Source organism: Bos grunniens, chromosome 4 (assembly GCF_055505025.1).
Source record: "Bos grunniens cultivar Pamir isolate PY7600 chromosome 4, Bosgru_T2T1.0, whole genome shotgun sequence".
Taxonomy (NCBI): domain Eukaryota; kingdom Metazoa; phylum Chordata; class Mammalia; order Artiodactyla; family Bovidae; genus Bos; species Bos grunniens.
In genome coordinates, this window is record NC_141168.1 from 8,315,478 (window position 1) to 8,425,968 (window position 110,491).

Sequence of the window (110,491 nt, forward strand, 5' to 3'; positions counted from 1 at the left end):
ATCCTAAAGCTCTAATAGATCTAACCCCCCAACCTTAAAGGACCCCAAGGCTCTCATTACGGCAGGATGGCTACACAGCGTGTTTTACTGAAGTTAGCCCAGACACACCAGGTATTGTGAGTAACACGCAAATGAAATACAGTGTGGAAACCCTCAGGCCCCTTTATAACCCAGGAGGACTCCACGGAGCCTTCCTGTGACAGACCACTGCCTCCTTGCCCTTGGCCTGCCTCTTGTTTGTAGAAAAGTTATCATCTCTCAGGTCTCTTCTGAGTCACAAAAGGATGGCTCAAGAATTCATGATTGAACTAAAAGAAAGAAAATGGCTTCTGAACAAAGATCAAATCCTGGACACTCTTAGGAAAGAACAATTTAAAGAATAAACAGGGCTTCCCTGGTGATTAGAACCTGCCTTGCAATGCAAGAGACACTGGTTCGATCCCTGGTCCAGGAAGATTCTACAGGCCACGGAGTAACAAAACCCCTACGCCATAACTACCGAACCAGTGCCCTAGAGCCTGCAAGCCTCACCTATTGAGCCTAAGCGCTGCAGCTACTGAAACTGATTTGCCAGAGTCTGTGCTCCACAACAGGAGAAGGCAGCGCAATGAGAAGTCTGCACCGGACGATGAAGACTAGCCCCTGCTCGTTGTAACTAGAGAAAGCTGCACGCAGCAGTGAAGACCCACCACAGCCAGATGCAAATAATCTTTAAAAAAAAAAGAGTAACAGAGGGTATTACTGTTTTGGCTGTACTTTCCTTTACCACACCACTGGAGTCAGTAGGTTGGCTTTACTGTGTGTGGTAAGCGAACCCAAATTTGATTTTATAAACATAAAAAGATGAACTCATGATTGAAAGGATATGAACATGTAGGACAAAGACAGCAGTTGGGCCAGGAGAACTAGTAAGAGTTTCAAGTCAGTCAGCCATATGGCAGTCACAGAACCTTTCATTCCTACCTGAAGTACCTAGATAACAGTATCTGTTATCTAGCACATTTCCTTAGTTGTTTTACAGAAGCTAAAACCCCCACACCAAATGGAAAAAGTTAATTGTTTGATGATCACGAGCACATAGCCCCCAGATCTACTATAGTCTGGGGACTGATAACGTTAACCCCTGTTACCATCCTGTTACTCTACCACTGAGCAATCAGAGAACTGTGCACAAGCCGATTATACACCCTATGACTTCCCTCCCTCACCTTGCCTTTAAAATGCCTCCATGAAACCCACTGCAGAGTTCAGATTTTTCGAGCATTAGCTATCCCAGACTCCTTGTCTGGCACCTGCCTACAAATGCTGCACTGCCCTTCACCATAATCTGGTGTGAGTAGATTGGCTTTACTGTGTGTAGGTGAGTGAACCCAAGTTTGATTCAGTAACACCGTCACTCGGGACACATTTAGCAAATGGTGGTCAGAGAAATATCCCTGCCCTGATCCTTGGGGCCTTCTCTCCCTTAATGCCTGATCCCTCATCATTCCGTGGTACTCTCACAAGTCCACACCAGCGCACACCTGCCACATTGACTCCTGTTGAATGGAATCAGGGCCGTGATTAGACAGTTCTTGCTTCTGTGTTACTGTTCAAAGTCAGACTTCAGATTGTCAAGTTTTCACAAATCGTTAATTTCCCTAATTCTAGCTATTTCTCTTTTTTCTTGCAAGAGGATATTCTACAATCCATAAATATTTTGAGATGTGACTCTTCAATTCTGCAAAATTCTTATGAATACTAGGCAGGGATCTGGAGCTTACATACTTCAAGTCCACTTAGCAACGTGTGGGTTACAAGGACTTAGGCCATCTCAGACAGATTTAGCTTTTTCCCAGAACATAAATAACACAGTTTAAAACAGCATCTCTGCCAGCTCCCATTAGAATCAAAGAAAATCTGTTTCACTTACTTCATCTAAATGTTTATTAATGCATTAAGCCTATTTGCTTAGAACTTCAGAATTTTCCATGAAAAGATTCCATGGGCTCTCAAAGATTTAGTGATGTAGGCAACAATTATTCTAGAGCAATCTCATTGCTTTATTACCACTATGAGTATTTTAAAATTTTAGGTAGGTTAAGGTAGGTGCTATGAATGCTCAAGTTGGTGGATTGTTTTTCTGAGTTGGGAATTCCCCAGAGATACGCTAGTTGGAAGCTCTAATTTGATGGAGGTACCTATATGTGCTGAGTGATTTCCCCAAGGCCCCAAGGCCCCTGGCTTTCTGTAGTGTCCTCTTTCTACAGACAAAGGTAGGTCGGGAACAGCATCTGCATAAACAAATTTAGATATATAACTCTTCATTATTGAGTTCCTCTTTTGTTAAAGTTGCTATACATCCTTTTAATAACATTAGTTATAAATATAGTAAAGAAGAAGGGAAGGATTTTAATGAGGTGCCCTGGGAGGTTGGTAAAAGGTGTTTTCTTTTATCCTCATGTAAAACACTATGGCAGAAAAGCTTCGGATCCAAATGAACCTAACTACAAAAACAGACTCACAGACATAGAGAAGAGACTTTTAGTTGCAAGGGGGAGGGTGGTGGGGGAAGGGTGGACTAGGAGTTTGGGCTTAGCAGATTCAAACTGGTATATATAGAATGGATAAACAGCAAGGTCCTATTGAATAGCAAACGGAACTCTATTCAGTATCCTGTGATAAACCACAATGGAAAGGAATATAAAAAATAATATATATATTTTGTTGTTGCTGTTTAGTTACCAAGTCATGTCCGAATCTTTTGTGACCCCATGGACTGTTGTCTACCAGGCTCCTCTGTCCATGAGATTTCCCACTCAAGATTACTGGAGTGGGTTGCCATTTCCTTCTCCAGGGGATATTCCCAACCCAGGGATCGAACCTGTGTCTCTTGTGTTGGCAGGCAGATTCTTTACCACTGAGCCACCAAGGAAGCTGTATGTGTGTGTGTGTCTGAATCACTTTGCTGTATCGCAGAAAGTAACACAACACTGCAAATCAATTATACTTTAATAAAAAAAATAAAGCTTTTGATCAGTTCTATTTCATGCCGGATATTCAGAGAATAATGAAATATCTGAAATAATTTGCTAGAAAATGCAAGCCCTCCAAGTGAAATCTTTGGGAAGATTTCAGAGGATCCCTGAGGGTTTTCTTAAGCATGTAAGTTCTAAGACCCTACAGAATTTATGTTCAGGTATAAATTATTCACTTTCCTCCCAGGATTCTAAGAGACACTTAGAAGAGCTGAGTAATTGGCAGACAGATTACATTATATCCACAGACACATGCAATCATCACCACAGTCAACTTCAGAAATTTTTCATCTGCTTAAGAAGCCCTGTCCCCATCAGCAATCTCTCCTGCTTCTCCTCCCCAGTCTCCCTAGACCACCACTAATCTACTTTCTATATCTATGGATTTGTCTATTCCAGACATTTCATATAAAGGAAATCACATGGTATGTGATCTTTTGGGACTGAATCGTTTTTTACTGAGCATAAAGTTTTTAAGGTTCATTCACTTACAGCACTGTTCATTCATTCACAGCATTCATTTAGTATCAGCACTCCATTCCTTTTTATGTTCGATAATAAGTTCATCATATGGACATAACACATTTTATCCATTCACTTACTGTTTGGTGGACATTTGTGTTGTTTCCACTTTTTTGACTATTATGAATAATGCTGCTACGAACATTCATGTGCAACATTTTGTGCGGACACATACTTTCATTTCTCTTGAATATATACCAATAAGTAGAATTGCTGGGTCATATCATTTTTCACTTTCATGCATTGGAGAAGGAAATGGCAACCCACTCCAGTGTTCTTACCTGGAGAATCCCAGGGACGGCAGAGCCTGGTGGGCTGCCGTCTATGGGGTCGCACAGAGTCGGACACGACTGAAGTGACTTAGCAGCAGCAGCATGCTCACATTATGTCTAATGGTTTGAGGAAGTGTCAAGGTAACTAGAGCCCCATTCTACATTCCCACCAGCAGTTCATGAGGGTCCCAGTTTCTCCACATCTTTGCCAATACTTGTTGTTATTGCCATCCTAGTGGGTGTAGAGTGGTATCTCATTGTGGCTTTAATTTGCAGATCCCAAAGGCTAATAATTTGATTATCTCTTCATATTTTTCTTAGCGATTATGTCTCTCTTTAGAGAAATGTTTATTCATATGCTTTGTCCATTTAAAAATTGGGTTATTAGCTCTTCTTAAGGAGTTGTAAGAATTCTTTATATATTCTAGATCCAAGTCTCTTATCAGATAGATGACTCACAAACATTTCCTCCCATTCTGTGGGGTGTCTTTCCACTTTCTCAATGATTCTCTTTGCAGCACAGAAGACTAACTTTGATAAAATCCAGTTTTTATCTCTTTTTTTCTTTTTTCTCTTTTTATCTCTTTTTTTTTCTTTTGTCACTTGTGCGGTTCCAAGAGTTTGAAAGATAAACTAGTTCCTCGGGGCAGAGGTAAAAGAATTACTTACAATTTACAGGTCTTATTGGAAATTTATTATTAATGGGACACAATGAAGGTGAGGAAATAAGACATTTAGAACCAAGAAGTGAGAAAATAGCAGACAAAGGAGGTTTTTAAAGAGTCATTGGCTAACTTCAGCTGTCGGTCATGGTCTTGGCAGGAAGAAGATGGGATGCTTGGAAGAGTTTAATGAAGGGACCTTGTTGACAGTGTTTAGGGAAACCAACAAGAGATGACGGAGCACCTAGGGCTAGAGGTGCTGGGAAGCTGCTGTCACAGCTTAGTGAACAGGTACTGGGAGCCAGCTATAGGGGAGGGCAGCCCAAGGGAAGCCATGACTTTTAGTAAAGGAATGTAACCACTGCCGACCTACAGGGAGGTAAGGAGGAGGCTGGAGGAACATTATCTCCAGCTCTCTGTTCTCCCACTCTGTAACCTTTGCTGTTGTTCAGCTGTGTCCGACTCTTTGCGAACCCACAGACTGCAGCACTCCAGGCTTCCCTGTCCTTCCCTGTCCTTCATCTCCCGGAGTTTGCTCAAACTCATGTCCATCGAGTCGGTGATGCCATCCAACCATCTCATCCTCTGTCATCCCCTTCTCCTCCTGCCCTCAATCTTTCCCAGCATCGGGGTCTTTTCTAATGAGTCAACTCTGCATCAGGTGGCCAAAGTATTGGAGCTTCAGCTTCAGCATCAGTCCTTCCAATACATACTCAGGGTTGATTTCCTTCAGGATTGACTGGTTTGATCTCTTTGCTGTCCAAAGAACTCTTAAGAGTCTTCTCCAGCATCACAGTTTGAGAGCATCAATTCTTCAGCACTCAATTTTTTTTATGGTCCAACTATCACATGCATATATGACTACTAGAAAAACCATAGCCTTGACTATACAGACCATTGTCATCAAAGTGATGTCTCTGCTTTTTCATATCTAATCTCTTGCTTGTACCCTTTAAGGTGAACCCAAGTAAAATCCAGGAGCACCTAGTGGACATGCTCTGGGGGCCAGAGAACTCTTAGGGCAACCACTGTCTGAAACTGGCCATTCTGGCCAGGCATGATAGTAACCATTTGCATGAGTTATCTTACAACAGGAGATCCAGGTAAGGAACGAGGAACTAATAAGCTACCACCAATGGAAAGAATTCAGGAGAAGAGACGCCAGTCCATTTGTCCTGTCAACCTCCTAGAATCTTCCTCGATGGAGTCCATCTTGGCTGAGCGACATTTGCATCGCAAGGAAGGACATGAGTCAGAACGAGACGCCAGTCCATTTGTCCTGTCAACCTCCTAGAATCTTCCTCGCTGGAGTCCATCTTGGCTGAGCGACATTTGCATCACAAGGAAGGACATGAGTCAGAATGATGGGCTAGACACAGTCTGGAAACAAACCCCATTACCATAAAACCCGAGACTAAGTCACGTGGCAGAGCAGTCCTCCTGGGTTCCCTTACCTTCCTGCTCTCCTTCCCAATAAATGCTTTGCCAGCACATGTGTCTCCTTGGATAATTCATTTTTTAGTCTTAGGCAAGAGTCCACTCAGGCCCTTGGTGCAGAACCATTTTCATTCACTTCTGCACACACACAGCTCCTCAGCTAATATTTGATGAGCAAATGGATTGAGGATAAGAAATTATCTAGGATTCTTGGACTCTGCTCTTGGGAAGGGTCCTCAGCCTCTTTCTATTTTTAATGCAGCCACTTCATGGTCCTACTTATCAAAGGCTCTGCTTCTAGGTAGGGATGTCATTGGTGGCTGATTCAGCATTTCTCCTTTATTCCTCTTAACACAGCCCTGACTCTGATCAAGTCTGCATGCTTCCACTCACAGCCCAGGATCATAGGGGACCCTTGCCCTGGGCGAGATAATAATATTGTATTCCCTTTTGTTAGGAATCAGTTTAGGGAGGGACATGTGACCAAATTCTGGCTACAGAGCCTTGAAGGGAAATTGCTTGTGATGTCCAGGAAAGTCTTTCCTCCCTCTTGAGACAGAAGCTCCTGTCATTATTGGGAGCCACTTTACACCCAGGAGGAGAAGAACCAGCTTCAAGACGATGTCAGGTAGATCACAAGGCAGGGATCTGAAAAGATAAGGGCCCTTACTGACATCATAGCCGGTAATCTGAAACCTGTTCTATCTTGGAACTTCTCCTTCTCCTGATTAAATATGTGTCCTTGTTTGGGAGGACCTCTGAGCTGGGTTTTCTGTTACTCTTTATCTGAAAGCAGGCACATACACTCTGCCATTGTTTTCCTTTTGAATTCTGTTATAGGAGGCAAAATATAATTGGATAGCCCTCTGAATGTTTGGACTTGCTCTGCCCCCAGGAATGTAAGAATGGTTTACACCTGAGAGATTCTGTCAAGCTTGAGCATCATACATCATTTCAGAGTAGCTGGTGTTCTGGACACTGGGAGTTTGTTCTGTATTCATCCCAGGATCCCGTTAATGTGCTGCCTCTTGTCTATTACATTGGACCTGGATTTTTTTTTTTTAATAGCTTTTCCAAAATGTTAAAGATGTTTTCTTTTCCACACACACACACAAACTCTTTGCTTCTTCAGGGTAAGAATGAGCCTTAAGCACCCCGCCCCCCACCCTTTTCTTTTGGCAGGCATGTGAGAGCTTAGTTCCCCAACCAGGGATCAAACCCACACCCTCTGCGTTAGAAGCATGGAGTCCTAACCACTGGGATGCCAGGGAAGTTCCAAGCCTTAAGCCCTTAAGCTCTGAACCCAGGATAGATCAATGACCGCATTTGCCAAAGCTGTCAAACCCAGGGCCCTTCTATCCAGGACTACTAGCAGGATTTGATGTTTCACAAAAGACAGGAATGGGGCTATTTATATTACAAATTGACAGGTCAACTTCACAGAGAGATTTATTTTGCCTTTTCCTGCAATTTAGATGAAAAGTCAAAACCAGTTCTGGACTTTAAGTCCAGGTATGCTACAGGGAAAAGCCAATTCTGACTCCATGTTGGACCTGTTTCTCTGAGTTTAACCTTTGCTTTTCATTGCTTTTGTGGTTTTAATCATACGTAATGGGCTGCCCCAGGGAACCTTGCCCCTCTACTTGACTGTTAGACTAAAGTGTCTTTGTTAGAAACAATCTGACCCCACCCACTTGTGAATGGCTGCAGAAAAGAAGAAATTAACACATCCTTCCTATTTTCTGACTTTCCTGATAGCTCTTTTAGTTGGTAAAGAATCTGCCTGCAATGCAGGAAACCCCGGTTGGATCCCTGCCTGCATCAGGAAGATCCCCTGGAGAAGGGATATGCTACTTACTCCAGTATTCTTGGTCTTCCCTGGTGGCTCAGCTGGTAAAGATCTGCCTGCAATGCAGGAGACCTGGGTTCTATCCCTGGATTGGGAAGATCCCCTGGAGAGGGAACGGCTACCCACTCCAGTATTCTGGCCTGGAGAATTCCATGGACAGAGGAGACTGGTAGGCTGTAGTCCCTGAGGTCGAAAAGGGTTGGACACGACTGAGTGACTTTCACTTTCACTGAACAAAAGGAAGGAGATTTGGGGACTTCCCTTGTGACTCAGCTGGGTTGATAAGCAGTGGTTGATAAGAATCCACCTGTATTATGAGAGACCTGGGTTCTATCCCTGGGTTGGGAAGATCCCCTGGAGAAGGGAAAGGCTACCCACTCCAGTATTCTTGCCTGGAGAAGTCCATGGACCGAATAGTCCATGGGGTCACAAAGAGTCAGACACGACTAAGTGTATTTCACATGCTCACACTCCTATTTTGCAAGATGAATGGCCATTTTACTTTGCTTCCTCATCTCCTCTTCCTCTTTGTTCTATAAAAGAAACTGGCATTCAGACCCTGATAAGATGGGTTATTTTGATGGGTTTCCCTTGTGGCTCATTGGTAAAGAATCTGCCTGCCAGTGCAGGAGACATGAATTTGATCCCTGGTCTGGAAAGATCCCACATGCCAAGGAACAACTAAGCCCATGAACCACAACTACTGACCCTGAGCTCTAGAGCCTGGAAGCCACAGATACTGAGCCCACCAGCTGCAAACACTGAGCCCACACACTGCAGCTACTGAGCCCATGTGCTCTAGAGCCCATGCTCTGCAACAAGAGAAATCACCACAATGAGAAACCTGTTGCCGTAACTAGAGAAAGCCCATGAAGCAACAAAGACCCAGCACAGACAAAAATAAATCAAAATAATTTTTTAAAAAGATGGTTATTTTGAGACATTAGTCTGTGATCTTCTCAGTCAGTTGGCTTCCCAAATAAAGTTGTTTTCTTTGCCTCAACACCTAATCTCTGCTTCTATTGGCTGTTGTGTGGTGAGCAGAGTGAGTTTGAACTCAGTGACAAAGTTATTATTCAGTTTAGTTCAGTTCAGTCGCTCAGTGGTGTCCGACTCTTTGTGACCCCATGGACTGCAGCACACCAGGCCTCCCTGTCCATCACCAACTCCCAGAGTTTACTCAAACTCATGTCCATTGAGTCGGTGATGCCATCCAGCCACCTCATCCTCTGTCATCCCCTTCTCCTCCCACCTTCAATCTTTCCCAGCATCAGGGTCTTTTCCAATGAGTCAGTTCTTTGCATCAGGTGGCCAAAGTATTGGAGTTTCAGCTTCAGCATCAGTCCTTCCAATGAATATTCAGGACTAATTTCCTTTAGGATGGACTGGTTGGATATTCTTACAGTCCATCATATCTAGAAAATCACTAAATCCCTTCATGGTGACATCAGATCCTCCTAGCAGAAAACCTTTTGTTCAATGAGTGCTAATCAAGGAAGGGAGGGAATACAGAAACAAGGGAGGAGCAGTCAAGAAACACTAGAGCAGCCTTGGGGCAGGGTCTTAGTTTCTCCTCAAGTTTAGTTCGGTTCAGTTCAGTTCAGTCACTCAGTCATGTCAACTCTTTGCAACCCCATGGACTGCAGCACACCAAGCTTCCCTGTCCATCACCAACTCCTGGATCCTACTCAAACTCATGTCTATTGAGTTCCTCCTCAAGGAATATACATAACAATATCTTTAAATTCTTCTGCAGAACTAAGGCCTTCACCCAGGTATTGGGTGGTAACTTCAGAATGAGCACAAGATTCCTCCTGCATCACCCTGTTACCTCACCACCAACCAATCAGATGTCACACATCCTACAGTCTTCACTCCAGATTTTGCCTAAAGAAACTTACCTTCCCAAATAATTGGGGAGATTGGAGTTTTTGAGCACAAGTCACCCACCTCCTTGCTTGGCCCTGCAATAAACCTTCCTCTGCTCCAACCACCAGTGATTTGGTTTATTTGGCTTCACTGTGTGTTGGACACACAACTTTTACTCAATAGCAGAAGTATGTATTGTCAACTACCAATGACCACTTGCCAAGAGCATTGCCAGTGACTGAACAACAAGGGCATTTGCCACCTGCCTCTGAGGAGACTGAACCCTGTGCTGCAGCTGTTTCCCTGAGGGGGTTCAAGATGGAGTGAGACACTCTGTGCTCCAGGGAATCTGGTGGGACAGGTCTTTAGATAGTTGGATATTTTTAGGAACTGACTTTATGATCCCAATCCTTTCTCCTCGTATCTAGAAAATCACTAAATCCCTTCATGGTGACATTAGATCCTCCTGACTAGCAGAAAATCTGTTAAATGAGTGCTTCAGTTCAGTTCAGTCGCTCAGTCGTGTCCGACTCTCTGCGACCCCAAGAATCGCAGCACGCCAGGCCTCCCTGTCCATCACCAACTCCCGGAGTTCACTCAGAGTCATGTCCATCAAGTCAATGATGCCATCCAGCCATCTCATCCTCTGTTGTCCCCTTCTCCTCCTGCCCCCAATCCCTCCCAGCATCAGAGTCTTTTCCAATGAGTCAACTCTTCCCATGAGGTGGCCAAAGTACTGGAGTTTCAGCTTTAGCATCATTCCTTCCAAAGAAATCCCAGGGCTGATCTCCTTCAGAATGGACTGGTTGGATCTCCTTGCAGTCCAAGGGACTCTCAAGAGTCTTCTCCAGCACCACAGTTCAAAAGCATCAATTCTTCAGTGCTCAGCCTTCTTCACAGTCCAACTCTCACATCCATACATGACCACTGGAAAAACCATAGCCTTGACTAGCTGGACCTTTGTTGGCAAAGTAATGTCTCTGCTTTTGAATATGCTATCTAGGTGGGACATAACTTTCCTTCCAAGGAGTAAGCGTCTTTTAATTTTAATTGAATTCCTCCTTCACCAAAACCTTATATATTGGCCTTGCCCCACTGCCTCTTTGGAGCAGTCCCTCAGCTATCCGAGGTTGCTGCCTCCATTTTGCTCCAAATAAAACTTAACTCACAACTCTCAAATTGGGCATCTTATTTAGTCGACAGTATCATGTAGCTCCACACCAGCCTGAATGATTCAGAATCTCTGGGGGAGGGATATTTTTAACTAGCACCCCAGATAATTTTTTACAAATTCTCATCTTCAGAAACATTGGTATAGATTTTAAGTTTCTTGAGACAGGATCCATGTCATTTATTTTTGTTTCTTTTTAATGCCCAGCATGAGTAAATGTTTGAGAAATGGGTTTTGGAGGAATGGATCTAAGTGACTGTCTCAAAATGTGGCTTTAAAGCCCCTACTGTCCTGTCCTTGCCTATGTCCAGAGGAAACCTTACTGTCTGTTCATAACCTTCTGTATCTTGGGATTTGTGATGGTGGGAGTAGATGTAGCAATTTGAAGGCCCCAGTAGCAAGAGTTCACTTAACATATTACTCTAGAGTGAATGTGGCCGGGCTTCCTGCCTTTGCAAGGCTGGATCTTTAGCCATCCTCCTCTGATGAGCTACCCAGTAACATTTCTTTCTTTCTTTTTTTTTTAAAGACTGATCTTCTTTTAAAAATTTTTAATTTTTTATTTAGGTGTACTGGTTCTTAGTTGTGACACGTTGGGTATTTAACTGTGGCATGTAGACAGACTCTGGGAGTTGGTGATGGACAGGGAGGCCTGGCGTGCTGCAGTCCATGGGGTCGTGGAGAGTAGGACACGACTGAGTGACTGAACTGAACTGAAATGAATTGAACTGATGTAGGATACAGTTCCCTGACCAGGGACTGAACCCAGGCCCCCTGCATTGAAAGCGTGAAGTCTTAGCCACTGGACCACTAGAGAAGCCTCTGTTCTTGTTTAGTCACTCAGTCGTATCTGACTTTTTGCGACCCCATGGACTGTAGCCTGCCAGGTTCCCCTGTCCATGGGATTTCCCAGGCAAGAATACTGGAATGGGTTGCCATTTCCTTTACATGACTCTCTTGTGTCTCCTGCACTGGTGGGCAGATTCTTAACCACTGAGCCACTGGGGAAGCTCCTAGTAACTTAACTTGAAAGAATGACATAGCCCAAGGACACAACATAAATCAATTAGAATCAAATGGGACCAAGATGGCAGATAAGACTAGACCTTGATCCTCAATCAGCAAGTGAAATGACCCACCCAGTGGTGCCACGACAGTTCCAAGGCACTGTCAATATATTTGGGTGGTGGCCCAAATCCTGGAACTCTTCACCCCTTCCCAAAACTAGTTGGAATCATTCTCCCACTCATTAACATATGAGATTACCCAGCCTTATAAAAAGTAACCATGCCACACTCGTGACTGCACTCGCCCTCTGTGATGGCCCACACTCTATCTGCGGAGTGTACTTCTCTCTGAATCTGAATAAATCCACTTCTTACCTATCACTTTGTCTCTCACTGAATTCTTTATGTGATGGTATTCTGGGTTTTGACTGGGTTTGGGTCCCAGCCACGTGGGTTCGAGTCCCAAGCAGAGTTTTGGCTGGGTTTGAGCCCCAGCACATGGGTTTGTCAGGCGAGTGTATGCTCCTCGGTTCTGTCTCGTCACAACAAAGATTTGGAGCGATGGACATTAAAGCCTTCGGTGCGTCACAGCTCTCGGGTCTTGGACAAACTGTGTTATAGCTCTTAGACAAATCAATGTTACATCTCTATTTTATGTAGAAAATGGCAGGAGAATCCACCCTCCAGGAGTGAGGGCATGTCGACCTAAAGACACGAAGAGCGCCCAGCACTCGGGAGAGAGAGAAAGAGAAAGAGTGCAGGCACGTGGGGGGGAGAGAGAGAGAGTGCTTTGGCTCCTCCTTTTATATATCTTTTCCTCTTCCTGGGCCTGCACTATGCAAATTGGGCCAGCAAAGAGTGTTGTTTGTTCTACCTGAAGTCCTCACTCCCGTCCTCAGACCTTCTTTGACCTACCTTTGTTCTATTTTCGTGGGCTTTTTCTTTCCTTGTCTTTTCAGTTCAGTTCAGTTCAGTCGCTCAGTCGTGTCCAACTCTTTGCGACCCCATGAATCACAGCATGCCAGGCCTCCCTGTCTATCACCAACTCCCAGAGTTTACTCAGACTCATGTCCATCGAGTCAGTGATGCCATCAGCCATCTCATTCTCTGTCGTCCCCTTCTCCTCCTGCCCCCAATCCCTCCCAGCATCAGAGTCTTTTCCAATGAGTCAACTCTTCCCATGAGGTGGCCAAAGTACTGGAGTTTCAGCTTCAGCATCATTCCTTAATGAACACCCAGGACCGATCTCCTTTAGGATGGACTGGTTGGATCTCCTTGCAGTCCAAAGGACTCTCAAGAGTCTTCTCCAACACCACAGATCAAAAGCATCAATTCTTCGGTGCTCAGCTTTCTTCACAGTCCAACTCTCACATCCATACATGACCACTGGAAAAACCAGAGGCTTGACTAGATGGACCTTTGTTGGCAAAGTAATATCTCTGCTTTTGAATACGCTATCTAGGTTGGTCATAACTTTCCTTCCAAGGAGTAAGCGTCTTTTAATTTCACGGCTGCAGTCACCATCTGTAGTGATTTTGGAGCCCAGAAAAATAAAGTCTGACACTGTTTCCACTGTTTCCCCATCTATTTCCCATGAAGTGATAGGACCAGATGCCATGATCTTTATTTTCGGAATGTTGAGCTTTAAGCCAACTTTTTCACTCTCCTCTTTCACTTTCATCAAGAGGCTTTTGAGTTCCTCTTCACTTTCTGCCATAAGGGTGGTGTCATCTGCATATCTGAGGTTATTGATATTTCTCCTGGCAATCTTGATTCCAGCTTGTGCTTCTTCCAGCCCAGTGTTTCTCATGATGTACTGTGCATATAAGTTAAATAAGCAGGGTGACAATATACAGCCTTGACGCACTCCTTTTCCTGTTTGGAACCAGTCTGTTGTTCCATGTCCAGTTCTAACTGTTGCTTCCTGATCTGCATATACTTTTCTCAAGAGGCAGGTCAGGTGGTCTGGTATTCCCATCTCTTTCAGAATTTTCCAAAGTTTATTGTGGTCTACACAGTCAAAGTCTTTGCCATAGTCAATAAAGCAGAAATAGATGTTTTTCTGGAACTCTCTTGCTTTTTCGATGATCCAGCGGATGTTGGCAATTTGATCTCTGGTTCCTCTGCCTTTTCTAAAACCAGCTTGAACATCTGGAATTTCACGGTTCACGTACTGCTGAAGCCTGGCTTGGAGAATTTTGAGCATTACTTTTAGCCACCGCCATTCTGGACTCCTTTTCCCTATTCTAACTACCCAACAGGTTCAAATCCCAGTCTGTGGTAAATGGTTTCAGCAACATTTCAATAAATTCCTTTTCTACTGAAGTTAGCCACGGTAGTCAGTGTCTAGCCAGGAGACAGTATATATACAGATTATTTGAACATGAAAAAGTTAACATAAAAGTCAATTAGGTAAAAATGTGCTAATCATGAAGTTATAAAAGGGTAAAACGAGAACTTCAAGGGATCATGGATGTAGCGACTGCAGCTGCCACTTCCAGAGTTGCAGTACATGGGCTCAGTACTGAGTACTGAGTACTTGCAGTTCCTAAACTCTAGAGCACACTCTTAATAGTTGTGGGGCTCGGGGTTGGCTGCTCCGTGACATGTGGGATCTTCTTGGATCAGGGATCGAATCCAAACTTTTTACTGTTAGATAAATTTGGATTCTCACTGTGTTCTTATAGCAACTTCGTGCAGAGGTTGCCTGCCTGCTTCTGTTCATTTTGATTTTCCTTGATCAGCAATAACACAAGCATCTATGGGGTGAGTGAGGAGTTGTGTTACTAGGTTTTTGAATACAAGAAGGTGCTCTGTTGGTACAGTAAAACGCAGATCTTATTTTTCGGTGCCAAAAAAGGTAGTGTATCTTCAGTTGCATGACTCCCTTGATTGTGTGAGAACTTTAGGTTCCACTGCTTTTTCTTTATTTCTTCACTTTTTCAAAAGATGCCTCCCCCTTTCAAGCCCCCCTCTTCACTCAGAACTGATACACTCTCGTGCTGATCCTCCGATCCTCCACTTTCAAGCATTTTTCCTTTTGAGTATTTTGCAGCCAAGTCCACCTGGGCTCAGAGCTGTTCTGAGAGGTCCCACATCCTAAGGGAGATGCCTTCCTCCTGGCTGTGATGTTTTTACTGGGGTGTTCTGCCACCACTAGGAATCCCACTTCAATCTCCTCATTCTGTCGTTTTCACTGGGCTCTGCACCACCGCGGGCTCTGCAGCTGGGTCTGCTGGTTCTCTACGTTCATTTCCTCCCTGACGTGTGAATTGACATTTGTAGTGTTCTAGTTACAATGCAGATGTGCCTTTTTGGACTGTTTCACTTGCTCTTCTTTTTGATGTTTTTACTGTATTTATTTGTTATTCCACATTTCCCTCCCAATTTTATTGAGAAATAATTGGCAAACATCACAGTATAAGTTTAAGGCATACAGCATGATGGTTTGATTTACGTATTTTGTGAAATGATGACCACTTTAGATTCATCTAGCATCCATCTTCTCATATAGATACAAGAAAAACAGAAAAAAGGGTAAAAAAAAATCCTCCTTGTGATGAGAACTCTTAAGATTAACTCTTTTATTGATCTTTACGCCTTTTGAAGAATGTATGGAGAATTTCATATTTAGGGAGTAGCCATCATCCTAGGGAGGTTTCCCAGGTGGCTCAGTGGTAAAGAATCTGCCTACCAATGCAGGAGATGAAGGTTCCATCTCTGGGTTGGGAAGATCCCCTGGAGAAGGAAATGGCAAACCACTCTAGTATCCTTGCCTGGAGAATCCCATGCACAGAGGAGCCTGGTGGGCTACAGTTCATGGGGTTGCAGAGAGTTGGATTTGACTTAGCTGCTGAGCACGTATCCATGCAGCTATCATCTTACAGGAATCTGGAAAGGATGCCTCCTTAATTATTTTTTCTTTTCTAACATGACTGATAAATAGACATGTAATTGAATTCATGTATTTATTTTGTATTGAACAGCCTTGCTAAAAAAATGTTGGCATTCATACAACAGTTTAGATTATTCAGATTATTATTTAGAATTTCCAGGTGGACACACATATCAATGAGTCAGGACAGTTCTGTTCTTTCCTTTTCAACTCCTTGTAACTCTTACTTTCCTTTCTGTCTTACTGCATCAGCTGAATTGTTAGCACAACTATGAACAGAGGTGTTGTTAGCAGGCATCCTTGTCTTATCAAATAATATCCATTATTAGGGTTCTTTGCCATTAAATAGAACAGTTGCAGAAACTGTTTGATAGATAACAATAATCAAAGACATTTCTATCTTCCCAATTAAAAATGAATTTAATGGTGAAAGTGTTGAATTTTATAAACCTTTTTTTTACATCAACTGAGAAAATCGTATGATTTTAATCTCTTAGTCAAATAATGTTCCAAAGAGAGGTAAATATAGCTTTTCTAATGCTGAACCACTCTAGCATTCCAGGGTCAAACTTCACTTGGTCATGATGTATTATTCTTTTCTAAAACACATTTTAGAAAAATAAAATACATTTTTGACTTGTTTTGGTAATATTTTATTTAGAATGTTTACACCTATATTAAAAAAATAAGATGCCTATGATTTTTATTTCTTATAGTGGTCTTGTTTGCTTTTGGTATAAAGGTTATAAGGGTTCAAAGAATGAGTTCTCTTTTTCTACTCTCCAGAGGAGTTTATGTAAAATGGAACTTTTTGTTCCTTGAAACTTTTGCACAATTTGAATACAAAATCACCTGGATATTGAGTTCAGCAACATGGCAGTCATGCATCTTGAGTTTGTTTTGAGATAAAAAATTTAAACAATGGATTTGATTTATTTAACATTTATGAGACTCTTTAGGTTTTCTACTTCTTGAGCCAATTTTGGAAATGCAAATTTTTTTTTAAGGAATTTGTCTAGGTCAAATGATAAACCATAAAGGATGTCATGCTGTAGTTCAAAGGATTAATATCAAACATAGTGTTTTCTAACCATATTGCAATAAAATTAAAAAGTAGTAACAACCTAGTTGGAAAATAAATAACATGCTTCTAAAGAATAATGGATTTTAATAGGATTTGGAGGTTATAAAAAGTAAAGAAATATGTAGACTTAGGCTATGATGAAAATACTACTTGTCAAATTTTGTGGGAAACTTCCAAAACAGAATTCAGAGGAAATTTTTTAGCTCAGAATACATTTTCAGGCAACAAGAAGGGTTAAATAAAATGAACCCCAAAAATGATTTTAAACGAAGTAAAAAAAAAAATGGAGAAAACAGCAACACAAAGGAGATCAACACAAAATCCAAAGCTTGTCCTTTGAAAAGATTAATAAGATAGAAGTCTGGCAACTGAGATGGAGAAAACACAAAAGAAGATGAAAATGGACAGGATAAAGACGTAAAATGGGGAGAGACTTCCCTGATGGTCCAGGGGCTAAGACTTTGCACTCCCAACACAGAGGGCCTGGGTTCAACCCGAGGGTCAGGGAACTATATCCCACATTCTGCAACTAAGATCCTATAGCCCAGACTACCCTGGTGGCCCAGTGGTTAAGAATCTGCCTGTCCATGCAGGGGACACAAGTTCAATCCCTGGTCTGAGAAGATTACACATAACTGAAATGTTTTAAAACATATTTAAGAAAGATTTTGGGCTTCCCTGGTGGCTCAGATGGTAAAGAATTCGCCTGCAATGTGGGAGAACTGGGTTTGATCCCTGGGTTGGGAAGATTCCCTGGAGGAGGGCATGGCAACCCACTCCAGTATTCTTGCCTGGAGAATCCCTGTGGACAGAGTCTGGTGGACTACAGTCCATGGGGTCACAAAGAGTCAGAGACAACTGAGAGACTAAGCACACACACACAGGAAAGATTTTAGTTTTAATTTTGGTTAAACATTTTTTTGAAAAAAATTATTTTATTAGCATCATAGCAATTATGCTGTTTGGTATTTACCCAAATGAATTGAAAAATTATGTCCACACAAAAACCTGCACGTGGCTGTCCATAGAAGCTTTATTCATAATTGTCAAAACTTCTAGAGGGAGACGGCCAAGATGGCAGAGTAGGAAGACCTTGAGTTTACCTCCTCCCATGGGCATAACTACCAATTCTTGGAAGCAACCAAGAAGTCCTAGGTGATGGATAAATTAGTAGGTGATGGATGAATAAACTGTGGTACATCGGAAAATGAAATTAAAAGATGCTTGCTCCTTGGAAGAAAAGTTATGACCAATTTAGCATATTAAAAAGCAGAGACATTACTTTGCCAGTAAAGGTCTGTCTAGTCAAACTTATGGTTTTTCCAGTGGTCATGTATGGATATGAGAGTTGGACTATAAAGAAAGCTGAGCGCAGAAGAATTGATGCTTTTGAACTGTGGTGTTGGAGAAGACTCTTAAGAGTCCCTTTGACAGCAAGGAGATCCAACCAGTCCATCCTAAAGGAAATCAGTCCTGAATATTCATTGGATGGACTGATGCTGAAGCTGAAACTCCAATATTCTGGCCACCTGATGCAAAGAACTGGAAAAATTGGAAAAGACCCTGATTCTGGGAAAGATTGAAGGTGGGAGGAGAAGGGGACAAGAGAAGATGAGATGGTTGGATGGCATCACTGACTCAATGGACATGAGTTTGGGTAAACTCCGGGATTTGGTGATGGATAGGGAACCCTGGTGTGCTGCAGTCCATGGGGTCCCAAAGAGTCGGACACAACTGAGTGACTGAACTGAAATGAACATCAGACAATCAGATATTACTCAGCACTGAAAAGAAATGAGCTATCAAGACACGAAAAGACACAGAAGATACTTAAAGGCATATTATGAAGTGAAAAAAACCAATCTGAAAAGGCTACATGCTGTGCGATTCCAACTGTTTGACATTCTGGAGAAGGCAAAATTATGGAGACAGTATGAAGGTCAGTGGCTGCCAGTGGTCAGTGTGATAGGCAGAGCACAGAGGACTTTTAGGGCAGTGAAACTCTTCTATGTGATGCTATGATGGTGGTTACATGTCACTGTATATTTGTCCAAACCGCAGAATGAACAGCTCAAGAGTGAAGCCTAATGTAAACTATGGGCCGTGGGCGATAACGACCTGTCAGTGTAGGTTCACAGACTGTAACAAACGCGCCTCTCTTATGGGGATGTTGACACTCAAGGAGGCTGTGTACTTATAGGAACCCCACACTTCCTGTTCAATTTTGCTGTCAACCTGGAACTGCTGTTAAAAAATAAAGTTTCTGAACTAAAATATATATATTTTAAAAGTTCACATTCCTGTGAAGAGGTGAATTCTTTCTTCAAACTCGATTGCGTCAACCACAGAATAGAGACTGTGACTCTGGAATATTTAATGTTTGTGTAAGATTTGAGAAAAACTTCAAATTGCATACGACCTACTGTAATTTTGCGGTTGCTAATTCTTGCCAATATTCTCAGGAATCTGTGATAAGATGAAATTCCAACGGTCATGACCTGGTTAAACCCAAGCATCACTGCCATGATAACAAGTCTAAACAGTTTGAAGACCAAGACAAAGCAATCAAGAAGGTTGTGGGTTAAAAACAACCCCAACCAACCAATCAACCAAACAACCAAAGTGACCTGGTGAATGTTCACAAACTACCAAATTTGGAAGCCTGGTACTCGACAATACATCACTGGGGCTTCCTGACCTCCTCCTGTTATAATCCCCCTCAATGCCCCCATTCCCAGGGCCAAGCACTGTCTGGACCAGGTCATGCCTCCGCCTGCCCTGAGGTTGCACGTAGGCTGCACTTGCCAACCAGGTTCCTGAACCACAGTGTTCACATAGATGTCATTCTTATGAACACAAGACAAATGATCCATGGTCCATTGATCCATCCAATGATCCATCCATCAAATCTTGAGCTCTAAGTATATATATGACACTTCCAATTCCACCACCCCATTTTCTCTAATCCGAGTGGATGGATTATAAGCCTCTCGCTACAAATTCATATCCACCTTCTGCAGAGCAAATCCAGCCATAACTGTGCTGCTGTGACTTAGGTGTCAGCTCAATTCACTCCTGTCGGTCTTTCCTCCTACTTCCTTTCCAGCAGACACCTCTCCTGGCCTGTCCCTCTCCACTCGGTTCCAGCGTGGCCTTTCCCATCTTATCTCTTCCCCAAGTAGGCACTTCCCCTGATCCTGGCTTCATGCAGAGTCTTCTCCATAGGTATCAGACCCGGAGTCAGATGAAAAGTACTCTGAATCATCTTGACTTTAAAATAACATGTTAATAAATGTAATTAAAGAATCTTACTATAAAAACAGCATACATATTATATATTTATGTCTATTCATGTATATACATATATTTATACACATGAAATTCACTCAGTCGTGTCCGACTCTTTGTGGCCCCATGGACAATTCAGTCCATGGAATTCTCCAGGCCAGAATACTGGAGTGGTAGCCTTTCCCTTTCCCAGGGGATCTTCCCGATCCAGGATCTCCTGCATTGCAGGTGGATTCTTTACCAACTGAGCTATCAGGGAAGCCCATATATTTATATACTTATGCATTTATATGTATGTGTATGAATATATATTTACATGTATGTTTATAAACATCTAAAATATAGAAATATATTCATATTTCTTCCTTTAAAAATTCAGAATATTCTGAACTTTGGAAAAATCACATGGAACCCATAGTCCCATCCAGAGACTACTATTGCTAAGATGTTGCTGTTGCTTAGTCACTAAGTTGTATCTGACTCTTTTGTGACCCCATGAACTGTAGCCTGCCAGGATCCTCTGTCCATGGGATTCTTCAGGCAAAAGTACTAGAGTGGGTATTTACTTCTCCAGGGGATCTTCCCAACCCAGGGATCGAACCCACTTCTCCTATATCTCCTGCAACAGCATGTGGAAATTCTTTACTTCTGAGCCCCCTGGGAAGCCATGGATACATATTCTAGTGATTTAATAGATTTAAATCAGCTCTACCCCAGCCACTTGTAGCCTCCTTCAAAAGAAGGGAGTGGGCAGTGATAATCTTTCCTCATCTTCTTTTAAACACGTTTATGTTTTTAATTATCATTCATACTCATTGCTCAAAGACTGATTTCACTGGTTCACATCAAAATAACCCTGGCTTGGAAGTGTTTTCATCTTCTTCCTTTTTTTTTTCTTTGTTTATTGTCTTTTAATGCTGAATAGTCTTCCCCTGATTTGGGAGCAGACCCATCACCCAGCACCTGTGGCTGAGCCCGAACCCTCCTTTTGACCCTTCAGTTCATGCAGCTGTTCCCAGGGAAAGGTCTCTCAGCCCCGTTCTGCCCTCTAACAACTGGCCCAGAAGATACCCTGAGCCTAAGGCATGTACCGGTTTGGGACACAGCCCACAGTCGGAGTGTGGGCTCTCGGAAGGAGCCTGTATCAAGAAAACGGGAAGAAAGCAAACTGGTGGCAGGAAGCTAGAAGAGGAAGCCTGTGGATCTAGTGGACCTGGACACTTGAAAAATGAAAGTGCAAGTGTTAGTTGCTCAGTCGTGTCCGACTCTTTGCAATCCCATGGACTGTAGCCTGCCAAGCCCGCCAGGCTCGTCAGTCCACGGGATTTTTCCAGGCAAGAATACTGGAGTGGGTTGTCATGCCCTCCTCCAGGGGAGCTTCCCAACCCAGGGATTGAACCTGGGCCTTCTGCACTACAGTGCGGACTCTTTACCATCTGAGCTACCGGGGAAGCCAGACACTTAAGACCAAGACAAATCCAAAGAAGGGGCTCATCCTTCTACCAAAGATGCACACACAGAGCAGGAGGGAGAGGTCAGGGGAGTCAGGCGCAGCAAAGGCTGTGGGTGAGGTGGTGTCAGAGGTCAAATGCAAACGATAGGTCAAAGGTCTGAATCCTTCTGGAGAGGGACAAAGGAACTCAGGCCACGGTACTGTGATCAGGTGCACGGTGTGCCTAGGGAAAGGTGTTTGGTGCTGCGCCAAAGGGCCACCCCTGGAGGAGGAAATGGCACCCCACTCTAGTATTCTTGCCTGGGAAATCCCATGGACAGAGGAGCCTGGTGGGCTCCCTGGGGGTCACAGAGACACAACCTAGCAACTAAACAACAACAAAAGGCCGCTGGATGAGGCTTCCTACTCACATCTCTTGAGGGCAGGACCCTATCTGGGAGTCAAGCCCAGGCTCCCCGGAAGAGAAGAGCACGCAACAGGACTCCTCTTTCTACCTTAGTGGGTAGAAAGAGACAAGCTTTATGCTGGAAATTTTCAAGTCAACATGACTCCAGGGTTAAACAGAAGACCACTCAGGGGGCTGCCTTGTGAGGACTGTTTTCCCAAACGAGCTTCCCCATCTCTTTAGGGTAGCCAGTGAACCAGCCTCTCTCTCTCTCTTAAATGTCCTATGCCCAAGTGCTCAGACACACAACAGACACCACACACTTTTGTTGGATGAGTAAATAAGTGGATTCGCAGGCGTTGATATTATTGACTAAAGTGACCATCCACACATCTTAGAGTCACAAACTCCTCTTTCATCTCCCCACAGCAACAACACGGCCCAGATCTCGCTCATCACTGGAATTGACCCAAAGGGCGACTGCCCTCTTACCCTGGCAGAGACGCCATCCCTGCCTTTCCCTCCCTGGGCAAGAACTCTGGACACTGACAGTGAGGGCCTGGGAATTCCCAGGAACACTTTTCAGGGAGAGGCTTGTGATCTCCCATTCGCATCTTGGAAAAGTAACCATCCTCCCCAGAGGCTCTTGAGGAGGAAGGGTGGCCATTCACCACCAAATAATGAAATCAAGTCCTACCTTTCCCTGGAGGCAGCGGGAGGATTCGGCAGTCCTGACCACCAGACTGGCACGACCACGGGTGAGGTCACAGATGAGTATCAAGTGCCCGAAGCAAACTGGAGGAGATAGAGGGGCCATGGGTGGCCGGTGAATGAGCAGCCGCTCGACGCTCATTATTTCCACCTGCTCCCGCCTCCTCCAATCAGACTCCTAAATGCGAGTTTGCAGAAAGTCAGCCCGAGCAGGACCTCTGGGTAATATAGATGATGCTACCTGCAGCTCCTAGGAACTCAGAGAAACAGAAGGACTAATACTACTAATGAAAATTCAATTAGGGCCTTCATTGTAAAGTAATAATGAATCGCCTCACCCTCGCCATATGGCCAGAACTGACTAACACCGAGAAGGAAGTGATCGAAAACCCTGAGAATCAGGATTCACGTCTCCAATCATAATGAGAAACTTTTGTGTTTTGAAAGGAAACGTGCTTGGGAGTTGACTAAACTACGAAGCAAAAAGAAAAAGTATTGGGGAAACCACTCTGAAAACTCTTATTTAAACTAGGTGAGTTATGTTTTCAGTGTAGGACCGCATCACAAATGCAGAAATAAGATTGACAGACAGGGATGGCTCTTTCATTGAATAATTTTCCCTCTCATTATGAGGAGCTAATGGAAGAGCCTGCTAGACTGACAGAGTCATAAACCACCGCGGATGGGTTCAGCCCATTGACTGAATATTTCTTCAGAAGTTACTGGTAGGACTGCTGTTTGGCGGCGGAGGGATCATGCATTGTGACTTAGGATGCATCCCTTAGGATTAGTCGGGATGGTAGAAACGTTAGCATTTCCGGGCAGTGCCAACTGGGTTAGCATGACAAGCTATGCCTGGAAGGAGGCAGGCCCCTCGAGAAGACAGTGTTCCTGTGGAAGGGAGTTTGCAGGTGCACCTTGGGGAATTACGGGGAGGCCTAATTAGCATATGCCCTAATTAGCACGTATGCCCTTGATTAGCTATACGTGCCCTGGGGCCATCTGGGGAAACAGAAAGATGCAGAGTTGGTATTTTCTTTTTTTTATTCCCGGCCACAATCCCTTAGATTAGTTTGTATATTGCTCAACACTAACTGAGGGTGAGAAGGCAATATTTTTTTCTGCAAATCCCTCCCTGGCGGTGGCCAGGGTCATGATTACTGGCAGCAGAGCTGGTAGTGGTGGTAAAGGCTGGAGCTCCAAGAATTTTAAGTGAAAGCTTGAACCTGCAACTCTCAACACCACTTCAGTTTTGCCTCTCTGCTTCTCTTTGGCCACCAGGGAAATGGACAAACCTTATGGTACTTGTTCCTAAACTACCTCTAAAAAGGTTCTCATCTTAAATTTGGGGCACCTCACTTTTGATCAAGACCCATGGATCTAGATGAAAGTAAATCAGAGATTTCCCGGGGTGGCCAAAGCTCCCCCCCTGGACAGAGTTCCTCCTGCTGGCTTTTGGTGGAGGAGTGAGACAGCTGGTCACCCCAGGCATGAACACAGCTAATGTACAAGCATAAGTGTTGTTTTTTTAATGACCCAAGTTAGATTCAGGGAGTTTCTGCGTTTCTGTGATCAACATTAAAATTTCCTCATGCCATAAGCCAGAGGGGACTGGTGACCCTTTATAGAAAAATCAGGATCTTTCTGTAGAATCAATATCTGGATGTCTCCTCTATGGCTGAACTTGTGCTAAGGGCTCTGCCCCTCACTCTCTGGACACTGTGTATACTTAAATGATCTAGCTGCTTTGACATGCAGTCTCATCAGCTGGGCCCCATCTGGGAACATTATAAAGAACTCAAACCTGGTTTGGTCACAAAGCCCTGTTGGAGAACTTTATTCTGAAATCCACAAAGAGATCCTGCAACCCTGTCATCTACAATGCCTGGAAATTTCCGTCTTGTGACCTACTTATGGGAAGTAATATATATATATATATATACACACACATATACACACATATATATAGCTACCAATGGGAACCATGGTGTCTCTTTCATAGCATATGATATTAGATAATTACATTTTTCTGTGAAAATAACTGCTTTTACTAAGTGTGTTATTAAACTAATAAAGCATTAATACTAACTCTTACGAATTTAGGCCAAAAGAACATATTTCAAAGGTGCCATAGAATCATTAACTGTTGATAAATAACACTTAATATCACCCTGGTTTTCCCTATTCTCCTTTAAAGTGAAACCTCAAACTCTCCCTTTCATAAACAAAACTTTGTAATTTGAAAGAGTCCAGGACTTTCCAATAAGGGCATGCCTTAAAATGAAACTGCAGTTTTGGCTTTTCTTAAGAGTGAAAAGCTTGCAAAACTTTCTCAAAGAGAAAAGGCCCTTGATTCCCCTTCTCAGCCCCTCCAGTTAGCTGCCCCAACCTCTGCTCCCTGGGCTCCTTCTGAGCACTGTCTCATCTTTTCTGCAGGAAGAGTGACTCCCAACCCTGGCCACGCCCACCTCCTTTTCCCAGCATGCTCACAGCTCAGCCACCCAGGGAGCCCAAGCTTTGAGGTAAGAAAAGATTCTTGACTCTCCAGTTTCTTTCAGGATTATTGAGATCTGATGAGTTCCTGGGAATCAGGGGCCTGGTGAGGGCACTGTGGCTTACCCAAGTGCTGAGAACTCCAAGGCCACCTGAAAACCTCAACTTTCATAAAAGGGAGGCAATAATAGTCAGTGCCCGGGTGTGTGTGGCAAAGGTGGGGGGGGGGGGCGGGGGGCGGGGGTTTAGACCTGAAGATTCTCTACTGTGCATTGTCTCTGGTACTTCCCAGGGCTTTGCTGTTTTCACTATCTACCCAGATGAAGTCAGAGTATCATAGCTGAGGGACTTCCCGGCAGTCCAGTGGTTAAGACTTCGCCTTCCAATGAAGGGGGTGATGGTTTGTTGCCTGGTTAAGAAGCCAAGATTCCACATGCCTCACAGCTAAAAACAAAACCCCCCAAACCCAGAGTATCATAGCTGAGCTATTTCAAGTAAAATCAAGACAAAATACACTTAGGAAAAACCTTTACTTTTTAATCACTAGAAATGCTTCCTATTCTCACTGATCATACACACCTTTGATCTTGGTCACTAAGTTTCTACTTGTAACTTTAAGAGAGTCTAGGAAATGATTTCAGAAGCAAGTTCTCAGCAGTTTCCCTAAGACACGGATACTTGTTTTAGAAATGTCCACATATAAGCATAAAGCTGCTGGGGGTATTTCTGACCCTTTCCTTATGGAACTGATGGCTGTGGGGAGGGCAGCAGCATTGTGGAAGGGTGCTTGGGCTCTGCCGCATTAGGGTTAAACCCTCCGTGGACTGCACTGCCCCAGGCAGTCCTGTTTCTATTCTGGGCTTTGGCCGTGGGGACCTCCTGGGGGCTGACTGCAGCTGTCTTGGAGCTCTGGGGGACGGGTCCTCCAAGGAGGGGCTAGGCAGCTGCTGCGCTTTGTCTTTCTTGCATCTTTGAGGGCCTCTACATCCTGAAAGCAACCATTTGTAGCCGCGATTTTAAAGTATCTCTGTATTGCAATTCCTTTCTATTATCCTCAAAGGTAGTCGCCATTTGTTGTTTTGCCTTCAGAATATTCTGGTAATAGCGCCTCCATTTCCTTCTGGCAACTGGATTCCGCACATATTCCATGAGTTTCACACAGGGTTGGCCTCATCCCAGGGCTTTATGGGTGTGCATGTGACACAGAGCTGACCAATGGGCTCGCTGGGCACCCCTGGCCACAGTGATTGGCTCATGGATGAGCATATGATCCAAGCTGGGCCAATCAGAGCCAGCCCTCGAACTCACCAGGACTACTGAGAAAAAGTCATCCTCTTAAAACCAGGATGGGCAGGCCTGGAGCTGCTGGGGGCCTCCTCCACGTGGAGGTTAAATTCCACAGAGGCAAACAGAGCCAAGAAAAAGATTTTGATTCCTGAGGACATTCGTTGAATCTTTGAATCCAGCCACACCCAAACTAAAAATATGCCTGCGGTTTTTCAGCTACAAGAAGCAGTCACTCCCTTTTTGTCTTGTCAGTTTTAATTAGGGTTTCTGACATTTGCTCATAAAGATATCTTATTAACTGTTCGACCCTTGTCTCAGCTTTCTGTGGGAAATTCAGGAGGATTGGATGCCTGGGCTCGGAGTAAAGTGCATTGTGGGAGAATAGTAAAAGCTTAAGGAAGTGGGTACATATTTGACAGGAAATAATCCTCAGGGGAGGATGTGGACAGCCATGGTCCAAAGCCAGATCACTGCTGAAGTCAGCAAGCTTTAAATAGGACAGATTTGTGGAACACGTCATTCTTCTTCATAGATAGATGCTCAGAGATACCTGGGAATGGAAACCTAATAAAAGGCACTAGCTGTTACAATGACTTAGGCATTAAAAAGTCATGTTATTTCATTCCCATTATATTCAATATATATCCAGATAGGCCAGGCCACATTTGGGTCACATGGCTAAGCATTTAACATTTTGCTGGGGAAGAACAAACACTGTTAGCTAGGGAGAGTCAGAAAAGTCCCAAGTTTCCCCGAGGGGTTTCAGGTTGGAGACTGAAACCTCTGTGCTGTGTGAGCTCCGTCGTAGCTTACTTTTTGCAACCCCAAGGACCGTAACCTGCCAGGCTCCGCAGTCCATGGGATTTCCCAGGCAAGAATACTGAAATCGGTTGCCATTTCCTCCTCCAGGGGATCTTCCTGACCCAGGAACCAAACCTGCCTCTCCTGCACTGGCAGGCAGATTCTTTACCACTGTGCGACCTGGGAAGCCACTGGAGATAGGTTCCGAATCCAAAAATGTTGTAGGAGCACTCCATAAATTCCGACTACCTAGGGGGACTAGAAGGAGAGCTGGGATCAGTTAAGATACTTGGAGGTGAGGTCCAGCCATGTTGGAGCGATGCTCTTCATTTTTATTTCTTACTCTTATGCTGTGAATCTGGACCACCTCAGCGATCGTGGGTGAGAGGCAGAAGGTCCTGGTGAACCTCTGTGTCACGGTAGGATGCAGGATGCTTTGGGAGTGATGAGGTCCAGCCAGAGGGACAGATTCAGGTCGACATGTGGGCTTCTTAGTCTTCCTTATACCCTTATCTCTTCTCATCTTTGGTTCAAGCATAACTTCTTCTCTGCATAAAAACTACATTGAATGTTGTTTAAAAAATGCTTCCCTTTGAAGTACAAGGGATCTAGGTGAATGAGTCTTGCTGGCTGGGAGCAAGGAGGCGGCATGTCAAGGCCATGGTGAAGGTTTCTGCATAAAATGAAGATGGTATTTAGCAGCCTGGGCTCCAGGGACTTCAGCACAAGGACCTGGTACCCTAGGGAGAAAACAGATGGGAGACAGGAGGTGGGGGTTCCAGCTGTTTATCCAAGGAAGGGAGGCTTTTAATATCCTTGAAGTCTTTCTAACAGGAACTGAAAGTATTATATTTTGTATAATTTACAGGTGGTTTGTGAGCAGCTGTGTTCCACGTATGAGAGTCTGTGTAATACATGTGTTCCGTCAGATGATATGAGACCCAACAACAGGGTTATATTTCTATTTTCTCTGTATCAGTAAACTCATTAAAGAATGGTTGCAAATGAGATACACAGAAAGAATAAAAGAGAAAAAGCGTAGACTAGGCAGTAAGTTCAAATCTGCTTTCCAGAAAGTGACACAATAAGGTTTTATCAACAAGATGAAGTGAAACCCAGGGACTTTAGAAAGTCCCCATTATTTTAGCAAAGTCCCCATTTGGGGAAAGGAATTGAGTTCCAAGAAATTGAAACTTACGTGATTGCTTAAAACCCAGCTAAGGGACATGAACTTCAAAAACTCTGTTGACCTGGCAAGTACACAATGTCCTTTGTTGAGTTCTGTGTACATTTTGTTAGGCACTCTTAGGAGCTATGCCCACAATGGTTGGGGATTCCCAGGTGGCGCTAGTGGTGAAGAATCTGCCTGTCAATGCATGGGACACAAGAGAGTCAGGTTCGGTCCCTGATTTGGGAAGATCCCCTGCAGTAGGAAATGGCAACCCACTCCAGTATTCTTGCTTGGAAAATTCCATGAACAGAAGAGCCTGGCAGGCTATAGTATACTGGGGTCACAAAGAGTTGGACATGACTGAGTGTGTGAGCAACACCCCCCCACACACACCCACACACACCCCTTAATAGTCTCGAGTTTCTTTGGTCCTGAGTTTTCAGCCAATTAACCATAGCTGCTCAAAAGCATCATTCCCCTAGGAAGGCATTTAAAATAAGTAGAGAGAGAAGATATGGTATGTGTATGTATGTATATATGTATATGTGTGTGTGTGTGTACACACACATATACACACAATGGAATATTACTCAGCTATAAAAAAGAATGAAATAATGCCAGTTTCAGCAACATGTTTGGACATAGGGATTATCAAATTAAGGGAAGTAAGTGAAACAGAGACAAATATCGTATGATATGGCTTATATGTGGAATCTAAAAAAGTGATACAAATGAATCTACACACAAAGCAGAAACAGACACACAGACCCAGAAAATAAACTTATGGTTAACAAAGGTGAACAAGGAGGGAGGGAGGGATAAATTAGGACTCTGGGATGCACATATACACACTGCTATATTTAAAACAGATAAGCAACGAGGATTTATTACACAACACAGGGAACTATATTCAACATCTTATAACAACCTGTAATGGAAAATAACCTGAAAAAAAATAAAACGGAATCACTTTGCTGTACACCTGAAACGCAATATTGTAAGTAAATTATATTCAATAAAAAGAGATGAAGAAAATTGTATTTTTAAAATATGTTTATACAAGTGTAGTAACAGTTTGAATTCTTTGAGTATTCTCTGATTTTTAACATGATTGAAGCTTTTAAGAAAACTGGATCTTCTGAATTTATAATTATGAGAATTATAAAAGTCACGTAAGAGCTCAGGGAGTTTATGCTTTTGGTGGGAGATGCTGTCGGCATTGCTCCCAGAGTCATCCTCTCGGATCCATTTACCATTTTCAGGCACACAGGTCCCTGTGATTTTCCTTCTGACAGCCAGAACCTGCATGTTGGAGGGCTGCCATCAAGCTGTCAGTTTTGAGTGGGTTCCAGAGCAAGAGAGGGCTTTGCAGTGGTCCAGGCTTGGAACAAGTGGCCTTGCTACTGGGCCATATGGCTCGGTAGATCCTGTGATTCCACATCAAGGCACTGCCTCTGGCAAGCCCTGTGGATCTTAGCATAGCTCCCTGGGATACTGAAGTGGTGCCATGTCCCCTGCAGAAGAACTCTACAGCCCTGGAAAAAGCTCCTTTTATGCTGATGGGCACTGAGCATCTGACCATGAGATGTCAACTAATATGTGATCAGAGCTTCTGACCATGAATTGGGTGCTGGGGTGCTGTCAGACCTACCGAGTTATAAAGCTGAGTGAACATAACTGCAATCCTTGATGAAATGAAAGTGGCGCCCAGGACAGAGCCCAAGCGTGTCAAGGGGGCACAAGTAAGTTACACAAAAAGTGGTCCAGACTTTGTCACTTAGCACTCTTGCATCTTCTCTTCTCCCAAGCCTATACCTATGGCCCCACACGGGCTCCCTATGACCAACTCTTGGAGGAAAAACTCTCGGTCTACTTCATGGAAGGTTGTCTTGATAACTTGGGGCTGCAGGCATGGGTTACAACCTCACTCAGAAACAGCCCTGCAATCAGTGGTGAGTGGAAGTCCTCTATACAGAGCTTCCACTTCATGAGAAAAGACAAGTAGCCATATACATAGGTTCCTGAGTACTGGCTGGAGGGTGTCTGTTTTGGGAGGACCCTGGAAGAAGTTTATCTGCAAAGAGGTTTGGGGAAGAGGCATGCAGATGGACCTCTGGGAGAGATCACTATGTCAATACCTACTGGAGAGCGTCCGCTACAGAGGAGGCTCAGACACGCAGATAAACAATATGACTCATCTGGTAGATGTCAGTCAGCCTCAGTCCTCGGCCACCCCAGTGGGCTGATGAATGGAGTAGCTTTGGTGGCAGAGACGGAGGCTGTGCATGGGCCCAGCATAGAACTGGACCCTCTCACCAAGGCTATGTTAGCTGCTGCTCTGCCTGTTAGCAGGGTTTCTTAGGTGGCACAGTGGGAAAGAAGCCACCTGCAAATGCAGGAGACGCAAGAGATGCAGGTTCGATCCCTGGGTCGGGAAGATGCCCTGGAGAAGGGCATGGGAACCCACTCCAGTATTCTTACCTGGAGAATCCCATGAACAGAGGAGCCTGGCGGGCTATAGTCCATGGCGTCACAAAGAGTCAGACACAACTGAGCGTGCACGCACACTGCTTGTTAGCTGCAGAGGCTATTACTGGCCTGCAGGTATGTACAGTCCCTCGAGACCAATCAGCCACTTGGTGGTAAGCTGATTGCATCAGATATTTTCTACGCTGGGAAGATGTGGCAATGATTGCTTTGTCCTGACCACAAAGAAATATCTATCAGGTATTGGGTTTACATTTCTTGCCTACAGCATCTCAGTCAACATCACTATCTGAGGCACACAACGCCTGATTTACTGATATGGGATCTTGTGCCACACTGCCCTGCAGCAAGGGGGCCACTTTACAGCTAAGGAGATGCAACAGTAGGCCCAAGGGCCCCATGGGAACGTGCCACCGTGTCAGCAGCCTCTTCTCAAACCTCTTTGCCCCAATCATCCAGCCTTGGTCCTTCCTCGGTCCTGAATATCCAGTCAAGCCCTCGTGTACTCTTATCTTCTCAGGGTGCTTTTCTCTCCCCACAAAATGAAAAAGCCCTGTCTACTGGGAGGATTTCCCCTCACCACTAATTTTCTTTTTCTTTTCTTTTTAAAAAAAAATCCTTCTGGTTGCACCACAAGGCATGTGGGATCTTAGTTCCCCGACCAGGGATTGAACCTATGCCCCCTGTAGTGGGAGCGCAGGGTCTTAACCACTGGGCCACTAGGGAAGTCCCTCACCACTAGTTTTCAATGTCGCCCCTGAGTTGGGGTGTAGAGCAGCAGCAGTCTGTTTTCAGCTAAACTCATCCACAAACCAGAGCCAGCTCCTGACCCAAAAGAACATTAAGACTGTCCTCTCAAAACCCAGCTAAGACGCCTGCTTTGAGACGTCACCACGTGTGGATGGAGTACTCAGAATACAGCATATGCTTTGGATCCAACAGCCATTATGTGTGCACTGTCCCTAGGAGGGGGCATAACAGGTCTGGGAACCCAGGGGTGGAGATAGAGTGGTCTTCCCGCCATCACTCTCAGTGACCTTCTTGGGGAATTTGTGCTTCCCGGGTTTGCAGCCCTGTGTCTGGTGGGTTGGTCTGTGTGATGCTCTCCTCCGGGGATGCCATGACATTTCCCTCCTACCTAAACCTGTGAGTGTCCCCTGGTCAGGTCATTTTGGTGTCCTCCTGCCAGTGGAGAAGGCAAAGAAGGACTTATAAATATACTGACAGGGTGTCAGTCTGTATGCTCATTGCTACATACCTGGGGCAGAGAGGAGTATGTCTAGAACCCACCAGGGCATCTCTTAATGTTCTAGATTTTTGACTGTGATGAGGCAATCATAGCCACTGTGGTGTGAGAAGGACACGGTAACCAGGGACTCAGGCTCCTCAGAGATGACAGTCTTGGGCACCCCATCGAACAAATGCTGGTCTGCCCCGAGAGTTATATCACAGAGTAGAGGAGGGAGCAAGTCGTCACTTACAGCCTGCGGGCCAGCCAGCAGCAACTCGCTCCACCAACCCTCCTCGTGAAGCCTTTGCTTCCAGAAATGGTGACCGGCCAACCCCCTGCAGGCTTACTGAGCTCATGGGAGGCATAGAGGGATCTGAGTGGTGTGAGGGGTGGACAGTGTTCTGCCCACGTGCTCTAGGAGCTACCAGTTTAATCCTGGCGGGCTTCCCCTCTGGGACCTGCATCTCTGTCTGAGGCTGAGATTCCCGCATCTCTTTAGGCTGCCATAGCTGGCGTGCTGAGAATGTCCATCCCACCAGGTACAGCTGGCACAAGTACTCAGCATTTTTGCCTAATTGGGACAAATTGGGACAACTCCAGATTGTGCCCTCCAGGGCGCCTGTTTGGGTCCGAGTCAAAGTTACTCGACCTGCCGATTGGCACCTTTGTGTGGCCTTATTTTCTTTCTCTCCCAATTTTCTCCTAATAAATCACTTTTACGTGAATTCTGGTCTCACAATGTGCTACAGGTGAACCCAGTCCAGGACATGTTCTTCCCTATTTGAAATCTTTGAGAGAAGCAGTGCATTAAATTTATAATTAGAGTTTGAAATGTCTAAGGGAATTTAATTAATCTTCCAAGTAAGGTGAAATGTTTAAAGATGATTCGGTCAGTTGGGTTCACTGAAATCCTAATAAATGAGCAAACCAAAATGACTGTTATTTTTCGTACAAATGTGCTAGATTTATACTTAAAATAGCAAGATCTAGAAATGGAGCTTAATTTTCAAAGAATTAGGTTTCTAACGTACACTTTTAATAAATTTAACTTGAGGATGACAAAATATATTCAGGAATTCCTTTCTAGGCTGAAGAGTCCTTTTTGGCCAGTAGAAGCTCACTAGACTGAAGAAAATATTGAATGAATAAACTGAAGGCCTACCTTTGCATTTATAAATATCTGTAGCCCCATTCTTCACTATAAATGTGTTATCAAATGTACCCAGCAAGGTGTATAAGATTCTCAAGTCAATATCAAAATGTCAACTCCAAGCTAAAGATTAAATACACTCATAAATTATCACAGATACTCATTTACCAAACTAGACACCTAATTACAATTACGCTCGTCAACGCATACAAAATAAGTAGTTCAACGTAGAAATGAATCTATAAAAAGGTGCATCAATAATCATAAATGCAGGATATCTTTACACCCCCGTTTTGGTAATCATCAGTAGTAACTACAATTTTAAAATCTGAAATTCCACCTTGAAACTTAAAGGTGGGATAAATACAGTCTAGTGGAATATATTCTAGGTGTCTTTTTCACAGGCCAGTGTTCAGTCTTGCTGAAGTAAATGAGAACAGAATCCAGAAAATGGGATGAGGTGGTATTTATTTGATTACAATGACAGACAGTGGTTATTCTGTCTGCATTTTCCTAACTTGCATGAAACATAGATTAAAACAGTGCTTTAAGAGACACAAAGATTGTTGACAAGAATTTAGGGTTTAAATGCTTATCACTAGTAAATTAGTTTTGCTGTCTGATGACCACATTAGTTTTCTCATAGTTTAAGGCAGAACTACTCTTATTTTCCCAGGTTTTTGATTTTATAACAAAGTGAGTGCTGGATATGAATATTCTTACAGGCACCTCTTTCTCCAGGGAGGCAAAGGAGAATGCTTTGGGGAGAAATACTGAAAGTCAACAGTTTTTTTTCACACAAAATCTCACATGTTAAATTTTTTAATGTAGTCATTCAGAAGTACGGGAAGAATAGATCTGATAAACAAAAGATATGCAATCATAAATTATAATAAGCTGGTGCAGTTGGTAAAGAACCTGCCTGCCAGTGTAGGAGAAGTGGCAGGAGCAGTGGGTTCGATCCCTGGGTGGGGAAGTTCCCCTGAAGACAGAAATGGCAACCCACTGCAGTATTCTTGCCTGGAAAATCTCATGGACGGTGGAGCCTGGCCGGCTACACAGTTCATGGGGTCACCAAGAGTCGGACACGACTCAGCACGCATGCACACCACACCAAGAATTATAATATAATCAGACGTATTAAGCCATATTTGCAACAAACTTTAACTCAGTTCAAAAACTATTTCTAGGAGCATACATTATGCTTTAAAAATTGAATAAACATGGATAAGACCTTGAAAGGCCTATATCTTTTTCTATACTTTTGATAGAAAGAAGGAAAAGAGAGTAGACTGGGTTAGAATGAAAAAAGAACTCGAAGTTAAGAGTGAAACAGTAATCTTCCGCCAAGAGAAGCAAAAAAAAAAAAAAAAAAAAGAGAGAGAGAGAATGTGTAAGAGGGAGGGAAAGAAATCTGAGAGAAGTTTCCAAATTTATTTAGCAGAACTTGTGAATGTAAGAAAGCAATAACATGAAGATACCATGACTTCATTTTCAGAAATGTTCTTAGATTCTTTCGCGATGCTTGGGATGCTAGTTAAACTGGTCTCGGTTCTCCAGACTGTGGGTTGTCTTCTTGGTTCAGACACGTGTGAGAAAGACAGCTTCCCGGTTGTTTTGGTTTTGTGCTTGCTTTTGGTTTTTGGCTTATCTCTCCTGGCAGTCGTGAAGCTTGTCTTCTCTACTGTGTTTTTAAAGCTTATAGTTTTTCTCTTCATATTTGGATCTTTAATTCCTTTTTTAATAGCGGTCCCATAGCCCCAGTACCATTTGGTGGGACTTGAAGATTTTACTTTCCTTGTGAACGAGTTTTGAGAAACATTTTTTTTTTTTTCTGGAAATACTAACTTCTGGAAAAGTTTATTGGCATAAAATTGTTCATAATAGCATACCCTGTCTGTTGTATCTTCTTCCTTTTTAAGCATCCTCAGCAACCTCTTTTTCGTTCCTGGTTTTGGTTATTGGGACTTTTTCTCTTTTTTTCCTTCATGGTTTACCTTTATAGTTTTTTATGAAGAATTCACTTACTTCTCACTGATAACCTCTACTGTTTGTTTTTTAAGTTTTTCATTAATTTCTACCTCTGCTAGTACTGCTGCTAAGTCGCTTCAGTTGTGTACGACTCTGTGCGACCCCATAGACGGCAGCCCACCAGGCTCCCTGGTCCCTGGGATTCTTCAGGCAAGAACACTGGAGTGGGTTGCCATTTCCTTCTCCAATGCATGAAAGTGAAAAGTGAAAGTGAAGTCACTCAGTCGTGTCTGACCCTCAGCGACCCCATGGATTGCAGCCTTCCAGGCTCCTCCATCCATGGGATTTTCCAGGCAAGAGTACTGGAGTGGGGTGCCATTGCCTTCTCCGAATTTCTACCTCCCCTCCATCTAATTCACTGAGTTTGTTTTGCTATTCTTTTTCTAATGCATTGAGGTGAATATGTTGTGTATTACCTTTTAGCTGTTTTAATTTTCAGTATCTGCACTTAAGGCTGTATACATTTCCAAGTACTACTTCAGCTTCATCACATAAGGTTTGATGATAAGAGCTCTCACACTAATTGCAGCTCATTCTGTTACTCCTTGGGGTCACACAGAGTCGGACACAACTGAAGTGACTTAGCAGCAGCTATTATTCCTTATAATTTGGCAATATTTGCTTTATATATTTGAGGCTAAATCTTACATGCATATAAGTTAAAAAACTTTTACCTTCTTAGTAGTTGAATCTTTTGTTATTGTGCTGTGGCTCTTTTCTTCTATAGTATTGCCTTTTTGCCTTTTGTGTCTCTACAGACACCATCTTTCTTTTCACTAGCATTTACATGGCATACTTCTAAAAATCTTTTCACTTCCAACTTTTCTATTATTATTGGATGAGTCTTTTATAAACAGCAGAGTTGAATTTAAAATTTTAAACCCAGTTTGACAATGTTTTTCTTTTATATGGAGAAATTAATCCATTTGATTTAACAAACTACTTACGTATTTAGGTTAAAATATGTCATTTCATTTTGAACTTTCCATCTGTCCTGCTTTTTTTTTCTTTTCTTTTTCTTCCTTTATTTTAGAATTATATAGTATTTTCCAACATCTAATTATTTCCTAATTCTAGCTTTGAAATTATTCTTCCTGTTTCTCTTCTTTTACTGGTTACCTAAGAAATTTTTACTTGCATATTTATTATCAAATTCTAAATGTTAAAAATTTTTTATTTGCTTTTTACTTTTTGGTTGTGCTGTGTCTTCATTGCTGCATGCCAGCTTTCTCTGGCTGCAGCAAGCAGGAGCTATTCTTCACTGAGGGGCGTGGGCTTCTCATTGTGGAGGCTTTTCTTGCTGAGGAGCACAGGCTCCAGGCTCAAGGGTTTCGGTAGTTGTAACTCGCAGGCTCAGTAGTTGCGGCACACAGATTTAGTTGTTCTGCGGCATGTGGAATCTTCCCGGGTCAGGTGAATTCTCATCCACTGTACCACCAGGGAAGTCCTTGAGTTCTACATTAATCTGTAATTTTAGCCTGATTTTGGAGATGATGAGAACTTTAGAACGGTTTTAGATTCGTTAATGTCCTTGACTCACACATTATGAGGCATTTCTGTGCTTTTTACTTTGGCTCTGCCACGTGTATTTCTGTTCTTTTTGAAACTTCACTGGACCTTGATATTACTCATTTACATAGGATTATTTAGTTGCTATTCTTGTACATTAATTGCAGGTTTATTTTTTTTGTTCTCTATTCCTTCTTGTATTTCAGACCATCTGTCTTGAATCCCTTTTCCCTGCCGAAGTACGTCCTTTAGTAGATCTCTTAGTGAGAGTCCGAGGAGAGACAAACGCTGATGGTTGAGTTAATCAGGATACAGCACCAGATGTGGGGAGTGGATAAGGACCCCGAGTTCTCTGTGATGCACTATTTCTCACTCCACCCATGGCTGGAGTAACAGTCTCTAACATTCGCATTTTCCCAGAATCTGAGACAGCGTGGCCTTGGGTTAGCTCAGCTTTGCTTATTGATGTAGCTGTAGTCATTCACCTGAAGAACAACTCATATGTATATTTCTGCTCCTCTGAGATGGATCCATTGCTGACTACTGAGCATGTGTTCTCACTGGCTGAAATTAATGGCTCAGCTGTAAAGAATCTGCCTGCAATGCAGAAGATGCAGGAGACCTGGGTTCAATCCCTGGGTCAGGAAGATCCCCTGGAGGAGGAAACAGCAACCCACTCTAGTATTGACACCTGAAAAATCCCACGGAGAGAGGAGCTGAGTGGGCTACAGTCTTTGGGGGTCACAAAAGAGTCGGGTACGACTGAGCAACTGAACAGCCACATAAGAAGTTACTATAGGTAGGATGAGAGTGTACAGATCCACTGGTCTTAAAGATGTTAGTTTCTGAGATATGCTTTTTAAATATTTTTATTTTTCAAAAATTTATTTATTTTAAAATGGAAGGATAATTGCTTTACAGAATTTTGTTGGTTTCTGCCGAACAATCAGCATGAATCAGCCATAGGTTTATAAATGTCCCCTCCCTCTTGAACCTCCCTCCCATCTCCCTTCCCATCCCCCCTCTCGAGGTTGTTACAGAGCCCCTGTTTGAGTTCTCTGAGTCATTTTGTTTGGCAGAATGGGACACATATTCAATTTCTATTTTTTAGTATAGGAAAAAATGCTTCTCGTCGTTTTGGTCAATTAATAAAGAGTGAAAGGGTAAAATGCACTAGGTTCCCAGTTATGCTTGAAAAAAAAATTGAAGTAAAATTTATTTCATCAAAAAGGATCAGGGGGTTTCCCCCATTACCATGTAGAATTAGGAGGTGAAACAACGAAAGCCCCAACGCAGCTGGAGACCAGTTTTCAGCAAGTGCCATGAGGTAAGCTGCAAAGAACTTTGAATTAGGTCAGCATAGACAATAGGGGTTTTTCAAGTCCTTGCCGCAGGAAGGTCATGAACAAAGTGAGTATTTGTGATGATGTTTGTCTCACCAACAGCCAACCCCCAGGTGTCTAAGGCTACAAAGCTACCTCATTGTCGTCTTGGAACATCTAACTTCAGGATTCTCTGTGACATTTTAAATTGCTCGTTTCAGAGCAGACCAAATGGAGTTTGGTATTCAAATACACTGAATTTTAGAACATGATAAGCAGAAAATATGAATGAATTCAAAGTGCATTTAGAAAAAAGTCTGTTGTCATGATTTGTTGTTAAGGAGATGTTTTCATAGAGTATTAGAACTGGAAGGGCTCAGAGGAACAGTCATGAACAATATTTGGGACCTATTTATGTTAAAAATTATTGTCTATGTATTTATGATACTTACATTATATTAAGATTACTTTTATTAAATTAAAATTCAATTTAATTGAATGTCTGGTATTTTTCTTGGCTAAACTGGCAACCCTGCCATAAATTTTTTTCCCAGGCAGCAAGATCTCACTCTGTAGAAAAACTGTGAGGATTATTGTCGGAAAGTCTGTTTGCTATCTTATAATATTTAAATATATTCAGAAAAGAAATTAATAAAAGATTTTTAAAACATTAGTTCTGTGTTAATTAGTTAATTTGGAAATAAGAGAAAAAAAGGAGAGCATTCTTTCAATGTCATTAGGAGCATTGTTTAACGAGTCTACTTAAGGATGATTTCACTATTTAGGGCAATATACTTGTTTGTCTTGCTATCTGTTCATGAGTAAAGGGCCAGAGTCTACAGAATTATATGTTCTCTTGAGATATTTGTCTGGAAAACATGTGAATAATTTCAGGGTAGTAGAAGAGATAACTGACAGGTTATTGCTTTATTGCTTCGTAGAACATTAACCAGTTTTGTGTAACCTTGATCTCTTATCCTAACATTCTTTTTCAAGGCCTCTAAATACTCACTTCCTCAAATGTTCCTTGAACCAACTTTGCCATCCAGCTGGCTCTCTCTTTAAGAAGAGAAGAATTCTGGGGCATGTTTTCATTCTCTGTTTATGCACGAATCATGGTTTTAGGTTTGTGACAGTTAGCTTTGATACCTTTGCATGAGAAAGCGCAGTCCTGCCATGCATTGTGCATTGTGACTGTTTCTGCATAAACCAAGCTGCATGGAGCAGAAAGCCAGATTTGAGGAGCTGAAACCCAGTTTCCTTCACCTGCGGAAAAACTCAGCCAATGAAAAAGTAGTCAGGACCTAAGTACACACCCTGAATTGGAATGTCAAAGTCAATAGCAATGAATGATTTAAACCATCTATCTTCCCATACACAATGACAATATATTATACTTATGATAAAATACTTTAATAGTGCTTCCCAGGTGTTGCTAGTGGGAAAGAACCCACCAGTCAATGCAAGAGATGTGTAAGAGATGCGGGTTCGATCCCTGGGTTGGGAAGATCCCCTGGAGTAGGGCATGGCAACCCACTCTAGTATTCTTGCCTGGAGAATTCCATAGACAGAAGAGCCTGGTGGGCTATAATCCATAGGGTCACAGAGAGTCAGACACAACTAACATAATTTAGCACACACACATGCATGATAAAAAATAATTACAAATATAATTGAAGAAAACCATCTAGAAACTCTTTTCAAGGCTTGGATTTTTAAACCATGAAGCACCAATATTTAAGAGATAAAAACTTAGCTTTAAAACTGTAGGGGAAACCAGAGTGATAATAATCTGTGATTAATCTGTGATTAATAATAGTTGACGGTATTTTAGAAGATATCTGAATATACTTAAGTATATATATTTCCTGACATTTTTCTCTAAAATAGTTGTTATTACTGGTAAAGCAAAATTTCTTTCTGTTAATTTTGGGATATTTTTTTTTTTTTTCATAGAAAGCATAATTGAATGGAATTATGACCTCTCCTATTTGTTACACTATAACAAATTAGATCACAAAGTCCATAAGAAGAGAAACTTGTTCAACTGTTGGGAATCACCAAAATCTTAACTGTTTCCTAAGCTTGAAGAAAACAGCCTTGGAAAGGGCAATCAGGAGGAGAAATCCGATTATAATTAATGAGAAGGAAAAGATTAAGAGTGAGATGATCCGGACTTCCCCGGTGGTCCAGTGGCTGAGACTCTGTGTTCTCAACGCAGGGGGCCAGGGTTCCATCCCTGGTCAGGGAACTAGATCCCACATGTTGCAACTAAGAGTTCATAAACTGCAACTAAGATCTGATGCAGCTGAATACATAAGTAGATTAAAAACAAAAGACAAGAGTGCAATAATGTGAGGTCTGGAGTCAGTTCTATCTTCAAGTAAGTGTGTGAACGTGGCGCATTTTCTTCCCTGGCCTCTAGTTTTCTCCTCTGTGAATTAGATGTTGACTATAGTAACAGCAACTAACACTTACACAGTCCTTACTTCACATGTGTTAATGTGTGAGTGTAGTCTATATGGCAGCCTTTATGAGACATTTCACTCACACTGACTTGGTGTTGTAGACTGAATTGATACACCCCCCACCCCAAATTCATATGTTGAAGCCTAATCTGCAATATGCTGGTACAAAGAGGTGAGGCCTTTGGGAAGTACTGAGGTCACCAGGGTGGAGCCCTAATGAAAGGGATTAGTGCCCTTGTCAAACAGACCCAGCTGGGCTCAGGCTGCACCTTGAGAAATCTGGGAGGTGGCAGGAGTGTGAAGGGGACAGAGACTAAAGGCAGCTTGGTTCCTGGAACCCAGTGGGTAGGAAAAAATCGGTGGCATTATTTTATAGACAAATCTGTAAGGCTTGAGTTTGTTGGTCACATGTACATAAAACCCATTTTCATTCATTTCTGTTGTTCAGTCACTAAGTCATGTCCAGCTCTGTAACCCCATGGACTGCAGTATGCCACGCTCCTCTGTCCTCCACTATCTCCCACAGTTTGCTCAAATTCATGTCCACTGAGTCAGTGATACTATCCAACCATCTTGTCCTCTGTCATCCCCTTCTCCTCCTGTCCTCAATCTTTCCCAGCATCGGGGTCTTTTCCAGTGAGTCAGCTCTTTGCATCATGTGGCCAAATTATTGGAGCTTCACTTTGATTTCTGTAGGAGGAGTACTATTTATCTTTGGGTGCTTAGCTAGTACACTCCTCTCTGGGGTCAAACGTTTTGTGTTTTGCTGAAACCCAGAGTTGCTTGGTTATTTTGTTCCTCTTCCTGGATCTTGTGCAGATAGTGTCTGATGCTCTGATTTTAGGGATATGTTGCTGCCATGTTTTTTTACCCCCAAGACACCACGTTTGTCAACTAAAAGGCAGAGAACAGAATGTTGCTTCATCACTGAGAATCCATAACCCTTGGACTTAAAGTTACTCAACAATACTTTCAGTCCCCAAAAGAAAGCTCACTGAAAATTAAATAAATAGTTCTAAAATTTCTTAGCTTACATAAGTGGTAAAATGTCTCCTCCTATTTCCCCCAACTTAAAGGGGATAACAGGACACGTTTTTAAGCAAATTTTTCTTTTTTTTTCATTTCAAAGATGTAGAGACCTTAGTATGAGATTCATAATGGCCAAAAAAAAAAAAAATTAGCTACCTGGGAGCAACCTTTACTGCTGGGAGGAAATTATGGGTTTACGGTGTGTTTTGTGGCCAACATCATTCTTTCTAGTTTTGTCTATGGCCTAAACTGAGAGAAAATAATTGGGAATGCTATGATGAAAATAATAGTGATTCCTCTTGTTGCTATGGTGACAAGAATACATTGAATCCATTACTCTGAAAAAAACTGCCTGGTAGTGTACTTCAGCATTCCGCAGTGGGTGTATTTGTTAAGAATTTTAATCTGTCATCTTCCATCAAAATGGCACAGTGCTCAGAGAAATGTTTCACACCTGTACATTTAGCTGGTTTTGATTGTTTTAAAAGAAAACAGTGGAGAATAAATAGTCATGATTATATTGAAAATGTGAGTAATTTTTCTAAGAGTATATCGCCAGGTACACACCTAAAAAGCACATTGCAGCTTTGTTTCCACAGGAGCTTTGCATGAGTTTTCAGGTAATCCTATGACACGGGAATCAAAAGGTCTAGAACCCACAGGGCATGGCTCCCCTCTGTTCTTCTCACTCTCTCTTCTCTTCCTGGGAGTTATGAATCCCTGCAATGGTGTGTTTAACAACTTCTCCTGTCAGAAAAGCTTTTATACGCTCATTTGTTCGGGCTCCAGATGGCTTGTACCCATTTCCCCTTGTGGCGCTCTCTGATAAGAAGTGAGGCTTAACTATGCGGCCTTTTCTAGCTTCACATAGGCTGCTTTGGAGCTTCACTGTTCTGATGGGTTTCTAACAGGTCAGTATTGCTTTAGGGATTCCCGGGTGGCGCAGCGGTAAAGAATCTGCTTGCCAATGCAGGAGATCCAAGAGACTCAGGTTTGATCCCTGGGTCAGAAAGATCCCCTGGAGGACGAAATGGCAACCCCCTCCAGTATTCTTGCCTGGAAAGTTCCATGGACAGAGGGTTACAGTCCATGGGGTCACAAAGAGTTGGACACAACTGAGCAAATGAGCACACACACAGCACACATGTTGCTTTACGTCCCTGGTAGAGATAAGCAGGAAATAAGGGGCAAATATATTCTCATGCATTTAACTCAGGCTTTAAATGTTTTCCATTCATTTATTGTTGGCTGTGCTGGGTCTTTGTTGCTGCACGGGCTTTCTCTAGTTGTGGTGAGCAGGGCCTGCTCTCTAGTTGCGGCACATGCGCTTCTTCCTGTGTTGGCTTTTTATGTTGCAGAGCACAGGCTCCAGGTGCGTGGCCTTCAATGGCTGCACGCGTGGGGCTGGGCAGTCACAGTGCACAGCCTCCAGAGTGCGGGCACTGTAGTCATGGTGGATGGGCTCCGTCACTCCATGGCATGTGGGATCTTAGTTCCCACCCCAGGGGTCAAACCTGTGTCCCCTGCACTGGCAGGAGGATTGTTAACCACTGGACCACCAGCTGTTGCTGTTCAGTTGCTCAGTTGTGTCTAACTCTTTGCAACCCGTGGGAAATCCCTGAACTCAGACTTTACTTGTTCCTACGCGCTTTAGTTTTTGTTGCTACTGGAGGAATATTATCTCTTCAAGAAGTTCTGTTTCATCAGCTCTATGGAAGGATGGGCTTCCTTAGTTTCTAGACTAAGGACACTGTCTCCCCTTCTTCCTCATTTTGTGCTATATTATTGGCTTGGGCTTCTCGGGTGGTGCCAGAGGTAAAGAACATGCCTGCCAACACAGGAGACTTAAGAGATGAGGGTTCCATCCCTGGGTCAGGAAGATCCCCTGAGGGGAGGAGGGCATGGCAACGCACTCCAGTATTCTTGCCTGGAGAATCCCATGGACATAGGACCCTGTCCACAACCGAAGCGACTCAGCACGCATTGACCCAAAACACTATTTAGATGATTCCAAACAATGAAGTCAACTCTGACACTCTTTTTCTATTTTTCCCAAGAAAGGAAGGTTAACCACAATATGTTTTTGTGGCATTCTGAGATTTATTTCCTTGGAGTTGGCTGTGGTGATTAACTCAGATCACTGAAGTCTGTGCTAGTAGACATATAACAAATCCCTCTCCAGAAAGGGAGCCTCCCTGTGGGAGTAGTAAAGGCACAAACTCTTCACCTTTAGGCTTTTTAAACACCTGAATCAGAGAAGAAGCATGTTTTCAGACATGCCAATACAATCAATTTTGGTAACTTTCTCAGATCTGGAAAACTGAGCGAAAATCAAGGGGGAAGTTTATGCATTGTGCATATTCACCTTTTGAAGGACACAACTTAAGAGTGTTTCTTTTCATGTCTTTTTCTCTCAAGGAGGGGCCTGTTTTGAGGAGGGCCATTCGCAGGTCCTCTGTCTCCTGCATGCCGCTTGGCTATTGAGGGTCTCTCTTTTCCTGCGTCTTGATGAGGGCTCTTTGAGGGGGACAAGGAAACCTGCCCTGTCCCGCTGCGCTGCCCATTAGAAGACAGTCTAGGGGGAGCTGCGGGGGTTGGGGGTGGGGGGCACGTTCAGAGAGCGAGGCTGACCTGCTTTCTCCAGGACAAGTAGGATGATTCCGAGCTGTTTCTTAGTCTGGCTGGGCACTGAAAGGGCCCGGTCTTCTACAGAAGGGCTCAGCTGAGACCTTGCTGGGGAGGCAGTTTACTGTCAGCCAGAGGCTACTGCTGGGCAGAGAGCTTTCAGATGCTGCCCAGCTCGGAAGTGGCCACCAGGCTCCTTGGCACCCCCGGACCAACGGACCCTGCAGCAGAGCAGGAAGCAGGGGATGATTTTGGAAACACCTCGTGCCTGGGATGCTGAGAAGTGCGACTGAAGAGGGGGACGCTGGACGCCTGCATGTGGCTCCGAGGACGCCCAGTTACGCTAACAGATCCTGACCACCGTTCGCAGCACTCAAACTCTAGCTCTGTTGTTGTTGTTGTTGTTTGTTTGTTTAAATCTCTTGGCCACAGCTTGTGGGATCTTAGTTCCTCTACCAAGGATTGAACTTGCGCCCCCTGCATTGGAAAAACGGAGTCTTAACCACTGGATCGCCAGAAAGCCCCTAAAATTCTAGTTCTCGAAGACTGGCATCATGGGTGGAATTGTCTTAGCCTTTCTGTGCTCTCTTTGGACTGTTAACCTGATGGGTGCATCCTCAGCTCACGAGAACCTGACGCTCTGTGTGGGGTCACTGTTTTGGCTCGAAGGGTGTGAATCTCCGTGGGGCAGGTCCCCCTCCATTCCAGCCCCAAGTAAGGACCCTCTGGCAGTCCCAGAGAAGTTCTTTGCAACACATACAACAGACAGAAGTTTTGTGTCCAGAGTATAACTATGTCTATAAAGCAGTAATAGGAAATCAATGAAAAGAGTCATTAAGAGAAAGACCCAAGAAAGATTGGAAAAGACATGAACAAGCATCTCACATTAGAGAGAACATAAATGGCTAATAAGCTTCTGAAAAATGTCACCCTCATTAGCAAGCAGGGAATTTTACATTTTAAAGCCATTCAGTTCAGTTCAGTTCAGTCGCTCAGTCATGTCCGACTCTTTGTGACGCTATGGACGGCAGTATGCCAGGCTCCCCTGTCCATCTCCAACTCCCGGAGTTTACCCAAACTCATTTCCATTGAGTCAGTGATGCCATCCAGCCATCTCATCCTCTGTTGTCCCCTTCTCTTCCTGCCCTCAATCTTTCCCAGAATGAGGGTCTTTTCAAATGAGTCAGTTCTTTGCATCACGTGGCCAAAGTATTGGAGTTTCAGCTTCAACATCAGTCCTTTCAGTGAACACTCAGGTCTGATCTCCTTTAGGATGGACTGGTTGGATCTCCTTGCAGTCCAAGGGACTCTCAAGAGTCTTCTCCAACACCACAGTTCAAAAGCATCAATTCTTTGGTGCTCAGCTTTCTTTATAGTCCAACTCTCACATCCATACATGACTACTGGAAAAACCATAGCCTTGACTAGACAGACCTTTGTTGGCAAAATAATGTCGCCGCTTTTTAATAAGGTGTCTAAGTTGGTAATAGCTTTTCTTCCAAGGGGTAAGCATCTTTTAATTTCATGGCTGCAGTCATGATCTACAGTGATTTTGGAGCCCAAAAAATAAAGTCTGTCACTCTTTCCACTGTTTCCCCATCTATTTCCCATGAAGTGATGGACTGGATGCCATGATCTTAGTTTTCTGAATGTTGAGCTTTAAGCCAGCTTTTTCACTCTCCTCTTTCACTTTCATCAAGAGGCTCTTTAGTTCTTCTTTGCTTTCTGCCATAAGGATGGTGTGATCTGCATATCTGAGGTTATTGATATTTCTCCCGGCAATCTTGATTCCAGCTTGCCATTACAGGAGACCAATTTATACCCATTTCATTGGCAAAAAAATAAAGCAAAACCAAGCGTTGGTGAGGCAATGAGGCAACAGGAACTCTCCTACAAGGCATTTAGGAGTGTATATTGGCACAGTCACATCAGAAAATGAGTCAGCATGAACTAGTGACTCCTGCAACTCAGCGATTATACATCAGGGGATATAATGTGTAGGAGTATGTTTAGTATCATTATTTATAATAGTAAAAATTTGAAACAGCCAGAATATCCTTCAACAGGAGATTGGATATATCAATTTTAATATGCTCATACAGCGGAGCACTACATAGCAAGGAAAATGAAGATAGTTTCAGGTATCAATATTAGCAAATGCAAAAAACAAAGCGAAAAGAAACAAGCAAGTCACAGAAGAATGCATCCAGCAAAATCTCATTATAAGTTGAAGGACAGGCAACAGTCAATAATACACTGTTTGGAGCTATGCATGCATGGGGTAGAACTGAAAGGAAAGTTGGAAACTAAGTAATATGAAAATCCTGGGGAAGGAAATGGCAACCCACTCTGATATTCTTGCCTGGAGAATCCCCTGGACAGAGGAGCCTGGTGGGCTACAGTCCATGGGGTCGCAAGTGTTGGACACGACTTAGCGAGTAACCACCACCAAAATGAAAATCAGAATGGTGCCCTCCATAGTGGAAATTGGAGAGGGGGTTGTTTGACAGAGATGGGCTCACAGAGGGTGTCAAAGTCACTGACAAAGTTCTGTGGTCTAAGCTGTGTAGCGGTTTGTTTGCTTTTGCTTTGTTACTATTTACTCGTTAAGCTATATATTACTTACACACTATACGTATATGTGTGTATAATTGGTCTATGATGTTATTTCACAATTTAACACATAGAGAGAGAGGAGGGGGAGGAACATTAAGTGATGTCCGGGGTTCACGTGAGGTGGATTCAGCTTTGGTGGGATGGGGTGGATATCCTAGAGGACTAATAAAGTGATATCTGCTCCGTTTCCACAGTGTCTGCTCTGGACTGCAAGTATATTCCTGATCAGACTGGGTCTCTGCGGTGCGAGACTGAGTCTACACACCTCTCCAATCTGTGTGCTCAGGGATGGCCTCCTGTAGAAGATGATGCTTGAACCGGGTCTTGATGGGTGGGGGGCAATGTGTGTCCAACAGCCTGGAGACTCATAGCACGATGTAGTGTGGTTGTCATTTGTTAAAAAAATATTTATTGAGGTTCTATTAAAAAAATAAAGGACTAGGGACACAGAAAGCTAGATAAAGCTCTATCTGAAAAAGTGTCAGAAGTTTGCTTGAATGAAGTATTACAAAAATCGATGCAAAGAAGCTGCTGCTTTCAGTGGTAACAGAATCAGGAGTACCTCGGAAACATCATATTTCAGAGCTGGGAAGATGGGGAAGAAACAGTTGCTGAGCGGGGCTCGAGTCAGGCGCTGTATTCCGTGCTGTATGTATCAGGTGGGTGGAAAGGGCTTTCTAGGTGAAGGAGACGCCCGGGCAAAGCCTGGAGGAGGAAATTACAGGGTTCACTCAAGGAATGATGAGCAGTTTGAGTGGAATAAAGCAAAATAATTTAGCATTTATTGCAGGAGTCCAGCAGTTTTTCTGTAAAGGGCTAGATGGTAAATCTTTTAGGCTGTGAGGGCAATGTGGTCTCTGCCGCAACTACTTAACTCTTAAGGTGTACCACCAATGCAGTCACAGTCAGTGAGGGTGGGGTGTGTCCCAACAATATTTACAAAAACAGGCAGTGGGCTGGCTTGGGCCCACCAGCCAGTTCACCAACCTTTGCTTCACTGAATCCTTGCCATGCAATGAAGGAGCTCTGTGCTAAGCACTTGAGTGTTTTATCTCAGTCCTCAAAACCGTCACAGAGCAGGACAGTGCCCATCACTACCTTTCTCTCCCATTTACCGACGTGGGCACCGTGGAAACCTCCGAGAGGCTAAGGTCGCTCAGTAAGGAGTGCTGGGGGGCAGGGTTCGAATCAGAGGATCAGGCTCTGGTGTCACTCGTAACCACTGTGCTGCCTGAAAATTAGAGAGATTGTGGAGATCTTTGCTGCCGGGCCAAGAGTCATCTTGGTTGGACAAGTGAGAGCCATGAAGGTTCTGGGTGGAGACTGATACTCTCAGAGCTGTGGACACCTGCTTTTCCTCCTCTGAAGTATAAGCTGTGGAGCGGCCTCTTACTCAGCTGTTTGCAGGCAGAACGTCGAAGATAGATTTTAAGATCCTTTGAATTAGCCTTCCTGAGATATGACCAACTCTGGCAACTGTCCAGTGCGGTGGGGAGAGGAGGACTGTCCAGTTGAGGAGAAAAGAAGCTTCTTCCCTGACAGGTGAGGAGCGGACAGCCTGCAATAAAGGCTGAAACAGCTTCAGACGGACAGCAGTCGTTGCAGGCTTTCTGGGCTTGGCTCTTTGGTTTCTGGTGACATGATTCGGGGACCCAGTGTCCACACTGTTAGCAGCTGCCCTGTGGCAGCCCTCTCCCCTCAGAGAGCAGTTTGGTGAGCCCATGTTTTCCATTTTCCAAGACTTCCCAAACATACACATCATGTTGCTTCCAAACGGAAGGTTGACTGTTTCCATCTCACCAGAAGGCAGTCACTTGCTAATCACCTCTCCATCTGAAAGACAGGGACCTATGAGAAAGGGTCCTCACTAGCATATTTGAAGATGGGCTGGACAGAGGATGGGAGCCAATCACTAGTGATTTATATCCCAGTTCACGTCACCATCGGTTCAGTTCAGTTCAGTCGCTCAGTCGTGTCTGACTCTTTGCAACCCCATGGACCATAGTACGCCAGGCCTCCCTGTCAAACACCAACTCCTGTAGTCTACTCAAACTCATCTTCATTGAGTCGGTGATGCCATCCAACCATTTAATCCTCTGTTGTCCCCTTCTCCTCCTGGTTCAATCTTGCCCAGCATCAGGGTCTTTTCAAATGAGTCAGCTGTTCGCATCAGGTGGCCAAAGTATTGGAGTTTCAGCTTCAGCATCAGTCCTTCCAATGAACACTCAGGACTGATCTTCTTTAGGATGGACTAGTTGGACTTCCTTGCAATCTAAAGGGACTCTCAAGAGTCTTCTCCAACACCACAGTTCAAAAGCATCAATTCTCCAGTGCTCAGCCTTCTTCATAGTCCAATTCTCACATGCATACATGACTACTGGAAAAATCATAGCTTTTACTAGACAGATCTTTGTTGGTAAAGTAACGTCTCTGCTCTTTAATATGCTGTCTAGGTTGGTCATAACTTTCCTTGCAAGGAGCAAGTGTCTTTTAATTTCATGGCTGCAGTCACTATCTGCAGTGATTTTGAGGCCAGAAAAATAAAGTCAGCCACTGTTTCCCCATCTATTTGCCATAAAGTGATGGGACCGGATGCCATGATCTTAGTTTTTTGAATGTTGAGCTTTAAGCCAACTTTTCACTCTCCTCTTTCACTTTCATCAAGAGGCTCTTTAGTTCTTCTTCATTTTCTGCCATAAGGGTGATGTTATCTGCATATCTGAGGTTATTGATATTTCTCCCAGCAATCTTGTTTCCAGCCTGTGCTTCTTCCAGCCCAGCATTTCTCATTATATACTCTGCATATAAGTTAAATAAGCAGGGTGATAATATACAGCCTTGACATACTCCTTCCCTATTTGGAACTAGTCTGTTGTTCCATGTTCAGTTCTGTTGCTTCCTGACCTGCATACAGGTTTCTCAATAGGCAGGTTAGGTGGTCTGGTATTCCCATCTCTTGAAGAATTTTCCACAGTTTATTGTGATCCACATATTCAAAGGCTTTGACATAGTCAATAAAGCAGAAATAGATGTTTTTCTGGAACTCTCTTGCTTTTTCCATGATCCAGCAGATGTTGGCAATTTGATCTCTGGTTCCTCTGTCTTTTCTAAATCCAGCTTGAACATCTGGAAGTTCACGGTTCACACACTGTTGAAGCCTGGCTTGGAGAATTTTGAGCATTACTTTACTAGTGTGTGAGATGACAGCAATTGTGCGGTAGTTTGAGCATTCTTTGGCATTGCCTTTCTTTGAGATTGCAATGAAAACTGACCTTTTCCAGTCCTGTGGCCACTGCTGAATTTTCCAAATTTGCTGACAAATTGAGTGCAGCACTTTCACAGCATCATCTTTCAGGATTTGAAATAGCTCAGCTGGAATTCCATCACCTCCACTAGCTTTGTTCATAGTGATGCTTCCTAAGGCCCACTTGACTTCACATTCCAGGATGCCTGGCTCTAGGTGAGTGATCACACCATCGTGATTATCTGGGTCATGAAGATCTTTTTTGTACAGTTCTTCTGTGTATTCTTGCCACCTCAAAGAGATCCCTACTCTTTCCCATTCTATTGTTTTCCTTTATCTTTTTGCTCTGATCACTGAGGAAGGCTTTATTATCTCTCCTTACTATTCTTTTTTTTTTTTACTTCACAGCAAGATTTATTAATACATCCAAAAGAAAGTAAGAAAAATCATTTTGTCACACTATATATAGATAATACATACAGTGTTTTATACACATATTACATCAGTTTTTACACAAGAAAAATATACATAAAAATGTAAACTTTTGTATACAAAAACCCTTAAACAAATTAAACAAGGACCAGAAAACAAAAGGAGACCAATCCATTATTATTTCATCAAATTTTTAAAATGGTAATACAGTACATTCATTGAGATATACATGGAAAATGTGAGCCATCTCTTCTTGTTTAAAGGGAAATTACAAACCAAAGCCCATCATTTCTCCTTACTATTCTTTGGAACTCTGGATTCAAATGGATATATCTTTCCTTTTCTCCTTTGCTTTTCATGTCTCTTCTTTTCACAGCTATTTGTAAGGCCTCCTCAGACAGCCATTTTGCTGTTTTGCATTTTTCAGCATTATTAGTTGGGGCATAGCCTTGGATTACTGTCATATTGAATGGTTTGCTTTGGAAATGAACAGAGATCATTCTGTCATTTTTGAGATTTGAATCCAAGTGCTGCTTTTCAGACTCTTTTGTTGACTATGATGGCTACTCCATTTCTTCTAAGGGATTCCTGCCCATAGTAGTAGATATAATGGTCATCTGAATTAAATTTACCCATTCCAGTCCATTTTAGTTTGCTGATTCCTAAAATGCCAGTGCTCACTCTTGCCATCTCCTGTTTGACCACTTCCAATTTGCCTTGATTCATGGACCTAACACTCCAGGTTCCTATGTAATATTGCCTTTTATAGCATTGGACTTTACTTCTATCACCAGTCACATCCACAGCTGGGTGTTGTTTTTGCTTTGGCTCTGTCTCTTCATTCTTTCTGGAGTTATTTCTCCACTGATCTCCAGTAGCATATTGGGCTCTGTCAACTACAAATTGGCACTTACCAAAAGCACTGCCAACGACTGAACAACAAAGGCGTTTGCCATCTGCCTCTACGGAGACTGAAGCCCATGTGGCTGTAGCTGTTGACCTTCAACAACCCCTAGGGAGTTCAGGGTGGAGTGAGGCGCTCTGTGCTCCAGGGAATCTGGTGGGACAGGTCTTTAGATAGTTGGACATTTTTAGGAACAAATTTTATGATCTCAATCCTTGCATCTCCTCATATCTAGCGAACTAAATCCCTTCATGGTGATATCAGATCCTCATAGTGAAGTCGCTCAGTCATGTCCGACTCTTTGCGACCCCATGGACTGTAGCCTACCAGGCTCCTCTGTCCATGGGATTTTCCAGGCAATAGGCCTGGAGTGGATTGCCATTTCCTTCTCCAGGGGATCTTCCCAACCCAGGGATGGAACCCGGGTCTCCCGCATTGTAGACAGATGCTTTACCGTCTGAGCCACCAGGGAAGTCGTCAGATCCTCATGGTATCATACAAAAAGTCTTTTGAAAAATGAGTGCTTCATGGTATGCAACTCCCCCTTCACCAAACCTTGTATACTGTCTTCCTCCCACTGCCACTTTGGAGCAGTCTCTCAGAGCTATCCGAGATGCTGCCTCCCGGGCTGCAGTCCTCATTTTGCCCCAAATAAAACTTAACTCACAATTCTCAAGTTGTACATCTTTTTTTTTATCAACAGCACTTACTGACCTGGGGAGTTCATCTTTCAATGTCTTACCTTTTTGCCTTTTCATACTGTTCCTGTGGTTCTCAAGGCAAGAATACTGAAGTGGTTTGCCATTCCCTTCTCCAGTGGATCACATTTTGTCAGAACTCTCCACCATGACCCGTCCATTTTGGGTGGCCCTGCACAGCATGGCTCGTAGTTCCATTGAGTTAGACAAGGCTGTGGTCCATGTGATCAGATTGGTTAGTTTTCTGTGACTGTGGTTTTCATTCTGTTGCCCTCTGATAGAGAAGGACAAGAGGCTGATGGAAGCTTCCTGATGGGATAGACTGACTGAGGGGAAAACTGGGTCTTGTGCTGATGGGTGGGGCCATGCTCAGTAAATCTTTAATCCAATTTTCTGTTGAAGGGTGGGTCTGTGTTCCCCCCTCTTGTTATTTGACCTGAGGCCAAACTATGGTGGAGGTAATGATAATGGAGACCTCCTTCAAAAGGCCCCAGGCACAAAGTGCTCTGCTCAGTGCCCCAACCCTGCAGCAGGTCACCGGCCACCCATGCCTCTGCCGTATACTCCTGGACACTCCCGGGCAAGTCTGGGTCGGTCTCTTGTGCGGTCACTGCTCCTTTCTCCTGGGTCCTGGTGAGCACAAGGTTCTGTTTGTTTCCCCCCAGAGTCTGTTTCCCAGTCCTGTCTAAGTTCTGGTGGCTCTATGGTGGGGTTAATGGAGACCTCCTTCAAGAAGGCTTCTGCCATACCCAGGTCTGCTGCACCCAGAGCCCCTGAGCCCGCACAGTCCACTGCTGACCCGCACCTCCTCAGGAGACACCCAAACACAGTTCTGTCTCAGTCTCTGTGGGGTCTATGGGTCCCGGTGTGCACAAGGTATGTTTGAGCCCTCTGAGCGTGTTTGGTGGGTACGGGGTTTGATTCTAAATGTGATTTTGCCCCTCCTACCATCTTGCTGGGGCTTCTCCTTTGCCCTTGGATGTGGGATATCTCCTCATAGTTGCTCCAGCAACACACAGCTACCGCTGCAAGACGTTCTAGAACCAACACCCGAAAAAGATGTCCTTTTCATTATAGGGGTCTGGAATGCAAAAGTAGGATGTCAAGAAATATCTGGAGCAATGGGCAAATTTGGCCTTGGAGTACAGGATGAAACAGGGCAAAGGCTAATAGAGTTTTGCCAAGAGAACACACTGGTCATAGCAAACACCCTCTTCCAACAACACAAGAGAAGACTCTACACATGGACATCACTAAATGGTCAATACCAAAATCAGTTTGATTATATTCTTTGCAGCCAAAGATGGAGAAGCTCTATACAGTCAGCAAAAACAAGACCAGGAGCTGACTGTGGTTCCAATTATGAACTCTTTATTGCCAAATTCAGACTTAAATTGAAGAAACTAGGGAAAATCACTAGACCATTCAGGTATGACCTAAATCAAATCCTTTATGACTATATAGTGGAAGTGAGAAATAGATTTAATGGACTAGATCTGATAGACAGAGTGCCTGATGAACTATGGACGGAGGTTCGTGACATTGTAGAGGCGGCAGTGATCAAAACCATCCCCAAGAAAAGGAAATGCAAAAAGGCAAAATGGTTGTGTGAGGAGGCCTTACAAACAGCTGAGAAAAGAAGAGAAGCAAAAGGCAAAGGAGAAAAGAAAAGATATACCCATTTGAATGCAGAGTTCCAAAGAATAGCAAGGAGAGATAAGAAAGCCTTCCTCAGTGATCAATGCAAAGAAATAGAGGAAAACAATAGAATGGGAAAGACTAGAGATCTCTTCAAGAAAATTAGAGATACCAAGGGAACTTTTCATGCAAAGATGGGCACAGTAAAGGACAGAAATGGTATGGACCTAACAGAAGCAAAAGATATTAAGAAAAGGTGGCAAGAATACACAGAAGAACTGTACAAAAAAGATCTTCATGACCCAGGTAATCATGATGGTGTGATCACTGACCTAGAGCCAGACATCCTGGAATGTGAAGTCAAGTGGGCCTTAGGAAGCATCACTATGAACAAAGCTAGTGGAGGTGATGGAATTCCAGCTGAGCTATTTCAAATCCTGAAAGATGATGCTGTGAAAGTGCTGCACTCAATTTGTCAGCAAATTTGGAAAATTCAGCAGTGGCCACAGGACTGGAAAAGGTCAGTTTTCATTGCAATCTCAAAGAAAGGCTATGCCAAAGAATGCTCAAACTACCGCACAATTGCTGTCATCTCACACACTAGTAATGCTCAAAATTCTCCAAGCCAGGCTTCAACAGTATGTGAACCGTGAACTTCCAGATGTTCAAGCTGGCTTTAGAAAAGACAGAGGAACCAGAGATCAAATTGCCAACACCCGTTCAATCTTCAAAAAGAGCAAGAGAGTTCCAGAAAAAAATCTACTTCTGCTTTATTGACTACACTGAATCCTTTGACTTTGTGGATCACAACAAACTGGAAAATTCTTCAAGAGGTGGGAATACTAGACCACCTTACCTGCCTCCTGAGAAATCTGTATGCAGGTCAAGAAGCAACAGTTAGAACTGGACATGGAATAATAGACTGGTTCCAAATTGGGAAAGAAGTATGTCAAGGCTGTATATTATCACCCTGCTTATTTAACTTCTATGCAGAGTACATCATGAGAAATTCTGGGCTGGATGAAACACAAGCTAGAATCAAGATTTCTGGGAGAAATATCAATAACCTCAGATATGCAGATGACACCACCCTTATGGCAGAAAGTGAAGAGGAACTAAGGAGCCTCTTGATGAAAGTGAAAGAGGAAGTGAAAAAGTTGGCTTAAAACTCAACATTCAGAAAACTAAGATCATGGCATCTGGTCCCATTACTTCATGGAAAATAGATGGTAAAACAGTGGAAATAGGGAGAGACTTTATTTTCTTGGGCTCCAAAATCACTGTGACTGCAGCCATGAAATTAAAAGACGCTTGCTCCTTGGAAGAAAAGCTATGACCAACCTGGACAGCTTATTAAAAAACAGAGACATTTCTTTGCCAACAAATGTCTGTCTAGTTAAAGCTTTGGTTTTTCCGGTAGTCATGTATGGATGTGAGTTGGACTGTAAAGAAAGCTGAGTGGTGAAGAATTGATGCTTTTGAACTGTAGTGTTGGAGAAGACTCTTGAGAGCCTCTTGGACAGCAAGGAGATCCAACCAGTCCATCCTAAAGGAAATCAGTCCTGAGTGTTCATTGGAAGGACTGAAGCTGAAGCAAAACTCTAATACTTTCGCCACCTGACATGAAGAGCTGACTTATTGGAAAAGACCCTGATGTTGGGAAAGATCGAAGGTGGGAGAAGGGGATGACAGAGGACGTGAGTTTGAGTAAACTCCAGGAGTTGGCGATGGACAGGGAGGCCTGGCGTGCTGCAGTCCATGGGGTCACAAAGAGTCAAATACGACTGAGCGACTGAACTGAACTTATAAGACACGAGGAAGGAAGGTTGACCCTTTAGGTCAGTGTCTTCTAAAGGGTGCTCCATAGAACCACACTCACTTAAGATATTCTTTAAACAGAGTCCCAGAATTGACATGTTATGTAAGGTTCATATGCTTAGATTTCCACAACTTGTAGCTTCACAGTGTGCGACAGGACTTTTAAGGCTCTGGGAAGTTTTACAGTAAGGAAGAGTCAACGTATCTTTGAACTTGGCTTCCCAAAATTAGTTGGCTATATAAAATCCTGACCTCAGTTAATACCTATTAAAATTTTGTTCTGAGTTCTCTGGCCCTCATTTTGGGAAATATTTTTGCAGGTGATACAGGGTCAGTGGGGGTATTTTGGGAAAAGTAGGATCATCAGATAGATGATTTAGAAAAATAACTCAGGTAGTCAGTTAAAATTTGGGTTAGAGTTAGACTCAAGTTAGACAAAAGAATCTAAACAAATCAAGAAAATATTTTATCAGTCCAGGAAAAATGAAGGCCTAAAGTGTTGACAGTGATCACAAAGATTAAGAAAAACAGGTTTTGTCAGGATGTTTTTCTGAGACAGGATAAGATCATATGTGATGGACTGTATTCAGAAAAGGGAGTGATTTAAGGCTGTGCCTAAGTACCCAGCGTGGTTGACCAGATGGACAGTTATACTGTTCACTGAGATGGTAAGTGGAGGAGTATTTCCAACATGGCTGTCTGGTAAAACAATGCTATCTCACAGCTTTCTGGTCCATACAGCTGATGTCACAGGACAAGTACAGGCAGGGTCAACAATGAAGCCTCAGGCTCTGGGATGTGGCAGAGACATATAGTTTATTGTCCCACAGATTCCTCTGCTTCTTTCATGCTTCTCTGTTCAGTTTCAGTCTTCAGCTCAGGGTGTGAAAACTAGCAGGGCACACTGGCTAGAGACATAAGCAAGTCTCTTTCCTGTCAAAATGCTTAATTACTGCAATACATTATGATACAATTGGCCAGCCTGGTCTGTCAGAAAGGCTCAGAAACAAGAGTGATTGTTTCAGAGTGGGAGTTTCCAAGCTAATTTGTCAGAGAATTGTGGAAAGTCAGAGTGGGTAAAGTTTGTTAGAGGCAGCAATTAAAACTTGCCTCTGGATGTGTCTCAGGTGGGAGAATATTTAAAATCAGCATAAATATTGGATTGTGATTCTCCCTGTATTGGAAGAAACTGTAACAGAAAACATAATATTGTCTTTATGATCCTATTACAAAGAGGTAGTAGCTGAAAACTATGAAGGAAAGTACATGAATGACATCCATCCAAAATAGGAGGGCTCTGGCTTTTTGGAAAGGTCATGGGAGAGGTCAGTTTAATGGCACTATGACCACATGTTCTACTGCCAGGAATTTAAGGTTCATTGTTTCAAGCACCATTCTGTAATTTATAAATGTACTTCTGCACATTTCTCCTGTAGATATTAAAATGCCACAACTTAGACACTTTTACTAAGTTATATGTTCATATTTTAGCTTTAACATTTATGGAGGATTGATATTATTAGAAAGAGCTACAGGAAGAACATTTCTGCACCTTCATAAAATTCTTGAAGACCTACACACACACATATATCTATATTAATATTTTCATTTTTTCATGGAAAAATTCACAATCACTTCTTTTAGGAATTCAGTACAAGAAAAAAGAAAATTATTGTTTTCTGAGCTACAACTATTTTTCTTTTTTGTTTTAATCTTAAAAATAAATGACAGGAGGTTTAACAATTAATCACAGTAGATATTCTGTTTCCTACATCAGCACTGCGTTGAGTGGGGTCCAAGTAGGAGAGCCCCACCAGATCCTCTGTGCGTTAATACAACCGGGAAATACTGGACACCACAGTTCACAGTACATATGAACATACGAAAGGCCCAGAGAAGTCTGCAGAAAAGACACCTATGACGCTTTAGTCCATCTCCCTGCCTCCACCCCATAGAACAACTATTAACATTTCTCAGAATTAGTTTACACGCCTTTTACTGTGGTGAAATATACATAACATAAAATTTACCATTTTAACCATTTTTAAGTGTAGTTCAGTGACATTAAGTCCATTCACATCGTTCTGCAGCTATAATACCATCACCGTCTTCAGAACATCTTTTCATCTTCCTCCAGTTCCCTGTCACAGGCACTGGCACCCACCATCTACTTCCACAAAATACACTTTGGTACATTCACATCTAACTGATTGATATATTTGCACTGGCCCCTTTGGATGTGGTTTTGGTTTGAAAGTTTACCTCTTATGTTTTTACTGTTTTGTTAGATGCTTTAAACCCTCTAACTCCTTTTAAAGATAAGTAGCTCATACATTTTATAACTAGAGATTCACCGTACATATTAGCAGAGTGAAGACTGAGAATAGAGGCTTAATGAGAAACTGGACTCGTGACATCCTACGTGCATTTGTGTTACTTAACAGTGAATAATATGACCTCGCTCTTCCCGGGGAACGCCAAGATTCTGTGTAGCAGGCATACGTAAGCATCAGGAGTCAACCATGAACACCCTCTATCGGACCTGGACTTCACATACTGTTCCCAATGCTTGGAATGTCATCTTCATTCCCTCTACAAGCAGAGTTAAGTCCTCATTTCTTTTTCCATCTTTGTGTATAACTCTATTTAAGACACTCACGAACCATGTTTTACATAACTGTGACTGTTTCCCTGGGTGGCTGTGTCCTTCACTAGACTCTGAGGCCACAAAAGGTCTTTAGCTCTACGTAGCTAGCAGAAGATAGATCTTTCATAAATGCTTGTTAAATCATCTAGGCCAAACATCCAATACTGGAAGTCTCCAGGACATTCTTACATTCTAGATGAGACGGCCTGTTTTAACAGTTACTAATATTTAGCATTATAGCAGTGTTTTAGCCAATGCATAAAACACAAAAAAGGAATTTCCTAATTATTAGAAAGGAGGACACAAAATTTTTCACTTGTAACTGATAGAATTTTCTATCTAGAAAATCCAAGACAATGAATATATGATTCAAAATTAGAATGTTTAGTGAAGTTGCCTGCTAAAAAAGTAGTGTCTAAAAAACGATAGCCTCTTATATTCTAAAAATAAAGTCAATTAGTAAATATAGTAAAAAGTCTTACCTGAAATAGCAGCAAAAATATGAGATATCTGGAAATAGTCTTCATAAGCATGCAGGACCTATATAAAGAAAACAATGAAGTTGGGGAGATAATTGGTTAAATACTCACAAAAAAATTAAGTTGGCTTTCTACCTTTTACCCTATACCAAAACAAATTTCATAAAGAGGTAAATACAGATGCTGAAACTATTAAAGAGCCATGAGAATATGTGTGAAAATATTGATCAGCTCTAGATAACAGTAACACTGTTATAAGCATGTATGTTTTTACCATGAGGAGAAAAGACCAGTGGACTTGATTACATTAAATAAAAAACTTCTGTATCTCAAAAAACACCTTAAGCAATATTAAAGGTAAATGAAGTAAGGAAAATATTTCCAACATAAATGACATAAGAATTAAGCCCCAATTATCAAAAAGCTTATATAAACTGATAATAGGTAAACACTCCAATAGGAACATGAATAAAAACTTGGATAAGTTACAAATGGCTACCAAGAATACAGTGCTCAGTAATCTTATGAAAACATCTCCAATCTCATTCATAATAAAAAGGAATTCAAATTCAAATAGCAAGATGCCATTCTGTCCCAGCAAATGGATAAATCAATTAAAAGAAAGTAACATCCAGGGCTGATAAAGATGAGATAATGTGGGACCATTCTCCCTCGTGGAAAGTGTGCAACTGTTCAATAATGTGACTGGTGTGCCAAATTTCAGACTGTTTAATCCTTTGACCCAGTATCTTTATCTCTAGTAATTTATCTTAAATATATTGGGCTTCACTGGTGGCTCAGATGGTAAATCTACCTATAAAGCGGGAGACACGAATTTGATCCCTGGATTAGGAGGATCTCCTGGAGAAGGAAATGGCAACCCACTCACTCCAACATTCTTGCCTGGAGAATTCCGGGGACTGAGCCTGGCAGGCTGCAGTCCATGGGGTCACAAAGAGTTGGATAGGACTGAGCGACTAACACTTTCACTTTCACCTCATATTGTTAGTGGTGCCCCAACACCTCTTCTGAAAGCGGAACAGAGCTTTAGTCTTCACCTGGGCAATGGGCCAACTAGCAGCAGAGAGGATCCTTGGATAATAGCAGCTGTGGCCCAGTGTCTCAGCCAGACTGGATACTGATGGATGAAACGGAACTCACCTCGGCCAACTTGGTAACAACCCTCTGTGCCACATCTTTCAAAGCTGAAAACAGGTACACAAATACTACAGTGAAAAGGGATCTGTATTGCTCAACAGCATGAAGTACTTAATACTATTGAACTGTACACTTAAAAGTGTTAAGATGATATATTTTATGTTATGTGCATTCACAATGAAAAAAGTACATCTGTGCAGCAACATGGATACATGTTGAGAATATTACACTTAGTGAAATAAATCAGAGAGAAAAAGACAAATATGATACCACTTATATGTGGAATCTAAAAAATAATACAAATGAATCTATATATAAAACAGAAACAGACTGGACATGGAAAGCAAACTTACGGTTACCAAAGAGGAAAGGGAGTGGGGGAGTATGGGATTAACATTTACAAATGTACATAAAACAGATAAACAACAAGCACCTGCTGTAGAGCACAGGGCATTCTATTCAGTATCTTGTAATAAGCTGCAATGGAAAATGATCTGAAGAAAGTATATAACTGAATCACTTGGCTGTGTGCCTGAAACTAACTCAATATTCTAAATCAACTATACTTCAATAAAAATACATCTGTTATGTCATTAAAATGTAAAAATTCTCATGATGACCTGGTGTTTTAACAAAGGAGGTACTGAATTTATGGGCAGAGCTCATGGGTGCAGGGAATCTGTTGGCCAGCTCAAGTCAGCATGACTTCACAGGGGAAGCTTGTCTGTAATATACTTCCACATAATTTATAATTGCTTGTTAAATTGGTATTTTTCAAAATTACTATTAGGTTATGTCATATTCTCCATGCACAAAAATGGATCATTGATTCAAAACAGAGTAAAGTAATAATGTAAATATTATAACTCAGAGTAACAACATGAATGTGAATCAGGAACATGAAACACGGAACGCAGATCTGCATGAATTGGGAACAATGTATCTGTGAGTGGGACTCAAAATCAGCTTAAGAAAAAATTGCACATGGGAAATGCAATTAAAAAAAAAAAAAAAACCCCTTAATTTTACTGGGCCATTTGCAATCTCTTCCTGGGTTAATTTTTTTTTTTCCCAAACTTTTCCGATAGCAGCATGCATGAGTGCTCAGTTGCTCATCTGTGTCCGACTCTTTGGGACCCCAAGGGCTGTAGCCCACCAGGCTCCATGTCCATGGAGTTTTCCAGGCAAGACTACTAGGGTGGGTTTCCATTTCCTTCTCCAGGGGATCTTCCTAACTCAGGGATCGAACCTGGGTCTTCTGCATTGGCAGGAGGATTCTTTACCACTGAGCCACCTGGGAAGCCCGTTAGCAGCATATAATTATTAATTTGTTCATATCATTTTCTAATAAAGCACAGTGACCACCTGATAGACCCAGTTATTTTTTTTATCTTCCCAAGGGACACATAATGCCTTCCAACTTGAAACAAATAAATTTTATCACTAAAAGTGGAGATGAGACCAAAACGCATAGACTTTATTCAAAGTCAAATTCTTTATGGCTGAGATATCATTAATCCCACTGTCAAGGAAGAGCTGGTTAGACCAAGCTACAGAAATGAATGCCATGAAATACTGTGCAGGGAGAAAACAGAATCAGCTATTGCTTAAACTCCTGTATCAACTGACGCTGTAGGATGTCACATAAGTTACGTGGCATAAAATATGTAAAAGTACATAACTAAAAAGCAGTAGTTTTGCTTTATAGTTGGACAAATGTGCAGCTCTTGAAAAAGATGGAGTACAGAAAATTTGACGACATTTTGTTCTGCTTCTCACTGAAAACTCATACTGTGGAAGAAGAAAACTTAAAATTGTGTTATTGACTATTCTGTCAATGACAAGTGATATAGAGTAGACAGTGTGATGATTGGGGCAGGGTTGAAGGAAACCAGCTACTAAAAGAAATTGTACTGAAGCGACAGTCCACAGAAAACAGCTGGGGTCAGTAACAGGCCTCTGGTCTTGGGCACTGAAGGAAGGACTTTTAAAAATATGACTGTAAAATCAATGCAACCATGTATGCTCCTCAGCACACATCTTTTCAGTAAACCGGGAGAGTGGATGGGCAGAGATGACAAATGCTGCTTTCCCACACTCAAGTTCACTATCTTTCAAGGGGGAGGATGCTTATATAGCTTTTAAAATGAGGGCTAAGAGAAAGACTGTCCTTCAAGCAAGATACCCTCATATCAGTACATTCTGTGACTCTTGGTTCAAGCTATCAGCCCAGGTGGTGAATCTGAAAGACTGCAAAGCCTCTATCTATCACTCCAGGGCTGAAATGTTATTTTCTGTTACACTGAGCTAAGGTATCATCAGTTTATTTAAAAGGAAAGAGTAGTGTAAAAGACTAGGTGACTGAGTTTAATTCTTTCCTTTGTCAGAAAAAGAAACTGATAATGTATAATAAAGACTATTTAAATCGTGTGTCCAAATGCTGAATAAATAAAAAGAAATACTTTCCAGAGCTGATATAATCAAAGAGTGAACTAAAACTTTATCCCTTGTTCCCTCCCATGTTTTAAGGATGAGATTCTCCTTAGCCTCGCATTAATGTAGAATGGAAAGTTGTCTTAAGTAAAAAAATTCTCCATAATTTCTGGGTCCTTTTTCAATCTGAATATCCCAAACTACTTTGTCTGTGTTACTGTCAATTTCCTGATTGTGATGTTCTGCCAGAGATTTTCTGCAAGATGTTCCTCTTGTGGGAAACTAGGTAATGGGTTCACGGCATCTCTCACTATTTCTTACAACTGCATGTTAATCTCAAAATAAAAGAGTTTAAAAGTTCACATCCTAACGCATATATATGCAATTTAGAAAGATGGTAACAATAACCCTGTATGCGAGACAGCAGAAGAGACACAGATGTATAGAGCAGTTTTTTGGACTCTGTGGGAGAGGGAGAGGGTGGGATGATTTGGGAGAATGGCATTGAAACATGTATAATATCATATATGAAACAAGTCGCCAGTCCAGGTTCGATGCACGATACTGGATGCTTGGGGCTGGTGCACTGAGACGACCCAGAGGGATGGTACAGGGAGGGAGGAGGGAGGGGGGTTCAGGATGGGGAACACATGTATACCTGTGGCAGATTCATGTTGATGTATGGCAAAGCCAATGTAATATTATAAAGTAGTTGACCTCCAATTAAAATTTAAAAAAATTATCTAAAAAAAATAAATAAAAGTTCACATCCATTCATGATAAAAATTCTTACCAAAGTGGGTTTGGAGGCAACCTATCTCAACATAACAAAAGTTATTTTATGACAAAACCACAGCTAATATAATACTCAGTGGTAAAAGGCTGAAAGCCTTCCCACTAAAATCTGAAACAAGATAAGGATATCCCCTCTCACCACTTCTATTCAACATAGTATTGGGACTCCTAGCCACTGCAATCTGACAAGAAAAAGAAATAAAAGGTATCTAAATTGGAAGGGAAGATGTAAAATTGTTATTATATGCAGATGACATAATACTATATATAGAAAACCCTAAAGATGCCACACAAAAATGACTGGAACTGATAAGTGAATTCAGCAGGGTAGCAGTTTATAAGAGTAACATATAGAAACTGGCTGTATTTCTTTACATTAACAATGAAATATCAAAAAGTGAATGTTTAAAAAATCCCTTTTAAAATCACGTCAAAAAAAATACTTAAGAATAAACCTGATCAAAAGAGGTGAAAGACACGCTGAGAACTATAAAAATTAATAAAGGAAACTGAAGATGACTCAAAGAAATGGAAAGATATCTCACGTCCTTCAGTTCAGTTCAGTTCAGTCACTCAGTCATGTCTGACTCTTTGTGACCCCATGAATCGCAGCACGCCAGGCCTCCCTGTCCATCACCAGCTCCCGGAGTTCACTCAAACTCATGTCCATCGAGTAGGTGATGCCATCCAGCCATCTCATCCTCTGTCGTCCCCTTCTCCTCTTGCCCTCAATCTTTCCCAGCAACAGGGTCTTTTCAAATGAGTCAGCTCTCCGCATCAGGTGGTCAAAGTATTGGAGTTTCAGCTTCAACATCAGTCCCTCCAATGAACACCCAGGACTGATCTTCTTTAGAATGGACTGGTTGGATCTCTAAAAATTAATATTGTGAATATGGCCATACTACCCAAAGAAATCTACAGATTTAATGCAATACCTATCAAAATACCTATGACATTTTTCACAGAACGACAACAAACAAGCTTAAAATTTATATGGAACCATAAAAGACCCAGAATTGCCAAAGCAATCCTGAAGGAGAAGAACAAAGCAGGAGGCAGAATCCTTCCAGACTTCAAACAATCAATGAAGTTAGAACATTGCACAATATGCAAAAAGAAACTCAAGACTGCTGAAGACTTAAATATAAGACATGACATATATAACTTCTAGAAGTCAACATAGACAAAACATTCTCTGACATAAATCATACTAATATTTTCTTAGGTCATTCTCCCAAAGCAATACAAATAAAAGCAAAAATAAACAAATAAGACCTAATAGAACTTACAAACTTTTGTACAGCAGAGGAAACTATAAACAAAATGAAAAGAGAACCTACAAGACAGGAGAAAATATTTGCAAATGAAGCAACTAACAGGGCTTAATTTCCAAAATATACAAACAACTCATACAACTCAATAACAACAACAAACAAACAACCCAATCGAAGGATGAGCAGAAGACCTAAACAGACATTTCTCCCAAGAAGATATACAAATGGTCAACAGGCACATGAAAAGATACTTACCATCAGTAATTATTAAGTTCAGTTCAGTTGCTCAGTCGTGTCCAACTCTTTGCGACCCCATGAATCGCAGCACGCCAGGCCTCCCTGTCCATCACCAACTCCCAGAGATCACTCAGACTCGTGTCCATTGAGTCAGTGATGCCATCCAGCCATCTCATCCTCTGTCGTCCCCTTCTCCTCCTGCCCCCAATCCCTCCCAGCATCAGAGTCTTTTCCAATGAGTCAACTCTTTGCGTGAGGTGGCCAAAGTACTGGAGTTTCAGCTTTAGCATCATTCCTTCCAAAGAAATCCCAGGGCTGATCTCCTTCAGAATGGACTGGTTGGATCTCCTTGCAGTCCAAGGGACTCTCAAGACTCTTCTCCAACACCACAGTTCAAAAGCATCAATTCTTCAGCACTCAGCCTTCTTCACAGTCCAACTCTCACATGCATACATGACCACTGGAAAAACCATAGCCTTGACTAGATGAAACTTTGTTGGCAAAGCAATGTCTTTGCTTTTGAATATGCTATCTAGGTTGGTCATAACTTTCCTTCCAAGGAGTAAGCGTCTTTTAATTTCATGGCTGCAGTCACCATCTGCAGTGATTTTGGAGCCCCCCAAAATAAAGTCTGACACTGTTTCCACTGTTTCCCCATCTATTTCCCATGAAGTTATGGGACCAGATGCCATGATCTTTGTGAAATGTAAATCAAAACTACAATGAGGTACCACTTGACGCTGGTTAGAATGGCCATCATTAAAAAGTCTATAAACAATAAATGCTGGAGACATTGTGGAGAAAAGGGAACCCTCTTACACTATTGGTGTGACAGTAAATTGGTGCAGCCACTATGCAAAACAGTATGAAGATTCCTTAAAATACTGAACATAGAATTGCCGTATGATCCAGCAATCCCACTCCTGGGCATATATCTGGACAAAATTGTAGTTCAAAAAGATACACACACCCTGATGTTTGTAACAGCACTATTCACAGTAGCCAAGGCATGAAAATAACCTAAATATTTAGCCACCGACAGATGACTGGATAAAGAAGATGAGGTCCATATATACAATAGAATATTACCCAGCAATGAAAAAGAATGAAATAACACCACCCGCAAAGTACAGATTGACTTAGAGATCATCATACTACGTGAAGTCAGAAAGAGAAATACAATATGGCATCACTTATGTGTGGAATCTAAACTATAACACAAATGAAACAGACAGACATAGAGAATAGACTTGTGGTTGACACAGGAGAGAAGAGGTGGAAGAGGGATGGATTGGGAGTTTGGGATTAGTTGATGCAAACGACTATGTATAAGATGAATGAACAACAAAGTTTTACTATATAGCACAGGGAACTATATTCAATATCCTGTGAGGAATCACAATGGAAAACAGTATGAAAAAGAATGTGTGTGTGTGTGTGTGTGTGTGTACATATGAAAGTGAAAGTCGCTCAGTCCTGTCTGACCCTTTGCAACCTCATGGACTATACAGTCCATGGAATTCTCCAGGCCAGAATACTGGAGTGAGTAGCCTTTCCCTTCTGCAATGGATCTTCCCAACCCAGGAATCATACCGGGGTTTCCTGCATTGAAGGCGGATTCTTTACCAACTGAGCTATCGTATCTCTTTATATATCTGAATCACTTTGCTGTACAGCAGAAATTAACACAACATTGTAAATAAACCATACTTGAATAAAGTAAATTTAAAAAATTAATTGTACAAGAGAAGAAAGTTCAAACAAATAGCAAAAATAATAATACCATGATGAATAAATCTTTGTACAACTCTAAGAGAGCTTCCTCAAGTAGAATTATTGGATCAATCCCGGCCTCATAAAAAAAGAATGGTGAGCCAAGCTCAATGGACTGCATCAATGTCAGTTTTGTGGTTGTGATATTGTATATAGTTACCAAGAGGTTATCAATGAGGGAAAGCCAGTGAAGATATACAGTTCAGTTCAGTTCAGTCGCTCAGTCATATCCGACTCTTTGCGACCCCATGAATCGCAGCACACCAGGCCTCCCTGTTCATCACCAACTACCGGAGTTCACTCGGACTTTGTTGTTTATTCTGTATATCTCTGAAGATATACAGAACTTCTATTATATCTTACAACCATGTATGAATTTATAACTATCTCAAAAAATTAAAGTTCAGCATCTTATGATTTAAAAACAAAACAAAAATAAAATTCTTAGCTTTCTTGGCTTTTAAGCAAACTTCTTTATTTTATAAAGGGCACTGATAAAGAAACCCTATGGTAAACTTAATAGTTACTGGCATAATATTAAAAGTGTGTGTGTGTGCTCAGTCGTGTCTGACTCTTTGCAACCCCGTAGACTGTAGCCCCACCAGGCTCCTCTGTCCATGGGATTTCCCTGGCAAGAACACTGGAGTGGGTAGCCATTTCCTCCCCCAGGGGATCTTCCTGACCCAGGGATCTAACCTGTGTCTCCTGCTTTGGAGGCTGATTCCTGACTTGAGCTATCATATTCCTGATACTTAAATTAATTTAATTTAATTTTAATATTAAAAGTATCTCCTTTAAAATCAGAATCACAGTGAGGATATTCTCTATTGCCACTTCTATTCAACATTGCACTGAAGGGTCAGCCTTGAAAGATGGACCTATGTCAGGCATTGAGTCCTGTGTCTTCTAATTTAATCCTTGTAGCCAACCTTTGACCTGATCAGGTCCATTCAGAAACACAGTGACTAAGGTTTCGAAAGATGAAGTCACTTGCTCAAGGACACAGTAATAACACAGTGATTAACTACTATTCACTGAGCGCCTACTTCCCGCCAGACATGGCACTGAACTCTTGCAAACGTTTAAATCTCTAGTTCCTTCCTGCAGCACATCTTTGTGAAGTGCACAGCCCCATCCCAGGCACCGTCGTCCTAAATCCTGGGGATCCATCGAGGACGAGACCAGGCTTCGCCCACAGAGCTTGCACTGTGCGTCTTGACACAGACAGGAAACAAACAAGGGAGTCAAATGTTACAGTGGTGTTCACAGCTATTGAGAAAAATCAATCAGGGAAGGGAGAGAGGGAATGCTGGGATGAGGCGGGGAGGGCGGGACGGGAGGGGGTCTGAGCTGCAATCATTCGGTGAGGGAAGGCCTCCTTGAAGGCAGGCCAAGACTGAGGGTGGGAAGAGATGGGTGGCCGTGGGAAAGGTAGGCCACACAGCTCTTCACAATAATGAGACAACTGTGTGGAAGGTGCTTTAAAGACATCTTTTAAACCATTACAATAACCCTGTCAAATAATGATGGTATTAACATTTTATATCGTATAGATATATTTCATAAAGTAGATTATTAATATCGATGAGCTCCTTGCTTTAGAGGTTTAGGTAAAGACCTGCCAGACAGTGGTCCTTGGCACAGCCAGGGTCCCAGCCCAGGTCTCCACACGTATGCCCTTTCCACGGCCACTCCATCACAAAAGTCAGACACAGACATGAGGGTGGGTCCTGGGTGTCAGTTTCTGGGAGAGAAAGTTGTCTCACCTGCGGAAGTATCACAAAGCTCCCTCTCTTCAAAGAGCGTTGGTTACACTTCAGGGCCAGCTGGAAGCTTATCGAGAATCTATTTCCTTTTCTCTGTAAATCCTCCTGTGCTGTTCTCAGCTGCTCAGTCCTGTCCAACTCTTTGCTATTCCAAGGACTGTAGCCCCGCCAGGCTCCTCTGTCTACGGGATTTCCCTGGCAAGAATCCTGGAATGGGTTGCCATTTCCTCCTCCAGAGGATCTTCCCGACCCAGGGATCGAGCCCGAGTCTCTGGTGTTTCCTGCATTGGCAGTGGGTTCTTCACCACTATGCCAAATGCTCTTGCTGCTGCTGCTGCTGCTAAGTCGCTTCAGTTGTGTCCGACTCTATTCGACCCCATAGACGGCAGCCCTCCAGGCTCCCCCGTCCCTGGGATTCTCCAGGCAAGAACACTGGAGTGGGATGCCATTTCCTTCTCCAATGCATGAAAGTCAAGTCACTCAGTTGTGTCCGACTCTTCGTGACCCCATGGACTGCAGCCTACCAGGCTCCTCCACACAAGGGATTTTCCAGGCAAGAGTACTGGAGTGGGTTGCCATTGCCTTCTCCTGCCAAATGCTCTTGGGTCCCACTAATTTTACTGATCATTAGAGTGTAAGGGCTGGCAGGAGGTGCAGGTTAAATTTTTATCCTATCATCTTCTTCCCTGAGGAACCAGTTACTTTCACAAACACTTTCTTGATTACAGGTGAAGCTAGTATTTGATTTTGAACATATTTAAAAAAAATAGTTTGTTGACGGTACTTTATCTGTTCAGCATTTGTCTGTCTCAAACTGTGGGAGTTTGCCATCTAGTGGCTTCCTGCTACATCTACTTTTCCCCTGGAGTTCATTGTTGGGTAGAGCATTTCAGAATGATTATTTAGAAACAGAAAATCATCAGACAGAGTAGTATGAATGAGCAAATCTTTCTTATTCAAAAATGCAATTTTAAACAGGAACTCTACATGCACAGAGAACTAGATGGTAAGAGAATTAACAATTTCAGTATACATTTCCTGGTGTTATTGAACCTCTAATATTAAATTGTCCTTGATTTTCTAAAAACATTTACATAATTGGGAGATTGAGAAATAATGAGTGTCTAGCAGGTTTCAATTATGGAAAGACTCAGTTACAGGGCTCTTAATTTTAAATTCTGGTGAAAGTACAGGTAATACTTCTCAGGATATTGAGATTTATGGATCAGATTGAGGTCTCATTAAAAGTGAAAAAAAAAAAGAAAGGTTTAGCCACCCATCTCCCATCTGTTACTGAGTGACCTTTGGCTTCTCCTTCCCCCGCCACTGCACCCCCAACTAGGATGGAGAGCTCTGGGAGGCTGTCTTTCCTGTTGTTGTTGTTTTTATTTTATTTATTTTCTATTTTTTTTAAATTTTATTTTATTTTTAATGTTGTTGTTTTTAAATTAAGAAGTTATTTATTTTTGGCTGCGCTGGGTCTTCGTTGCTGCGTGGGCTTTTCTCCAGTTGCAAGGAGCAGGAGGCCACTCTCTAGCTGTGGTGCTGGGGCTTCTCACTGTGGTGGCTTCTCCTGTTGCAGTGCACAGGCTCTAGGCACACGGGCTTCAGTAGTTTCTCGGTTTCCAGAGAGAGCCTCTGGAGACTCTCTCAATTAGTTGTGGCTCATGGGCTTAGTTGATTCGAGGCGTGCGGGATCTTCCTGGACCAGGTATTGAACCCATGTCTCCTGCACTGGAAGGCAGATTCTTTACCACTGAGCCACCAGGGAAGCCCTTTCCTGTGCTTCTGATCACAAGCGTCTCTGCAATACAGTGGGTCCCAGAGCCAGATGCTCTGGATTTGACCTTGGGCAAGTCGATGAGGTCGTGTCTCAGTGTCCTCAGTCATCAGGGTCGTTGTGAGGATCACGAGAACCGGTGTATGTAACGTGTCTAGCACTGTGCCTGACACACCTCAGCGCCGTGCCCAGCACTGCTCTCGGGATTCTGCCCCCCTGCAGCGCCTGCCGCTTTCTTCCTCGGGCTCACCCCGGTCCAGCCCTTGTGGCGAGGGTGACTGTGAGGCCTTGGTGGCCAGGCGGCCCCGTGGAGATGGCTCAGCACGTGGATGGTGTCACCTGCTGGATTGCACAGGGCAAGTACGCTTCTGCCCCGAGGATGCTCCGTAGGTCCAAGCAGCCAAAACCTCTGATGCTGTGAAGTGATGACATTGGACTTGATGGTCTCTGGGGTCTCTTCCCTACTCTGCTGTCCTCTGGCTCAAGCAGGAAGCGACTGTTTCAGCAGGAGTGACGGACAAGGTCTTTCAAGCCAGGAATAAAAGGCTGATACTGAAGGAAATCCTAGCTGCCTTGGACATCCATCCTGAGCCCAAACTCCAGGCAACTAACTCCTGGTGACCAACCTTGCTACTCATCTGCCTGCATGCCAAGCAGATGCCTACTGAACTGCCACCCTGAGATCATGCCAACCGGCGGGCCAGGTAAGTGCATGAAGGGACGATTCTGTTGTGAACAAGAATGACATGCTTTTTGTGCCTCCAATAGTGTCTCCCCCAGAACCAGGCATCTTTGAGGTTTTGATAAATAAAATGTGAGCTGAATACACGAGGCTGGAGTTCCGTGTCAGCTGGACGCCCTCGGATGTAGTAAAATGCATTAGAATACTTGTACCAGGGGCATTGGTAAGTGCTGACTCTGCTCCTGGGCTATTTTGGGGAAGTAACTTAGCACCTCTGAGCCTTGTCTGTTTAATGGAATTCAGATGCCCACCTATGCGGGTTTAGATTATTCTGGCTGCATGAGACAGCAACTCTGACTCAAACTGGTGGACAAGGAAATGCAGTCCCTCCTGTAAGGGAGATTTTTTTTACAGGAACCAACTCACATCCAACCACCAGGATATCCCTGAGAGGAAAAGGAGTGATTCACCCCCTTTTAATCATGAGCTGCCTCTGGACTTCCCAGGTGCTGCAGTGGTAAAGAATCTACCTGTCAAAGCAGGAGACGCAAGAGACGTGGGTTCAATCCCTGGGTTGGGAGATTCCCCTGGAGTAGGAAATGGCAACCTGCTCCAGCATGCTTGCCTGGGAAAATCCCATGGACAGAGGGCTACAGTCCCTGGGGTTGCAAAGAGTCAGACACGACTGAGCACACACACACGTGCCTCCATGTGTGTGTGTGCACACACATACCCTCCACAGGGTTGTGTGCCATAACTAGCTGCCTTGAACCGAGGAGTAGGGTCCCTACCCACTGATACTTCCAGAGTGGCTGCACCATTTTACATTCCCACCAACAGTGTACCAGGGTTATGGAGACATTTTTGATGGTTATAAATAGGGGGTAGTGCTTCTGGCATCAATGGGTAGAGGCTGGGGATGCTGTTAAACACCCCATGGTGCTCGGTACAGTCCCCACAACACAGAGTTAATCAGCCCTACATGTCAGGAATGCCAAGCTGGAGAAACCCTGATGGTGAGTGAAGCTGACCAGTCAACAGACCCTGTCTTTGATGAGAAACTTCTAGTTACCGCTTCTATCACCTCATTGTAAAATTTGACCAGGGGCTTCCCTGGTGGTATGGCAGTAAGGAATCTGTCTTGCAATGCAGGGGACACCGGTTTGATCCCTGGTCTGGGAACATTCCACATGCCACGGAGCAACTAAGCCTGTGCACCACTGCTACGGAGCCCATGCACCCCTGAGCCTGTGCTCCACGATTAGAAGCCGGTACACTGCAACAAGAGAAAAGTCCTTGCAGAGCAATGAAGACTCAGCACAACCAAAAATAAATAAACTCAATTGCTAAAAAAAAATTGACCAGATAGTTGATGAGAGACTATGACATGAAAAAGAAACATCTTTCCTGATCAACACAAAAATAATGCCTGAAGAAATAGAGACAGTACAGGGAACTCAAGAGAATTAAAAGCACCCATCCACACCACCGTCAGCAGTAACTTCTGTTGTCTCTTCATGGAGATTTGAGAAGATGCCTATCTCTGTACAAAGTATCACAGAAGAAGAGCAATTACAGAAAGGAAGCTCTCCTGGAAATTAAAAATACACCTGCCAAATGTGAAAGTCAACAGAAAGAGCAGGCTGGCTTTTCTCTGTGAGCCCTCCAGACCCTCTCTCGGCTCTGTTCTGCCTTGATGGGAGCCTGGCACACTGCCTTCTACAAATCAGAGTGTCTGGTGTTTTGTGGCATCTGTCTTCTGGTTGGGTTCAGCCAAAGAAAGGAGCTGCCAGTGATCCGAAGACAGGCATCTTCGCTATTCCCAGATTTCACCTATGCGAGTTAGCCTTCCTGCTAATTTATAACCCCCACATCAACATGCATGTTGCTTCCCCCTCATTTGTGGACAGAGAGCCAAGAATTTTACTTGCCGGACATACACATTCCCAGCCGAGGTCCAACCAGACGAGCTCGGCCTTCTTGTTTAAGCTCTTAACTATTAACAACTGTCTGTTCCGTGGCCTATTCGGTGCCACGATTTCACGTTTTTGTGCTTTTTGTTGGTCATTTTGCTGTTTCAGATGGCCTCCAAGCATGGTGCGGAGGGCGCCTTGCAGAGGAAACACATGTGTTAGATGAGCTTTGTTCAGGCATGAGTTACAGGGCTGCTGGCTTTGAGTTCAATGTTAATGACCAATATATAGGAAATCAAGAAAAGAAAGTGAAGTCGCTCAGTCGAGCCCGACTCTTTGCGACCCTGTGAACTGTAGCCTACCAGGCTCCTCCCAGGCTCCTCCATCCATGGGATTTTCCAGGCAAGAATACTGGAGCGGTTGCCATTTCCTTCTCCAGGGGATCTTCCCGATGCAGGGATTGAACCCAGGTCTCCCACATTGTGGGTAGACGCTTTACCGTCTGAGCCACTGGGAAGCCCCATATAGGAAATAAGAGGTCCTTAAATAGAAACACACAAGAATCAAGGTTCTGTATGGTATGTTGACATACAGCAGCCAGAGGCTTCCAGAAACCTCACCTGGTATTTTTCCTAGGGGCGATGGTTCGGTATTCACGACTTAGTGTTTGTGGTGACTTTATAGAAAATAATTATTGGAATAAGGAGATCGAGTGCAGGAGACTAGGGTTCGACCCCTGGGTCGGGAAGATCCCCTGAAGAAGGAAATGGCAACCCGCTCCAGTATTCTTGCCTGGAGAATCCCATGGATAGAGGAGCCTGGCGGGTTACGGTTCATGGGGTCACAAGGGTCAGACACGACCTGGCAGCTAAACCATCAAGGAGAGCGACTCCCTACCTCCTGCCTCAGCCCCTCCTCTGCTGAGTTCTGGTTCTGGAAGGGCTGCTTCTCTTCCTGGGGCCACAGCTCCCGTCAGACCGCCCCTCTTTCACGGCGACTGGAAGTCCGATACCAGTGTCCTCTCTTCCGCCTCTCACCACCCCCAGGCTCCGGGTCAGAGGTGCCTTGAGCTGCTGCTGGTCTACGGCAGGTCTCCCCATCCTTTGTTGGTTTTTTAATACTGACCACTCCTCTGGAGACTCTTATGGATAGAAGAGCCTGGTGGGCTGCAGTCCATGGAGTCGCTGAGAGTCGGACACGACTGAGGGACTTCACTTTCACTTTTCACTTTCCTGCATTGGAGAAGGAAATGGCAACCCACTCCAGTGTTCTTGCCTGGAGAATCCCAGGGATGGGGAGCCTGGTGGGCTGCCGTCGACGGGGTCGCACAGAGTCGGACACGACTGAAGCAACTTAGCAGCAGCAACTCCTCTGTAAAGTTCCTTCATCACTGTTTCTTCAGTCTCTCTTTTGCACATGTCATTTGTTTCCTGCCAAGATCCTGATAATCTAGTTAAATAGAAAATGTACTCTAGGAATTCTCTTGTGTGTAGAACAAAAGATAATGAGTTTTTTTTGTTTTTTTTTTAATGAAGGAAAGAAAAAAATTTACATAGAATCAGTCCAGGAGCTAGATTCCTGACCAACAGGAATTCAGGCTAGAGGCAGGAGAGTTAACAGAGGATTAGACAATATTACCAATACGAGACCATATTTCACAGAATTAAAGGAGAGCAGGAAGGTTCTAAGTGAACAATCCAAGAAAAGTTAATGTCAAAAACCCTCCTCAAGCTATTCAGGGCATTGAGTATAAAGAAAAGATGCCAAAAAGTTTCAGAGAAAAAACAGAAGATAACAAGGATAATCTATAAGTGAAGAGGAATCACACCAGCATTTGGGATCTTATTAACAGCCACAGATGCTGTAAGCAAGGGAACAAGGCCATCAAATTTCTAAAGGGAACTAATTGCAATTCTAATCTGAATCATCAAAGGTAAGAGAAGAATAAAATACCTTTAAATAACTGAAAAATCAACATCCTGACTTTTCAAGCACTAAGCACCTTTTCTTAGGTACTTGTGGGCGTGGTCCACAAAATGAGAAAGTGACACTTTCTCAAAATGAGAAAGAATAACATGGGTTTTAGGAAACAGTACATTCAATCCAGGCATCACCAACTCAATGGACATGAGTTTGAGTCAACTCCAGGAGCTGGTGATGGACAGGGAGGCCTGGTGTGCTGCAGTCCATGGGGTCGCAAAAAGTCAGACACAACTGAGTGACTGAACTGAACTGAACATTCAATCCAGAAGAGTCGTGGAGAAAAGTTCCAAGTTGACAGCTCCAGAGAAAGTCTGGAGAATTAGTCCATATAAGAAGAGGAGCATGGAGATTAGAAGAGACCAACAGAAGATGCTCATCCAGGAAAAAAGGGGACAAGTTGTACGATCAATAGCTTGGAATAACCTGGCTATGATCAAGCTACACGATGAAGAAAAAAGTCCTTAATTCAGGGAAACAGTACATCATACAGGTCAGTTCAGTTCAGTTTAGTTGCTCAGTCGTGTCCGACTCTTTGGGACCCCATGAATCGCAGCACACCAGGCCTCCCTGTTCATCACCATCTCCCAGAGTTCACTCAAACTCACGATCATCGAGTCGGTGATTCCATCCAGCCATCTCATCCTCTGTCGTCCCCTTCTCCTCCTGCCCCCAATCCCTCCCAGCATCAGGGTCTTTTCCAATGAGTCAGCTCTTTGCATGAGGTGCCCAAAGTACTGGAGTTTCAGCTTTAGCATCAGGGCTTCCAAAGAACACCCAGGGCTGATCTCCTTCAGAATGGACTGGTTGGATCTCCTTGCAGTCCAAGGGACTCTCAAGAGTCTTCTCCAACACCACAGTTCAAAAGCATCAATTCTTTGGCGCTCAGTTTTCTTCACAGTCCAACTCTCACATCCATACATGACCACTGGAAAAACCATAGCCTTGACTAGATGGATCTTTGTTGGCAAAGTAATGTCTCTGCTTTTTAATATGCTATCTAGGTTGGTCACAACTTTTCTTCCAAGGAGTAAGTGTCTTAATTTCATGGCTGCAATCACCATCTTCAGTAATTTTGGAGCCCCCAAAAATAAAGTCTGACACTGTTTCCACTGTTTCCCCATCTATTTCCCATGAAGTGATGGGACCAGATGCCATGATCTTCGTTTTCTGAATGTTGAGCTTTAAGCCAACTTTTTCACTCTCCTCTTTCACTTTCATCAAGAGGCTCTTTAGTTCCTCTTCACTTTCTGCCATAAGGGTGGTGTCATCTGCATATCTGAGGTTATTGATATTTCTCCCGGCAATCTTGATTCCAGCTTGTGCTTCTTCCAGCCCAGCATTTCTCATGATGTACTCTGCATAGAAGTTAAATAAGCAGGGTGACAATATACAGCCTTGACATACTCCTTTTCCTATTTGGAACCAGTCTGTTGTTCCATGTCCAGATCTAACTGTTGCTTCCTGACCTGCATATAGCTTTCTCAAGAGGCAGGTCAGGTGGTCTGGTATGCCCATCTCTTTCAGAATTTTCCACAGTTTATTGTGGTCCACACAGTCAAAGCCTTTGCCATAGTCAATAAAGCAGAAATAGATGTTTTTCTGGAACTCTCTTGCTTTTTCCATGATCCAGCGGATGTTGGCAGTTTGATCTCTGGTTCCTCTGCCTTTTCTAAAACCAGCTTGAACATCTGGAAGTTCACAGTTCACGTATTGCTGAAGCCTGGCTTGGAGAATGGATCATCTAGCAGCCTGGCTTGCTGCTGGATCATTGAAAAAGCAAGAGAATTTCAGAAAAACATTTATTTCTGCTTTATTGACTATGCCAAAGCCTTTGACTGTGTGGACCACAATAAACTGGAAAATTCTGAAAGAGATGGGCATACCAGACCACCTGACCTGCCTCTTGAGAAAGCTTTATGCAGGTCAGGAAGCAACAGTTAGATCTGGACATGGAACAACAGACTGGTTCCAAATAGGAAAAGGAGTACGTCAAGACTGTATATTGTCACCCTGCTTATTTAACTTCTATGCAGAGTACATCATGAGAAATGCTGGGCTGGAAGAAGCACAAGCTGGAATCAAGATTGCCGGGAGAAATATCAATAACCTCAGATATGCAGATGACACCACCCTTATGGCAGAAAGTGAAGAGGAACTAAAGAGCCTCTTGATGAAAGTGAAAGAGGAGAGTGAAAAAGTTGGCTTAAAGCTCAATATTCAGAAAGCTAAGATCATGGCATCTGGTCCCATCACTTCATGGGAAATAGATGGGGAAACAGTGGAAACAGTGTCAGACTTTATTTTTTGGGGCTCCAAAATCACTGCAGATGGTGATTGCAGCCATGAAATTAAAAGACACTTACTCCTTGGAAGGAAAGTTATGACCAACCTAAACAGCATATTAAAAAGCAGAGACATTACTTTGTCAACAAAGGTCCATCTAGTCAAGGCTATGGCTTTTCTAGTAGTCATTTATGGATGTGAGAATTGGACTATAAAGAAAGCTGAGCACCGAAGAAGTGATGCTTTTGAACTGTGGTGTTGGAGAAGACTCTTGAGAGTCCCTTGGACTGCAAGGAGATCCAACCAGTCCCTTCTAAAGGAGATCAGTCCTGGTGTTCATTGGAAGGACTGATACTGAGGCTGAAACTCCAGTACTTTGGCCACCTCATGTGAAGAGTTGACTCGTTGGAAAAGACTGATGCTGGGAGGGATTGGGGGCAGGAGGAGAAGGGGACGACAGAGGATGAGACAGCTGGATGGCATCACTGACCTGATGCACATGAGTTTGGGTGAACTCCAGGAGTTGGTGATGGACAGGGAGGCCTGGCGTGCTGCTATTTGTGGGGTTGCAAAGAGTCAGACACGACTGAGCGACTGAACTGAACGACTTAAAAAAAAAATCCTTCATCTTTTCTGTGTCAGGCGGGTGATGCAGGCTAGGGAGGATCGCCACTGGGGTGTGTGGGTCATGGAGCAGGAGGCTGCAGGAGCAGGGGTGGTCACAGATGCAGACTTCTCAAGGTGGGTGAGAAGGTGGCTCAGTGAAAAGAGCGGGCATTCTGGAAGGGGCCAGGTGTGGAATGTTGTGAGTGGGGGTGTTGATAAGACCTTACAGCTTCACCCAAAGCGACTCTTCTGATGCCCAGTTCCCAGGTGGATTGGAAGGTGATAGAGGGAGGGAGAAAGGTGAGGAGGGAGGGATGAGTAGCTGAATGAATGGGTACAAAGATGGATGGGTGGATACACAGATAAACACACACATTCACATACATGCAGAGCACACAGGGATTGAACTTCCTGCTTTAGAAGGGAGAGGGCTCACGTGTTTCAGCCGAGTATTCTTGAATTTGTATTAATTTTCCATCCTCTGTCTCTCTAATTGTATTCCTATCTTTAACGCCTCAGTCCCTGACTTAGATTTACATTATTTGCTTCTATTTACACAACTGTATGAACAGTGTTTCCATTTCCACCTTTGGATATGTGACAAATGTAACTCTTTGATTTTTCTTCTTTTAAAGATGTAACATGTGTTATGTTGCAATTACAAATCACATATATGAAAATCTAGCCAGTCCATCCTAAAGGAAATCAGTCCTGAATATTCACTGGAAGGATGCTGAAGCTGAAACTCCAATCCTTTGGCCACCTGATGCGAAGAGCCGACTCATTGGAAAAGACCCTGATGCTGGGAAAGATTGAAGGCAGGAGGAGAAGGGGGTGACAGAGGATGAGATGGTTGGATGGCGTCACTGACTCAATGGACATGAGTTTGAGTAAGCTCTGCGAGTTAGTGACGGACAGGGAGGCCTGGCGTGCTGCAGTCCATGGGGTCGCAAAGAGGCGAACACGACTGAACTGAACTGAACTGATATATGAAAAAGGAAGAAATAATGAAACCTCCTAATTCCACATGATTTTTTTTTTTCCATTTTAAAACAGTTTTATTGATTTATTTTTGGCGGTACTAGGTCTTCGCTGCTGTGCGGGCTTTTCTCCAGTTATGGCGAGCGGGGCTGCTGCCTCGTTTCCGTGTGTGAGCTTCTCACCGTGTGGTTCCTCTAGTGTGGAGCACAGGCTCTAGGGCATGTGGGCTTCGGTAGTTGCTGCTCCCTGGCTCGTGAGCACAGGCTCGTGGTGCACGGGCTTCGTTGCCTCGAGGCATGTGGGATTAGACCAGGGTCTTATGCATTGGCAGGCAGCTTCTTTACCACTGAGCCTCCAGGGAAGCCCCACACAATTTTTTTGTCAACAGGAGAGAAGGGGAAGACTTGTTTTCTGTTTTGTGATTTCACAGTAATGAACACTGTCGAAGAAGAAAACAACAAGAAAATAAAAACACCCCATGAGGACAACGTGGTTATTTTTTTAGGGTGCCCTTCTGAAATGGAACTGGGAATTATTTAATCTCACATACGTGAGCACTTGCACCTGCAGAGGGGAGCACTGAGGCCCTGTGTCGGGTAAACACAACCCCGAGGGACAATTCGGCTTGCCCGTCCTCACGGAGGGCGCAACCAGAGAAAAGAGGGTCGTCGCAGGCTTTTTCTGCAGCTTAGCCAGAGGCCGAGGGGAGGGGCCCAGCACTGGTCCATTTCATCTCTCACTGCACCCGCCTCGGGGAGGGGGGCCTGGATTTCAGCATCCAGAGGGTTAATCCATCACTAGCCCTTTTCCAAAGCTCATACCAAACGCTGGGCCAGATCAATAGCCCTGAAACACTCAGGTCTGGTGTAAAAGGGAGGAAGTCAGAAGACGCTTTAATGGAACAAGGCCAGACATGCTCAGAGGGAGGCAGGCATCAGAAGTAGAAGCCTGATGCTTAGAGACAGTCATATTAAGTGAAGAAAGTCAGAAGAACAAAGACAAATACTGTATGGAATATGTGGAATCTAAAGTGCAACACAATGAACTTATCTGCGACAGGGACTCACAGACATGGAGAACAGATTGTGGTTGCCAACTATTACATGTACAGGATGGATAAATAATAAGGTCATAGTGTATAGCACAGGGAACTATAATCAATAGTCTGGGATAAATCACAATGAAAAAGAATATAATGTGCAGATAACCGTGTGTGTGTGTGTGTGTGTGTGTGTGTGTATACACATATACAAGGGCTTCCCAGGTGACACAGTGGTAAATAATCATCTGCCTGCCAATGCAGGAGACAAGGGTTTGATCCCTGGGTGGGGAAGATCCCCTGGAGAAGGGAATATGGCAACCTGCTCCAATATTCTCGCCTGGAGAATCCGATGGACAGAGGAGCCTGGTGGGCTACAGTCCATGGGATCATAAAGAGTTGGACATGACTGAGCAGGCTCACACACACACACACACACACGTATAACTGAGTCATTTGCAGTACAGCAGAAATTAATACAAGACTGTAAATCAACTATACGTTAATAAAATAAATTAAAAAAAAACAAGTAGAGGCCTGATGGCTTCATTAGAGCCACTCCTGGCAGCTCCCCTCCCCATCACTGGCCGTGGGGTGTGTCTCTAGCCCGTTAGAATTGCCCAAACCAACAGGTGCTCCCTGGCTTGTGGGACCTACAAACTCGTCAGGCTGGGGGGTGATCTGAACTTAGCCACAGTGTGAACTGGGCCTGGTGCTTCTGACATGACAGTTGCAGACACGCGATGACTCCAACCCTTGGTGGTGTCACCTGGAAAGGGCGAGCTTTTGCAATTTTTTTTTTAAAGGAAAAGTCCTCCAATTTACCACTGACCCTGGAGACAAACGATGGCCCTCTGTGTGTTGCTTTCAGATCTCCGGAGGGAGGCAGGAAGTGTTGAGGGGAAGGAGCCTGAACGGGAGGATGCACTGAGTCTCCTTCACTCTCGCGCTCACACCACCTCTGGCACCAGCCTGTGTGTTTGCCCATGAAACGATTCTGGCACTGTCTGGTGTTAGTGCAGCCCCTTCAGGTTGAGGGCTCAATCCCACGAGACTGCCCCCCACCCCCCTTCAGATGTCAATGGCAGCATCCCGGAACCCAGGGAATCACTGACTTAGGTTGACCAGTTTATTATGTAACAAAGGATATGATAAAGGACACGGATGAGCAGGAAGAGACACACAGGGTGAAGTCTGGGAGGGTCTCCCTCTGGAGTTGCGGTGCGCCACCCTCCCAGCACAGAGATGTGTCTGCCAAGCCAGAAGCTCTCTGAACCTCGTGCTTTGGGGATTTTCTACAACCTTCATCATGTAGGTGTGTGTGTGTGTGTTAGTCACTCAGTCATGTCCCACTCTTTGCGACTTCATGGACTGTATAGCCTGCCAGGCTCCTCTGTCCATGGCATTCTCCAGGCAAGAATATTGGAGTGGGTTGCCTTTCCTTTCTCCCAGAGATCTTCCTGACCCAGGGGTTGAACCCAGGTCTCCTGCATTGCCGGCAGATTCTTTACCATATGAGTTACCAGGGAAGCCCAAGGTGTGAGTGATCATTACTCAATCTCCAGTCTGTTTCTCCTCCCTTGAGGATGGAGGTGCAACTGAAAATCCCAAGCTTCTAATCCTGGCTTGGTCTTTTCAGCAATGAGCCCCCAGTCCTCAAGTATCTAGGAGCCACCAGGAGACTTTAGAACTAAGACACTTCTAATTACACAGGACGTTTCAAGGATGTAGGAGCCCAGTGTTAGTAACTGGGGAGCAGAGACCTGCATATATATTTCCACTATCTCACAAGTGCTCAGAAAGGAAAAGACGCACATGTGCTCAGTTGTGTCCGACTCTTTGTGACCCCATGGACTGCAGCCCACCACACTCCTCTGTCCACGGGATTTTCCAGGCAAAATACCGGAGCGGGTTGCCATTTCCTACTCCAGGAGATATTTCCGACTCAGGGATCGAAGCCTCGCCTCCTGCGTCTCCTGCATTGGCAGGTGGATTGTTTACCACTGAGCCACCTCTTTGTGAAAGTCTGGAAATATTCAGTCCATAACAGCAATACTTTATCTACCAAGTCTCCAGATGTACAACTCTTTCAGTGCTCAGTATCAAAGCCTCTTATTTCCTCTACCTATAATCATGCTTCAGAGACGTATCATATAACTATCACGTCTATCTATATCATTATATATGATTTCAATGATTTTGTATATAGATATAATTATGTCAATATGGTTACATATATAATTATATATACATGAAACACATATTTACATCTCCAGTTTTGTGTTCCCGATTTGTATAATTGGCTACCTACTGAATATTTTTGGGTTCCCTTGTTGGCTCAGACAGTAAAGAATCTGCCTGCAATGCGGGAGACCTGGGTTTAATCCCTGGGTTGGGAAGATCCCTTGGAGGAGGGCATGGCAACCTACTCCAGTATTCTTGCCTGGAGAATTCCATGGGCAGAGGAGCCTGGAAGGCTGCAGTCCATGGGGTCGCAAAGAGTCAGACACGACTGAGTGACTAAGTGACTGAATATCTTATAGGTGTCTTGAACAGAGTGGATTTGAAACAAAGCTCTTGATTTGCAAATCCTCCCACCTCCATGACCTGCCTCTCCCTTTCAATCATTTCAGACTAAAATCTTAGCATGATCTTACATCTAGGATATAATTTAATTGATATGTCCTTTAATATTAGGCTTTTAAGACTTTTCTTTGCTCTTATAAAATACACTTTAGATTTCATCTTTGTGCATGAAGCTTTGTTAGCATTTCTGATGAGGTCTTTTGAATAGACATCCAGACAAAGAGTCAGGTTCTTCCCGATTTACTGGGCCCAGGAAAAGAGTATGCGTGCATGTGTGACCCCTCTTTGTGACCCCAAGGATTGTAGCCCACCAGGCTCCTCTGTCCAGGGAATTCTCCAGGCAAGAATACTGGAGTTGGGTTGCCATTTCCTTCTCCAGTGGATCTTCCTGACCCAGGGATCGAACCCATGTCTCTTATGTCCCCTGCATTGGGAGGAAGGTTCTCTCCCTCTAGTGCCACCTGGGAAGCCTCAGGCAAGATGTTCAGTTCAGTTCAGTCACTCAGTCGTGTCTGACTCTTTGCGACCCCATGAACCGCAGCATGGCAGGCCTCCCTGTCCATCAACAGCTCCCAGAGTTTACCCAAACTCATGTGCATTGAGTCAGTGATGCCATCCAACCATCTCATCCTCTGTTGTCCCCTTCTCCTCCTACCCTCAATCTTTCCCAGCATCAGGATCTTTTCAAATGAGTCAGCTCTTTGCATCAGGTGGCCAAAGGATTGGAGTTTCAGCTTCAGCATCAGTCCTTCCAATGAACACCAGGACTGATCTCCTTTAGGATGGACTGGTTGGATCTCCTTGCAGTCCAAGGGACTCTCAAGAGTCTTCTCCAACACCACAGTTCAAAAGCATCAATTCTTCAGCACTCAGCTTTCTTTATAGTCCAACTCTCACATCCATACATGACCACTGGAAAAACCATAGCCTTGACTAGACCGACCTTTGTTGACAATGTCTCTGCTTTTTAATATGCTGTCTAGACAAGAGTATAAATGTGTCTAAATATTTAAAAGTTATAAATTTAATAAGCAAACACTTAAACTATGTGCTAGCCTTCTACTTTGACAAATACACCTTCCTAATGCCCTGAAATGCCAGGTTCAACTTGAGAAGTTTTAGATTCCTTGGAGTCCTCTGATCAAACACCCTGGTGTGAGAACAGGGCGCTGGCACGGCCACATGGCCTGACCCCTCCCCACTTTGTTTCCCTCTGTAAGGGGCTTGTATGTGAGTGTGTGTGTTCACACCCTGGGCTGCACACTGAAGCTCTCTCCTTCCCGGCCAACATTCACACTCTGCTTACCCTAAGGGTGTAAGAGACATGAGACAGCCCTGGAGGCTTGCTGGGGGCTGTCTGGGCAGGGCTTCCAGAGTCCCAGGTCTCTGGAGGGGGGTCTAGGTGGGGAAGTGGGCTCCTGGCCTTGTGGGGGAGACCACGAGAGAAGAGGGTGAGAATAAGGTGTTCTCTAAACTGCAGGGAAAGAGGAAGGACCCATCCCCTCCACCTGATTCTTCAGAACTAAGTCCATCTGAGAGGCAGTCCAAATGCTAAGTGTTTGATCGTTTTCCCAGGAGTCTTCCATAAAGACGGGGCCACTTTCTAGGCCTTCTAGGCTTCCCTTTCTGGAATTCCCAAGCATTTGCTCACTGTGTGGCCCTGGGCAAGGGGAGTCTGCTCTCCAGGCCTCTGTTTGCTCATCTGTAAAAGACACTCCTTTCTGGCTCTAGCCTTCTCTGGTTCTCTGAAGCCAAGCCTTGTGATTTGTCCACTCGTGGCCTGAATTTCTGCAGCCTCCCGTGGTCTGTCACAGTCTCTCTAATGCTCATATCTAAATACACACATGTGTGCTTCCTCAGACACACCAAAGCTTGCAGCATAAACTCCTGCCAGGCCAGGAGCCAGCATCCGGAACCAGGCAGGCTTCCTGCTGGCTTTACCAGTCCACCGAAGGTTCAGGAAAACAGCGGCCTCTCACTTGCGATCCAGGCAACTTTGATTCCTGCTTTCACGTTTTCCTCTCTTCCAGCCATCTGTCATAAAATTTACAGCTGTGAAACAAGGAAGCTGCCCCCTCTCTGGTTCCCGGAGCACTAAATCCTAGTGCCTCTGTGGTTATCTGGAAGATTTACTACGTTTCACGGCAAGGAGCTGCCCCGTGTTTATCCTCTGCCTCACCTACTCTGCTCCAAACGTAAAGGAGAGATTTATCTTCAAACCCCGGGACAGCTTTAGGTCACTTGGAGCTACATATGGAGGGCTCTACAAAGAGAGACTTTTCGTTTCCTGAAGATGGCACTGCAATTTTACTTCTGTTCCACAGACACTGCGTCACACATGGAAATATGGAGTAGGGGCAGCTGCAGATCCGTGTCAGTGAAAACTGTCCAACAGCATGGCTGTGTGAATGGACATGCCTATGGTGCAGATGTAAAACTGGTGAGAATATGCATCTGGAAAGGGAACTCAGGATCAGTTATTGTTTTTCCCCTAAAGTGTTGCTTTTTTAAAAAACCCCGTCCTCGAGGACCTAGACCTGCATCCTGTTGGGACAAACTGAAGAGAAAAATTATCAAGTGACCAGAAAAGAACCAGAGCAAACTCACTTTGCTGTGTTTTCCATCCCTTCGTCTACTACTTTCACATCATTTAAATCTAAATCAAACACAATTTACTGCGACTGATTATTTCAGATGGAGTGAGTGACATCTCAATTTAATCCAAATGTCCTTACAGTCTCTGCCCAAGAAAAGTGGGCATCCCTTCTACTCCTTCCCCACATCCCACCTGTCCAAAGACTCACAAGCCACCCTCCCCCCACCCCCCCCCCAAAAAAAAAAGTCTTGCCTATCTGTCTTCAGATTATGGTGGCCATTATGACACTTGGGCTGCAGGACCCAGTGGTAGATCCGACCCTATCCCAGTGGAAACCCGTCTGTCCAGAGGCTTTGGGCAGCTGGGCATCTTGAGGCCTGTTCTCTACTCTCTTAAGACATCTGGCAGGGAGCCTGGTGCCACCTCCACCAAAGGAGACCCCATGAAAGAAGGTGCTCATTTCCAGGAATGTTCAAATCTATCCAGATGCTGGACCAACCTGTGAGTCATGAGCTCTTTGAGAGCATCATACAATGTTTTATAGTCTATATCAAAAAAATAGTCTATATCAAAATTAAAACAATCAAACAGCTAAGTCTGTGTTCAATTGAGACAGCATCTTGGTCTACGTTCCAGAACAGAGAACATTACGATAACCAAAGGTTCAATAAAACTTATGAGAAAACATGAATTTGGGCAAACTTTGGGAGATGGTGGAGGACAGGGGAGCCTGGCGTGCTGCAGTCCATGGGGTCGCAAAGAGTCGGACAAGACTTAGCTACTGAACAACAACAACAACTAGAAAAAAGCCTTGAAAAAAGACACAAATCTTATTTTCATCAGCCTAGTCCTGCAGAATGTATGAAAGGTGGGGGTCCCTAACACAGGCTCGCTGCGGGGCACCCAGGACTGGTGGGGACCAGTTGGCTTTGATGTCTTTTCTGTGTTATAGCCTTCGATGCTCTCAACCACTCTGTGATGCTTAATTCTGTGGATGCCCACATATTTCATCAAAGATGATTCTGTGTATGTCTGTGAGGGTGTTTCTGGATGAGATTAACATTTGAGTCTGTAGACTGAGGAAAGCAGACTGCTCTCCCCAGTGCTGGTGGGAATCAGCCCGTCTGTTGAAGGCCTGAATAGAACAAAAAGTCTGAGCAGGGGAAAGCCGCTCTCTTTGCCTGACTGTCTTTAAGTTAGGACACTGGTTTTTCCTCTGAACTCGGACGTGGGTTGGAATCACACCATGAGCTCTTCTGGGTCTCCAGCTTGCCAGCGGCAGGTTTTGGGACCTGTCAGCCTCTCTATAACCATGGAGCCAATCCTGCATAATAAATCTCTCTATGCATGTGCATATGACCCTCAACAACACGGGTCTGGACTGAGCAGGTCCATTTATACAGGGATGCTTTTCAGCAGCAAATACTGCAGTACTACTCCATCTGTGATTGGTCAAATCCACAGATGCACAACCATGGATATGGAGAACCCAGGATGGGGAGGACCGACTATACATTATACCAGGATTCTCCACTGTGCAGAGGGCTGGCGCCCCTGACCCCCATGTTGTTCAAAGGTCGACTGCACTTCCTATCGGTTCTGTCTCTCAGAAGAACCCAGGCTTGCACATACTCCATGGGGGCCGTGTCCTTATTTCCACTTTCCATGAGGGGACTGAATATTCACTGGAAGGACTGATGCTGAAGCTGAAGCTCCAATCCTTTGGCCACCTGAGGCGAAGAGCCGACTCACTGGAAAAGACCCTGATGCTGGGAAAGATTGAGCAGGAGAAGGGGATGACAGAGGATGAGATGGTTGGATGGCATCACTGACTCAATGGACATGAGTTTTGAGCAAACGCAAGGAGATGGTGAAGGACAGGGAAGCCTGGCATGCTGCAGTCCATGGGGTCGCAAAGAGTCGGACACAACTGAGCGACTGAACAACAATGAGGGGGCTGAGATGCAGCTGGGTGGTTAAGCGATCTGTGTGCGGTCTGAGTTGGGGCTGGCAGGGGAGAGAGCTCGTGCAGCCCACTGTCCCCAGCCCAGGGCTGGGACCCTGGCCTGTGTGTGCTCCCTGCACACGGTCCCCTTAAACAGGCCCCCAGCCTCCCTACTGCCCCCAGCCTCCCTCCTGCACCCCCCAGCCTCTCTCCCCGCCCCCAGCCTCCCACTGCCAACCTCCATTCCTAACCCTTAGCCCTGGGTGAGGAAGAGGGGAGTCCTCTGCTTGGGTAGTCTGCTCATCCTCCCACAGACTAGAAACAAGCCTTAAGCAAAGGACATGTTCAAAAGAAGACTCTTGACTTGGGTTGGGGAGACTCTCATTTTGCAAGATGTAACTGGATCACTGACCGCTGCCTAATGGCCTCCTACACGAGACGGCCTCATGGACACGTTCAATTTTCCCGGAACTCTGACCTAATGTTATCAGATGGAAAGGGAGGGACTAAAGAAAGGGGGTGTGATGGTCAGGCAGGAAGAAAAGGCCAGCAAGGCACCCAGGAGCCATCCTGGGCTCAGGACGGCCCAGCTGGCCCAGACCTGACCACTGGTGCCCCTTGGGCTCTGTGCCACGGTCCCAGCTTCTCTGCTTCCCCTGGTCCTGGCCCGGGGGTGGGGACACCAGTGGGAGAGCACTGACAAAAGTGACAAAGCTTCCTGAGGGTCGTGAAGCCCTTCCAGCGGCTGAGGATCACTTTCAGGGGTCCTTACCAGGCTCTGGGGGGCGCTCAGGGTTGGTGTCCCCCAGAATGAGCATCTAGTTCAGTCACCTTGGACCTCTCCAGCTCTCCCTTCTTTCAACAGAACCGAGCCCTCTCTGAGAAGGTTGTTCTGGGCAATTGCAATCGGCCCAGCCTCTCCAAGAACCATTTATACACGCAGCCCGAGGAAGGTGGCTGTAAGCCCACGTGGGTGAACAAAAGCATTTAAAAAGAGGAATATGTGGGTCTTGGGATCTGAGAGCTGAGTGGCGCTGTAGGGGGCTGCTGAGGGTCTATGGCACAGGCCCTGGGTCATGTGCAGTGGAGGGGGTGGGAGAGAGGTAGAGCGGAGGGGAGGAGCACAGAAAGAGAAGATGTTCTCTGCTCCGGCCCCTGACACCTGGAATGAGCCCTGATGGCCCTGTTTTGATAAACAGCTTCATTTACTATTTCCTGGATGTTACACCTGTCCTGAGCGGCTCTCATCCAGGGGCCCTCGGGTACCTTTCAGCAGCACCTATAGCTACTTTTGGACAAAGTGGATTCTGTGTAGTCAGCACTATGGAGTTCTCCCCTGGTGACTCTGGACAAAGGTAATATCTCAGAACAAGCCCAGGTCCCATGTCTCAATGACTGCTGCACACGAGGGAGACGGAGCATTTCCTACAACCTGCGTTCCCTCCCACACCCTGGGGAGACATGCAGCCAGCCGCCCTGGGTGCCTGCTGTGCCAAGTGACACAAACTGGGCAGGTATTCAAATAATATTAAACATTGATGCTGGCATTTCCGGGGCCACGTCTGTCATAGACCACGTGACTCACATTGGTTGCCTCGAGTTCCACCCCCCCGCCCCCTTCCAAGCTCCAGAAATGCCGTGTTTGCAAAGCCACGCATGTGCAGCTGGTTCAAGGGTCCCTGCAGAAGTGCCCTGAAGCTGCGGAGACAAGGGAGGGTCCTCTTTCTCTCCAGCTGGCTCCCTGTTTCCTACAGATAAGAGGAGGCCCCCCAGGGAGCGGGGCAGGGGCCAGGATGAGTCACTGCAAGCGCGGGACGTGGGGACACAGCCTGTCCTGGGTACCGCGCAGCCATCAGCCCGGGAACTGAGTCAGTTCTTTTGAGACAAAACCACACAACACAGAACAGTTTTGCTCAGCAACTAGAGCTGGAAACAGAGCCTTCGTGCGGGAAATTTCTCAGAATGTGGCCAGAAACACTTTAAATTTGCTGCCCTACCCAAAGAGCTAAAGTCTAACTGGCATGTTTAACTCAGGTTCCATGAAGACAAGATGATCTCTTCTCTGACTCACCTGTGCCAGGGCATCCCTCACTGGGGTGGTCCTCCCCTGTCTGGGCACTAGACTAGTGACCCAGTGGTTGGCAGGACTCTGGAGACCAGCAGTAGCTTTACTAACAGCTCTCAGTGATGCAGGGCCCACCACCTTCCAGACTCTTTTTCACTGACTGCTGCTACTGCTATTGCTAAATCACTTGAGTCGTGTCTGACTTTGTGCGACCCCATAGACGGCAGCCCATCAGGCTCCCCTGTTCCTGGGATTCTCCAGGCAAGAACACTGGAGTGGGTTGCCATTTCCTTCTCCAATGCATGAAAGTGAAAAGTGAAAGTGAAGTTGCTCAGTCGTTTGCGACCCCATGGACTGCAGCCTACCAGGCTCCTCCATCCATGGGACTTTCCAGGCAAGAGTACTGGAGTGGGGTGCCATTGTCTTCTCCGTTTCACTGACAGCTTCCTTTTAACTCTCACAACAACCCTCTAAAGGCTAGAATGATGCTCTCCATCTCCCAGGCGTGGAAAGCTCAAGTAACTGAGGACAAACTGTCAGGTAAATGATGAACCTGAATCACAGTCAGCTCCAAGCTCTGTGCCCTTTCTACTGTACTGTGCTGATTTCTCCTGAAGGTCAAGCCTGGAATTGAAAAAAAAGGAGGCAGATTTATCAGGGAGTAATGCAATCAAGCTATGAATAAAAGTGCTGGCTGAATTTGCAAAGTAGTCAAGTGTTTCAGCTGATTCTGAACTTTCCATGCAAGTTCAAGCTTCGTCCCTCAGTCCCTGATCTTTTTTGTCATCATTGTTCGCCAGAATCTCCCAACCGCAGGCGGCACCGTGGACATTTCCATCTGGTAAGTCTAAGCGGTGGGCTGTTGGGTGTTTAGCATCATCCAGCCTCTACCCACCGGATGTCAACAGTATCCACTTGGCTGAGACATCAACATGTCTCCAGCCATTGCTAAATGCCCCCTGTGGGGAAAATCACCCTAGCTGGGGACAGTGGGTTAAATATACCTCAAGCTTTGCTGGCGATCACACCCTTGGCTGGCTTAGTCCTCCCATCCCTGTCTGCTCCCCACACTTCCTCTCCTGGGAGCATGTCCTTAATATGTCATCACACGCAGGCAAGTCCTCTTCTGAGTGTCTGCTTCTGAGGACCCCGCCCAAGATGCTCATTTGCTGCAGATAGAAAGCAAGCCCACAAGAGAATGGATGGCTTAACTTTGGATGTCAGTGTAACCCTTTGTGTTAATAAAAGGAAGGTCCCTTCTGGTTCTAACACTTTGTTATCTACAAAGACCATGGGCAGTTGGGAACCTGGGGTTGGATTTGTCTCCAGAATTGGGTGCCAAGGGATGCGGAAGACAGAAACCCACAAGAGCAGGCACAAACAAATGTCTGTGGACTAAATGACTGAACGTGCAGTTGAGAACGCAGAGACTTAGATGGAAAATGTTGAAAACTGGATTTGAGGCTCTTCCCTATAAGTTGAAAAACAGCATTCAACGTGGAAAGGCTGTTTAACCTCCTTTACCCCCAGACAAGGGCAGGAAACTGCAGGGACACATCTGTTTTTCAGCAAGTCAGGCTTACTGTTTGTTGCAGAGACGGGAAACTGGCACCACGGAAAATCTGGGGCTTTTTTAGCCAGGGGATGGCTAGGGAGGACTTGTTATGGGACTCGGGCTTGTGTTCAGTGACTCAGGGCTGGTTCAAGGTAGTGGGGCTTCGCTCCAGATGGGATGATGGCAGGGAGCAGGTGTGATGAGGTGTTTTAGCAGACGGGGCCGGAAGATGGATGGGCTAGGCCCAGGCTGGTGCTGAACCGCTGAGAGTAGCAGCCACCATGTTTGCCAGCACAGGCGTGGTTTGGACCACAGCCCTATTTCTGTGTTCAGACGCGAAGGCGGGGTGGGCTTGCCCCTGTCCCGTTCCACCTGGGTCACAGAGCTCCGAGGCTGGCATGCTGTGCCACTGCCCGTGTAACAGGGCAGCATCAGCCTGACTAGTGTGGAGCCACCTCCTAGGTCAGGTCTGCTCCCTCTTGCTCTGAACCTCTCTCACTGTAGAGAGATTAAGATGGACTAACAGATGGTGGAGAAATTTGAAAGGACTAATAACAAGGAAAAACAAACAGTAATTTGGGTGTGCGTGCTAAGTTGCATTCAGTTGTGTATCACTCGTTGCGACCCCATGGACTGTAGCCCGCCAGGCTCCTCTGTCCATGGGATTCTCCAGGCAAGAACACCGGAGTGAGTTGTCATGCCCTCCTCCAGGGGATCTTCCCCACCCAGGGACTGAACTCTTGCATTTCCTGCATTGGCAGGTGGGTTCTTTACCATTAGTGCCACTTGGGAATCCCAATAGCTTGGGGACACATTTAAAACGTACACTCTTCATTGAACATGAATGTTAAATTTCGTGGATTGCTGTTAAACACAGTTGAACAACAGCAAAGATTTTGATCTTCAGTGTGGGGTTGACATGAGCCTGTGTGAGAACAGAAAGTCTCCAGAGTGATAGATTTTCCTTTCTTTTGTTTTCAGTCTGGCCAAGAACACACGTGCACACACTCACACACACACACTATCATTGGACACAGACAGGGCAGGAGTAACAGCACCATCGTTCGTGGGACAGAGCAGCAGGAGCTGCTGCATAGGCAGCCCGGTCCAGCTCTGGGACACGGGCTGACTTGGAGGAACCCCGAGTGCCCTCTGATCTGAGGACGCATGAGACTCAGCTCCATCGCTACGAATTTTTGCAATTTTAGAGCACATTTCAACTATGAAAATAAACCAACCGGCCAGGATGACCAAGCCTGAGGCCACTGAAGTGCCTTGCCGGGAAGGTGCCAGCCAGGCTCTGCCTGAGGTGGGACTTCAGCCTCCTCTGACCTTGCTCTACCTGGAAGCTTCTAGAGAAAAGGAAAGGCATTTGAAGGGCGGAGCTTTTCTTAATCACAACCTCCTCTTGGTGTTTAACCTTGGGTTTTCTGAAATCAGTGGAGACGACGTAATCTACTTCTTCCCTGCGATGAACAGTCATAAGCTATGCAGCCCTGGGCTTGAAATGACTACGGCTCTAGTTACAGCATCAGTGCACTCTGCCCCGTGTGAACTGTAGCATCAGGTGTGTAGAGAGGGCGTGTCTCCCTGTGTTTGAGGGGATGGGGCTGAAGGGGGACTGAAGCTGTGCACCTTCACTTCCCTTGCTGCTTCTCCCACAGTCCTTCTTCCTGAAACCGTTGACACTGATTCGCCCCTGACCTTGCCGGGCTCTGAGTCCCATATAGCCTGTGTTGACATGCATTCTGCCCAGTCTTCATCTTTCTTTCTGAGTGGTTTATCCTGTGACCGGTGTGTTTAGCAATTCGCCTTGCTGTGAGTTTTGTTCAAGCACATGGGCTCTGCTGGTCAGAACAAGTGGGTTCAAATGCTGTTTCCTCCTCTTGCTAGAAGTGTGGTCTTGGCAGTGGGCTGCTTCCTAACTGAGGGGCTGAGAGGGCCCGTGGAAATGAGGCATAAAGGCACAGCCTGCAATGTGGTCAGTTCACAGTGAAAGTCTGGGTTTGTTTTTTTTCTGGTTTCACTGATATAAGGATCACTGTAAGAAGTCAGAAACCCCACTTGAGAGCAATTCTTGGCTCTTGTCAATTCAGATGACACTGCTTCCTGCCCCCACATCATTCCTTGTACAGCTCAGCCTTCTCAGAATGCCCTTTCCTCATATTTGGGATTCGCTGGTGGCTCAGACAGTAATACAGGAGACCTGGGTTCGATCCCTGGGTCAGGAAGATCCCCTGGAGAAAGGAATGGGTACCCACTCCAGTATTCTTGTGTGGAAATCCCCATGGACAGCAACCTGGAGGGCTACAGTCCATTGGGTTGCAAAGAGTCGGACACGACTGAGTGACTAACACTTTCACTTCTTTTTTCCAGAAAGTTGCCTGCCTAATCTTACAAATCCTGCCAAGATCCACTAAAAATCTTCTTTCCATGAAAACTTCCCTACTTAGTCCACCTAAAGAAAATACCTTTGTCTTTAAAACTCTCATACCTGAAGTTTATTTTAATAAAAATAATAATGTTTGATGGACCATTATTCCTTGAAAATCACTTTATGTGTATTTATTTATTGAATTCTTCCCATTTGTCAGATAAGAAAACAGGCCCAGAATCTGAGTAAATATCCCCCACCGCATAGTTCATCAAGGGTGGTCAGAACACACAGTTCCCTGAGAAACGCACTCATTTGTGAGTCCTGTCTTCACCTTTTAACAACAGGCATCAACATTCGGGTGAATAAACTGTCACACAAAGAGACAGCTCTGGGTTACAGTGACTGTGCTCTCCACATCGTCCCCTTTATCAGAGATGAAAATGGCAATCAGTCAGCCCCATGGGGTCAGTGTGGCTGCCTCCCTTTTTTCACAGGAGTCCTCTTTCATCCAGTTCCAATGGCGGGAAACCAGGTTTTACCACCATAGAAGGAAAGCTGGAGACGAGAGACAGATTTCTAGAGACCACAGAGCATTCTGGAGCCTGTAGCATGTGATGGGGCTTCCCTGGCGGCTCAGATGGTAAAGAATCCACCTGCAGTGTGGGAGACTTGGGTTCAATCCCTGGGTTTGGAAGATGCCTTCTAGAGGAAAGCTCTTGGAGGGTCCATGCTCTTACTTAGTCTTTGAGAAAGGCAGCTGGTCCATGCTGCGGTCCTTGAGGGAGGGCCTGCTGAGACTCAGAGGGTTCTTGTGGTGCTCTGACCCTCTGGGATGCGCTACCTCCCCTGCTGACTAGCTCTCTCCACGTTGTTGGCAGCAAGTGCTGTGTAAGCTGGAAATGAAACGTGGCTTCCCGTGGAGGAGCTGCTTGGAAAGAGGGTCTTTCAAAGGAGCAGTTTCTCTACTATAGGGTGAGTGTATGGGATGATACGTGTCCCCCAAATTCCTATGTTGACATCCTAATCCCCAGTCCCTCAGAATGTGACTGTATTTAGATACGTGCTGTGCTTAGTCACTCAGTCATGTTTGACTCTCTGTGACCCCATGGACTGCAGCCCTCCAGGTTCCTCTGTCCATGGGATTCTGCAGGCAAGAATACTGGAGTGGGTTGCCATGCCCTCCTCCACGGGATGTTCCCATCCCAGGGATCAAACCCAGGTCTCCTGCATTGCTGGTGGATTCTTTACTGTCTGAGCCACATGACATTTAAAGAGGCAGTCAAGTTACAGTGAAGTCATTAGGGTGGGTCCTAATCCAATAGGGGCTATCTTCCCTGGTGGCTCAGACGGTAAAGTGTCTGCTACAATGCAGGAGATCCGGGTTTAATCCCTGGGTCGGGAAGATCTCCTGGAGAAGGAAATGGCAACCCACTCCAGTATTCTTGCCTGGAAAATCCCATGGATGGAGGAGGCTGGTAGGCTACAGTCCATGGGGTCATAAAGAGTCAGACACGACTGAGCTACTTCACTTTCTTTCTTTAGTCCAATAGGACTGTATCATTCTAAGAAGACAAGATTAAGGCATAGACAGGCACAGAGGGAAGACAGCCATCTGCAAGGCAAGGAGAGAAACCTCAGAAGGAATCGATCCTGCCAATATGTGATCCTGTACTTTCAGCCTCTACCCAGAACTGTTAGAAATAACCTCTGTTGTTTACTGCCTGCTGAGTGGCTTCAGTTGTGTCCAACTCTTTGTGACACTAGGGACTGTAGCCCACCAGTCTCCTCTATCCTTGGGATTCTCCAGGCAAGAATACTGGAGTGGGTAGTCATTGTTTCTCCAAGGGATCTTCCCGACCCATGGATCGAACCTGGGTCTCTTGTGTCTCCTCCATTGGCAGGTGGGTTCTTTACCACTAGCACCACTTAGGAAGGCTGGTCTGTGGTATTGCATTGTGGTGGCCACAGCAGAGTAATGTGGTGGGTAGGTTGCAAAGAATGGTTAGGGGCTCCTTTCACAAAAAATCTGATATGCTTGGTGGCCCCAGAAAAAGGTAAGTTTGGGTGTTCATCTAATTGACAAAGGGTGACTTAGCTGTCAGGGCTCTGTGGCTTCTCACTGAAAAGGATTTGGGAGAGAGAAACAGAAAAAGGTATGACTGCAAATAAGTTTTAAAAGCATTCTGTAGGCAACAGCTGTGGAAGAAAAGGGAACCAAATTTATAACCATATAAATTTTAATAGGAGTTTATAATCTTTTATGACTGTTATCTCTAAGTTAGTCCCTATAAAGAGGATTAAGTATAAAATTATGCTGGGAAGTGTGCCCAGATGACATGGATGGAAATAAGGCTCTTGGAAAGGATGACATAGGTCCAGGGGACGGTTACCTTGAATAATCACATTGAAGGTCAAAAATCACAAACAAGAACCAATCTGTTTTAACTCCTATCCTTTAAACTGAGCAGGACCCCATGGGGCTCCCGGACCTGGGAGCCTTTCTGTCCAGGTCTTGGAAGACCTTCCCTGAGTTCCAAGGGGGCAGATTCTAATCACAGAACAGTTGCTAATCAGGGAAGGGAGGAGGGGCTGAGAAACAGTAGGGCAGCCCTGGGGGTTGCTAGTTCACCTCAAGGGAGGCATACAACGAATCAAGGTAAATTGGAAGTGGTCAAACAGAAGATGGCAAGAGGGAACAGAGGCATTTTAGGAATCAGTGAACTAAAATGGACTGGAATGGGTGAATTTAATTCAGATGACCACTATGTCTACTACTGTGGGCAAGAATCCCTTAGAAGAAATGGAGTAGCCATCATAGTCAACATAAGAGTCCAAACTGCAGTACTCAGGTGCTATCTCAAAAATGACAGAATGCCCTCTGTTTGTTTCCAAGGCAAACCATTCAATATTACACTAATCCAAGTCTATGTCCCAACCAGTAATGCTGAAGAAGCTGAAGTTGAATGGTTCTATGAAGACCTATAAGACCTTCTAGAACTAGCACCCAAAAAAGATGTTCTTTTCATCATAGGGGACTGGAATGCAAAAGTAGGAAATCAAGAGGTTACTGGAGTAACAGGCAAATTTGGCCTTGGAGTACAAAATCAAGCAGGGCAAAGGCTAACAGAGTTTTGCCAAGAGAACGCACTGGTCATAGCAAACACCCTCTTCCAACAACACAAGAATGACTCTTGACATGGACATCACCAGATGGTCAATACCAAAATTGGATTGATTATATTCTTTGCAGCCAAAAGACGCTCTATATAGTCAGCAAAAACATGACTGGGAGCTGACTGTAGCTCAGATCATGACTCCTTTTGCCAAATTCAGACATAAACTGAAGAAAGTAGGGAAAACCACTAGACCATTCAGGTATGACCTAAATCAAATCCCTTAACGATTATATAGTGGAAATGACAAATAGATTCAAGGGACTAGATCTGATAGACAGAGTGCCTGAAGAACTATGGACGGAGGTTAGTAGCATTGTACAGGGGGTGGTGATCAAAACCATCCCCAAGAAAAAGAAATGCAAAAAGGCAAAATGGTTGTCTGAGGAGGCCTTACAAACAGCTGAGAAAAGAAGAGAAGCAAAAGGCAAAGGAGAAAAGAAAAGATATATCCATCTGAATGCAGAGTTCCAAAGAATAGCAAGGAGAGATAAGAAAGCCTTCCTCAGCAATCAATGCAAAGAAATAGAAGAAAATAATAGAGTGGGAAAAACTAGAGATCTCTTCAAGAAAATTAGAGACACCAAAGGAACATTTCATGCAAAGATGGGCTCGATAAAGGACAGAAATGGTATGGACCTAACAGAAGCAGAAGATATTAAGAAGAGGTGGCAAGAATACACAGAAGAACTGTACAAAAAAGATCTTCGTGGCCCAGATAATCATAATGGTGTGATCACTCACATAGAACCAGACATCCTCGAATGTGAAGTCAAGAGGGCATTAGAAAGCATCACTACAAAGCTAGTGGAGGTGATGGAATTCCAGTTGAACTATTTCAAATCCTAAAAGATGATGCTGTGAAAGTGCTACACTCAATATGCCAGCAAATTTGGAAAGCTCAACTGGCCACAGGACTGGAAAAGGTCAGTTTTCATTCCAATTCCAAGAAAGGCATGCCAAAGAATGTTCAAACAACCACACAATTGCATTTATCTCACAAGCTAGCAAAGTAATGCTCGAAATTCTCCAAGCTAGGCTTTAACTGTACATGAACCAGAACTTCCAGATGTTCCAGGTGAATTTAGAAAAGGCAGAGGAACCAGAAATCAAATTGCCAACATCTGTTGGATCATAGAAAAAGCCAGAGAATTCCAGAAAAACATCTACTTCTGCTTTATTGACTATGTCAAAACCTTTGACTGTGTAGGTCACAACAAACTGTGGAAAATTCTTTAAGAGATGGGAATACCAGACGACCTGACCTGCCTCCTGAGAAATCTGTATGCAGGTCAAGAAGCAACAGTTAGAACTGGACATGGAACAATGCACTGGTTCCAAATCAGGAAAGGAGTACGTCAAGGCTGTATATTGTCATCCTGCTTATTATATGCAGAGTACATCAGCCAGGCTGGATGAAGCACAACCTGGAATCAGATTGCTGGGAGAAATATCAATAACCTCAGATATGCAGATCACACTACCCTTATGGCAGAAAGCGAAGAACTAAAAAGCCTCTTGATGAAAGTGAAAGAGGAGAGTGAAAAAGTTGGCTTAAAGCTCAACATTCAGAAAACGAAGATCATGGCATCTGGTCCCATTACTTCATGGTAATGAGATGGGGAAACAGTGGAAACAGTGAGAGACTTTATTTTTTTGGGCTTCAAAATCACTGCAGATGGTGACTGCAACTATGAAATAAAAGACACTTGCTCCTTGGAAGAAAACCTATGACCAACCTAGACAGCATATTAAAAAAGCAGAGACATTACTTTGCCAAACAAAGGTCCGTCCAGTCAAAGAATATGGCTTTTCCAGTGGTCATGTATAGATGTGAGAGTTGGACCATAAAAAAAGCTGAGTGCTGAAGAATTGATGTTTTTGAACTGTGGTGTTGGAGGAGACTCTTAAGAGTCCCTTGGACTGCAAGGAGATCAAACCAGTCAATTGTAAAGGAAATCAGTCCTCAATATTCATTGGAAGGACTGATGCTGAAACTGCAGCTCAAATACTTTGGCCACCTGATGTGAAGAACTGACTCACTGAAAAAGACCCTGATGCTGGGAAAGATTGAAGGCAGAAGGAGAAGGGGATGACAGAGGATGAGATGGTTGGATGGCATCACCGACTCGATGGACATGAGTTTGAGTAAGCTCCTGGAGCTGATGATGGACAGGGAAGCCTGGCGTGCTGCAGTCCATGGGGTCGCAAAGAGTTGGACATGACTGAGCGACTGAACTGAACTGACATCTTTGAGCTCTTCATATAACTAAAATCCAATAAATGAAAGATGTCTGCATTCTTCACCCCAGAGAAGATCACTTGAGGCTGGATTAAAGAAGCCAGAGAAGCTCATCAAGAGATTACGTGAAACCACATTAAAGAAGCACAGCCTTACTCTTATCAGCAACCCCAGCTGTCCTTGAACCATTGCTATAAAACTCCTCACCAAATCCTCACAGATTCAGTCAGTTCAGTTCAGTTGCTCAGTTTTGTCTGACTCTTTGCGACCCCATGGACTGCAGCATGCCAGGCTTCCCTGTCCATCACCAAAGCCTGGAGCTTGCTCCTCAACCTCGCAGGCTGGGACACAGTTTTGAGAGACAGGATCCCACTGTATCTCCCTTTGCCTGGCAAAGCAATAAAGCTATTGTTTTCTACCTCACCCAGAACTCTTGTCTCTGAGATCTGATTCGGCACCTGCGCACAGAGGCCGATCTCTCGGCATCACCCTGATGACAGCTTCTGCACAATCCCTTGGGCTGTCACTTTCCATCAAGAAGACTCTTCAAGTAGGAAAGGCTGCTTAGTGCCAACATTGTCTCTGGGCATGGCCAGTCATCCCAGGAGACCTGTATGGTGCCCTGACCCCTCACACCCACTGTGGATGGAGCAAGAAACTGTCCCAGGAGCAGAGGGCTCCCTTGTCTACAAGACAGGTGAGTCACGGGCAGATGATGGACAAGGTCCTCCAGAGGTTTTCTTGGTGAAAGTCAGGGAACTTCAGTTAATCAACTAGAAGCAAGATTAGAACATTCTCTGGAACCTTCTAGTTTTGTTTGCTAGCAGCTGCACGGACATCCTAATTCCAGCTGAGTGGCTTGAAACCCAGGTGCAAGGGCTTCTGATTCTCCCAGTTAATTCTCAGAAGCATGTTTGCTCTCATCTATGCCGGTCATTTGTTTCAGTGACTGGGACAAGTTTCCCAAGAAAGCTTGGAAGCAGCTAGCCTCCCCCATTAGTTTTCTTCTAAAAATTTATTTTTAATTGGAAGATAATTGCTTGACAATATTGTGTTGGTTTCTGCCACACATCAACATGAATCAGCCATAGGTATACACATGTCCCCTTCCTCTTGAATTTTCCCCCCACCTCCCACCCCACTAGGTTGTCACAGAGCACCAAGCTGAGGTCCCTGTGGTTACAGCAACTTCCCATTAGCTATCTATTTTACACATGTGGTGGTTTAGTAGCTAAGTCATGTCCGATTCTTGCGACACATTTTACACACAGTAATGTATATTTCAATAAACACATTCTGACTTTTTCTGCCACAGGTGGGTCGCATATCCCACAGCACCTGTGACACATTTGCAGGTTTTCTTGGTGAAAGTGAAACTTGTGTGAAACTTGATTTTCACACATTATGTGAAAATCAAGTTCTCAGAAATCAAGCCTCTTGTTTTAATTGCACCAAATGTTTCAAGAGATTGTGTAGCCTCGGACTATCAGAGTCTGCCTGGGGTCGCTGACTCAGGACTTTGGCCAGGGGCAGAGGACACGTGGGTCACTGTGGGTGGGGCAGCTGGCTGCCCAGAGGGTGTGATGAACGGGAGCCCGATTGAGTCTACCTTCAATATTCCACAGGGCATCAAGCTGGTGTTTACCAGCACAAATTGCCTCGGTCTCCTCTCTATTTGGATCAGGCCTCCAACTACCTGCCCCCGGGAGGGTAGAGGCACAGGGCCCAGCTCCCTGCAAGGCAAGGTGTGCCAACATGCAGGCAAGAGACCACGTCCCAGCTTGGCCAGCTGAAAACCAGATCCAGCCGATTAAGTTCTCTGGGCCTGTTCACCTCCCTGGAGACAGGCCTCAGGGGAGAGAAAACTTTGCCCTCAGCCTCCTGGCCCCAGTCATCTGAACTGGCTTCATCTTTCCCACTAACCCAGCATATCTTGCAATCAAGCACCCTTAAATTCTCTTTCCTACGTTATTTTACTAGGCTTTGCTAATGGGCACAAAATTGCCTCTTATATTCCTCTACTACTGAGAAGCCTAATCACCATCCCACAGGGACAAGGCCACAGACCTCTCGGTTCCCACCGCTCCTTTGCCAACTTTTCCTCCAATCACACCCCCCTGGGCCTGTGCCAGCCCCAATCAATGACACCACTCTTCAAAATCCAGGATTAACCTTAGATTCTTCTCCTTTTTTCACACCTTAAATCCAACAGCAAGTTCTACTGTCTTGACCTGCAAAATATATCGTATTATCCAGCTACTACTTCTACAATTTCTATTTATACTTTATTTCAAGCCATCGTCATTTCTCACTTCAACTATCAGGACAGCCCTCTAACTAGGGTCATGTCATCTACTTCCGGCCCACCTGGAAAGGTGACTGTGTATACGTACCTCCCTTGCTCAAAGTCCTCCAATGGCCTTCTGCAAACACTTATACAAAATCTCCCCCACGGCCTAAAAGGCCCAGTGTGACTTGGCTCCTGGCTCCCTCCCGCCCCGTTTCCTCACTCACTCCTCCAGTCACCCCAGTGATGTGCTGGGTCCTGCCCTAGGGTCTTGGCACTTGCTGTCCCATGTCTGGAACACTCAGAGCTGGGGAGAATGGTCCAGGCTTCCTTGTGTGTGTGAGTAGGGCTCATAGTGAGGAGAGGTCAGTGGGCACAAGGGACTGTATTAGCAGAGAGATGGGGATCAGATAAGAACAAGGTGTCCACCCAGCCAGTGCCGGCTTGGAGACAAGCTGATGACTGGACTTGAGATACAGTACATCACCCACAGGGGCCAGCGGGAAACGGGTGCAACATGCGTGCTCAGTCGTGTCCGACTCTTTGTGACCCCAAGGACTGTAGCCCGCCAGGCTCCTCTGTCCATGAGATTTCCCAGGCAAGAATACTGGAGTGCGTTGCCATTTCTTTCTCCAGGGGATCTTCCTGACCCAGGGATCAAACTTGCATCTCCTGCACTTCTGAGCCACTGGGGAAGCCCATGGGAAACAGGACGTGTTGGAAACACTCCTGGAATTTTAAGACTCTGCCTCGGGGAGAAATAACCCTGGATCAGAAAGTGACTGGACTGCATTTTCTGCTCCCAGGTAGCATGGAGAGCTCCTAATGGCTTTAAAAGTCTGGTTGTACGTCTTGCCCACCTGAGTCAATGGCAGTGCACATTCACACCTGCTACACCAATGTCGATGTTTCTGGAACAAAGTGAAGTGGCAGCTGATCTCACCAAACAGTGGCCCCTCGCTGCCCAGAACAGTTCTCTCTCACCCTTAAGTCACACCATGGTCAGAAGAGTCCTTTCTCCTACCCTCAGCCCCTGACCAGAGTTTCATCAGGGCTTTTCTTATGTTGACCATCACCTCCTGGGTAATGACAGGTGGGGCAGGACCTATGTTTTGCTGGCTTCAGAAGAGCCCTCCACAGTAACCACTTCCCACGGTCTCTGTGGTGGGCTCGAGTCCACACCAAATCATCAACATGAAGCCCCCATTACTAAAGGCATACCAAGTATAAGCTCTATCCCAGTGACACCAGAGAAATAGGACGGCATCCTGTCCCTGCCTGTGGTGGCATGTAAGTCCTTCCCGGGTTGGAGAACATTTGCCACATTCTAGCCAGTAATTTCATTACTGTGCTGCTTGCCTCTACGTTTGTCAGGGTCTTAGTCCTTCCGCTTGATAACTTTGGAGGAACCAGCTTTTCTGTGTGTGACTCTCACATCCCTCCAAACCTCAGCCCCAGGGATGGGTCTCAACTTCCCTGGAGGGTCTCTTGGTTCTGCCCCAGAAGGAAAGTGAGTCTGAAGGCTGAAATTCCCGTGCCATTCCAGGACAGGTATGGTTGCTAGGAGGTATTCAGGCAGCATTTGAAATAGGCGTCATACTAAAAATTGGAGGATAAGATTTGAATAAAATGAAACCAGAATTACTCATAGCTCATCTAGCCAGAGAAAGTTCTTAAGTTATCGCCACATGCTTATTTTTCAACAGCATGCTGATGAAAAGGGAAATGTGCCAATTCAGGGTTATAATCGGATCTCAAGCAGCACACCTGAGCTTCGTAGCCAGGATCAGGAGGCCTTGAGAACCGAGGTGCCTGCTGCTATCTGATGCCAGACACCTGGTAGCAAGCAATTTAGCACAAAGCAGCTCTGAGTCATTGAAACGGAGCTATGATCCTTGTCCCCCCACCAGGCCTTCTGTCTGCTTTTTGCCAGCGGAAAACTTTAGTCAAAGAGTAAGTTTAATCAGAGAAGTGAGAAATGCTGAGAGAGAGGAAAACAGTCTAAAGAGACTAAGTAATATTAATGTAGTCACTAAGCACAGTCAAGGACCTTTAGTTCTTTCTCAAGGGCTGTAGATAATATTCTGAGCCATATCCTGTGAGCCGTCTTATAGATATCAAAACACCAGGTGGAGAAGTTAACTACGTGGTGACCAGGATTTAAGCTGCCACAATGCCAAGAACTGACTGCAAAGAAATGGAAACAAGCGCACTCTGGAACTAAAGATTCCGTTCAGTTCAGTTGCTCAGTTGTGTCCGACTCTTTGTGATCCCATAGACTGCAGCATGCCAGGCTTCCCTGTCCATCACCAACTTCTGGAGCTTGCTCAAACTCATGTCCATTGAGTTGGTGATGCCATCCAACCATCTCATCCTCTGTCGTCCCCTTCTCCTCCTGCCTTCAATCTTTCCCAGCATCAGGGTCTTTTCAAATGAGTCCATTCTTTGCATCAGGTGGCCAAAGGATTGGAGTTTCAGCTTCAGCATCAGTCCTTCCAATGAATATTCAGGACTGATCTCCTTTAGGATGGACTGACTGGATCTCCTTGCAGTCCAAGGGACTCTCAAGAGTCTTCTCCAACAGCACAGTTCCAAAGCATCAATTCTTCGGCGATCAGCTTTATTTATAGTCCAACTCTCCCATCCATACATGACTACTGGAAAAATCAAAGCTTTGACTAGACAGAACTTTGTTGGCAAAGAAATGTCTCTGCTTTTTCATATGCTGTCTAGGTTGGTCATAACTTTCCTTCCAAGGAGCAAGTATCTTTTAATTTCATGGCTGCAGTCACCATCTGCAGTGATTTTGGAGCCCAAGAAAATAAAGTCTCTCACTGTTTCCATTGTTTCCCCATCTATTTGCCATGAAATGATGGGACCAGGTGCCATGATCTCAGTTTTCTGAATGTTTCATTTTAAGTGAACTTTTTCACTCTCCTCTTTCATTTTCATCAAGAGGCTCTTTAGTTCTTTGCTTTCTGCCACAAGTGTGGTGTCATCTGCATATCTGAGGTGATTGATATTTCTCCCAGCAATCTTGATTCCAGTTGGTGCTTCATCCAGCCCAGCATTTCTCATGATGTACTCTGCATATAAGTTTAATAAGCAGGGTGACAATATATAGCCTTGACATACTTCTTTCCCAATTTGGAACCAGTCTGTTGTTCCATGCCCAGTTCTAACTGTTGCTTCTCGACCTGCATACAGGTTTCTCAGGAGGCAGGTAAGGTGGTCTGGTCAGGTAAGAGGTCCCACCTCTTGAAGAATTTTCCACAGCTTATTGTGATCCACACAGTAAAAGGCTTTGGCATGTCAATAAAGCAGAAGTAGATGTTTTTATGAAACTCTCTCACTTTTTTGATGACTCAGTGAATGTTGGCAATTTGATCTTTGGTTCCTCTACCTTTTCTAAATCCAGCTTGAACATTTGGAAGTTCATGGTTCATGTACTGTTGAAGTCTGGCTTGGAGAATTTTGAGCATTACTTTGCTAGGGTGTGAGATGCGTGCAATTGTGTGGTAGTTTGAACATTCTTTGGCATTACCTCTATCTGGGATTGGAATGAAAACTGACCTTTTCCAGTCTTGTGGCCACTGTTGAGTTTTCCAAACTTGCTGACATATTGAGTACAGCACTTTCACAGCATCATCTTTTATGATTTGAAAAAGATCAACTGGAATTCCATCACCTCCACTAACTTTGTTCTAACTCTACCTAAAACAACCAAGATGATGCTAGTCAGACCACTGATGACCAATTAAAGTCAGACCACTGATGACCAATTAAAGATGACTGTATGAAACCTCCTCCCACTCTGTCTATAAAAGCTCTCACCCCGTGCTTGTAAGGCAGGGGGAGTTGGCCTTTGGACAGATGTCTTTCACCCTCTCCCCACCAACAGTTGCCAGCATCTGAAATAAAGCAAACTTTTCTTTCCATCAACCTGGCCTGTTTACAGGCTTTTGAGCGGCAGCAACTGGATCCACCACACATATCTTTTGCTAACATCATGAACCCATTAATCTATAAAATGGTGCTCAGGCTCAAATATGTAACCATTTCTATTTTCTTTCTGGTACTAATTTCATAGACTTTTGCTGCAGAACTGTAGACTTGGAAGGGAAACTTGAAGCGTTTTGTAGAGGAGGGGTTTGGGATACTGGGTCCACACTAGGTCACAGGGCTTCCCAGGGGTAGCGCTTGTGGGAACCCAGGACCCTGACCTGCGTAAGACCCACCGGAAGCCGTTTCTCACAGCACCTGATTCATATCAACCGAGTACACAACCTTGCACCTCGAACAACCTCACGCCTTTTCCTGGATTTTTCAGAAAAAACGGGAAAAGTACCTGTTCTGATATCCCAAACCGTTTAGTTTCATAGAAGAACAAGAAGGAAACCAGTCCATCCCTTCTGTTGGGCGGTGGCCGGGCTATCTTGCGCTGGAGAAATGGCCGAGTAGAGAAGTCACCACAAGCTCGGATTAGGAGGAGGTGTAGTCAGCTTTCAGACGGAAACTGGGTTGGACGATGGACTGGACCAGGAGTCCCAGCAGAGCTGACCCACGGGACACCCCCTCTTCTCTTTGCTACTACTACTACTAAGTTGCTTCAGTCGTGTCCGACTCTGTGCGACCCCATAGACGGCAGCCCACCAGGCTCCCCCGTCCCTGGGATTCTCCAGGCAAGAACACTGGAGTGGGTTGCCATTTCCTTCTCCAATGCATGAAAGTGAAGAGTGAAAGTGAAGTCGCTCAGTCCTGTCCGACTCCTAGCGACCCCATGGACTGCAGCCCATTAGGCCCCTCCGACCGTGGGATTTTTGCAGGCAAGAGTACTGGAGTGGGTTGCCATTGCCTTCTCCTCTTCTCTTTGTCTGTCCCAGGAAAGCAGAGGACGCGGGGCCTGCCCTGCCCCCCAGGCCCGAAGACGCACAGACTCCTGGGTAAATCCTTCCCATCTCCGCCGCATCCTCGGGGAAGGGCCCGCCTAGGGGAAATATCAGCCCCACCTGAGTGTCTCTGTTGCGCCTTAACTGCTTGGGACACGAGTTCCAGTCTGTGGATCACTTCTAAGTGGGGCTTTGTTTGGGGAGAGAGGGGAGCCAAGAAACTGGCCTGAAGGGTTATGGAGAACTCTCTAGAGCCACCATCCCATAGTACCTGTTTGTAGAACTCAGCCTTCGGTTCAGGGGATAAAGTTTCTTCTCTAAGAAGTTTCTCTAGGAAACAGTCGCTAGTTTGTATTATCCCTCCATGGTGGGAAGCCACAGGGAAATATGTTCTCATTGTGGTAGACTATCTACAGCATAAAAACTTGCCCATTTGTAAGTGTGATTCAGCGGCCTTTAGTGCATTCACATTGTTTTGCATCCATCAAGGCTGCTTTCAAACATTTATCAGCTCAAGCAGAAACTGCTCAGGAAGCAGATAACTCCCCAGTCCCTAATCTGCCAGAGATACAGGAGACGTGGGTTTGATCCTTGGGTTGGGAAGATCCCCTGGAGGAGAAAGTGGCAGCCCACTGACTGGTATTCTTGCCTGGAGAATGCCACGCACAGAGGAGCCTGGCGGGCTACAGTCCGTGGGGTCTCAGAGTCAGACCCGACAGAGCACATGTGCTTCTGTATCTGTATCCTCTCCACCTCCCCTCCCCCCAGAACCTCTATTCTACTTTCTATGTCTGTGAATTTGCCTAGATACTGCATATAATGGAATCATATAGTATCCATCCTGTTGTGTCTGGTTTATTTCACTTAATGTTTTCAAGGGTCAGCCATGATTAAGCAAAGTTTTAAAATAAATATTAAGTGGTCGTAGAAAAGTTTGATAGTATAATAATCAGAAATAAAATGATTGAGGGCTGCCCTGATGAAAATTAACCTTTCCCAAGCACTTTCTATGTGCCAGGTGCTATCCTGGGAAGGGCACATAGTTGTTTTTAAAACCCTTTCAAGGACAGCATGATGAAGAGGTTATTGTCATCTTCATATTACAGGTGAGGATGAACAAGATGAACCCAAATGGTTCCAGGAGTTGAGTTAGTCAGCTGGCTCTGGGTTCCAATTCTTATCTCCTCAACTGCCCTGGCTCTCCCACAATTCCTTGTTTTCTTTCCCCACCTCACTGCTGTTTGAACCTTTAAATTGGCACCTACTACAGGCTTCCCTCGTAACTCAGATGGTAAAGAATCTGCCTGCAGTGCAGGAGACCCAGGTTCGATTCCTGGGTCGGGAGGATCCCTTGGCGAAGGGAATGGCCACCCACTCTAGTATTCTTGCCTGGAGAATCCCATGGACAGAGGCAGCCTGGCGGGCTACAGTCCATGGGGTTGCAAGAGTTGGACACGACTTAGCAACTGAACCACCAAACCACCATCACAGACTCCTGAGTATTAGAGTTTTTTGTGTGTTATCTCCTGACTGCCTGATGGGATGGGTTTTGGAGAGAAGAGACTCATTTTCAGGGCTCAGAACTGTGCTTGGCACACTGCAAGCTGTAATAAATGTTTGCAGACTTGATTGAACAGCACACCTGCCACAGTTACACTTTGTACAAAGAGCACTCCCCCTTCCCTGCCCTGGGGGACTTTTAAATAATTTGTTTAATCAAGGTTTTTGTTTTAAACCAGGAAGTGACTTGGCTTGTTTCCTGGAATTGACTTAATCTCCCCACTTGTGATCTCATTTCTCACTTGGTTCAGCACGCCCCCTGTCCCCCATCCCAGAGGTCTTAGAAAAATGAGAACCTTTGGTCTTTGCTGTTGCCACAATATTGGTGTTTTTTGTTTTTGTTTTGACTGTTTCTTAATAGTTTCTTCTTCCAGCTTCGTAGGATACATGTGAAACAGAGTCCAAGCAAATATGATTACAAGCACATTTTTCTTATTCCTGGCTTTCCCTCTAACCCAGAGGACAGCCACAAAAAGGCCCACCTGCTTCTGACAAGCGTGGTTAGTAGATTAAACTCTGGCTGTGCATGTGTGTTCATGAGGATAACAGGGAATTTGCATTACAGAGGAATACCCACAGCCACATAAAGAATCTAGAGAGACAGGCAATACCACGGGCTGGGGCTGGGGATGGGCTATGAGGCTCTGTGGAAGGAAGGCATCCTTTACCTGAGTGTGGAGTGTGCCTCTGTCTGGCCTCTGGGGCCCTCTGAGGCTCTGCAAGAGTTTATGCGGAAAAAACCAAGAGGCAGCAGTAAAAGACAGGGCAGGAGTAAATTACAAACTGAGTTTTAGTCAAGATATGATTAAAGAAGTTACGAAAAAATGGCTCAGTGGGTTCACTGGGATGCCTGGTATTGTGAATAAATATGTCTCAAGATCTTCTCCCAAGTAACTGTCCAAAGGATGTCATTTCCTTTCTTTCCCCAATCCCCGCTAGTGTAAAGAGAGTGAAGTTTAATCTGGAACATGGAGAACCTGGTGGGTCAGAGGCAAAGAATCCACCTGCAACGCAGGAGATGCTAGTTCAAACCTTGATTCAGGAAGGTCCCCTGGAGAAGGACGTGGCACCCACTCCAGCATTCTTGCCTGGGGAATCCCCATGGACGGAGGAGCCTGGCGGGCTACAGTCCATGGGGTCCGAAGGGCTGGACATGACTGAGCAACTGAACAACAACAAAACATGTTGAGAATTTAGAGTTTTGATCAAGCAAGAAAGTTAACAGAAGTTGTAAATCACTCCCTTGCTTAAGAATCTGTCATGGCTTCTCATCACCTGTGGGATAAGCAGTTTGGCTTTAATTTGAGTCTCTCCATCCCGAGGTCCCTTTGCTTATCTCATATTCTTCCTGGTCAGTCCCAGCTAACTGTCCTCTGCTCTCACCAAGACCCTTTACCCTTCGCTTCCAAAACACGCCCCACTCTCACTCCCTGTGTGTGTTTCCCTGATGAAAATGCCCTTCTATTCAAGCTTACCCAGACCTAGTGGTCTTCCTGCTGGATCGTCCTCTGTTGAGTCCAGTTCACACTGATACATCCCTGTTCTGAAAGCAGGCATCCCCATTCCCAAAGACTGCTGGTGGAGTGTGAATTGGTGCCAATTGGAAAAAAAAAATCAAGAGCCTCATAAATGCTCATATCCACAGGGAGTGCTCAAAGGACTAAGAAAAACATCCGAAAAGCTATTCAGCCTCATTCATAATCAGTGTAATGCAAATCAAAGCAAATTAGATTAATATTCAGATAACACTTTCTACCTCTTCATTTGGCAGGTATGGAAAAATGCCAGGGCTTGGAGTCGATGAGGGCGTGTGGAGTGTCAATTGGTAAAATCTTTGGCAGGACCCCTTTGGCACTGTGAATGAAATATATATGCCAGTTGACAGAGAATCCCACCTCTAGGAATTTATCAGAAAGAGCGTGCATGCGTGCTCAGTTGCTAAGTCGAGTCCGACTCTTTGTGACCCTGTGGACTGCAGCCTGCCAGGCTCCTCGGTCCATGGAGTTCTCCAGGCAAGAATACTGGAGTGGGTGGCCGTTCCCTTCTCTACAACTGGCCCATGTGCCTTGTTACGGGCTGAGTTGTGTCCCCTAAAAAGATATACTGATGTTCTAACTTCTGAACCTGTGAACATGACTTGATTTGGTGCATCTCATGAATCAAAATGGTTACCTTAAACGTGGTATGAACAGTAAAGAAGACTAAATTTTAAACAGTTTGCACTAGTATATGAAGTGGCCCCAAAGTGCACCTGTGATGTCGATGTGATACCGCCCCCCCCCCCAATCTGTGCAGAGTTGACGTCACAGATGACAGCCAGTTTATCAGGGGACTGGCCCCATGGAGTGTCTCCTGGTGGCTGTGTCTGGACGTGGCCAAGGAGGCAATCCACACACAGTCAAGTAATCTCATCACATGACCCAGTGTCTGCTATTCGTTCCTTTGCCTCAATTCTCCCAGAAAATAGTTGTCTTCCTGAGAAGACTCTCTCCCCCCAAATCAATCACCTAACACAGTACAGGTGTCAAGGCAAAGCCTTTTGATCCAGAATAAATTCAGTTACCTGCTTTGCTCCATTGGCTGGTTTCATATTAAGCCGATTCACATTAACTCATTTTTCTTTCCCATGTGTCCTGGGCTTGTATTTTATAAACCAGATGGGGACACCAATTAAACCAATTAAACACAGAGTTTGCCTCTGTGGTGCTTAAGCTGAGATTCGTAATGACAAGCCTGGCAGTCATCAATGTATCTGCTACACTTGCAGTGATTTAGAGGGATGGCTGTGGCTACCGCTTGGAATAAAAGTGAACAAACTCTATAAATTTAATTTAGAGGAGTTATACCGTGATCACCCAGAAACATTTAACAGAAGCTTCTTGTGTTTTTGTCAAAGCTGAGGGAGTGCTTCTTGCAAGATCTCTGGTTTAACCAGGAGTGCCTTTACAATGAGTACAGAATACGGCACCCTGCCCACTGGACCAGCTTCAGAACTAGCACTTGACTGGAAGAAGTGCTGTTCTGATCGACTCAGCAGGAGTGCACACCTTAATCCATTCACGAAGGAGCAGTCGGGCTGGGGGCACGTCATTGCTGGTGGGTCCGGAGTAGTTGGAGCAGCGAGGGGTCATCTTTCTTTCAAATCCTTGCAGAGGGGTCACTGTCTGTTTATCTGCAGAACCAGAGGGTGACGCCCCCGCCCCACCCCCGAGTTTCCTTCACTTCCACAATATAAGGAACATAATTGGATTTAAAAGAACAGAAACGCTCTGCTGTCATTCCCCTTCCACATTGTCTTTGTTCATCTGCTATTGCTTATTCATTGATAGATTGTATTAGAGGTTAGTTTCCTGCCGTCCGCTCATGCATCAGCCCTCTGCAGTCAGGATTTAATTGTGCTGCCTGGTGATGAGCTGCTGCTTCTCCTGGCCCCTCTCTCATCCCTCCAACTTCCGCTGGGCTGAGTCAAGCTGATGATAATCCTCAGATTTTTTTTCCTTTTAACCATCATCTATCTATGCTAGGTATCTCTTGTTTTGTTTTACTTTATTTCCATCCCATCCAAACTCCCACTTCCCTCATGACCATTCCGCAGGTGGACTAATGGCTATCATATTGTGTTTTCTATGTAACGTATTTTGTAGAATATATGTACATGGCTTCCCAGGTGGCGCTAGTGGTAAAGAACCTGTTTGCCAATGCAGGAGACATAAGAGATGCAGGTTCAATCCCCAGGTTGGGAAGATCCCCTGGAGGAGGAAATGGCAACCCACTCCAGTATTCTTGTGGAGAATCCCATGGACAGAGGAGC

General features: G+C 44.5%; 2 long non-coding RNA genes across 3 annotated transcripts; one reads left to right on the plus strand and one right to left on the minus strand.

The window, feature by feature from the left end:
- The first annotated feature begins 36,250 nt into the window (after window positions 1-36,250).
- On the plus strand, window positions 36,251-47,626 carry LOC147373529 (uncharacterized). The gene is made up of 2 exons (XR_015161964.1): window positions 36,251-38,109; window positions 47,037-47,626. It is a non-coding gene; the product is annotated as an uncharacterized LOC147373529 (long non-coding RNA).
- LOC147373530 (uncharacterized) lies at window positions 47,229-105,196 on the minus strand. 2 transcript variants are annotated; one of them, XR_015161963.1, is made up of 3 exons: window positions 104,580-105,196; window positions 58,706-58,763; window positions 47,229-47,547 (listed from the first exon to the last, which is right to left on the minus strand). It is a non-coding gene; the product is annotated as an uncharacterized LOC147373530 (long non-coding RNA). The 2 variants fall into 2 exon arrangements; XR_015161962.1 differs by lacking the exons at window positions 47,229-47,547; window positions 58,706-58,763 and adding an exon at window positions 78,417-78,805.
- Window positions 105,197-110,491: the final 5,295 nt, after the last annotated feature.